The 117,143-nt window shown below is 36.0% G+C and overlaps 9 protein-coding genes, 1 long non-coding RNA gene and 1 pseudogene across 17 annotated transcripts; all 11 read left to right on the forward strand.

The window, feature by feature from the left end:
- Nucleotides 1–9,695: 9,695 nt before the first annotated feature.
- LOC132623671 (uncharacterized) lies at nucleotides 9,696–13,910 on the forward strand. The gene is made up of 2 exons (XM_060338463.1): nucleotides 9,696–10,468; nucleotides 12,823–13,910. Exons 1-2 carry the CDS (start codon nucleotides 10,050–10,052, stop codon nucleotides 13,673–13,675), a joined length of 1,272 nt encoding a protein of 423 aa, XP_060194446.1. The 5' UTR covers nucleotides 9,696–10,049; the 3' UTR covers nucleotides 13,676–13,910.
- A 3,891-nt stretch (nucleotides 13,911–17,801) lies between these two features.
- LOC132624415 (uncharacterized) lies at nucleotides 17,802–22,473 on the forward strand. Of its 2 annotated transcripts, none has more exons than XM_060339199.1 (5): nucleotides 17,802–18,024; nucleotides 19,239–19,370; nucleotides 20,217–20,859; nucleotides 21,518–21,657; nucleotides 21,919–22,473. In XM_060339199.1, the coding sequence occupies exons 2-5, from the start codon at nucleotides 19,281–19,283 to the stop codon at nucleotides 22,099–22,101; spliced, it is 1,056 nt and encodes a 351-aa protein (XP_060195182.1). In that variant the 5' UTR covers nucleotides 17,802–18,024; nucleotides 19,239–19,280; the 3' UTR covers nucleotides 22,102–22,473. The 2 variants fall into 2 exon arrangements, with proteins under 2 accessions (XP_060195182.1, XP_060195181.1); XM_060339198.1 differs by having other exon boundaries at nucleotides 17,803–18,024; nucleotides 19,266–19,370.
- A 1,657-nt stretch (nucleotides 22,474–24,130) lies between these two features.
- Nucleotides 24,131–34,753, forward strand: LOC132621612 (uncharacterized protein YNL011C). 4 transcript variants are annotated; one of them, XM_060335949.1, is made up of 14 exons: nucleotides 24,131–24,545; nucleotides 25,839–25,955; nucleotides 26,274–26,406; nucleotides 27,183–27,279; nucleotides 28,271–28,314; nucleotides 28,437–28,593; nucleotides 30,844–30,915; nucleotides 31,882–31,965; nucleotides 32,531–32,632; nucleotides 33,160–33,207; nucleotides 33,361–33,486; nucleotides 33,718–33,810; nucleotides 34,120–34,278; nucleotides 34,429–34,753. In XM_060335949.1, exons 1-13 carry the CDS (start codon nucleotides 24,347–24,349, stop codon nucleotides 34,213–34,215), a joined length of 1,368 nt encoding a protein of 455 aa, XP_060191932.1. In that variant the 5' UTR covers nucleotides 24,131–24,346; the 3' UTR covers nucleotides 34,216–34,278; nucleotides 34,429–34,753. The 4 variants fall into 4 exon arrangements, with proteins under 4 accessions (XP_060191932.1, XP_060191933.1, XP_060191931.1 ...); XM_060335950.1 differs by having other exon boundaries at nucleotides 34,450–34,753; XM_060335948.1 differs by having other exon boundaries at nucleotides 24,132–24,545; nucleotides 34,412–34,753.
- Nucleotides 34,754–35,641: 888 nt separating this feature from the next.
- On the forward strand, nucleotides 35,642–36,770 carry LOC132621616 (senescence-specific cysteine protease SAG39-like). The gene is made up of 2 exons (XM_060335955.1): nucleotides 35,642–36,089; nucleotides 36,181–36,770. The coding sequence occupies exons 1-2, from the start codon at nucleotides 35,657–35,659 to the stop codon at nucleotides 36,768–36,770; spliced, it is 1,023 nt and encodes a 340-aa protein (XP_060191938.1). The 5' UTR covers nucleotides 35,642–35,656.
- An 8,534-nt stretch (nucleotides 36,771–45,304) lies between these two features.
- Nucleotides 45,305–47,291, forward strand: LOC132621614 (zingipain-2-like). Its single transcript, XM_060335952.1, has 2 exons — nucleotides 45,305–45,882; nucleotides 46,552–47,291. Exons 1-2 carry the CDS (start codon nucleotides 45,435–45,437, stop codon nucleotides 47,127–47,129), a joined length of 1,026 nt encoding a protein of 341 aa, XP_060191935.1. The 5' UTR covers nucleotides 45,305–45,434; the 3' UTR covers nucleotides 47,130–47,291.
- Nucleotides 47,292–49,124: 1,833 nt separating this feature from the next.
- On the forward strand, nucleotides 49,125–52,793 carry LOC132621617 (uncharacterized). Its single transcript, XR_009575591.1, has 3 exons — nucleotides 49,125–49,264; nucleotides 50,541–50,750; nucleotides 52,317–52,793. It is a non-coding gene; the product is annotated as an uncharacterized LOC132621617 (long non-coding RNA).
- Nucleotides 52,794–69,529: 16,736 nt separating this feature from the next.
- On the forward strand, nucleotides 69,530–77,153 carry LOC132621615 (uncharacterized). 2 transcript variants are annotated; one of them, XM_060335954.1, is made up of 8 exons: nucleotides 69,530–69,645; nucleotides 70,603–70,686; nucleotides 75,200–75,301; nucleotides 75,664–75,711; nucleotides 75,868–75,993; nucleotides 76,123–76,215; nucleotides 76,525–76,725; nucleotides 76,807–77,153. In XM_060335954.1, the coding sequence occupies exons 1-7, from the start codon at nucleotides 69,628–69,630 to the stop codon at nucleotides 76,618–76,620; spliced, it is 567 nt and encodes a 188-aa protein (XP_060191937.1). In that variant the 5' UTR covers nucleotides 69,530–69,627; the 3' UTR covers nucleotides 76,621–76,725; nucleotides 76,807–77,153. The 2 variants fall into 2 exon arrangements, with proteins under 2 accessions (XP_060191937.1, XP_060191936.1); XM_060335953.1 differs by having other exon boundaries at nucleotides 76,816–77,153.
- A 907-nt stretch (nucleotides 77,154–78,060) lies between these two features.
- LOC132622548 (senescence-specific cysteine protease SAG39-like) lies at nucleotides 78,061–89,210 on the forward strand. Of its 2 annotated transcripts, XM_060337154.1 has the most exons (4): nucleotides 78,061–78,493; nucleotides 78,585–79,118; nucleotides 88,117–88,124; nucleotides 89,163–89,210. In XM_060337154.1, the coding sequence occupies exons 1-4, from the start codon at nucleotides 78,061–78,063 to the stop codon at nucleotides 89,208–89,210; spliced, it is 1,023 nt and encodes a 340-aa protein (XP_060193137.1). The 2 variants fall into 2 exon arrangements, with proteins under 2 accessions (XP_060193137.1, XP_060193138.1); XM_060337155.1 differs by lacking the exon at nucleotides 88,117–88,124 and having other exon boundaries at nucleotides 78,585–79,112; nucleotides 89,149–89,210.
- Nucleotides 89,211–92,411: 3,201 nt separating this feature from the next.
- On the forward strand, nucleotides 92,412–93,528 carry LOC132622567 (senescence-specific cysteine protease SAG39-like; annotated as a pseudogene).
- A 1,290-nt stretch (nucleotides 93,529–94,818) lies between these two features.
- LOC132623935 (zingipain-2-like) lies at nucleotides 94,819–96,678 on the forward strand. Its single transcript, XM_060338752.1, has 2 exons — nucleotides 94,819–95,407; nucleotides 95,941–96,678. Exons 1-2 carry the CDS (start codon nucleotides 94,957–94,959, stop codon nucleotides 96,516–96,518), a joined length of 1,029 nt encoding a protein of 342 aa, XP_060194735.1. The 5' UTR covers nucleotides 94,819–94,956; the 3' UTR covers nucleotides 96,519–96,678.
- Nucleotides 96,679–103,760: 7,082 nt separating this feature from the next.
- Nucleotides 103,761–106,082, forward strand: LOC132622670 (uncharacterized). 2 transcript variants are annotated; one of them, XM_060337322.1, is made up of 2 exons: nucleotides 103,761–104,259; nucleotides 104,357–106,082. In XM_060337322.1, the coding sequence occupies exon 2, from the start codon at nucleotides 105,227–105,229 to the stop codon at nucleotides 105,944–105,946; it is 720 nt and encodes a 239-aa protein (XP_060193305.1). In that variant the 5' UTR covers nucleotides 103,761–104,259; nucleotides 104,357–105,226; the 3' UTR covers nucleotides 105,947–106,082. The 2 variants fall into 2 exon arrangements, with proteins under 2 accessions (XP_060193305.1, XP_060193304.1); XM_060337321.1 differs by having other exon boundaries at nucleotides 104,571–106,082.
- The last annotated feature ends 11,061 nt before the right edge of the window (nucleotides 106,083–117,143 follow it).

The following is a 117,143-nucleotide window of genomic DNA, read 5'->3' on the forward strand; positions in this document are numbered from 1 at the left end:
ATCTCGCTCAAAGCTTCAAAATTTCGCCTCAAAATTTTGTGTATGAAAACTATATCAAATATGTATATCTTGTTCAAGGCTCAAAATTCTCACATTTTTCGTATATGAAAACTGTATAAAAAGGGTATGAAATTTGTATATAACTATGTAAATTTGTACAAAGTTCATAGCTTTTTTAAAATTGAAAACAACTGCAGTAACATTGTAATGTAGTTTTCATACAAATTTGATACAACAACAATAACAACACCAACATAGAAAACTCAATATATAATTTTCATACAAACTCGGTATACAATTATCATACAACTTAAATACAAATTTGAATCTCACTTCAAAATTTGAAAAAAAAAACCACATTTCAAATCTCACGTAGGGCTTAAAATTTCGCACAAATTTCCCTTGTTTTGCCGCTTCGCACCAATTGGAGAACTAGAGATTAATACATTAGCCAGTTCAAGTCACGCTCCGGCAGCATCTTTGAAGAACACAAAATTTTGAAAAAAACGCAGATTTAAAAAAAACACCAATCCCTCCATTTTTATTAGACTTTTGATTTGGTTGATGATCTTTAATTGTATAATAGAAACAGAGAACGGAAAAAAGGGAAGGGAAGGGTGTTGGCTGTGGAGTTTGGGAGGAAATATAGAACAGGGAGAAGGGGAAGGGAAAGGGAAGCGCGGGGCTGTGGAGTTTCAGAGGAAATATAGAAGAAGGAGAAGGGGAAGGGGAAGGGGAAGGGAAGGGTGGGGCGGATCTGTATAATATAAAACAGAAAATAGGAAAAAGAGGGGAGGTTGGACTTTTATTTTTTCCAGATCTGGTATGTTTTGTAAATAAATAAAAATATTCTTATATTTTGTAATATGTAGTCTTAAATAGTATTATTAGGTCATTTCCCATAAAATAATCATTTGTGTTAGGGAAAAAAATATTAGAAGCGTGAGAAAAAGATAAAATTGTGCATGAAATCAGGGAACAAAGTTGTTGGGATATTTAAGATGCCTAATTTTTAGCTTGGCTTCGATGACGAGATATCGAGTTTAAGAAACTGTTAAGAAATGCATTGACAGACATGTAAAATAAGTAACTGTGCTACGAAATAATAAATATTTTTAAAATTCTGCCCAATTATGTTTTTTACCCTTCTTTTTTTCCCTATTCGATGTCCGATACATGGGGCCCCATAAATTCAGATTTGAGTCTCGTTAGCCATTAAGGAAAAAAGTACTCCCTAACATTAATTTTTTTCATACCCAAGATTCAAACTTGATACCTCTAATTAAGATTGAAGGAATCATATCCGTCCACCACAACACTTGTTGGTCCCTACTCTCTTTATCTAAAGAGATTTATAGTTGGATCATTCATAGCTGTCCACAGTTCAGTCCAGAAAAAGAAAGAATTCTTATCCTTTTGTCCCATCTTTTCTTTCTATTTTAGTGGACTCTCCATTTTGGGTTTGAAGTCGCCATCTTGATTAGCTCAGCTGAAATTTGGGACAATGTGTCCAAGTTTATGTCAAGGTTTTGGTTTAACCAAAGTTGTGAATAATAATGCAATAGACAATGTATTCGAAGATCCAGTCATCCTGAGACAAACAATGGAAAATTAAAAGGAGTGTGATTTTCTATTGCCAAGGAACCAAAAGTTGGATAAGGAAAAGAATAACGAAACTTTCACATAAGATACACAACATAATACAACAAAAAGCTTTAACGTCAAATACAAATGTTTTCATGACTCCTTTTCTCTTATTCTATAAGAGGGAGTCAAGCTCCTCTTCGTCAACATATGTGGTTCATGGAATTCTAATTTGAGTGGAGGTCAATTTGATCATTTTCTATAGTACTTAGCGCTAGGGGAGATTTTAGGTGAAAAAAATGGGACACGTGAACACATGATCTCTGCATAAAACTAGGCATTTTATGTATATATTTTCTAAAATTAATATAATAGTATAGGCTGAAACACATTTTACAAAAAAAGCTAAATGGTGCCCTTGGTTGAAGATTAAGTTATTTACCTAGAGGTTTAGGGATCAAGCCCACTTAATATATTTTTTTTCCTTTTTTTTTAATAGTGAGCTCGTGTTCTAGAAATTCTAAATTCGTCTCTGCTTAGCGCTGCTTGCTTTCACTCAAATGCCATGTGGGTCCCACTTTTGGAGAGAGTATATTCAAAGGCGGTGACATGTAATAAAGGAAGTTCCATTGAATTTTCTTCGGAGAAAGTATATTGCGCAACCGATAAATACTTATTTGTATTATATGTTTATGTTGATTAAATTATTTGGATCTGGCTCCTCTATATTACCTTTCCTCTCCATTTTGTTATCATAAACTATAGTTAAATGAATAATTTTTGGAAAAGTACACCAACTTTGGAAAGAAAAAGATATTCCCCACAATTTTTGGTACCCATTAATATCATTAATTCAACTTATATAATAATATTGAAATGTTAAAATGTACGACTTTTTGTGCCATTATTTTTGAAATATTATATTGAGAAAACAAAAAAGGAAAAAATATCAATGTTGACAAAAACCATAAAATAAAAGAACTGAAAAAAAAAAGAGGCGAGAGGTCTTCAGCCTACTGTGTTTAAAGGAAAAAAATCTGCTTTAATTTTTTAAGAATATTCTTTAATCTTCTTCTTCTTCTTTTTTTTTTTTTTTTTTTGTTTGTGAAAAGAAACATTGTTAAAAACCCAAAATGCTTTTGAAGACTATTGTTTATCAGGCTAAACAAACACGTTATTAGGTTCAGGTTCTTTAAATTTTAACATTTAAGTATTGTTATATAAGATGAAATAATGATATAAATGGGTACCAAAAATTGTGGGAAATATCTTTTTCTTGCTAAAGTTAGCGCGTACTTATCCAAAAATTATTCAGTAAACTATAGTTATGATACTTGTTAGTGTAATAAAATCTTGACCTTTGAAATTTAAATGGGACACATGTCTCTCATCTAAATGTGTACTTGACGAAATGGAGAGGAAGGGTAATAGAGAGGAGCCAGATCCAAATAATTTAATCATAGTAGCTAAAACTTAAAGTGCGGGATTCGAGAACACAACCAATTAGTCATTGTCAAGTGTCAAATGTGTGTATAAACAATATATGTCTTTTTATTTATTGATTTGACAAAAACACCATATATGATTAAATTTTTTTCCTCTCATGCAGATAGCTAGGATAACCCCCTTTTTTATATGTTTATTTGTTAGCCGGCTTAGATGAGGGGAAACTTTTAGTGTAGTGATAAAATAGATCAAAATTTACTTACATATTTGAATCTCAAGTATGATATAAATGCATTTAGTGGTCCCACCTTATGTTAAGGAGTGTCAATTGGCACCCTTTCGTCGGAAAATTACTCTGTTTAGTTAAGTCAAATTTTAGTTTTATATAACTACTATTTAATTTTTTTTCGTGTGTCTACTTTTTATATTTTGACACTCCTTAATAAAATTTCTGGTTTCACCACTACTTAAATTATTGATATTTTGTTAGAATTTATGGCTCCAAAAATACAAGTTTTGATTCGTTTCAACCATGAAAGGAATTGAATTTTCAGAGGATGGGGATTATATAATACTCCCTCCAGATCTAAAAGAGTGTCCACTTATCATTTTTTTTTTAAATTCAAAAGGAGTGTAACCAATCAAGAAACAATTAACCTTATTCTTAAAAAATTGCTCTCATTAAGTGTTAAGTGATCAAATCTCAATACTAATTTTAGTCAAATTACATATTTTTGCCTAGAAGTTAAATTTTTTTTAAGAGATGTGCAAATAACTAAGTGGACACATTTTTCGATCCGGAGGAAGTACCAATTGGATTTCATTTTTTTGTGAGGATTGCCCTTCAAAGATACTGGTCTTTAATTTTTGCCCCTCAAATTGGTGGTCTTTAATTTTTGCCATTCGCCTAATACCCGAGGTTCTGGGTTCGAACCCCAGCTCATGAGTAAAAAAAAAAAAAATCGCAAGGAGAGGTTTGAAGCAAAGTTAGGCCTTAAGACAAACTTTTACCCAAAATTAGGTCTTAAGGCAAATCTCTGCCTTAAGGCCTAACTTTTGCCCAAAATTATGTCTATTCAGGCAGAGGCGGATCCAGGATTTAAATTTTATGGATTCAATCTTAAGATTTTTAGCATTGGACCCATTATATTTTTAAAGTTAGAGGTTCATATGTACTATTTATTGCAATTTCAATAACTTTTTACACATAAATTTAGGATCCGCGTCAAAGTTTGGGGTTCAGTTGAACCCCTATTTTGTAGGCTAGATATGCGTCTGTATTCAAGCAAAATTTAGGCCTTAAGGTAGAGGTTTGTAAAATTCCAACTAAGTTAAAGCAAAAAAAAAAAAAATTGCCTGAATGCAAACCTCTGCCCTAAGGTAGAGTTTGAAACTCTGCTTGAAGTAGAGTTTTGCATGCAAAATTCTGCCCTGCGAATCCAAACTCTACCTTGCGATTTTTTTTAAAAAAAGTTTGACTGAGCGGGAGTTCGAACCCAAAACTATAAAATTTTTAGCGAAGGACAAAAATTAAAGACCACCAATTTGAGGGGCAAAATTAAAGACCAGTGCCTTTGAAGGACAATCGTGCAAATGACCGTTAAATTTTAGATAACAAGTATATTGAGTTGATCTACGAGATGAAAACTCGCCTTTTCCGAAAAACTAAACTTTTTCTATTAGGTGCATATGATTTTAACTGCCAAATTACATTAACACCACAAAAAAAGACAGCTTCAACAGTAACCACGCCAAAGGATGTGGTGCGACGGATGAAACTGCTCTTTCCTTAATCAAAAGTCTCGGGTTTGAGTCCTGGGTATGAAAAATCCTTGGTAGGGAGCGCTTCCCTTCGAATGAGATCCTATGCAGCGCGTATCCGGATATAATCATGCTACAACCGGATATCGGGCGAGAGAAAAAAAACGTCAAATGTATTATGAACCTCGCAAACTGTCCCAAATGAGCCGACATCCATTTTATTGTTTACTTCATTAAAAATTCTAGCTGAAATGTTAAAGTACATAACATAAGTATGCATGTTATCTTTGAGTTATAATTGTTAATTAGTTATGCCAAGATATTTGTTCAAACATTTCAGAACTAGTCGTCAGCTCATACATCATTAAGTAAGAAAAAAAAAATCTCTGGCCATTACTACTAGAACTTTATATTGCGATGACTCTATTTTTATTTATCTTTAATTTTAAATGTTTATATGAATTCCTTTTGGTTTTTGAAGCTCAGGAAGCGAAGTAAGATGATAATTAAATCTGAGAACAAGTGAATTTCTTTTGGTAGAGGATTTTAGCCCCAACTGGTCCTCAACTAAAAAATGACTATAATTTATTCATCTTCAAGAAATTCAAGAGCAAAAATAAAGAGAAATTAATATAAGTGCATCGACAAGAGGGATTGCTCAGATGACAAACACTGAAATCCAGAAGTCTCAGTTTCAAGTCCTGATGGAGACAAAATATGTTTAAGCAACACACATACACACGCGGTATAAAAATACGGATCACTTATACCTTCTCAAACATTATATAGTAGGAGTAATTAATAGGGTATTCATTCAAACTAGGCCTTAGGGAAACAAGAAGTAAAAGGGCAGTCATTCTTTGACACTTGAGCTTCACCATTAGAAATAACTAAGGATAAGGAGTTTTTCTCCTTTTTTCTTAACAATTAGGATATATAGTTTGTGGTGGAACACCTCATAGAATCACCCAACTTCTATTCTATCTAGCATATATTTGCAAAAATCATGAACCACCAAGAAGGAGGAAACGAAAAAGAGGAACACCAGATGATGCATTATAGTATTATTTGATCTCAAAGCCTCCTTCACACCAAACTAAATTTGCACATGTGGTGCAATTAATTTTGATTCCTACTATTCATATCGATATCAAAATCTTTAAGTGGAATCTAACGTGGGAATGCCACCCCAAACCACAACACTGCTCTTTATAATGCAAATTCCACTCCCAATTTTATAAAATTGAGAAGAGAGCTCTCTTCTTCCTTTTTTCTTATTGGTAAGCCAGAAATTTTAGAGGACCAGCTAGCGCAAGGTTCTAAACTCGGTAAATAATGCATTATTAATTTAAACTCATAATTTTTTGTAGAATTCAAATTATTCTAAACTCGGTAAATAATGCATTAGTAATTTAAATTCATAGTTTTTTGCAGAACTCAAATTACATGTTATGTTTGTACCACTTATAAACCAAAACTATGTGAGCGATTCTCTTTTCTTCTCTTCTCGCTTCTTTTATTTTTAACTTTTACCAAAATTAGTTTACTTTCTTTCTCTCGATTCCCTTTATACCATTAGAAGGAAAAGTTTTAAAAAACACTACTACTATAGTATTGCTCCTTCTTGTTTCTTTCCTACAAAAAAGGAATAAAATAAAATGATTTATGTTTCATGCTTCCCCCTATCTATGGTCCCTTTGTTTCCCTATTCTCCAAGCAAAGCCAAGAATATTTCTTTTCCCCTAAGAACGTTTATTCAAATGCAAAACCTAGGTAGTGCTTAATGTATCAGAACATTAATATATAGATTTCTATCATAATTTGTCAATGATTTCTCTCCTACCTTGAAATTAGTGGCATCATTACCAAAATACCAAACCAATACTTAATAATAAAGCGAGCATATTAGGTGGTAGAAGTAAGGATGGATAATCCAGAGAAGCTGGTATATAGCTTACCACATATACTCTATAAGCAAGCTTGATCCAGCTCATCTACCTTAATTGTTCAAGCTCCTATTGATTCTATATAATTCCTTAAGAGTATCTATTTTATAAGTATATGAGTAATTAATTTATCCCTAAGTAGATGACGTATTTAATACCTTTATACTTTGAGTAAGATTTACTATAGAATTAGTTAGCTTAGTCTCCACAACACCGCCCCCCCAGCCCCTATTTCCGTACCAATCAATTTTCAATAAATACAGAAGAAAAATAATGTTTTTATAGGATTTGTTTAAAAGTTTATCTTCAAAGGTTCCCCCACCCCACAAAAATTTTGGGGAAAAAAGCCAAGGACAACCAAACAACTAGAGACAATCAGACTACATCGAGAAAAAAATATTCAAACACTTTCATTTCCCTTTAACCAGCCGTGCTTCCGAGTGAGAAAACCTTTATTTATAATTTTAAGTTATGTTGGAGAACGGCCAGTCGATATAAAAGTCGAACTTTCTTTAGTAACACAGTAAATAACAATTTATAACTCCGATTCTAAAACTATCTATTCTCCTTTTTGTTAAGATTTCTCAATATTTTTTTAAGAAAAAAGGTTTTGGAAACAAAAAATCATATGTATGTTCCATATATAATTATTTTCTTTCAATTAATTATCAATAAATGATTTATGAAATTTATGAAAGCTGACACTAAGTTGGTTAGGGCAGCACGAAACTCGGGCTTATGTTTGATTGTCTGACACTAATGAGCCTACATTGGACTCACACGTGTGTTCCGGTTTACACTCTTTTTTGTCTTACTTTAAATCTATGTAATTAATTGTCAATTTAATGACAATAACAATGATGCAATGCAATAGCTGGATTGTAGTAAGCCCCTGTGAGGTTGTGACATCCAAGAATGATAGCTAGTGAACCCTTGCACATGAGATGATCAATATTGTTATAAATGCGTATTTCTTTTATTGTATTTAAACAATTTTGGTTAAATTTTTGGACAAATAAGGAATTTTATAATGATTTCAAATTGGTTGATAAATCATTGATCACAGACGAAATAGCACGGTTTGCTCTCCAAATGGGCTGGTCCTTAATTTTTGTTGTTCAAAATTGAACCTATACTTAACGGGGTATAAGTTCTTTAAAGGCAAAGGTCATACGGGGCATAACTTGTAAGATATTATAATGTCAAAATTATAAATTTATGTCCCGTGAATTATTTATCTTGAGAGACAAAAGTTAAAAACGAGCACAAAATAGGGGGAAAAGTGCAAATGAGCCTTGATCACATCCTGCAGGGCCTGCCCTTTCCTTCTGTCTTTGAGCTCTAAAAAATATTTTTTCCCACTTGAAATTGCATATTCCTCTTTTATAAGTTTTAACATGTATTATAACAATCCCACCAAGCAAAATAAGTATGTAAAAGAACATGTACGAAGCTATAATCATGTTGCACTTTAAGGATAGTTTTGTTCCCATGAAATTAATGATCTCGTCGTGGGTTGTTAAATTAAGTAGAAAATAAAAAGAAAAGAAAGTGTTTTTTTTTTTTTTTTTTTGAGTTGGTACGATTGGTCGGTTAAATAACGTTAAAGTTGAACCGTATAATTAGACGTGTAACACTATCGAAAATTATTAACCCAATATAGGGAAACATGGGGCATGGTACACCCTGACTCCCACGTCAAACAATTAATGACTTGCATCAAAATCAATGGGTCTGAATGCAAATTGAATGAAGATTTAAAAGGTAAACATCCATGATCTGTGAAACAATCCTTCTGGGGTGTTCTTGAAATGAAATAAAAGTATTGCATTTATAAAATCAAACTGAATAACTAGCATGCAATTAACATGTGACACTGGTCACTGGTGGTAAGTTGCAAATAGACTTCCAAAATTTTAAAATTGTTAGGTGTTTATACATATTTTTTCTTTTCCCTTTGGGCTGCTTGCCAATTTTCTCAAAGTCCATAAAAATTAGGTCCTTTCACTAACATTCTCGCAAGTAGCCATGATTTGACCCCTTTTGACATTTGACTTATTAACTGCTATAAGGTAAAGTATTGATCACACGTGCTAATCTAAATAATTGGATCAAACCAACATGAGTTGTGGTGGACGGTTGGGATCCCTCTCCACCTTTAATCAGAGGTATCGGGTTTGAATTTTTGATAATGGAAAAAGTTTTTATCGATAGCGCTGCCCTCGGAAATGTGCCTTGCGGTTCGAATTTAATCGAAATTTAATGTGAATACCGGTCATCGGGTGAAAAAACAAAGAAAACTGAATCAACCAAAATAGACAACTTTTGCCGTCGTATCATACTTCATTGTACAGGAAAAAGGTGCCTAAACTTGTGTATATTGAGGTCATCCGTCACTAGTTTGTTGCTCAATGTCCCTTTTAGAGTAAAACCAAATCTTAGAAACCAAAGGTACGCATTTCTTGCTCCTTCTTGGAGGCAAGGCTTTCAAGAACTTCATATAAACCCTTCAAGTTTTGATAAATCAATAAAGCTACCTAAACTACGAGATCGGCTTATATATTAGTAAAAGATAAATTTCATAAAAGGTCACAGAAGTACATCTGTTTTGTCTATAAAGTCGCGCAATTTTGTTTTGTTACTTAAAATCTCTCACCGTAGTAACACAAAAGTCACAAATGCCAGAAACCTACCCTTTCAATGAATTGAAATAACTTTTGATGGTTTAATTAGTCACAGCAACACATCCCATATTTTAATTTAATAAATACCCAACCTGATGAAAACAACACGTGACCCGACAAATTAAAACCCAAAGCCTATAGGGTTTATATACGAAAATTATATATATGAAATATAATTTGGAGATCAGAAGTGAAACTTAATTTAAGTGTAATACATATCAAAAGTTTGCAAGAGTAATCAATTTTGAAGACTAGAGGGGGGTTCCCACAATTACAATTTACAAGAAACCACTAAGGGTCGATGTGGAATTCTCTCTAACATGTTCCGCTAGCCAAGCTCTATATAGTGCAAATGTAACAGTTGTTTATAACAAATCAGAAAACTTCACGTATTCCTCCCATCCTATGTAACTGACAGATTGTGAGCCTGCATGTGCTCTCTGCTCTTCTTGTTTTTTCCCCTCACAAAGTCTTCTTCTCTCTTTGTCTTCTTCTTACCCCAATACTAATCCTTTTCTTTCACCCAAAAGTCAAGAGTTAATTAAACACACTTAATTTAATACCTTTGGGAATTTCAATCCCACCCCTAGGCCCCTCCTTTCTTCTTATATGTCCTCTTCACAATAATATGCCTAATACTCCCACAACTAGTACTAGTACTAGTAATTTTTATTTGACTTACATAAAGCTAAGATTTTTCACAAAAGTCAGGCGGTTTCTTCAGCTTAAGGCAACTTCTAAAAAGCCATTGAAACCTTTGATTGTGATTGAAGAAGAGGAAAAGGGTGTAATGGGAAAAGAGGGTAGTAAAGATTATGGGTGGATGGTTATGCAAAAATCAGTGAAGAAACTTCATTTTGGGAGCTGTGATGAAAAAGAGGTGGCTGTAAAAGAGATAAAGAAGTTGGCTAAAGATGATGTAAAGAGGAGGAAATTGATGGCGGAGCTGGGCGTAATTCCACCGCTTGTGGCCATGGTTGGTGGTTCTCAGGTGGTGCAGAGATTGGCGGTGCAAGCATTAGTTGAGCTTGCCAATGGCTCTTTCACGTAAGTAGTAATTCTTTCACATAATATTAATCACTCTTTTATGTTAAATCTTTTTTTTTATTATTTTATCAATTTTTGGTTTTCATTTCTTCTTTCATGCTTGCTTCTCATTGGCTAACAGTTATGATAAAAAAAAAAAAACAGTTATGATCAAGTTTTAAGTGCTAGTTCTGACGCTGTACTGATATATGTGTATAGAAATTCTTAAAAATTGATAAGAACAACAATCATGAATTTATATATATATATATATATTTATTATTATTTTTTATGTGAGGTATTTTTTATCATCACATAGAGTGAGCAATTTATAAAGGTGAAATTCAATGTTTATCTACATTTTATCCCATATTCATGATGAATAGATGAACTGATTTTAAAATTTAAATTGCGTCATTCACACAGTAGATGGCGTATTTACTATTTCATGATATCATTCCATAAAGAACATCGTTTTTTCTTTTATACCAAAAAGAACAAAGCATTTTTAGTCAATTTTTCATACAATTTTTGTATTAATGGTTTAAAAACTAAAGTGACAATCTTTGGAGATCAAGGTTAAATTCAATAAAAGAGGCACTAGATGAATTTTACCCGGTAATCAAATTGATATGCGTGCTAAAGGCTCTAATATTACCGTCATAAAAAATGACTGTAACTAACATTTACGATATAATATTAATTAATTTGGTGAGCTGAGATTTTTGGTTGAGATTTTGATAGTGATTTTATTAGTTTATACAAGGGGTTCCCCGTAGTACAAGTTCATCCCATTAAGCTAGTGGGGGCTCATAGTGCGGTGGAATGACGTGACAATTTATTATTGGACCTGTAACTAGCTGCATAAATGGAATGTATCAAAACGTGGATCCCACTGGCCACTTTCAGTGGCTAATTTTTTACTTTAAATCCACTGTATGGCACGTGAAGTTTGGTCTTGGGAATATATATCCTGTTAAGTGCCCAAGAAGTTCATGACTTGTACGGTGTACCTCAGATAATAGACAGTCATGATATTTTGATACCCCTAGTGACTTTAATCCAAAAAGAAAATTCATAAGTCCAATTAAATGTTGTAATTCATTGAATTTTTACTTTTATTTATTTCTTGGGATTTGTCTGAGCAAAGATTAGGACTAGAATTTAGACTAAAGTAATGTAAAATTGAATGTATGAGGAGTTTTAAACAATTTAATCATGCAATAGTTATTCTTGTAAAAAGAAAAGATCTTACTTTATTGCATCAAGAGTTTATTCTTTAACTTTCTCGTATTTTTCTCTTCCTTTTTTTTTTTTTTTTTTTAGATTTCCCCCTAAAACATGACTTGTCTAGTTGCTTGTTTTTAACCATATGATATTTCGAAAATTGTCTTACCTTAAGTAGGTAAGTGGTAACCCTGTATGACTAGGAAATCAACTAGCAAATGGATTTTATCAACTTGACTCTATTATTTCTTTTTCTTTTTTTTTCGAATCAACTTGACTTTATAGTCTATAGCCGTAGTATTTTGGAAGCCTTAAAATTGCAAAGATAAGTTAGTTGAGTGAGTCCAACTTGACTTTCTAGCCATAACATTTTATCCGAAAAGGACTTCTGAGTATGTGGTATGACCACATTCCTTTGGTAATTATGAAAAGGGTTGAATCGACTCTATGATGATGGTGTACAGTAGCATTCACCTGACCTTTAACATATCTACTAGTACTTACTTGGATTAATTTCATGAAAAAAGTTTGTCATGATTGTTCTAGACACGGTAAAGATAACATTTTTCTTAGCTCAAGATATCAGTTTTCTCTTATCAGAGAAAAATGATTTAGAAATTACTGTTATTGATGCTGATGTTGTTGCCATAGAACGCATTCATTAACTAGTTAGTACAACCATGTTTGAAGCGAGAGCGATTTGTGGTATAATTTTTAATTTTACAGACATGTTATTCTTCCTTGTGTACATTATTTGTCAGCCGATGTGATCAAAGTGTGGTGGCTCACGTATTAATTAAAAAATAGTAGGAAAAGATCGACTTTTGTTGACCTTGAGTTCGTAGCACTGATCTGGTTTGCCGAATCTTATTGACTTCTCACTCTCAATAAGTTTTTAAATTTCTATGGTTATTTATTTGGGGACCCCTACATGATTGGGAGACCCCTAACTCCAACTTCAATTCCTACCCATTTTTCTATCATTTTCCAAGTTGTTGACCAATAAATATAACTAATGAAAGTCATAAAATTGGGTCCCTAAAGTTTGATTATTATATAGTTTTTTTTTTTGGCCATATTAGTGGATTCGGATTGTTTCATAATTCATTTATTTAACATTATTCTGTTTTCTTGGTTTCCCTTTTTAGGAACAAGGCTCTGATGGTAGAAGCAGGAATCCTATCAAAATTACCCCAAAAAACAGACAACTTAGATGGAAACACAAGGCAAGAATTTGCAGAATTGATCTTGTCTATATCATCATTAGCCAACACCCAATTCAATATGGATTCCTCAAGAATTATTCCATTTGTAGTCAGCATTCTTGATTCATCAAATTCAAGTGTTGAGACTAAATGTACATGTCTAGGGACATTGTACAATATATCCTCTGTGCTGGAAAATTCTGCCAGTTTGGCAACTAATGGAATAGTAACCACTCTATTGAGATTGTCTTCATTGAAGGAAGTATCAGAGAAAGCACTAGCCACATTGGTGAATCTTGTGGTTACCCTAATGGGGAAGAAGGTGATGGAGGATAACCCGAGGGTCCCCGAGAGCTTAATCGAGATAATGACATGGGAAGAGAAGCCAAAATGCCAAGAATTATCGGTATACATTTTGATGATTTTGGCTCACCAAAGTTCAATTCAAAGGGAGAAAATGGCCAGGGCTGGTATTGTTCAAGTACTTCTTGAAGTGGCATTGTTGGGTAGCTCTTTGGCCCAAAAAAGAGCATTGAAATTGTTACAATGGTTTAAGGATGAAAGGCAGAGCAAAATGGGACCTCATTCAGGGCCACAAGTAGGAAGGATGCCAATTGATTCACCACCAATGAGTCCAAGATCTGTTGAGGAAAGCAAGAAACTGATGAAGAAAATTGTGAAACAAAGCCTTTATAAGAATATGGAAACAATTACTAGTAGAGCCAATGGTGGTAGTGAAACTTCAAGGCTGAAGTCCCTAGTTGTTAGCTCAAGTTCTAAGAGTTTGCCTTACTAAGATATTGATCTTTTTAAGCATTTGATCAAACCTCATCTTGCACTACTAGTGCATTGTTCTGCATGAATTGTTCATTTCTTTGTATCATATGAAAATATTTGTCCTTCAGAAAAAGAATAAAAAAGAGTGATAGAATAGCCAAACAACAATAGTCTAATGATTCGTTCCAATACGAAGAAGCAGATGTGGTTCCAAGATTTGAATTTTATAGATTTAAGTCGAGATTCTAACACAACTTATTTAATTTACTTGGTTCAAAGTCAATTATTTATATATGTTTAGTAATTTTTTCACACATATACAAGGTAGAAGCTAAAACTATTCGACTCATCTGAACCATACCTGGCCCTCTACATCCGTCCCCGGGAAGAAGTACACTTTTATTCCTTTAGCTCAACACAAACATGCTTATGTGAATAATATCACAACAATGAATTATTTCCATCATTCATGTTTTATTACATACTTTTTCTTCCCTCTCCTGTGTGATGTTATATTTGGGTTTCTCAAAGATAGAAATAGATTAATCGTGTTTGACTAAACTTTTAAAATATGCTCATTTTAAAAATATTTTTTTGTGAGAAGTGTTTTTTCGAAAAATTTACTTCGTAGAAAAGCTAAATTACAATTCTATACGTGGGGAAGGAGAAACTACGCATTTGTGAGTTTGAAGTGGTATACCAATGTTTATTGTAACTGTTGTATTGTCCTAATTTATAGGTGTAGGATTTAGTGGTTTGGGCAAGTTGTAAAAGCAAAAGTCTTGGGTTCAATAAGCATGAATTCTTATACAAATTAAATTTGTTAACTACTATTAAATAATGAGTCCGGAGCCTAAATGGCATAAATTTGTCACAAAAAAAACAAAAGGGGTTGCCCTTTCCACAATAAACCAAAAGGAGTTTATCGTGGAGGGGGCAACGTTTTACACAAAAAAAAAATTGTCAGATCGGAATTAAAAAAAAAAAATTGTCAAGTAAAACGTTGCCAACGTTTTACAAAATCAGATTTTGCAAAAACGTTGGTCACCCAACATTTTACAAACTAAAGTTTTTTTTTTTTTTTTTTTTAAGATGAGGTATCTTTTGATTTTTCCCTTTTAAAATTTCAATGAAGCTTTTTTTTAATTCAAACATACACCACAAGTCATATAACTCAAACAAATATTCTAACTCTAACCTTTCATATAATAATTTAAAATGTGTTTTCTACTATGTGAACATAAAAAAAATACTAAAAATATAAGTTAAATAAACGTCACACATTATCTGAATAGTAAATGTTAAATTAAATACGTAATTAAACACCACAAGACATATTATATATTTATTATAATAAAGACAACAACATATTCTTGGAAGATTACATAAGGAAACAACGATCGTACAACTTAGAAAAAAACATAAAAACCAACAAGCAACAACAACTACTGATTTCTATCGGGGCAGCGATTCTTGTTATGACCTGTTTGCTTGCACGCTGCCCCGACAGAAATCAGTAGTTGTTGTTGCTTGTTGGTTTTTATGTTTTTTTCCTAAGTTGTACGATCGTTGTTTCCTTATGCAATCTTCCAAGAATATGTTGTTGTCTTTATTATAATAAATATATAATATGTCTTGTGGTGTTTAATTACGTATTTAATTTAACATTTACTATTCCGATAATGTGTGACGTTTATTTAACTTCTATTTTTAGTATTATTATTTTTATATTCACATATTAGAAAACACATTTTTAATTATTGTATGAAAGGTTAGAGTTAGAATATTTGTTTGAGTTAATTATTATATGACTTGTGGTGTATGTTTGAATTAAACAAAAACTTCATTGAAATTTTAAAAGGGAAAAATTAAAAGGTACCTCATCTTCATAAACAAAAACAAACAAAAAAACAAAAAAAATCTTTATTTAACATTTACTATTCAGATAATGTGTGACGTTTATTTAACTTATATTGTTAGTATTTTTTTTATGTTTACATATTAGAAAACGCATTTTAAATTAGTGTATGAAAGGTTAGAGTTAGAATATTTGTTTGAGTTAATTATTATATGACTTGTGGTGTATGTTTGAATTAAAAAAAAGCTTCACTGAAATTTTAAAAGGGAAAAATCAAAAGGTAACTCATCTTAAAAAAAAAAAAAACTTTAGTTTGTAAAATGTTGGGTGACCAACGTTTTTGCAAAATCTTATTTTGTAAAACGTCAAATGTTTTTTTTTTAATTCCAATCTAACAATTTTTTTTTTGTAAAACGTTGCCCCCTCCATGATAAACTCCTTTTGATTTATTGTGGAAAGGGCAACCCCTTTTGATTTTTTTTTTTTTTGTGACAAATTTATGCCATTTAGGCTCCGGACTCATTAAATAATAAGTTATTTATTAATTCTCTCTATAGTGACAATTTACACTTGCTCTCACATTTCATTGACCGAATATTCAGGGCCTCTCATTCTTTTACTCCAAAAAGTTGAGAAACTTAAAGAGCTTGGACGTTCACCTATTACTTGAATGCCAATTAGCCAACTCTTAAACATTAACATTTACGTTTGACCCCAACATCAATTGGAGAAACGAAAACCTTTTAACACGTAAAATGTACATATATACTACCTTGTTTTCTTGGTTCTTTGGATGGGCCTGTTACTTTGTTCCAAATATAATAGGATATTTGTTTTATTATTAATACTTGAACTAGAGCTTCTTATTCGTAGTTTAGAAGTCCTGTACTCCAAATTTGTCCATACATTCAATATCGGGTCATTTGCACTTTTCCCCGCTAATTTGTGCTGGTCTTTTGGAAAATGATTTTTTTTTAAATATCTAATTTTCGAGAATATATTTTCCAGACTTTTTAACTAAAAAAAATCATTTTCCAGAATTTTTAACTAAAATATCCAATTTTCGAGAATATATTTTAAAAAAAATGGTTTTTATTAAAACAAAAATGTTTCATGTTATTAATAAAAGCCATTTTTTCAGATTTGTTTTAAAAAAATCAATTTTCTAGATTGTTTTTAAAAAAAGTGCCACGTAGGCACCACATAGAACAAATTAAATGCCATGTGGCGTTCATGTCACCCAATTCCAATGACTAGACTTGCTTATGTGAGAATATGTTAGAAATGAGAGGTATTTTTGAAACTTTGCTAATGATAGGGGTATATTTGACCCCAACTTATAACAGGAGGGGTATATTTGACTACTTTGGCTAACGGAGGACAAAGTTAGCCAATAAACTAAAGTAGAGGGATATATTTGACCCTTTTCCCTATATATAATTGTTAATTTGTTAATGTTTAATTTGAATGCCTTTTAATGTATTACACCTTTAAGATCCCACCGTCTCAATTTATGTGACATTATTTCATTTTTAGTTAATCTAAAAAAGAGTGACACATTTCTATACTTCCTCCATTTCATATTAGTTGTCCACATTACTAAAAATAACCGTCCCAAAATAGTTGTCCATTTACAAAATCAAGATAAAATTAATTAAAGTTTTCCTTTTTTGACCTTAACATTAATTGTTTTTGAAAGTAACCACTATTAATTAGAGTATAATTCATTGGAGAGAGATAAGAGTAATGTTGTAAAAGGACACTTTTATTTATGATTTCTTAAAGGGCGTGCAAAGAGAAAAGTTGACGAGTAATATAGGACGGAGGGAGTAAGAATTTAACTTTAAGGGCTCGTTTGGTTGGGAAACAACTTATCCCGAGATAACTAATTTCGGGATTAGTTATCCCGGATTTTTATTCCAACCAAACATGGGATAAAGAGACACTAAAATTTTATTCCGGGACTATTTTTACTTATCTTTCAAACCAAACGACACCTAAAATATTCATTTTACGATTAATAAATAATTTATAACCACACAAATATACATGATTCATTTTAGATCACAAATTTTAAGAATCTTCATTTTTTTGTTTTTTTAAATTTGGTGCCAAATTAAACACCTCAACATAAATTGCGACCGAAGGAGTAATAGTCTGATTTTACTTTTTTTTAAAATTGAATTATTGACATTATTTACGGAAAAAAATGAAACCGTATGACTCGTAGATGGTGGGCCCTGTCGCATTGTACTTTGATACAAAACAAGGTTGTGCCACGCAAACGAGGAAGCATAGGAGACACAGTCCTGTGCCTACTAGATTTCTACTGTATGACTTCCCACTCCTATTAGACTACTACACCATCTCTCTCTTCTCTCCCACTTTGCTTCAATTTCTTACTTCTCATTATGTTTCCACCCTTTTCTATAATTCTTTTTATCCTAAGGTGATTTGGGTTTCTCTTAAAATCTTAGTTTTTTCCCTACAGAGCTTCTTGTCTCCAACTTGTAAGTGACCAACTTTAATTCAAGAATGATGAACTTGTTTGTTTCATCAATCTTTTTTTTTTTTTTGTTAATCATATGTCCTTTAACTGAATATTGATACTTTTATCATTGTTTATGAGAATGCTAAATTGACTGTTCTGTTTGATCTTTCAAAAACTAATTTGGGAAAGTCAAACAGTTCTTTTAGTTCTTGATGCTTTGGGTAAAGATAGAACTTTTTTTGGATTTTATTAGTTGCATGGAGTGGAAAAAGAAAACAAGGTAAGAATCTAGAGGTAGTATATTGTTTCTTTTCACAAATTCGTGATTAACAATGAGACTCCTGTCGGTCCAATTTTAGTAAAATTCTATTTATTTAGGTTTCCAAGGACTTTTTAAATAGTTTTAATAATGTTTTCCAAGGGATGAATGTGTTATTTTATCTAAACGCTGAAATTTTCGCTTGATGCCACACATTGCCTTGTGGTAAAGAAAACGGGTGATCATTCTAATTAGAAACTAAATCTGTACTTACGAGAAGGTGCATTCAACAAAGAGTAGCCAAGGGTGTCACCTAATGATCAATGAAAGGATCAAATCCGTGTAGTGACAAAAAACATTAGGTGATTTCTTCTCATATGCATAAGCCGTGGTGGGCAGAATTATCCGATACTTGTGCGCCAATACTTGTGCTGGTGGGTTGTAGCAGGTACCCGGTGGAATAGTAAGAGGTGCGTGCAATATGGCCCAGACCGTCATAAAACAAAAAGAGTAAATACCAACAAAAAGAAAAAGGCTGAAAAAAAGGAGGGAGTCTGGATATAAATGGGTTTACTCCTCAAATATGTATCATGATGCGAGGCTAATTCATTAGGACTATGCTTATTTTATCTCTTCCTCATTTAAAGAGGAAAAAGCAAGATCTTTTTTGGGATCACTTGTGATTTTCTGATGGACCTTTTTCAAACTCAGTACACAGAAATTCACCAAAAAAGTGGCGTTAGGTGTTTGAACTATACTCTGTATCATGTGCCTGCATTCGTTTATCTTGAGTTCTAGTTGAATATCAGATAAATCTCATGTTTCAATTTCTCTTTCATTTCATAAGAGAGTCCGCTCAGCCTGTTACTCAATGTGGTTCAATTATACAAAGAGTTATCTTATTTTGCATGTGTACCACTATTTTTCGTACTTGTTGGTTTGAATTGAAGGTTGCATTTCTTTTGGCCTTTGAGCGTGTACTGACCATTCTAAGCATTCAGATATTTCTGTTCGTAATGGACTTTACAAGTAGAGGCATAGCCTGGATTGGAAAAATTGGCGAAAAGCTGGAAAATCTTTGTTCTGAAGTTGATGCTACATCTCAGGTATCTTTAGTTGGTTAACATCCATCTCAAGTGCCATTTTCTTTCTTGGCTGTTAGCCTGTTACTTCTTTTAGCTTTCTCTTTCTTCGTTTTGTTTCACTTTGTTTTCCTTTGCTTGTCGTCAAATTGGAACATCCAGAGCGTTTCATGTTGTACGACATTGCAATCTCAAGTGCCATTTTCTTTCTTGGCTGTTAGCCTGTTACTTCTTTTAGCTTTCTCTTTCTTCGTTTTGTTTCACTTTGTTTTCCTTTGCTTGTCGTCAAATTGGAACATCCAGAGCGTTTCATGTTGTACGACATTGCAATCTCAAGTGCCATTTTCTTTCTTGGCTGTTAGCCTGTTACTTCTTTTAGCTTTCTCTTTCTTCGTTTTGTTTCACTTTGTTTTCCTTTGCTTGTCGTCAAATTGGAACATCCAGAGCGTTTCATGTTGTACGACATTGCAATCTCAAGTGCCATTTTCTTTCTTGGCTGTTAGCCTGTTACTTCTTTTAGCTTTCTCTTTCTTCTTTTTGTTTCACTTTGTTTTCCTTTGCTTGTCGTCAAATTGGAACATCCAGAGCGTTTCATGTTGTAGGACATTGCAATTGGTGCTCTCATGCACATATACGCACAAAATACACAGGCATACATTTCATCCAAATTACTACCTCTTTGGTGTTCTTATTAGTCTTCATGCTCCTGTAATAATAATGGATATGTTACAGGGTAGACTGCAGCTACTTTTAATTGTGGCTAACCTTTTTTTTTTTTTTTGTGAGTTCTGGTTATTAGAATTAGGTTTCTGCCAGCTTTTAATGTTCCTTGACATGCTTTTGATTAGTTCATTAATGGTGTGTTGGCAGGAACCACTTGATTTTGTTGAAAGCCAATTGCAGATAGCGGGTGCAAATCTGAAACAATTTTGTTCAGAGTTTATTCAAGAAATACTCCCTGCGTCTTTGTCAGATGCCGAGGAGGAGTCCAGTAATTTATCTTCAGAACAAAATAGGAAAGACCAGCATCCAGCTTCTGAGTTGTCAAACATCAGTGTGGAAGAAGATAATAAGGATGAACTTTCCTATTCAAACTCGTCCTCCGCCGTGCTCGCTGTGGAAACTACGGAAGGAGTGCATGTTGAGTCATCACTTCAGCCACGAGCAGATAAGGTGATGAAGATGTCTGTTGAGGATAATTTTGAAAAGGCACTCTCTTTTGTTGAAAGTTCAGGAGTCGTTGCTTCTACTGAGGGAACTTTAAAAATGACATCACTATCTGGTGAGGGTGTTAAAGGAGTTGAAGGTTCTGCCAAATCTTCGACAATTGCATCAGCTGAATGTGTAGAATTTGACCCTTCTATGCAAGAGGGGAAAACTATAGACTTTGGTGCTAACACTTCGAATGTCCCATCATTAATTGGTTCAACTTATTCTAATGAGTCACAAGAAAGTGCTTTTCCCGATTTTGGCGAAACAAATTCTTGTGCAGCACTTCCAGCAGTATCAAGTGGTAGGCTTTCACTAGTCTTAAGACTGCTATATCTTCTTGTTGGTCTTTCATGATGTTTTTTTTCTTCCATTTTCTGTGTAAGTTTTTCTCTGTCAATTAGCATAGTATTCCCTCCATTTGATTAACCTTTTTAGTTTCTTGTCTACGTGGTAGCTCCGACTAATTTCTTTTTGGTTAGCTTTTTTGCTGTTAATAAAATCATTCCATAAGTAGGTTGCTTAGTTTGAAAACATTGCTTTGATGGACTAGGTAATTGTTGTATGTGAAACTACATAAAATTGATTGTCATACAGGAAGTTACATAGAATTGATAATTGTTTTTGTGCTGACCACTTACTGCGATATCTTTTTCGTCTGGAATTTACTAATACCTTGAATGATTGTTTGGCTCATTAGGAAACAGTGAAACAGTCAGCATTCAAGCTGTCACCAATACGGTTGAAATTCTTCTTACCTTTGACTTATTTTTGTTGTTTCTGTTGCTTTTGCTAATTGTTTGAATCTCCTCTTTATTGTTGCGTCCACTTAACTTTTCTTGGATAAGCTGAATAGATTTATTATATTTCATTCCTGGTTTCACATGCCTAAAGCAGAAGTGTAAGATTGAGAAGATCATTGGCCTTTAATACTCCGTTTCTAATGGATCTAAACAATGCAGAAGCCTCTCTGGATCGTCATGTAACACAACCAACCACCGACTCGGTTCCTGAAGTGGAGTTTGATGGAAACTGTGTTGTGGTAGATAAGGATGATTTGTCTTCAGCCTCTGAATTCCATGGAGCTCATATTTCTTCCAAGGTCTTGCCTCCTTGATTTTATCTTTCTGCATGAGATGCCGCTTTTGTTTCTCTTTCTTTTCCACTAATCTATTTGAGCTCCTTACTGTCAGCTTCCTTTTGTTTTATTTGTTTGTATGTGTAGTCACTTATTTACTTTTCTGTTTGGAGGTTGTGGTTGAGCATGCGAGTGAGACTTATTGAATATGAAACGTTATAACATTGGACACAGTGTTTTTCTTTTGCTTTTTGGGTGTTCAACTTATGATTGTTTTGCTTTCAGAAAGTTATGCCAAAGCTGAAGGTAAAACCTGGAAAAAAGAGAAACAAGGACGCGACTGTTTGTGAGGATCTCAGTGTGGAATCAGAGCAATCAAATGCAAAGTGCATGACAATATCTTCTCCACATCAAAACTTGGAATTGTCACAAGAAGGCTTTTGTGAATCAGATTGGGAGATCATCTAAACAGATAATCTTCAAGTGAAACTCCAGCAATGGTATGGAGACTGGAGAAATCATCTAGGCAATTAAGCTTCAAATGAAGCTCTAGGAACACAGTTAAAAGAGATTAGTAAAAATAAGCTCCAAGTGAAACTCTGTTATTGGTGTCTTGACATTCCTTAGGCAAACAAGGTTAATCTGCTTTTCAGATTTCTCATTGACTATAGTTCTAGAGATGGGCGCGGCTTTATTTTTCTTTTGTGACGAGTATAGTAAGTTTTGCCTCAGTTATTTTCTTTTAGTTATTGGTAAGTTTGGTTTCATCATATACACTCATGTTACTGTAGCTCAATGAAGCTTTGAACTTTTGGCCAAAACTAGTTCGTTTGGCCACCATCACCACTTTTCTGAAGGCGTAATACCATTTAATCCAATGTCACAGATTAACATATCCATTAAAATAAGGCCAAATCCATCGACGACCTCGTGTGGTCGTCATGATTTTCTCCTTAGACATCTCAACTAAATCAAGTTCCATTAAGATATCTGAGGTAGGGTTTGATTGTGCCATTTAAAGAGTTATCGCTGACTTGGCAAGTTGCGTGATTTTCACACAAAACAGGCGCGCGGGGAGGCTTAAAAATAGATTTTTTATTTTTTAAAATTCTTTTTATTTCCTCCTACTTCTATTTCATCTTTATTCTTTTTGTCTTTCTTCTCCACTTAATATTCTATCATTAACAAACCTTCCACACTGCTATCTTGCTTCACCAGAAAAAATAAAAGACCGTCATCATTCTCTGAGAGCATTGTATAAAATCAAAATCAAAAATGAATTTTAGGTTTAAAAAAAATCAGCCAAAAATGAAAAAAAAAAATCACCCACCCCTGTTTGTCTTCCTCTTCTTCGGCGATTTCCCCCTCCCCCTAACCCACCTCATCTTCTTCCCCACCAATCCCTCCCCCTTTTTGAAAATTTCAGCCTAAAAAAAAAAAGAAAAAGAAAAACAAATAAGAAAATTTAAAGAAAAACAAATCTCAGCCTGAAAAAGAAAACGGATATGAAAATAAAAAAGAAAGTTCACTCGTAAATTTTTTCTGGTAAAAGCTATTCATTTTCCGAAACGACATTGCTTGCATTGATTTGAAGCGACGATCACACTACACATATATAGTTTTCAAGCTGTCTATGAGCATCATGGCATAACTAGGAAAAAGGGAACCAGGAGGCAACACCTCCCCACCTCCCTCCCCCCCCACCCCACCAGCACCACCAAATCTTTATTTTGCCCTCTGAATTATCAATAACATCTTAGTATTATTTTTAAAATTATAATATTTTCATTCTTTATTCCACTCAATCTAAGTGTTTTGTCTATAATTCAACTAATAACATCTTATTTCAAATTATGATTTGAAAATTATATACTATTAAAAACAAAATACACCAACTCCCATGCTTAAAGCCTATTTTGTTCCTTTTCTATCTAATATTCAAATTTAAGGAAATGTCATAACAAAAAGGATGTAAAATGTAATTCTGTAGGTGTTTGGACATGAATTGAGTGAAATTTGAGAGAAGTTGTACTTTCTTTAAAGTTGTGTTTGACAGTACATTTCACTTGAAAGGATATTGAAGTTTTGTAAGGTAAAAATTAACAATAATATATAACCAAACAATTATTTGATTATTTATTCATTGTAAACGTAAAAAAATAATAATTATATGTCTAAATGTCTCCTTCATTTAACTAAGATTTAATGGTAAAATCACATCTGAATTATCATTTTTTCATGAGTTTCACACCTTAGCTATCATTTTCTCTTTTCTTATCTGAACTATCACTATTATATTAAAACACACCTCGAAACTAATTAGGTCAACTATCTGTTGTTCCTTTTTCCTATCAGAATTATCATCATCTACTCAACTAGGTGTATTTTAATACATATATAGTGATGGTTCAGGGGGGTCGGAAAAAAAAAAAACTAGTATAGTTAGGGGGTGACACTTGGGAAAAAAAAAAACTTTATAATTGTACTGCTTAGGAAAATATGTGGCAAAAGAGGAACAAAAAAAGAAGACAAAAAGAGAAAGATAACTAGGAGAAGGTCGTGAAGGTAGTTGTCTCTTCCGTGGACAGTCCACTTTGAATCCAGTGATATGCATGTGTACAAATTGTATGTTGCATTCACAAAAGCTAAACGAAACTCCACTTGTTAGTTAGTATTGTTATGGTATAAAGAAAGAGCGACAATTCCCGCGAGTATGGCGGACAGTTATTTAAGACCCTCTCCACTACTTCTTCTCAAATCCCCTTCTTTATATACCTTTCCTTTCACATTTTCCCCATTTTCAGGTACCCCAAGATCTCTTTCTTTCTCACACATGGCCTCTAATTGCTCTTCTTCTAGTCCCACTAGTGGTTCCTCCACTACCCATCAACCGTCTCTTCTTGTTTTCTCAGGTACGTAAGGTTGTTGATTTACTTGTTTAATTGAATTGTGGGTATGTAAATGTTGAATCTTGAAAACTACCCAGAAACCAAAAGGTTCATTTTGAATGCTAGTGTTATTTGGGTACTTGAGAATGTGGCATAGAGCAGAATTATTATCTTTTATTATGGTGTTACTTGCAATTTTCAAGTTATTTCTCAAATACATGTTGTTGCCAGTGCCAAATGTGGGTGAGAAGGTAGGCATTTTCAAGTTTAAAAGGAATTGGATTTTGTCCGGATAATCTGCTATTCCAACTAATATAATTGGATCATTCCTAGTTCAGCTTTATTTCGTTTACAGTTTATTTCTTTTATTTTGAAAATAATTATATACCAAGAAAGGCCATTTGGTGGGTGATGGGGAAGAAATTCATATTCAATATATAAATGCAATAAAGGTACGTACGAAGGAACCATTCCTAATGTAAGAATAATAGTAGGAGATACAAAGGAGTCTCCCATAATCGTGGGTTTAAACCAGGGATTGGTATTGACATCATACTTATTACCATAGTTATGGATGACTAAACTAACACAATACAAGATGAGGTTCCATGGTGTATGCTATTTGCCGACAATATTGAGTTAATTGACGCATCAACCAAACATGTGAACTATGGAGAAGCACCCTAGAAAGTAAGGAATTTAGGATAAGTAGAAGTAATACTCAATCTATGCATTAGAAGTTTAGTCGGCATAAAAAGAGTGAAGTAGAGCTGAGATTATACTGGATTGTGGTGCCTAATGCAAACAACTAGGATACATTGAGAATAAAAAGAGAGAAGGTCGCTTGAGAATAGTTAAGATGTTTGGTTATGTCCTGCAGGTGTAAAACCATAGTGAGTGAAGGTGTGATAAGAGGACGAAGTAGACCTAAAGTCACAAGTGAAGAAATTGTCTTGGAAGACCTATAATCTCTTGGAATCCTGCTAACCTAACAAAACAAATAGGGCAGAACAGTAGAAAAAGATCTATATAGGTGATATATGTTGTTGGCATGTTAGTACGTTTACTTTAGGTCCTATGTATTTTGGGAGTCTTTTAGTCCCGTCAGAGATTTTATGCCACAATAAAAGATAATGAACTTTTACTACTTATTTTATTTTGTGTAATATTGGTCTAGATGAGCTTAAATGGAGCAACATGATCAGTAAGGTTCATATACCCGATCCCGATTTGCTTGAGGTTGAGGTTTAGTTGTTGTTGTATTATGCATCAAGACTCTTGATGACTTTGCTTTCTAAGAACTTAGTACTGCTACAGGTGGAACTGCATTTAATGGTGTGGTTGAAGAGCTTAAGAAGCTAACTACTCGTGTAGCTCATGTGCTCCCAGTTTCTGATGATGGAGGAAGTACTGCTGAAATTGTTCGTGTTCTTGGTATGGTTAAGAGTTCCAATCCTTTATATTCATTCATTTTAGTTTGCTGTGGACTGATATCTGAAGAGTTATGGTGACAATCTTCACTGGGGAAGTGCTCAACACTCTCCTGACTATATCTAATGTTTTAGGCCTTCCCAAGAAGAAAAGAGAAAAGTAAAGTTTCTTCAGAAAATAAAGTGATGATGACTGTTGGTTGTGTTGCTGACTACAGTTATGCTCATGAGTTTGTTCCCCTGTTGTGTTTTTGCATCATTCTTTACGCATGTTTTCTGGCAAAAAGAATGAAAGATAAAAAGGTTGACAGTCAATATTTAGGTGGTCCTGCTGTTGGAGATATACGATCAAGATGTTTGAGATTGTCTGACCAAAGCACCTCAGAGGCTCGTGCAGTCCGAATATTGCTTGGTCATCGTTTACCTCTTGATCCACGGATAGCCAAATCAGAATGGTAGTTAAAACCAGATAGTTTGTGTAACATCTTCCATCAATTCTTTTCATTTGCTCTATGACGCTCTTTGATTCTTCTCCAAGAAAAACTTTGAAGCAAAAATGCTGCTGACATTTTTATTGTGAATTTCTGGCTAGAAAGTCTTCTTCTTATGCATGCTCAGTGGGTAAAATGTTATCAACATAGATTAGATGTTATATAGAATAACTGCTGTGCGATGGTAATGGGTTCCTTGGGCTTATCATGATTTTTCTTATATGATGGCTAAACTCTGGTGGAGTATTAACTACAAGATTCTTCAAAGAGGTGAGACAACAGATAGAGCTTGAGGAAAGAATAAAAATGTTGGGTTTATTCTGGTGCAGATCTGGTTATCTGGGTTTGTAAACGCCTGAGCAATAACAACGGCTGTAAAATTGGAGGATGTAGAAGAAACCCATACCCGTCAGACAAGGCTGCATATAAATAATCTAGACAAAATAAAAGATTCAGTATATCGAGAATTAATTCTCAGAAATTTGATAGGAAAAAGATACAAGCTTAGAAAACTAGCTAGGTCTTGGCTGCTTGGAGTAGTAGCACCCACATAAATGTGAAATTTTTTTACTAAAATAATGGCCATCTTAAAGGAAAAAAAGAAAGAAATAAAGAAAGAGAGAAGAAAGAAAGAAAAAGAAGGAAATAAACAGGAGAAAAAAAAAAGAACAGTGGTTTCTTTGAGAACCTTTTCATCTTTTATCGGTTCTACTGAATTCTGTATATATATATCACGACAGGTATCAAATTGTGGAGGGCAGCCATGAACTTTGGCAAGGTGTCTCAAAACCATATAGGGAAACTATAAGAGCTTTCTTGGCTTACTTCCAGGATCAGGTTGGTCAATTAGGTTCTACTACTATATTACCAACTGCTTCAATGCTTGGGGTTATCTTGTTGCTTTTTAAGATGCTTCATTGCCTTGACAATTATTTTGCAGAGGGATAATCCTCTTCCTTAGATGTTGCAGACTTTGCTCTTCATCATTATTATGCTCTTTAATTCATCTTTGTCTTTTGTTGATGCACAATCTTTGTCTCCAATGCTTATTGCCGCTATAGATAACTTTCTATATATACATGTAAATATATTTTTCATCAGTTCAGAGGGGGAGTGACATCTAAGGGCACAAGTTGCTAAATGTGGGAAGAATAAGGAGTTCCAGTCCGTAATGGAATGGATGACTATATCTGAAATTAGTGGTTTTAAGCAGTGAATTTTAACCCATCACCCAAACTACCATGCTATAATTCTGTCATATAAAAGAAGTTCTGATTCTTGTTTATGATTTTATTATCAAGAATGGGTTCCCAAAAGCTTCATTGTGCCTAAATAACACCTAGTATTGTTCTAGCCTGGACGTTTTTGCTGTTAGTAGGGTTATATGGACCTTCAGTTTATCTTGCCCCCTTCCAATCAATGATTTTAGACAGGGGACTGGGTTGATCCTAATTGAATCAAACTTCTGCTTATGGCGTTTAACAGCCAATGAACCAACTGAACACTTATTAGTTGGGGTTAATTTGCAGCTTGAGTGTATAAATATTCACCTCTTGAGCACTTATACTGAATCGTTCGAATCATTAATGTCCCTTCAAATTCTATAATTGTACCAGCATTGCATGGTGTTGAATCAGATAATATGGTCGAAACTTCTGAAGCTATTTGCTAATTGTTGTTGTCATACATAATGATGGAACTCCCACTGGAAGTAATAAAATACTTTATACTTGCTCAGTAATAGGCTCTTTTTTGTCCTCTTGAATGATCGATTTGAAAAGTTGTTGGATTTGCTATTGAACCAGCTGTTGTCTCTTTCTGTTTTCAGATTCTTCGGCGTTCAGATGAGTCATTCTGTTTCAGCAATGGAAGGTATGTTACTAATTGTCTGTATAGCTTAATATTCTCCTCTAATCATTGTTCTGGGTGGTTTATTTTCATCAATACTTGTAATAGCGACTGAAGTTGGTAACAAGACATTATTACACTTGCAGCATAGGGAACTTTTTCTTTGCTGGAGCACGAATATTCTTCCAGTCTCTAGATGCAGCAATCTTTTTGTTTTCACGGGTTTCAGAAATTCCAGCAGAAAGTTTGGTCCTTCCTGTAATATCTACAAATGAAAGGCTTACCCTGGGGTGTGAGTTACAGGTATGATCTCTATGTTGTCCAAAACTATTATCTACCCTCTCCTTCCTATACCTTGACTCCTCAATTATTCTGTCTGGAACCTTTTGTTTTTATTTTTTAATTTGAGGTTGTATTTTGGTCGTCCTTATTTGTTATAGACTTGACATTTATAAAGAGGCACAAGGAATCCAGTTCCTTTTTTGAACTTCAGTAAGTCCATTATATGCATTGATGTCTCTCCTGTGCCAGGAATATCTTGATCACTTTGTGAGGAGAGCATCAGGCACTTCTTCAAGATTTTATTTGTTTTTTTTTTTTTTTCAGATGGATGTTGTTGGAGTCCCACATCAGTGGGTTAAAGTTACATGGTCTCCTTATATGGTCTCGGGCAGTCCTCCCCTCATGAGCTAGCTTTTGGGGTTGAGTTTGGCCCAAGGTCCATTTATTTATCATACTTAATCTGGTGAAGGGAAAAATAATATTTGAAAGGTGTGGCTAAATAAATGGAAAATGGGCATTTTTGCCAAGATGAAAATCATAAATCCATAAAACTAGGAAAGATATAACCAGAATGAGGAATTCCCTGTTTGTATTTTCTTGTTCAGGTCTATTCTTTTAACCGTGTTGTGCCTGCCTGAAAAGGAATTCCTTTTTTCAGGCAATTCGTAATATCATTCTTCTACTTCCAATTGGTCATATGTGCCTGAAAGTTCAATTGGATGCTTATTTTCTTTCTTTACTCTAGTCTAGGGTGTGAAGCTAAATAGCAACTGCTGTCCATAATGGATATGAATAATTCAGGGGTGGGCGGCGGGGATTAGTAGGGGGCTATTACAAATACAAAGTTCCACATTGATCCCATAAATCCAAGGTTCAATGAAGGCATCAATATGAAAAGAACAGGTCCATGTTTGTGCTTGCTAAATTAGGGAATTAAGGACGGATGTCATCTTCTTTGAGATCTGCTTGATCAATTACGTGACTGCTTATAATCCATTCATAAGGTAGTAATCTTAAGGAAGTTCCCATACTTTATCTTTAAACTCATTTTAAACAACAACCGTCAAAGACCAGTGCTAAATACCAGTGTTTTAAAAGGCGGGGCGCGAGGCGAAGTGTTTTACGCACCAGGGGGCGAGGCATAAGCCCCTAGACACGGGGCGTAATTCCCATGGATCTTCGGGGCGTATGTCTAATGTATCTTCAATTTTATAATTTTATTACTACAAAATTAGCAAATGTAAGGTTTTCATTAAAATTCTGCAAATAAATTCAAACAAATCATCAATAATATAAAACGAATTATTATAATTATTATTTGACAAAGGTCACAACGCTAAAAATGATAATAGCCTAGATAATCCTTAAAATGAAATCTTCTTTCACTTCATCATCAATCTCCAAATCTATTAAGTCCTTCCCACCCTCAACTAATATTTGCAATGACTTTTATTTATATATTCAAAGAAGGAGAAGGGCAAAAAGCGTAAGAGCAATGCCAAAAAAATGGATGAAGTTGCTTCAGGAACATTGTGCTATGAAATCTCTATCATATCAATTTCAGACATAATCATCTAAAATAACTATTTATGGCAGTGTTATTTTCTATGTGAGTTGCTTTCTTTATTATATATTTTAAGTAAAATCACTACAACATGATAACATAAGTATAAATATCATTACAACAATAATAAAAATCATAATCTATAGCAAAAATACTTTAAAAGCAATAACAATTAAATTAACGCCCGGGGAGAATGCCTTTACGCCCGGGGCTTACGCTTTTGTGTCCAGGGCTTGCGCCCCAAATTCTAGGGCGTAAGCCCTATGGATCTTCGCCTTTCATTTGCGCCCCGAAGCGTTTTTGGTACGGCCCTTCCCGGGACTCGCCCCGAAAACGCCTCTGAAAACACTGCTAAATACCAAGAACCATGACCTGAAGGTTATTATCAATGAGTAACTTGCAATATAAATTGAATCAATATTTGAATCGCCAAGAATAGCACCTTCTAGTTATCTCAGAAGTGATGAAGTTGAATTTCTCTAGGAATTCATGATGATGGTCCTTCTAACAAATAAGGCTTAGAACAGAAAGTGCCAAATATAAAATCTGTTTCCTGTGCTCAAAGTGGTAGACACTGTTCATTAAGCCATTAGTATGAATCTCCTTTTTATGTTGATTAGATGCGAAAGTTAAAATAATGTAGTTAATGGATGTCGGCTTGCAACTACAGTTAACACTTTTCCTTGTTGCACGTAATTGATGTGTAGGATGGAACTGTTATACGCGGACAAAATGAAATATCTCATCCAACCCATGGGTCCATGCAACCAATAGACAAGGTATAGACAGTTCCTAATTTTGATGTGTACTGTTTTTTGTTTCTTTTATTATTTTTTCCCTTAAAATTTTCTTGAAACAGAGACTTCTTGCAACGTTTATAAACTATAATCATGATAAAAATCTTCCTAAAAAGAGCTGCTATGGTCCCTGCTGAAATGGGTTTTTGCCAAATCTTGTTCTCATATTTTGTTCTCAGATCAGAAGCCCCTGATATATTTGGATAATCTGTCAGGGACATACTTTTGATTCATTGGATAGGTTCAATAACTAACATGGATAAGAACTATTTAATATCTGTTTGTATGTTGTAGATTATTTTAGAGCTTAAGTATGACATAGCCTTTTTAAGGAGACTTGTTTACTTGGGTAGTTGGGTTAACATACTCTTGAATGATGAAGCGTCATGTCTGTGAGGCTGCAAAATAACCTTCTTACTCTATAAAATAAAGAAACTGATGCTGATGTTATAGAGTAAATTGGGACGGAGGGAGCATGAGATGCTTATGTTATAGAGTAAATTGGGACGGAGGGAGCATGAGATGCTTATGTTATAGAGTATTGCTTTGTACGTATGGGCACTTGGGGGGTCTGTATAAAAGGGCCCCGGCATAATGGCTCCGCATGTTAAATTGATCTAACTGAGTGATTTCAAAGGATTAAGTTGGTGGATTGGCACTTCGGACTGGAGCGATTAGTGAGTACTGGGGACTGGTGGAGTGGTGGTTAATGTAAGGCAGCAGTCCAAGAACTAACATGGTCATGGTCCTGGTCCTGGTCCTTAACTGTGCTAGATATTTTAGTTTTATAACTCTGTTTAATAGTATGATCTGCGCAACAGCAAGACAATATGGATAGTCATGAGTATACAATAAATCTAGGGTACTTGCTATGTCATTTTTTGCTAGTGTGCAGTAGGTCGGTCTTGCCCAAGTTAACCTGTTCACCTTTTGAACCTTGTTGAACAGGATGCCTCTTCAGCCCCAGCACTTCCTTCTAGAATAAAACGGGTATTCTACATGTCCAGTGAAGGGAGCAACTTACTGCATGAGGTAAATTTGCTTCTTGTTCTTATTAATTGAAAAATTGTTGGGTTTTTTTTTTTTTTTTGAGTTGAAAAGTTGTTGCTTTTCTAATATGCTAAAAACTTGGAAAACTTGGAAACTTAGAAATGAGATTTACTGCATTTCTTTTGTCACGGTACAAGGAAATTATGAAATCATTTTAAAATTAACTGTAAAACTTTTTGATAAAGATGGTAATTTTATGATGGTAAAAGAGAGGCCTCCGCAGGAGAACTAAAAATTAAATGTAACTGGAGAAACTTAAACAAAAACTTGGAAAATGGGAAAGGAGATTTACTGGCATTCCTAATATCACCATACAAGGAAATATTTTGTATTAATTAAAAAGGTCAAATAATGAATACAAAGAAATAATGAAGTTTCTAAAGATTAATTATAGTTACAGTTTTATCCACCATGGAATACAATAACGAAGGTGAATTGGTCAACATTTTTGTGCTTTAGTCATATATAGATTAATGGAAAGTTTATTTTAGCTCTGTCTATGATCTTCCGACTGCTGATATTTACTGGTTCTTTGCCCTATGTACAGGTCTTCCCCAGTGTGAATCCCACTGTGTTGGAACAGCTGAAAAGCGTTGACTGTATCGTATTTGGCATGGGCTCCCTCTTTACTTCCATCTGTCCCTCTCTGGTAGAGTAGCGTGCAACATTAGTTCTTCCACAGTAGTTCACAGACATGAAATGCATTGGATGGTGCATTATTACGACTCAGGATTTGTTGTTTCTCTTATGATTTTTGATATTATACTGTTCATCCCCCATTATTAAAGCATTTGCAAGCATCTGGTTTTGTCGAGTCGATCCTGCTTGTAGAGTAGCGTGCAACATTAGTTCTTCCACAGTAGTTAACAGACATGAAATGCATTGGATGGTGCATTATTACGACTCAGGATTTGTTGTTTCTCTTATGATTTTTGATATTATACTGTTTATCCCCCATTATTAAAGCATGTGCAAGCATCTGGTTTTGTCGAGTCGATCAAGCTAAAAAGTGTAGGTCGAACATACAAACTAATAGTGGCAAACTAATTTGTTTTCTTCAAGTGGAGTTCATCTTCTCAAGCATGACATTGTCATCACTATTATGTTAGCATTCTTCTTATATTTGAAAAAGAAAGGAACAAAAATAATTTACTTAGTGATTTTCTCCGTTTGAAGGTTTTACTTGGAGTGGGGGAAACCATCTCTTTGCGGTCTTGTCCCAAGGTAACTTAGGCCATGCAAATAATAACTGATTGCTGCTTGCTCGGACAAACTTTGTTGACTGTGTCAATGATTGCCTCATATCATTGATGTTTTTCTCATGTCAATGATATTAATCTCTCCTTTTCCTTCCCCAACAATTCTTCTTCTTCCCAGGTACTTCTGTTGAATGGTACTCATGATCGAGAAACTAGTGGCTTTAGTGCTTCTTGCTTTGTGACTGCCATTACTGATGCCTTAAATCGAACTTATGGAGGTCCTCATAATTGTCTTAAAAATCCTGTAAGTAGCTAAGCACTCAAGTGTTTCTTCTAAACTGACTAATTCATATGGTTTTTTATTTGATCAGAAAATCATTTGGCTCTCATCGCTGTAATTAATTTGTTTTGAGTTCATTTGGCAACTAGCTGAATGTACAACAGTAGATATCATGTACTTGCACAAACAATGCCTTGAATCTCTGTCATGAAAATCAATTTTTTTATTTTATTATGGTTTACTTTTTCTTTTCAGCCAAACAAATATATCAACACCCTTCTGGTGCCGAAAGATGGCCAAATACATGTGGATGTAGAAAGCCTGGCTTCTCAAGGAATTTTCAATGTGGTATGTTCCTGTTTCATGGTTAATAGAAATGCCTCTTGGTAAATCAATAATGTACTTGATCAGTTTCTATTGTTCATGGGATTTCTCGTTTTAATTTCAAAAACCAAGTGTTCCTTTGAGCCTCTCTACCTTGTCAAAGTAGGGCAAAGGTCTGCGTACGCACTACCTTCCTAGAGCCCAATGGTGGGATTGTTGTTGTTGTTGAAGTGCTCCTTTGAAATTTGTCTCATAAATGTCGTTAGATCCACAACATTTGATTGCTTTGCTGGTGATCCTCTTCAGTTTAAGTGACAAATTGAGTTCTTGTAGGTCACTGTGGATTCCATCCATGATCCAAAAGTGGGTGTGCTTTTTGATCCCAAATCATTGATTCAAGCACTTTACAATCTGTTGACTAACGCATGAGCCTGAATGCTACTGTGACTCGTCAAGCCTTAATTTATCAGAAATTTCGGAGCTTGTGGCACAGTAAGTCTTCTGAAGTTTCTCCCTTTTTGCACAACTTGCAATGGTATGAAGTTTCTTTAATAGGCAATCGGGTAACCCTGTTTTGTTCATACATCTATTCATTTTCGTAATAATTTTAATGCTGCTATGGCAGAATCTGAAGAGAAACAGGCTCTTCTTGAACACTTGCAGATAACAATTCAAGCAGCTCTGCATTGATTTCTCCATGAAGTCTGAAGGATGATGGTATGACTTCCATAGTTCCACGTAGGCATTGGCTTTGATCTTATTCAGCAGCTCTCACTGGGAAAGAATACCGTGAATTGATCTGAAACCCATCTGTTGTTTCAAATTATAAACGAATTTGGACATGTACAGAATGAATTTTTTTTGCCAACCACAACTTGTTTGGGGTTGAAGCATAATAGTGGTTGTACATAATTAAATTTTCTGTATATCAAGAACCTTATTTTTTAAGGAAAATATTCACTAGTTAGAGCTGCGTATGATGTATGTCTTTATGTTCTAGTGCTCCTGGTTTCTTCTTCTTTCCTTTGGTATGATTTTTCGCCTTTCCATATGTAAACAAGCAAAAACCACTTGAAAACTAAAATGCATGAGTAGTTAATTACTTAATTCTCTTCTGAAGAGCTTATATAGGTGCGTAACAATCTGTGCTTTCCTAATTATTCCCCTTCTAATAAATTGTCTTTTCTTCTTCTTTTTACATCCTCAAAAATAAGAAAGAATTAATTGTCAGTCTTTCAAATATTGCTGATTCGCCACGCCTTTTGTAGCGTTTTGCAGCGAATGGGGTGAACCTGCAAACTGAACTCTTTAATAATTCATCTTTGCACTGCAAGGAATAGAACAAGCTTCTCTTATAGGAGAAAAGAAAAAGGACGGAAACTAGAACCAGCCTGATGCCATACACGAAAATGTCTCCTTTAATCTCCTCCTTTTTGTTTGTTTGTTCCTTTCCCTATCACATTTAAGCCAAAAGAGAAGCGTTGGTGATTTGCAAATAGGACAACACAGTGATCAAGTTCTCCATTGCTATATGAGAAAACAGTCATATCAGTGCCAATAGTTCCAAAATTATGGTAATGAGAACTTTATTAGAAAGTTACAAATGAAAGGTTCATTGCAACACAATCAGTTGAGGGCATCAAACTGCGTGCACAATCCATATTTATTATCATAAAAATCAGTCTATAATATATAACTTGCCGTGCTTTCCAGGGAATTCAACCATCAATTGAAAATGATAACATTTGAGTTACCTTAATATATCACCACAACGTTAGTACTATAAATACCATAGTTACTCTAAGCATTTCATCCACAACATTCAAACAGAGACATATTGGAATTAACAGAAAAATTCAAGTGGTGAAAAATGGGTTTAGCAATCAATTGCAAGCTTGCCTTTTTCGCTCTACTAGTGTTAGGAATGTGGGCTTCCCAAGCCACATCTCGTGACCTGCACGAAGCCTCGATGATCCAGAAACACAAGCACTGGATGGCTCGCTTTGGACGTGTGTACAAAGATGATTTAGAGAAGGCAAAAAGGTTCAAAATATTCAAGGACAATGTTGATTACATTGAGTCGGCCAACAAGGCTGGAATTAGGCCTTATAAATTGGGCATCAATGAATTTGCAGATCTGACAAATGAGGAATTCAAAGCCACTCACAACGGATACAAAATGTCTTCTTATCAAGAGTCATCAAAAACCATATCATTCAGGTATCAAAATGTGACTGCTCCAGCTACCATGGATTGGAGGACAAAGGGTGCCGTTACTGGAATCAAGGATCAAGGGCAATGTGGTAAGTTACAATAAAGTTAATAATAACATCCTTTCAATGAATACGCTGCCAAAAAAAAAAAAAAGAATCTTATTAAGCTGATAATGTGCAGGATGTTGCTGGGCATTTTCCGCTGTTGCTGCTACTGAAGGGATCAACAAGATCAAAACTGGTAAATTAATCTCTTTATCTGAGCAAGAACTCGTGGACTGCGACACAAGTTCAGATATGGGATGTGAGGGAGGTCTCATGGATGATGCTTTTACGTTCATCATTAAGAACCACGGGCTTACTACTGAATCGAATTATCCATACAAGGGAACTGATGGCACTTGCAAAACTGGAAAGGAATCCAATGATGCTGCTAAGATTACTGGTTATGAAGATGTCCCAGCCAATAGTGAATCTGCTCTGTTGAGTGCTGTTGCTAACCAACCTGTATCCGTCGCCATTGATGCTAGTGGATCAGATTTTCAGTTCTATTCTACTGGTGTTTTTACTGGAGAATGTGGAACTGAGTTAGATCATGGTGTTACCGCAGTTGGATATGGAAAAGCTAGTGACGAGACAAAGTATTGGTTAGTCAAGAACTCGTGGGGGACTAGCTGGGGCGAGAATGGTTATATTAGAATGCAAAGAGACGTTGATGCTGAGGAAGGGCTTTGTGGAATTGCTATGCAAGCTTCTTATCCAACTGCTTGAATAGCTTAGAAGCTTTGTGGGAACTTGCTGTTGATTCTTCTATGAACAGTATTGTTGTTCACCTTGTTCATAAATATTTTATGTGATGTGTTCACTGTGTATGTTACAAAATCGTTGCATGTAAATTCTAAGTGTTAAACAAAAGTTTGTATTTGAAAAGTTTCAGCATTCAAGAATGAAGCGCAGATTTATCTACTTTCAAATCGTTTGTCACCACTTGGACCAAAATAAGCAAATCTTGTGTAGACAGAAAAATCAACTAGCAGTAAGTAATGTTGGAATAGATACATCTCCCTTTCAACCTCATGTATCGTCCCCTTCCCAAGCATAGTCCATTCTTCATCAGCAAGTGCTTGAACTTACTATTCCTCATGCAGAGGCCAAACACACTTACAGGATGATCAAGTGTAGTGTGGCATTTCCCCGTAAAAACTCTACTCAAATAAAATTGGAACTTTAGTAAATGTGCATTAGCACCTACAGCTGCTGACTGGTTAGCTACTGTCTTCAAGAATCCATTCTCTTTGTTTTCAAGAGCCCATTCTCAATGGTAAGAGCCTGCTATTTGATAAATTCAAAGGCATTCGAAGTGAATCCAGTATAAACATTGCTGCTTCCCTCCTGCAGTCGCTATTCCTTGAGATGATATTATGTATGACTTTCCAGTTTGAATGTTTATGATTCCTTCTCAGCATCAAAACCGTGGAATACATCCAAGAGTCTGTGCGATATCATTATGCTCATTAATTTGTATTATGTGATATATTAGTTAATACTTAAGAATTGTTTTTAGAGTGAGAGGTGACCGCATACTCCTTCCTGCAATCAAGAAACTACTCCTTTTTTCCCTCCAATCTATGCATGATGAAGTGGTGCTTACATTTTCATATATGAAATATGTGTTGGTAGATGATGATGACTTGGTCTATTGGGGGGGTTCTGGAATTTATATGAGTTGCTTCGAACTCCTCATTGGTCAAAGCTGCAAATATGTTGATGTTCATTTTATTTGCAGCATTTACAGAATCTATGTACTATTTGACTTGAAAATTCTGTGAGGCTCATCTTTCAATTAAAAGCTTCTGCAATAGGAAGACTTGTGGCTAGTGAATTATTGGACTAATATAATCAGCGGAAACATGTTCCATGACAGTGTCATTGCTTTTCCTTAGGTGATTTCAGAAGTGTAGATCAGTTTTCTTGTTTTGACATTAAGTACATTGCTATTTGAGATGTTTACTTCATTGGAGGGTGTCATATGTTCATAAAATACTTTTGCAATCTAGCAACTATGTAAATGACAATCTCTAGGAAGATTATGGAGCAAAGTTGAATCAGTTTACTGGTGAGAGTAATCTTTCTGGCTGACAGCTCTGAGTATTTCTTTATTTGGTACAACAAAGATAAAGAAAAACATCGTGATCAGATGTTTACGAAGTAAATTTTTGGTTGGTTGGTTGAGTAAAGGTACTGCCAGATGCACAAAAAATTCTGCTCTATTTTACAGTGCTAATCACGGATTCTAGGATATAGTACCAAAGTTGATGATGCTGTTTCTTTGATTCCAGAAACAACAGCGTCACCGTCTTTGCTCCAGTGATCAACCCATATTCATGTAATAACGGCATGCCTCAGGCTAGGGGTGTACATGCATCGAATTGGTTCGGGTTTTTCAAAAATCAAACCAAACCATTTGTGTCGAATTTTTAAATCTATAAACCAAACTAAAACAACAAAAGTCGGGGTTTTCAACATTTTTTTCGGATTTTTGGGCTTTTTATTGTAGTTTAATGGAAAGTACTTTACTACAAATTTGCTTGATAAATAAATACGAGGTAAATATCACTTGTTGTCATATCTCCGGTTGGAGAGTTGGAGCGTGGGAGGGATTCGTTGTTTATCCAAGTAGAAGAAGAAGATTTTTTTTTGGTTAGATATGTTTTAATTTAGTTTCTGTTGGGCCTTTAATGAATTACATATGGGCTTCAAAACTTATGGACCATTACAAACATTAAGTCAGACCTGAATGTAAAAATACAGAAATTGTGAAAAATCTTAAGAAAATGTTTATAAATTACATTCTAATACATATTTTTATGTAAAAAATAATTTAAAAATTATATACATATAATCGGATTTGTTTGGTCTCAATTTGACTTTGTTTTAGTTAAAACCAAACTAAACCTATAATGGTCGGGTGTTTTTTTCCACCACCAAACCAAATCACTACTCGGATTTTTATTCCGGTTTGGTTCGATTTGTCGGTTTGCTGCGATTTATTGGTTCTTTTGTACCGCCTTACCTCAGGCTATAGTACGAGCAACAGAGTCTTCAGTTTTGATGGCTAAACCAAGTTTATATAGCTAACCTTCCTAAGACATTGTGGAGAAGACTATGGAGTAACTAAGTGTTACTATGTCTTTGATTTAAAAAAAAAAAAAAAAAACACTAGTGCCACTATTCGGTTGAGTTGGAGAATAATACATGCACTGTCTATGATCAGCTCACCAATTTGACATTTTGGCACTTACCATATCTCGTTGCACTTCCCAGAAAGTTGTGATAAAAAAAGTTCCATAATAAAACTAGCTCCATACTTCTTCATTGTTTATTCAATAAAATAACATAATCTTATAATACAACAAAGATGTCATATGCCATACAGGAAAATGTTTTCTTTATCGCTGCTTAAGCGGCAACATGCTGTGATAGTTTCTCTATTTCTCCGTCTTTTTTGGTGGGTTACTTTTTCTCTCACATTTGAGGACAACAGAGAAGTAATTGTGATTTGTAACACAGGACAGCAGAGTGATCAACTGATCAAGTACTTTTATTTCGCTATAATTGAAAACTTTGCCAGGGGCTAATGAAGAAGCTTGTTTAGTGCCAATAATTCCAAAATTATGGACAGATAACTTATCAGAAAGTACAAAAGAAAGGTTTATCGCAATATATTACTATTTGAGGTCTGAGGACATCAAAGCAGCGTGCATGATGGCAATTATACATAACTTGCCGGGCTTTCCAGGGAGCTAAATCATTAAGTGAAAATGTTAAATTTAATTTAATTTAACAGAAACCACAATGTTAGTACGATAAATTCCATACTTATCCTAAACATTTCATCCACAACACAGGGACATATTTTAGAATCAACAGAAAAATTCAAGTAGTGAAAAATGACTTCGACAATCAATTGGAAGCTTGCTTTTTTAGCTCTACTAGTGTTAGGAATGTGGGCTTCTCAAGCCACATCCCGTGACCTGAACGAAGCCTCGATGGTCCAGAAACACGAGCACTGGATGGCTCACTTTGGACGTGTGTACAAAGATGGTTTAGAGAAGGCAAAGAGGTTCAAAATATTCAAGGACAATGTTGATGTATCCCTGTTTGGATAGAAATTCCCAAATCCTCTCAAATTATCCAATTTAAAAAAAATTACCCATTTTTTTGTTGACCCGTCCCGCCCGACCCGCCTATCATCATCATCAAGCTCTAGTTTCATCTTCTTCCACGGAGAAAAAAAAAGCAAGAACACCCAAATGATAAAATCTCAAAACTCACCTCAAATTTAATCTTTAAATCCAACTCCAAATCTTGATGCAACCAGTACTTGGAGTCAGAGTAATTAACAAAGTATAAATCTTTAGCATGTAATATGTGCTACTGGTTTCCAGCCTTCGTTGAATTTGTTGGCACCTTGGACACTGACACTTTGTTTGGATCGTTGTTACCCATTGTATCGTTATTACAAATATAACGTTTGTTTTGATTGTTACTTAAAATGAATTGTATCGTATTGTTAAATTCGTCGTTACATAACAACGAAAAGCCCCATTTTATGTAACAACCGATTTGGTGTTATCCCATCGTTACCTATTTTCCCATTCCAATTATGTCCTTACTTAATATTTCATAATCCTATTTCATCCGTTACCGATAAGTATTATTTGATTCCATTCTGGATTTTTCTTTTAGTTTGTTCGTTACTCTTTTTTTTGGGCTAAATTTCTTGTTTGTTACTACTACACAGTTATTTGCTAAACTACCAAGTTATTTGCTAAAATTCTTGTTAATTCTTACTACAACTCTGTTATTGCATGTTCGTTAGACATTATAAATTTTTACTATGCATCAATGTATTTTTGTCTTTATTAGAATCATGTATATTTTTTAATGAACTTTACATGAAATAACTATTATAAAGAATTTCACTTTGTGTGTGCTGATGATTGAGGCAGTAATTTTTGCAAGATTTTTAATTTTTTAGTGAAGAATAAAAAATATATTTACATGAATTTAACATCTTAATATATATTATATGCATAATTTGTGACAAAATAGCAGAAAGAAGTCGTCTTAAATTATTTACACTAGTTTAGGGCATTTTAGTAAACTTATCAGTTACAATAATGTACGATACAGTCAATCCAAATAAAAAATGTTATTAAACAACAGCAAATGATACAGTCTTTCCAAACATTGTATCTACAAAACAGTTCAGTACAAAACAATACAGTACAATACGATACATTATGAAACGACGGGTAACAACAATCCAAACAGAGTGTGAAGTGTAGAAACCACTATTGAATAGTGGTGTTTAATTATAGTCAGGTCACCTTCTCTTTTCTTTCCTTTTATTATTTTTTCCCTAAAGTACATCCTTATATTAGGTGTCAATCTACGTACTTCACAAAATTTAGAAAGAAATACTCGTTCTAAAGTTCTATCTAATTTGATACTGAAAAAAAAAGAAACGGTAAAATTAAAAGATAATCTCATTTTCCACAGGCTTAACAGGCGGATGGCGTATAGTTTACGAACGAACATTACAAATAACACTTGAAGGAGTTGATAGAATCTTAAAACATTATGAGTGTAATTATACTTGCGTAATATGAGGAAGACTAATAGGGCAAGCCGCGAAGACTTCTCGATTGACTTGACTTGGACGAAACGACTGGCGCTGGAAGAATGCAATGCAATGACATATATAATATTTTGCCTATGTCACGACCCGACTAGGGGGCCGCGACGAGCACCCGGTGCTAGCCCACTCGGGAACCCTCTTAGCTTACTCTTATGCTTACATCTAGGTGAGCCACATAATTAAACATACATTTCCATTCATTCGTCAAACTAGTCCCATTGGACAACATTACCATTATATCATAATTGACATTTATGCCACATCAAGGTACATGGGCCAACATGGCCGACAAAATGATATACAAACATAGGTCGACAAGGCCAGACATATCTAAACATATATACACGTGACTACGAGCCTCTAAGAGAGTATGACATAACACATGAGCGGGACAGGACCCCGCTATGCCCATAATTATATACACAAAAGAATGAGTACCCCAAAAGCTATGGCTCCGGAAGAAATGGAGCTTTGCTCTATAATCTCTGGATAAGCAGCTATGGATCAAGTTTGTCTCCCTGTGCACCTGCGGGCATGACGCAGCGTCCACAAACAAAAGAACGTCAGTATGAAGAATGTACTGAGTAAGTAAAGCATGATTAACATCGATATATAAGCATAATGAACAACATATGAAATAGCATAGGAGGGGGGAGACAAGAATACCATTGTCATAGCACTTACTTGCCTTTCATAGGGACTTTCCATTTCTCATACGTACTTGTTTACATACATCGTCATCCGTATTCCATAATAGTACTCGTACCATACTTGTGCTCGTATTCGTATACATGTCCTTATTCGTGTCCATATACGTAGTCTTATCACATTCATATTCATATTATATACATAGTTATTTCATATACATAGTGTTTACATAGCATACCCGTCCATATATAGGACCGGTGTTTCATACATATCCTTATATAACATACCCGACCATGTAGGTTCGGGGTTTCATATACATACTTGGCCAACCAAGGCTCAAGGTTGCTCATACCTGGCCCTACCAAGGCTTCAGGGTTATTCGTACCATCTGCAGAGGTGTGCGCGCGTTTCGTAATCGTATACATACTTTATACATATTCATATACATATATTCTACCCGGCGTTATAAGCTCGGGGTTTCATTATAGCCCTTCATAGGCACATATAAGCATACTAGCCCGTAGGCACCTTTACCATCATTATTATTATCATCATCGTTACTATCATCATCATTACTATCATCATCATTACCACAACGTCTATATCATAGGCTGACTCATCATATGAGGTGCGTAGTACAATCGTAGCACATATCAAGGATCGTGAGCTTATGAGCTCGGAATGTCGATCATTTGAATACAACATACTCATATAGAGGATTTAAGAGTTTGGCCAAGGAACCATGCCTCATGAAAGAAGGGTTAGCCTTACATACCTTTTTGTCGAACTATTCTACACTTGCACGTTTCCTCCCAATGCTAGCGTTCATACCTTCATTAATATCATAACAATGGCCATTAGTCATTCACATTATCCACATTGTCTAGATTCCTCAATTTGCCCCTAATTCACCCACATTCATGGTCATAACACCCAACTTCGTCCATTCGTCTAAAGTGTCTAGTTCATGATCTTAATACCATTTATAACATATTCATATCACAACACAACAACATTCATGATTCAATTCAAACTATCCCTCAAAATATCACTATTCATCATTCATAACCCATTTTACCATATTTTCTACAATCCATGTATTTTAACTCTCCAATACCTTAAACATCATGTGAATATCATGAATCTTACCTTAGATGTTGTAGGAACAAGCTTTAGTTGATAATACTCCACCTTGAGCAAAACCCTAGTTTTCCTCCATTTGGATTTCTTGACTTTAGATGATCTTTGATGGGTTCTTACTCTTGATTCACTTATTTGATGTTGTTGATGACTTATAATCCTTGAAAACTTGTATAATAAATGTAGAGAGATGTTTTAGAGAGAGGAAGGAAATGTGGAAATGATTTTGTGGACTTGGTCCCTTATTTAATGACATTCAACTGAACTGTCGGGTTCCATTATACGGTCCATTATACGGTCCGTATAATAGACCGTGAAATGGTTCTGCCTGCACCCCCTTCACTGTGACCATTTGACGGTTCGTTATACGGTCCGTAAAACGGTTTCACGGTCCGTATAACTGACCGTAAAACTTCACCAGCGAGCAACCTTCTCTGTGATGGTTTTACGGTCCATTATACGGTCCGTAAAACATTATACGGTCCGTATAATGAGCCGTATAACTCATCAGTTCACTGAACTCATTCTCAACACTTCGTTTGATCTCCGATCCTTATGGAACCTTCTTAACACTCGCTCAACACTTCATTATCGATCTAAGGGACATTACAACTCTTCTCCAAGACATCATTAAGGCCTTGCTAACTCGTTGCTCGTAATTCCTTTCCGATACTTATCAAATACTTTTGCCTTCTCTTGGCAATCCTCTTTCCTCATCTCTAACATCCTTAAAATCTCAACTAGGGTCATCAAATGCCATTCCTCAAATACCAACGGGAAATTTCCGAGGTGTAACAGCTTATAATGACAAATATGGGGTGTCAAGGATGACCCAAAAGTTGATGGCCCGCCTAACCAGTCCAAAATTTTATGAGTTGGGATCAAGATAAATTCATATTGGGCTGATTTTAGCCCAGCCTAACATAACCAATTTTAAAGTTGGGCGAGTCATGACCTAGCCCATATCAGTCCAAGTAACTTTTGGGTCATTGTTAGCCCAATCCATTTATCACCTCAACCCATTTTGATGGGCCCAATTTCAACCCAACCCGCCCATTTGACACTCCTAATGACAAAGATACAACTACTGTGAGAAATTTCATTTGGTGTGAGACACAACAAATAATGCTCGAGTGAGGCTTACCTTAGAGAATATGAATAATTCGAAACTATAGATAGATTTTTTTTCACCAAACAAAACTGTAGATAGATAACACTCCCTCCGAATAAAAAAAAGTGTCCACGTAGTCTTTTTTTTTTTGGGTCAAACAAAAGTGTAATCAAGAAACAATTAACCTTGTCTTTCCAGATTTGCCCCTATTAAGTGTTATGTGATCAAATCCCAATGCCTATTTAATCAGGGGTAGTTTAGGCAATTTACATATTTTTTTCTTGGAATGAGTAGTTTCTTAAGGGGTGTGCAAATGGCTAAGTGACTTTTTTTTTATCCGGAGGGAGTACTAGTTAAGTTTAGAAATGTATGTAAAGAAGTTCATTAAGTTTTCCAATTTTAGGAGCTGTTGTACCATTATATTATGCCGAGATTATCGGAACCCAATTTTTGCTTAGTACACATTGGGTAATTAGCTTAGTTTCTTGATACTTCAATTGAAATTTCCTAGAAAAGCATAAGATCAGTGTGAATTCCAGAAGTCAATACATACTTGAACTTCAAATTTCCATCAATAAATTTAAATAATCATAAATCAAGATTACTTTTCCACAACCGAATTTGGAGTCCAGTTGTTGACAAAAAGGAGATCAATTTCAATCCGAGTCTCCGGACAAGTCATTAATGAGAAAATAATTTCTCCTTTACGCCTCTATATAAAGTCTTGCCAATGAAGGCATAAAATGCAAGCCTATTACATAAAAATCTTACAACAATATTCTTTTGATCAAACCTTGTATTTTCCTCCCTACATTACATTAATTACTTAACCATGGGTATGAAAGTTGATTTGATCAGTATTCTAATATTGTTCTTTGTAGTTGGCATGTTTAACTCTAAAGCAATTGCTCGCAGCCAGCCAACATTATCCGTGTCTGAGAGACACGAGCTATGGATGGCGCGTCATGGTCGAGTTTACAAGGACGAAGTAGAAAAAGGAAAACGACTCATGATATTCAAAGAAAACATGAAATTCATCGAGTCGATGAATAAGGCAGGGAATCTGTCTTATAAATTAGGCATTAATGAATTTGCAGATATTACTTCAGACGAGTTTTTTGCCAAGTATACTGGATTAAACATGCCTTCACGTCCTTCACCTTCTCCAATGTCGTCGACGGAATTCAAGATTAATGGTCTAACTGATGATGAAATGCCGTCTAACTTGGATTGGAGAAAGCATGGGGCCGTTACTGAAGTGAAGAATCAAGGTCAATGTGGTAAGACACAACATAACACTTTCATTAACTCACTATGTCCTCTGTGGCGAATTTAGACTATAATATTGTTAGAGATGACAAAATTAGCTCATGAAAATATGATCTGTTCAAGGTTAGGTCGGCTTAGTGATCCCCATTATTTCATTTTGACCTGCCCATTTCAAACCATCCAAGAGTTGGCATTTCTTTTAAGTTGACTGATTCAGGTGACCTTGTCAAAATATTTTCTTTTATTTTTTTTAATTCAATATGTTATGTATAGTCATAACAAGGAATTTATTTGTATTAGTTTTATTTGCTAACTAAGCAGATTATCACTAAACAATTTAAGAATTTAAAATTTGGTAAGAGTTGCGGTTTGGATTATGACTCATTGTTTAACCATCTTGACCGAGTGCATTTCAGCCCAAGTATCGTTTGAGCGGTTACCGGCTCAAATTTCGTTCATCCAGCCAATTTGACACTCCTAAACTAGATAGGATTTGTAGACATCACTTCGTCTAGCTCGATCTCTATATATATGTGTGTGTGTGTCTGCAAAAGAGATAAAAGTAACACATAAACATAACTCACTGACTCTACATATTAGATTCGCAACTGCATACCTAGCTCGCATTTATTCAATTCTTCTATAAATTTTGATATTAGCATGCTACTTTTCTATGTTAGGATGTTGTTGGGCGTTTTCAGCCGTTGGAGCACTAGAAGGAGCCTACAAAATTGCAACAGGCCAAAAGAGTGAATTATCTGAGCAAGAACTTGTCGACTGCACCACCCGAAACAATGGTTGTAACGGCGGCTATATGACCAATGCATTTGATTTCATTATAGAAAATGGTGGAATTTCAACTAAATCAGATTATCCATACGAAGGGCAACAATACACATGCAGGAGCCAAGAGCTAACACCAGCAGTAAAAATAAGCAGCTATCAAGTTGTGCCTGAAAGTGAAACAGCATTGTTACAAGCCGTCACGCAACAACCAGTGTCAATTGGGATTGCTACTAGCCAAGAGTTCCAATTTTACGCAGGAGGAACTTATCATGGAAGCTGTGCGAACGAAATTAACCATGCAGTTACGGCAATAGGGTATGGAACTGATGAGGAGGGTCAAAAATATTGGTTGTTGAAGAATTCATGGGGAACTACTTGGGGGGAAAATGGATATATGAAAATTATAAGAGATACTGGGAATCCTGGAGGTCATTGTGACATCTATAAGTTGTCTTCTTATCCAATCATATGATAGTCCCTAAGGAAGTATTCTATGTTTTACTTTATGTTGTATTAAGAATTGAAAGAATATAGTGGTCGTCGTGCATGCAAAAGCTTTATGCATGCAGTATATGAATCTTTTGTATTGGAATTTTATGGAATTATAAAAAAGCGTATTGATTAGTATTATAAAGTCTAATCTTGTGTTTATGATCGACTAATTACCTAGTATATATTTTTATTTTCTTTGCTGAAGCTAGAAGCTTAGAATTTTATGGACGGGTCTACTGTTAACCACTGTTTTAAAAGGCGTGGGCGTGAGGTGGGGCGTTTTACTTAATACGGGGCGAGGCGTAAGCCCCGAGGCACGGGGCGTAAGCCCCATGAATCTTACAATTTTTAATTTATAATGTAGTAAAATAGTATAATAACACACAAATTATAAAAAAAATATATTAATAGTTTTTAAAAAATTTAAAACATGATTAAAGAAGCTCATAGAAAATAAAACTTCTAACATGATTTTACAAGTATAATTAATGCAATGATTTAAAACTTATTATGAGATGCAACCAACTCTAACATCTTAACTTTCAAATAATAAAAGAAATCACAATTTCTAAAAACATGCTACAATCATACTATGATTTACATCCCTAAAAGAAAATAATTAATGAACTTTATCATATTATAATTAAGACATCACTCCTTCATAAATAAAAATAAAATTAATTTCAATTAGAAAAATAATTAATTATGATAATTTTGAGACATAGGACAAATATGTGAAGACCAATGATAAGTAAAGACGTGAAATTCGGCTATGTATTTTTAAAAGAAATGTTAAGTGATATTCACCCTCACAATGTTCACAAATAGTAAATGTGCAATACTATAGTTTGTTATTTGAGTTACTCTCAATCATCTTATTTCTATAGATGAAGAAAACTATTAAGCATCATTCATTTGATAAAGAATTATGAGGGTCAATAATATTAAATGAGCAATTTGACACATAATTTTTGTAAAAACTCTTAGGCGAGCCCCATGCGTTGGGCGTTAGGCGTGTTTAGGGACGCCACTGTTACTACTAATATCAAAATTGTATTGTTACTACTAAATTTTCGTTGAACAACGCCGCTGTTATCCTAAAGTACGACTATTATTGGCGAATTATTAGCTCAATTATAATATTTTGAACATTGAGTCGTCCCAACCCGAAACATTTGAACCAATTAATAATAGGTAAAACTTAAGTACATATGAACCATTTCGGATTTCTTAACGCCAAAGAAGGAAACATCTATATTGTTCGAGTGACCAGAAAAAGGAAGAAGATAAAACACCAAAAGAAAAAAAGCTCTTATTAGGAAAAAACAATCTCCACGATTCCACCCCAACAGTCATCATATGAATACATATTTTACAAGTTCTGCACTAATCTAACAAGTTCACAATAATCTCTCTTCAAGGCTATATCGCATGTCAGATCCAACTCTTAACTTTTTTTTCCCTATCGCCCTCAAAAGGACGTGGTTAAAATCAAAGTGTAGGACCCAAGAAACTTTTTCCTCAAACAAAAAAGTTCATTCTTCTTATTTCAGGAGCTTGAAGGAGTATAGTCGTCTTTAGCACTACTAAAAAAAATGGGCATTTTCGACCTAAAAATTTTGATCACACTTTTGATCGAAAAAAATCGATCACGGGCGGTCGAAATTTGAAGAATTTAATTTTTATTTAATTTTTTATAGAATTTCGACCACACCGGGTCGATTTTTTAATAGGAAAAATGCATTTGGTCGAAATTAATTTTTATACAAATAATAAATGGGAAAAAAACATTTTATACATAATTAAATTATATATATATATAAAACAATTAATTAAAAAATAAAAATAAAAATCTAATTTCGACTACATGTGGTCGAAATAATTAAGTCAAAGTCGGTCATATCTGACTTAATTATTTTCGACCACATGTGGTCGAAAATTTCAAAAGATTTAGACCAGATCTAGGTCTCTTTAATTTCCTTTTCATTTTCCCCCCTTCTCTTTCACTCTCTTCTCTCTCCCTCTCCTCTCTCTACCATCCCACCACCCAACTGCCACCAGACGCCGCCGTTATTTTCGACCAGCAATCGTCGCCACCAGACGCCGCCAGCTCAGGTATCACTACAAGAAAATTGTCTTTCAACGACCACTAGTTAACAAAAGGATATAAATCTGGTGGTTATTAGGGTACTTGTAGCGACCCAATTTTTTTGCAGTCGTTAAAGTCGATTTTTAGTTCATCGGTAACAAAGGGAAAGTATTTGGATCTTAAATGTTACAATATCCGGTTGTTAAAAGCTGAAATTTTAGGCGCCAGTTTTTCCCCCTATTTTTTCACGACCCTCTACCAATCATCCCCACCCCAGCACTCCCTTTTAGTGTCTCTACCATCTGAGGTAACCTTCCCACGCGATTTGGATTCCTTCTCAGTTATTTTCCCTTTTCGATCTTGATTTAAGGTTTGGGGTTCACTCCTTTGTTGATTTAACCACCTGTTGTTGCTGTTTCTCAAAATCGACTTCTAATTAATTCATCAGGTAGAGTATTTGAGGTTGATTTGTTAAAATTTTGGGTTTTTCTTTTGTTAATTGTATCCCTGGGAATTTATGTATTGTGGACTTTTATGTGATTCTCGAATTTGATTTTCATTTTATCGCTTCCCGAAGTTGGAGGTTGCGATTGTGGTTGATGACTTAAGGGTTTCAATTAACTGATTTTTTTTAACATCGTAATTAGATACTTATTCATGTTTGCTTTTCATGTCTTATTGGTTGTATGTATTTCGTGTCCTGATGTGTTATAGAATCTGGATTAAATTATGTGTTCTCTGAAAATCATGACTATAGAAGTTAGTAGTTGCTCTATTTCACTTGCTAGATGGATGTGAATATCCTATGTAGAATATGAACCATGATTTGGTTATCTTTTGAATTTTAGGATTCATGATTTAGAAAGTATGCTTGATAGGGATTTATATACTTTCTGGATGACATGCATTAGTTCAATTACTTTGCTCAATAAATGCAAATCTGTTTAGTCCTCTTGTAACCAAAACATGGACCATAATCTAGGCCTTTCGCTTCTGTATCTAACAATGTCAATTTAGATCTCATAAAGAAGGAGAAATTGTGTCCTTAAAATAATCATTTTGTACTTTATGAATATGGGTATTAAAGAAGGAACTTATATATATATATATATATATATATATCATGAAAATTATGGTTTATGGGGCTTCCATTTGGCTAAGACGTGAGGTTGCCTCCTTTCTGTATAAATGTTTTCACTTTGGTTTGTTGATTAGTTAATGCTGAAATAATTTGAACGTCAATTGCAAGTTCTATTGTTAGTGACTAATATCCTTCTCCTCTCTTTTATTTGCATACACAAGCTGACACACACAATGGAGTAAAAAATGGAGTTTCAAAGCAAGGCTCATTGCTTCACGGAGACCACCACTTCACTGTCAGCCTGTTACCTTTACTTCCCCGTTATCTATCCATTGCTGCTTGTTGTGTTGGAATTTTAAGGTTGCAGTACCCCCTCTTCTCGAAGGTTTGGCCTCGTTCCAATGGTGGCATATGAGGACATTTTTCTTAAGGTACAGTACACTTCTCTCTTCTTCTTTTCCTCTTGGCTACTTATTATGGTTTGAGTTATTTTTCTGTTTGTCGGTATTTTTCTTAAGTTCGCAATGCTAAGGTGGATTTCATAACTAAAAAGTGATAAGATATCACCGCTTTCTTTGAGTCTAAAAGGTCAGATTTTTAACTTCTCCTTTGGTCTTTATAGAGAACACATAATATTGGTTTGTGTTGTGGCGCAATGCTTGAGTAACTATGTTTTAGGACTTAATTACTGACTTATTGAATATGGCATGACAAAAATATAGATTCTTCGGAGTTTAGAATCTCTGTTAAAGTTATTAATAAAGGTATGCATTATGCCTTAGAATACATGTCTATAGGTGTTGATCGTGTTCGTTTCCTTTGAACTTGAATGCCGATAAAGATGGTTGAATACAGTCTATGAATTACTTCGATTGAATCTTTGTATATGTAAAACCATTATTCTAAGAAGTTACGTGATAGAACTTTTCTGTATCTCTATAGGATAAATTTGCATTGGATGTTGCCTGATTGGAATTAAAGGTAATTGTTTAGTCTTCATACTTATAAAACTCATTAGCTTAAGACACTGATTATTTTTTCTTATAATCCCAGCTAGACTTTTATTAGCAAATAGAAATCTTGGCTGTTATGTTACAGAATTATGTTTAATAGAAAGCATGTTACTTAGGAGTCATTCAGAGTTCTTTTATTTATAACATGCAAAATAACATGCTCATGGTACCTTTCTTTTATATGAATAGCAAACTATGAATCATTAAATAGTGCATTCATTTTATGCTTAGCTTCCTGATCAGTAATTAATTGATATGTAATCCAAACTTTATCATTTTTTTTATCTTACAATAGAATCAGAGTCTTGGGTTTTCTTAAAGTTGTTAGTATGTAATTTCCTGATTGTAATCAGCTTCGTTATGAATGTATTGCCAAGTCCTGTCTTAAATAGACAAACATGAATTTGTTGCCAAGTGAGAGCTTTTTTAAATAAAGTGAGATAAAGTGGTATCTTCTAAATTGATAAATATGGAGTTCCATGAGTAGTTGTGAATGACCTTTTCTCCTTTATAGTATTTTTAAAAAGAAACGTCAAGCATAATTTATATATCTTGTCTAATTATTTTTATCTCCAAATATGTAGCTTGCAAGTTTTATTGATAAAAAACATCAGTTGAATCAAGAGTATCCCAGGTACTGTATATTTATATACACGATTCATTAAGTTTCTTGACATTCAAGTGGAAGATACTTGCTATTCTATGGAGGGATAAAGCACTTCAATCTAGATTTTTCATTAAGACTCCTAGGATAGAATCCAAGTAGATATTTGAAACAACTGCGGGTTTTTGGAAGTTCAACTGCTATTTTGAAGTCAATATGATTCATCTTTTATTTATTTTATGATACCTTCTGTCTCTACAAATTTGCAAAGTTAAGTATGAATATTTGTTGCTTCTAGTCATTCTTTATACTTACCAAAACAATAATAATGTATTTTTTGTACTATATTAGACTATTAACATTGTATCCTTCAATTTCAGAACGAATTTCAACAACACTCTGAGGAGTTTCGAGCCACTCAGCCAAGTAGCACGCCGATGACCGACGAGGTAATACAACAATAGTGGATTGAGAAGGTTGCTCCCCCAACAAGGCATGGGACAGTTTATGGGATGCCTAATGGAGCCTTTCGTCGATACCCGTCGGCCCTTGAAGTCGTAGGTGCTGATGATGATGGGGCAGTTGATCCTAAGGAGTATGAAGCTATGAAGCATCAAGTTGACCTACTAACAAGAACACTTAATTCCTCGGAGGCCAGGATGTTGGGTATGCAAGCCCAAATTAACACCAAACATTGACTTTTTGGATTAGTGTGCTTTTGGATTCTAATTCGGCTATGTTTAAATGGATATGTATATTATGTTTAAGAGTTTGAATGTAGTTTTAATGCGAATTAAAAGTACTTTTAATTTTAAGATGTTTAAGTGTTTGAATGGACAATATTTAAGTGTTCAAGTGTTTGAACATTGTTTATGGTTGTTGTGTTGCATTGTTGATGAATTGGATGACTGTTTTGGTTGATGAATTTGGTTATTTGACAATTGGCAGGTGGGATGTCAAAAACAAGCAATTAGCCCAGATATTTCACAATTTCAACCAGAAAAATACAATTTTGACCACGTGTGGTCGAAATTTAGCAATATGGTTGCCAGATTTCGACCACATGTGGTCGAAAATTTGGGCCCAATTTACAATTTCGACCACATGTGGTCGAAATTGTGAAAATAATTTTTTTTATATTTAAATATAAATAGTGTTTTCGACCACACGTAGTCGAAAAAGTTAAATATATAATTTAATATAAAAATAATTTTTCGACCACATGTGGTCGAAAATAATTTTCCCTTAATTTCGGTAGAATGTGATTGCGACCACGTGTGGTCGAAAAAAAATTTCGACCTACCTGTTAGCGACCTACGCGTGTGGTCGAAAAATTGGTCGAAATAAAGGCCTTTTCGACCTCGTGTGGTCGAAATTTTTGGTCGAAAATCTCGATTTTTTTAGTAGTGTCGGTTTTTTTAATCATCAAGTATTCAGAATTTATGAATTCGATTGATTTAGATTCGTGTCACATGTGGTTTGTTTAAGAATAAAGTGTTTGTTAGAAAAATAGGTAAACATAATGGAAGAAGAAATGACTTTGAGGCGTGGAAGAATCGACTTTCCTTAAAAAGATATTGCCCGTTTACAAATTTGAGAAAATACAAACAATTTCCTTCAGGATACAACAAAGCCTATGTTTATACCTGCATATTTTTCTATATGCAATTTCAAGAGTGTCCTTATATTTATAGAATTTAAGAGATGACTTTTCAGAATAGTCATGTCCTTTCACGAACGAATGTGTCTATTCACTTTAAGACCTCTTATATTACAAACTATCTAACAGTGTTCCCTATCAGAATTTTTCAGATCTCAAAGCTCGAACTAAGACATTTGGTTAAATGTGGAGGGATCTCATCTGTAACTAATATCATAATAAAGTATTTCACATATGCGTCTATTTAATTCTTTTCTGAAGTTGTGAAACTTATATTGATTTATGTTTTATTTGTGGTTGTTAATATCATAGTAAGGTATTTCGCATTTGAGTGCAAATACCATCAGTGGTTTCACATTAATCAACTGCTGAAAAAGAGGAACATAAAATTTTCTCATTGGAATGAGAAGACGATGGAATAGACCAAGTGAAAAGCCAAAATTGCAGTCAAAATTGAAAGACCAAAGACTTTGTGGACCTGGGTAGATTTGGAACTTTCACACGCTATTAATTTGGACAATCATGGAATGCTTTTCCCAATTCGTAATCAATAATTTCTTAAAATAAAAAAAGTAAGGGTTATAAATTAATTGGATCCTGCCAAGGCTTTTCTTTAAGACCAAAGCCCGTGCTAGCACGGGTCCAACATAAAAAATGGTACCACATTTTTTTTAGTCTATTTAAAAAGGAATGATATATTTTTATGTTTAGAAATCATTTAACATGAAAGTTCCCCTTTTACCTTTAATGAAATAATTTAAATCCACACAAATTTCAAAGATTTTTTTTTTTTAAACTTCGTGCCTAGTCAAACTATGTCACATTAATTAGAAAAGAGAGAGTACCTTTTAGTAATACTAATATTAATACCCGCGCGATGCGCAATCGATATAAAGAAAATTAATCACAAAATGTATGACTACTTATTTGTTTGGCATATTAAATTATTATTGTTAGTACACAAACTATTAGCTATATATGATCATCTACAATATTAGCTTTACTTAGAATATTGTCTATCAATATTTTAAATTCAATTTTTTTAACTTTCTATTTTTTTTCCTTTTCCTTTTCTCTAAATAAAGTGAATACTAAACAGATTATTTAGTCTTATTACGTTGCGTACTAATATTGACCAAAAATTATAGGTTGGGAAAACATTACGTAATTACTATCTTCCATAATATTTTGTATATCTTAAATTACTAATTCTTCTCCCTTTGGGTGTATACAAATAATTAAAGCAATAATTTAATCTTCATACTAATTTTAACCTTGCATGTTTATATATGAGAGAATTCATATTTTATATTCTACCAATCAAATTAACAACTTAAATCACTTAATACTGCTTATTTCTAATTGGAGTTTGCTGTATTGGGTCCACTACCACAATTATGATCATTTTTTTTTTCAAGTTTAGTGAACTTCTGCTCGTACTACTCCAAACTGCTCCTTTTTTCTCCAATAACACAGAGTAAAAGGTGATTGTTATACATAATTGAACACATAATAAAATGAAATGGTAAAGCAGAACGAAGATCGCATTCATAATTATCGTACCATAAAAAATTCGTGTAATATTGAAATTAAAAAAGATTATAAAAGATCTTGAAGAAATCTATTTGAGGGCAAGGCATACCACAAGTTCTAACTACAACAACAAAAGCCATCCAAATACAAATTACTCCTGCCATAAATGATCTACAAAAATATCAGAAATTAAGATTAATTTCATAGAAGATTTATGTAATCAAACAAAAAAAGAAGCAAATAATTATATCTTTCGATTCAAACTCAATTTAGTCTATATGTGTACATGATTTGGAAGAAAAATCTTGAAGAAGTAGAAAGTGGTGGAGAAATAAACCAGGAATAATAATTTTTTTTGTGCTAAGAGATGCATTCAAATTTGTTATTTTATATAAAGAGAATATTTTCAATGCTGCAAGAATGAAGATAGGAGTAGTTTAAAAAACTGATTATGAGGGGGAATGAGGGGGAATGAGGGAAGTGGGAGTAGTTTAAAAAATTAATTGTGGATTGCCAGTTTTAATTTTTAACTACTGTAGGAGATAAAAACTGATCATGTAGTTATAAAGGAGGAGTAGTTGCTACAAAAAAGGAGTAAAAAAACGTGATTCTTTTTTCATTATCCGGAGTTTGCATTCTTTTACCCTTCAAAGTTCTCAGATTATTTTTTAGTATTATTTATTTTATTTTCTAAATTAATTTAGATAGATACAAGAACTCTGATAAGATTTACAGTTTATACAAATTTAATGCAAAGTGAAATTCTAACCACTTTGCAACTCCAATGCCTTCGTTTTGAATAGCATACAATTGTTTCATTTTCTGTAAGTTCTCTAATTGATATTCAATATCTATATTAAAATTATAAATACTATTTCATCTCTTTAATTAATTTGGTGAGAATTTAAGATTAAATAATTCTAAACATTTGAACAATTAATATATTGATTTTCTTTAAAAAAATTATGTAAAATTTTCTATAATTGATAATAACAATTTATTTTTTTGATTATGTAACTTATAACCGATAATGAACACATCCCTTAAATCAAGTCTTATGTTCCTAAAAAATAGAAAAGAAATCGTATCCTTCTTTTCTGAATTGGTAGTTAATTTTTTTTTCATATTTGTATTTTAAAATATTTTTTGACACTTGACATCATAAGGTGATTACACTTGGCATTCTCACAACGTTTTGCCTCTCTTATTATATATAGATAGATAATTATGAAATTTTTATTATAGAAAGTATTATAATTCAATTAATTGAAAATATCAATAAATTATTTTATTTAGTCCGCTTCTCCCATATATGACTTTACTAGTTTGGTTCTCCAATTGAAAGATTTGAAATATACTTTCTCCTACCGAGTTTCATGCCATCATCTCTTTCTACTCAACAACACTGAAAAGCGCTTTCATGTGTCAGCATCTGCTCTAGTCTTAAATTTTTTAAGTATAGACCAACTTCATCATTTTAAGAAAATATGTGTATACGTTTCTTCACAGTTTATATTTCATCTTCTTGATGTTATTCCTCATTATTTGTGTGAGACGTATGTGTCTAAACTTATACCCAAAGGTATAAGTTTTAAATCTTTTGATTTTATGAGTTCTTTAGCGGTTTTTTTGTTCAATTTAAATCATTATTTCTTTTTTTCTGAATTTCTCTTCTTTAAATTTTCTCTAAGCGTACCTTACCATTTTCTGAACTTATTATCATTATTTAAATGTCCTATTTTATTTTATTTTGTTGTTGCAATTGTCTTTTACTTCTTCACGTGGATCCCACCTTAATTTTTTTTAATCTCCACTATTATAGAAGAGTGGGCCCCAGCTTTTTAAAAAAAAAAAATTCTAATATTATAGAAGAGTCACTACTAAAAAACTGTCAAAAATCGACGGACAAAAAATCGCCGCACTGTGTCGGTTTAAAAAACCGACGGACAACCGACTCCCTGCGTTGGTTTTTTACATTTCTAATTTTTTTAATTAGAAAACCGACGGATGACGTCAGTTTTTTTGGCAGAATTTTGAAAATATATATCCGCAAAAAAAAAAAAACCGACGTCGCACGTCGGTTTTATTAAAAATAATAATAATAATTAATATAAAACCGACGGACGACGTCGGTTTTATTTTTAAAAATATTTTAAATTTGTTATGCTTTTTGTTGGATTGTGCTTTTTGTTAAGTTAGAATTTTTAAGTTATAGTATTTCTATAACCTCAATACTAAAATGTAGATTTTATTTCTCTAGATTTACTTTTCAATTTTTAGAATTGGTTGAAATTGTGCTTTTCAAAGTTAGAATTATTAGGTTATGTTAGAATTATTAAGTTATAATATTTCTATAACCTCAGAACTAAAATGTAGACTTTATTTGATTAGATTTACTTTTCAATTTTTAGAATTAAAGTTAGAATCCATAAGTTATTAAAGTTAGAATTGTTATTGAGAATTCAAAGTTAGAATTGGTTGGGATTGTGCTTTTCAAAATTATATTAAAGTTAGAATTTGTAAATTATTAAAGTTAGAATTGTTATTGAGAATTCAAAGTTAGAAGTAGTTGGGATTGTGTTGTCTTAAGTTATATTTTAAGTTAGAATTCTTAAGTCATAATATATTTCTATAGCCTCAATAATTTATGGGTATATTTTTGTAGATGGATCGTATGTGGATGTATAATATGAATAATAGTAATCGTTTACTTGATAATAATACAATTCTATACTTGTTAAATTTTTAGCTACGATCAATATATCATGATTTAGTTATTAATTTTATGTATGCAGATGTCATCAGGTGGTAGTGATGAAAGTAGAGGTAGAGGTAGAGGTAGAAGTAGAGCTGGAGGTACTAGTAAGAGAAAAGATAAGAGACCTATAGATCCTACAGCTACTAGTAGTCAGTCCATTCCGTCCGCTCCACATATGCAGTCTACTCCGTTTCCTTTTTTTATGCCTGGCTCTTCTATATAGGCCCAGTCTGGTCAGTGGGTCTTTCAGTCGGCATCACCTCAACCGGCATCATTTACCTATCCTACTTCTATACCTATACCTATGTATTGCCCACCATATGGCAGATCTCCTATTATATCGGCCACTTTGTCTCATTCTCCTTCTCTAAATGGTACATCTCCAAGTTTATCTAATTTGCACCTTAGACATAGCAACTCTGAGCCTGAGTCACTGCCATCCAACCAGTCTCAGACCCATCTTCGTCCTCCTGCACCTGCACCTGCTCCTGCACCGGCTCCTATACAGACACCGATATATCATGGTTTACATCCGGGAGATAGAGATGCGATGGGTCGAATTTTCAGCGTGCCTGAGGGAGCCGGGTAATATTGTCTTTTATTAAGTTTTCCTAAAGTTTTTTTTCATCTTAATCTAATATGCATTAAATTCTTTAACTGCAGGTTCTATCCAGATCACGACACTACAAAAGTCTTGCTGGATGTTATTCGGAGGCTTTATGGTGATCATTTTTATACTTCATGGGGTGAAATCCCATATGATACTCGACAGGCTATGTTTAGAGAGTTTAATGTATGCATCTTACTAAACATTTCATAACTTGAATTTACTTTTATATAAATCATCTAACATTAGCTATTTGATTTGCAGATGTATTGTACATGGGATCCAATGGACAATGATAGGGTTGTTGCAAACTTTGAGAGGAAGAGGAGTGCAAGGTTGTCTGATTGGTTTTCGAGGGCTAGAAGGTATATGAAGATGCCCCAATGGCTAAATGCTGAACAATGGGAGAAACTTAAGGCATATTGGCGAACTCCTGAGTTTATCGCCAAGTCTGAGCAGGCAAAGGCTGCCCGTGCATCCCAGAAAGGTGGCTCTTTGCACACTGCGGGTGCAAGAAGTCAGGGGCACGTGGCTAGAACAATGGTAAGTAATTTTATACTTTTAAAGTTACCTACGATCAATATAACATTATTGAGTTATTAATTTTATGTTTAATTTTTGTTTTTTGCAGAAAAAAGCTACGGGACAGATGCCAACTCAGGATCATCTATTCCTAAAGACCCACACAAAAAAAAAAAAAAAAAAAAAAAGCAGGAGTCGGATCCGACCGTATGGGTTTAGGACAGGGCTCGTAATTCCTATGTAAGTGATAATTTTATTATTTAAGTAATTATATATAAGTTTAATTATGATATATTCGTTATATACTAAGTTTCATTTTTTAATATATAGACGCAATATGGATAATGTGAACCAGTACAGCCAAACTCAGCTTGAGCATCCGAGCCGTCCTCCACCGGAATTAGAGATAGATTTTTGGTGTAGAGTAGTTAGGGGAGTACAAAAGGGTAGAGCGTACGGTCTAGGCCCAAGGAACAACTTAAGTCGCCTTCGGTCAGGATTGCGAGGTGAAGGGTCTTCTCGACAAGCCGAGAGAGTTGATAGTGTTCAGGTCGCAGCTATGGCGCAGCAAATTGTTGAACTTTATAGGAAATTAGCTGAGACTGAGGCAAAAAGAGTTGAGGAAAGTAACACCATGAAAGCGAGCTTTGAATCGCTCATGGCACAAGTTAAAAGCCATATTGCATGTGGACAATTTGGTGTGCCCCCTCCGACCCAGAAGATGATGATGACTGTGATTACGTAGCCCGGACACCGGATGATCAGTTGTAGTAGTTTGGATTTAATAATGGACTTATGTTAAAACTAGTTAATGGTACTTTTGGTTGGACATTTAAATATTTCTGAACTTTGAAGGTCTATTTAGATCGTATTTGATGTGTTTAAATAGTGTTTGATGTGTTTTATTATTACTTAGGGTGATTTTATGTGTTGTAGCTCTTTTAGAATTGATTTGGAGCGTTTTAATGCTAGTTTGAGCAGCTTTTGGTACTGGTTTCTGTGCAGGTGTGGCTGCAGAAAATGCATGAATTGCATGCAGGAAATTTTCCAGAAAACCGACTCAATCCGTTGGTTTTCTGGAAATCAATTTTGGAAAAAATCGACGGAAAACCGATTCAGTCCGTTGGTTTTTTGGAAATAAATTCTTAAATTTTATGAAAAAACCGACGCACTGTGTTGGGTTTTTATTTAAAATAATTAAAATATATATATATATATTGTTTTTATATAAGATCAAAAATCGACTCAGTCCATCGGTTTTTTTATTTTTTTTTATTTTTTAAAATTATTGGATAAAACCCGACGGACTACGTAACCGACGCTGTCCGTCGGTTTTCAAAAAGCGAGGCTATGTAAACCGACAGACCGTAAAGAGTCGGTTTCCCGTCGGTTTCATTAAAAAAACCGATGCGGGCCGTCGGTTTTCGTCGTCGGTTTTTTCCCTTTTTTTAGTAGTGAGTAAGCCCCACCTTATTTTTTTTTTAATTTACTATTATAGAAGATCGTTTATATTTCGTCTTCTTGATGTTATTCGTCATTATTTGTGTGAGACGTATGTGTCTAAACTTATACCAAAGGTATAAGTTTTAAATCTTTTGGTTTTATGACTTCTTTAGCGATTTTTGTGTTCCATTTAAATCGTGATTTCTTTTTTCCTGAATTTCTCTTCTTTAAATTTTTTCTAAGCGTACCTTTACCATTTTTAGAACTTATTGTCATTATTTAAATATCCTTTTTTTTTTTGCAATTGTCTACTACTTATTCACGTGGACCCCATCTTAATTTTTTTAATTTTTTTCTCCTATATTAGAAGTGTGGGTTGACTTTTTTTTTTTAGTTTTTTTACTATTATAGAAGAGTGGATCCCACCTTAAACTTTTTTAATTTTTTTTACTATATTAAAAGAGTGGGCCCCACCTAAATTTTTTTTCTACCGTATAGAAATGTGGGTTAAAAGAGCCAGGATCGTCGACATGGGTGCTTTAGCATCATTTCAACTTTGTCTTGGGGCAATTTTGACTTTAGACAATACTTATATGTACGTGTCTATGAACAAAACTGAGATTTGATTTAGCTGCTTACGTGTCCTCTTCTTAAAAATAGCCTGTTCACTTTTATCTAAACCCTCCACTTTGTTTCTCTTTCCTCTTTTCTGTCATGTTCATCATCTCTCATCTCTGCTTTAGGTTATTCATCTTTGCGGACTTGATCAATTTACATTCAGTTTCTTTTATCTGCTATTGATTGATTTGGTTAAATTTTATCGGGTTTTTGGTTATTTGTTAATGGGTTATATATATTTTTCGATGTCAATGAATATGCATCCAGACTGGTTACCGTACACATTGATTCCTCATTCCTATTTCTGTCTTTTCTTATTCTATTTTTTCATTAAGTTTGTTCTCTTCATTCTTGGTTTTTGGCGTTTTAACGCATTTGAAATTTCATGTATTTCTCAAAGTTTCCCGTAAAATTCTAACGTTTTCTCTGTTTTATCTTATTTTTTGGCATATCTTCCTGTACCGCGTTCATTCCTCTATTGTCACAGCTAACTTACAGCGTGCCAAGAAAAAGAGTGTGTGTAATCGAAGAAATATCTGCAGTATTAGGTATATTTAGTTTCATTCATACTCAATACTGATTTTTGCTTTACTTCCCCCTTCAGTATTTGATCTCTCTCTTGGAAATATCGAGGAAGCTTTGTAGGATAGTGCCTCTAACCTTATCCATTTTCCGTACACGGACAAAGGAAAATGTTATCTGTATACGGTAAAAACTGGATATAAGGCAAACCGGTGAAACGAGGAACCGGAGGAAGAAATGAGAATGTGCCAGATACTATTCGCCTTGACCGGGGTAATGCTTGGGCCGGAGCTGAGCGAGGGCACCGACTGATCTGCCTTCTGCGTCGTTGAAACGGCCAAGCCCGGTGACCCCGAGCATTCATGGCCGTTGGTCCGTATAGCTATCGGTCCGAGTAGCCGTTGGTCCGTGTGGCCGTTGCACGCGGGCCACGCGCCAGTAGCGTCCTGTCATGGTCAACTACCCACCATACGTGTGTCAGACGGCGCCGTCAGTCTAATCCCACCAAATCCGTGCAGAGCTGTCCTTGTTACTATTATTTTATTAGTTCACATTATATGAGACCTATGAAGGTCACACTATAAATAGAGCACATCCCCCTCCTTTGTACGGGTTGGCTCCTTTACTTACCAAGAACATTCATAATAAAAGAGTTCATATATACAATCTCTCTCAATATCTGATTGGGCCAAGGCCATTTGTTTCCATTTATATTGTGTTTATTCCATCAAATATTTAAGAGATTATCATTGTTAGCCGTTTTCTTACTACATATTCACGCGCTTATTTTACACTATCAAATATACATCAAGATCCAAGCACATATCCCATACCCGCGTACAAATTCAATTGGTTTCCCAAATTCGGGGTAAACAATTTGGCGCCCACCGTGGGGCTAGGATAATAGTGGTCTTTGGTCTTGATTTCTATCGTATTCATCAAAATAAAAAACATCCCTGCCCGTCTTTGCGAAAACGGACTAAATGGCCGACATCGAACAATCCGGTCATGTCAATAACACCGAGATTGTGGCGAAAAACGAAGGAAGCGGACTACGGGCATTGCCAAACCCCGCTGACCCGAATCCCGTCGATTCAAGGGAGGGACTCAACCGGAAAAATACCGTGGATCAAGCGAATGCCGCCCCACCGGCCACTGATCCTCTAAATACCCACAATTCTGTTACATTGTCTCGGACCCAGGGCCGGAGAGAACCGGACGCACCAAACGACGGTGTTAACTTACGTTTAATTTTTGAAATGTTGCAGGAACAAAGAGCGGCAATCGCCGAGCAAGGAATAACAATTGCCCAGTTGCAGAGCGGGAAAGGTGAAGCAGGGCCGGAAAAGGCAAAGGGTACTGCCAAAACCGGAAGAAACGAGGCGCGAATGGTTGAGAGCGATGACTCCGGAGCCGGCTCCTCTACCGAGGTTCTAAAGATACTCGAAACTTTGGCGAAATGGGTAGACTCAACCGAAAAGAGGGTCGAGACATACAATTCTCGGGTGGACCAGATACCGGGGGCTCCACCTTTGCTGAAGGGGCCGAATTCAAAAAGGTACATCCAAAGGCCTTTTCCTCCGAGTGCAGCCCCGAAACTGATCCCGAAGAGGTTCAAAATGCCCGATATACAGAAGTATGACGGCACAACGGATCCGCACGAGCACGTGACCTCATACACCTGTGCCATAAAGGGCAATGATATGGAGGAAGATGAGATCGAGTCAGTGTTGAAAAAATTTGGGGAAACTCTGTCGAAGGGAGCGTTGACGTGGTATTACCATCTACCCGAGCATTCGATCACTTCTTTCGAAATGCTCGCCGATGCCTTCGTAAAGGCCCATGCCGGTGCCAAAAAAATGCAGGCCCGCAAGGCCGACATCTTCCGAATAACCCAAAGGGACGATGAGTTACTGCGGGAGTTCGTCAACCTGTTCCAGAGGGAACGGATGGAGCTCCCCCCGGTTCCGGAAGAATGGTCCGCGCAAGCTTTCAAAAAGGGGCTCAACATGCTAAGTTCAGCTGCTTCGGCCAAATTGAAAGAAAATTTGCTGGAATACGAGGTCGTGACATGGGCTGATGTCCATAATCGGTAAGAGTCGAAGATTCGGGTGGAGGATGATCAGTTCGAGCTCTCTCCGGTCCAGTTAAAAATGGATAGAAGTTTTGAGAAACCGAGGAAGGGTTATGAAACGAAGGCCGAATCACCAAGGGAAAGGTTTCGGCCATACTCCCGCTCGGAGAGACAAAATTTCAGGTCGGAAAAGTAAAGGGAGAGCCCAAGCCACTTCTCAGGTCGAGGTAGCAAGCGGGTCGAGCGCCCGTCAAACAGCCGGGGGCTCTCGTTCAGGAGCGATGCCGGAAGTTCTACCGGCAATATGGGTCCACTGAAGATTTCGGAGTACAACTTCAACGTTAGTACTTCGGGCCTCGTCTCGGCCATCGGCCGCGTCCCGGATGTGAGATGGCCGAAACCACTAAGGTCAGATCCGGGCCAACGGGATCCGAACATGGTTTGTGAATATCACGAAACTTATGGTCACAAAACCGAGGATTTCTGCCAGTTGAGAGAAGAGGTAGCCCGGTTATTGAAAAACGGCCATATCCGAGATCTACTGAGCGAGCGAGCCAAAAATCATTACAAGGAAAGGGAAGCTCATCGAAGGGTCGAACCAGTCGAACACCAGCATACAATCAACATGATAGTTGGGGGCATTGACGCCCCTCGAGGGCCGGTAATGAAACAGACAAAGGTCTCTATTGTTCGTGAAAAGCGCATCCGAGACCACTCAACCAGGGGCTCTATTTTCTTCAATGACGCAGACGCGGAAGGCATCACTCAACCGCACAATGATGCATCGGTAATTTCTATACTTGTCTTTAAAACTAAGGTTAAATGTATTTTGGTTGACCCAGGTAGCTCGGCCAACATCATCCGATGGAGAGTGGTCGAACAGCTAGGGCTGCTCGATAGAATCGTATCGGTGGCTCGGGTGCTCAGCGGGTTCAATATGGCTAGCGAAACCACGAAGGGAGAGATCTCGTTGCCCATGAACGTGGATGGCACCATTCAGCAAACGATGTTCTATGTGATCGAAGGGGACATGAAGTATAATGCATTATTGGGCAGACCCTGGATACATAGCATGATGGCAGTACCCTCAACATTGCATCAGTTGTTGAAATTCCCCACCCCGGAGGGGGTGAAAACCATCCGAGGTGAGCAGCCCGCAGCAAAGGAAATGTTCGCAGTAGAGGAGGCGGCGCCCCGACCCAAGGAGCCGGCTCAAGAAAAAAGAGGTGTAACCGGAGGGGAGGTCCCCCAATAGTAACCAAAGTATACCGGGCCAGATCCGGAGCATGAAGAGGATGATTTCGGGATACCCAGATCTTTTGTCATGCCGGATGACTCGGACGCGACCAAGTCAACCGTAGAGGAGTTGGAGCAGATCATCCTGTTCGAGTACTTACCGGACAGAAAGGTATACCTGGGCACGGGCCTTACCCCGGAGCTCAGACGCAAATTAATTGAGTTTCTTCGAGCTAACGCTGATTGCTTTGCATGGTCGCATATAGATATGACAGGTATATCACCAGAAATAGCATCTCACAAGCTCAGCTTGGACGGGAAGTTTCCCCCGGTGAAGCAAAAAAGGAGGCCCATGGCGGAGCCAAAACACGCCTTCGTAAAAGACGAGGTAACAAAGCTTTTAAAAATAGGTTCCATCCGGGAAGTCAAATACCCGGATTGGCTTGCTAACGTGGTGATGGTGCCCAAAAAAGGTAATAAATTGTGAATGTGTGTCGATTATAAGGATTTAAACAAGGCATGCCCGAAGGATTCATTTCCATTGCCTCACATCGATAGAATGATCGATGCGACGACCGGACATGAAATATTAAGTTTTCTCGATGCTTACTCCGGGTATAACCAAATCCGGATGCACCCGGAAGATCAAGAGAAAACGTCCTTCATCACCCGTTATGGGACTTATTGTTATAACGTCATGCCTTTCGGATTAAAAAATGCCGGTACAACTTACCAACGCCTAGTTAATGGAATGGTCGAAGAACAAATAGGGAAAACGATGGAAGTTTATGTTGACGATATGGTTGTTAAGTCCCTGGAAACGGAGGACCATTTAAAGCATTTGCAGGAAACCTTTGATGTGCTCCGCAGATACAACATGAAGCTCAACCCGGAGAAATGTGCCTTCGGGGTAAGGTCTGGTAAATTTCTGGGTTTCATGGTGTCAAACCGGGGAATTGAAATCAATCCGGACAAGATCAAGGCCATCGAGGACATCGAGGTTGTGAACAACATAAAGGGGGTACAGAAGCTCACCGGGAGGATAGCGGCGCTGAGTCACTTCATATTGAGGTCCTCGGACAAGAGTCACCGTTTCTTCTCTTTGCTCAGGAAGAAGAACAACTTCGTTTGGACACCGGAGTGCCAAGAAGCTCTACGAGAGTTGAAGAGGTACTTGTCTAGCCCCCCGTTGCTGCACACACCGAAGGCCGACGAGCCACTTTTCCTCTACCTAGCTGTCTCCAAAGTGGCGGTAAGTTGCGTTTTGGTCCGAGAAGAATCAGGTACGCAATTCCCTATCTATTATGTAAGTAGAACTTTGGGGGATGCAGAGACCCGTTACCCCCATTTGGAAAAGTTGGCATTAGCACTGGTAAGCGCTTCCAGAAAGCTCAAACCTTATTTTCAATGCCACCCCATATGTGTAGTAACCACTTACCCTTTGAAAAACATCATGCATAAACCGGAGTTGTCAGGTAGGTTAACGAAATGGGCTGTAGAAATTAGCGGTTACGATATCGAGTATAAACCTCGAACGACCATCAAATCCTAAATCTTGGCCGATTTTGTGGCAGACTTTACCCCAGCTATGGTCCCCGAGGTTGAAAAGGAACTTTTGCTGACCTCAGGAAAGACCACGGGCACTTGGTCTCTACACACAGATGGGCCTCGAACCTTAGAGGTTCCGGACTAGAGATTGTCCTTAGGACCCCGGCCGGGGATGTCATTCGACAATCCATTAGAACTGCTAAATTGACTAACAATGAATCCGATTATGAGGCTATGATTGCAGGTTTGGAATTGGCTCGAAGTATGGGAGCCAAAATAATCGAGGTAAAGTGCGACTCGCTCTTGGTCGCAAACCAGGTGAACGGCGTATTCGAAGTCAATGACGAACGGATGCAGAGGTACCTCAAAAAAACCCAAGTGGTGCTTCATCAATTTAAAGAATGGACCATACAACACATACCGAGGGAGCAGAACAGCGAAGCCGATGCGTTAGCAAATTTGGGATCCTCGGTCGAGGGAGAGGAAATCAACCTCGGGACAACGGTGCACTTGTCGAACACGGCCATAGAAAGCGGACATGCCGAAATATACACAATGGGATTAACTTGGGATTGGCGCAACAAGTACATTGACTACTTGCGTGATGGTAAGCACCCGAGTGACCCGAAGGAATCGCGGTCACTACGGACCAAGGTCGCCCGTTTTTGCTTAGTGGACGGCCAATTGTATCGACGCTCTTTCCTCGGTCCCCTGGCTAAGTGTTTGGGCCCCGGTGAAACGGAGTACGTGATGAGAGAGGTACACGAGGGAACCTGCGGCAACCACTCCGGTGCAGAAGCTCTGGTTCGAAAAATTAGCAGAGCCGGTTATTACTGGAATCGGATGGACGAAGACGCGAAAAGTTTTGTCCGAAAATGTGGCGGGTGTCAGAAGCATGCTCCGATGATTCACTAGCCCGGGGAGTTGCTGCATTCGGTGATCTCACCTTGGCCTTTCATGAAGTGGGGAATGGACATTGTGGGTCCGCTACCTCAGGCACCAGGTAAGGCTCGTTTCATTTTGTTTATGACTGACTATTTTTCTAAGTGGGTTGAAGCGCAGGCCTTCGAAAAGATAAGAGAGAAGGAAGTCATCGACTTCATATGGGATCACATCATCTGCCGTTTTGGCATCCCCTCCGAGATAACTTGTGATAATGGTCCTCAGTTCGTGGGTGGCAAGGTCAACAATTTCCTCGAGGGATTGAAGATCAAGAAAATCGTGTCAACCCCGTATCACCCATGTGCAAACGGACAGGCAGAATCCACGAACAAAACGATAATCCAAAATCTGAGGAAAAGACTTGAAGCATCGAAGCACCATTGGAGGGAGATATTGCCGGAGGTGTTGTGGGCTTACAGAACCACATTCAAATCGAGCACGGGGGAAACCCCGTTCTCATTGGTTTACGGAGCCGAAGCCCTTATCCCCGTGGAGGTTGGCGAACCTACCCTCCGTTTCGGTATACCACCGAGGAGTCAAACGAGGAGGCCATGGCCGTAAAGCTCGACCTCACAGATGAACTACGCGAAAGCGCGTCGGTCCGCATAGCGGCCCAAAAACAGAGGATGGAGAGATACTACAACCGAAGAACCAACTTTCGGCATTTCCAAGTTGGAGATTTAGTACTTCGAAAATTTACCTTGCACACCAAGAACCCCAATGAGGGAAAGCTGGGTCCGAACTGGGAAGGCCCGTATAAGGTAACCGGTATAACGGGCAAAGGATCGTACCAATTGGAGTCCATGGACGGGCATCGTCTGCGTAATAACTGGAACGTGGCCCATCTGAAGAGATACTACTGCTAAGGTATGGTCTCCCCGTATTCTCTTATTAACTTTTCTCTTTTGCAGGAAGTCAAGAGCGGGATAAAATTAGAACCTAGGCCTGAAAACACGTGTTGCACTCTTTTCCTTAGTACGGTTTTGTCCCAAAATGGGTTTTCCGACAAGGTTTATAATTATTATTTGACAAAGGTCACAACACAAAAAGTGATAATAGCCTAGATAATCCTTAAAATGAAATCTTCTTTCACTTCATCATCAATCTCCAAATCTATTAAGTCCTTCCCATCCTCAACTAATATTTGCAATGACTTTTATTTATATATTCAAAGAAGGAGAAGGGCAAAAAGCGTAAGAGCAATGCCAAAAAAAATGGATGAAGTTGCTTTAGGAACATAGTGCTATGAAATCTCTATCATATCAATTTCAGACATAATCATCTAAAATAACTATTTATGGCAGTGTTATTTTCTATGAGAGTTGCTTTCTTTATTATATATTTTAAGTAAAATCACTACAACATGATAACATAAAGTATAAATATCATTACAACAATAATAAAAATCATAATCTATTATAGCAAAAATACTTTAAAAGCAATAACAATTAAATTAACGCCCGGGGCGAACGCCTTTTACGCCTGGGGCTTACGCTTTTGTGTCCAGGGCTTGCGCCCCAAATTCTAGGGCGTAAGCCCTACGGATCTTCACCTTTCATTTGCGCCCCGAAGCGTTTTTGGTACGGCCCTTCCCGGGACTCGCCCCGAAAACGCCTCTGAAAACACTGCTAAATACCAAGAACCATGACCTGAAGGTTATTATCAATGAGTAACTTGCAATATAAATTGAATCAATATTTGAATTTCCAAGAATAGAACCTTGTAGTTATCTCAGAAGTGATGAAGTTGAATTTCTATAGGAATTCATGATGATGGTCCTTCTAACAAATAAGGCTTAGAACAGAAAGTGCCAAATATAAAATCTGTTTCCTATGCTCAAAGTGGTAGACACTGTTCATTAAACCATTAGTATGAATCTCCTTTTTATGTTGTTTAGGGACCTGTTTGGCTTAGCTTAAAATAAGCAGCTTATAAGCTGAAAACAACTTATAAGTCCCAACTTATTTTTTTAGACTTATTTTAAGCACAAAATGACTTATAAGCTGGCCAGCTAAACACTCAAAAAAGCTGAAAACAGCTTATAAGCTGTTTTCAGCAACTTATAAGCTAAGCCAAACGGGCTCTAGATGCGAAAGTTAAAATAATGTAGTTCATGGATGTCGGCTTGCAACTACAGTTAACACTTTTCCTTGTTGCACGTAACTGATGTGTAGGATGGAACTGTTATACGCGGACAAAATGAAATATCTCATCCAACCCATGGGTCCATGCAACCAATAGACAAGGTATAGACAGTTCCTAATTTTGATGTGTACTGTTTTTTGTTTCTTTTATTATTTTTTCCCTTAAAATTTTCTTGAAACAGAGACTTCTTGCAACGTTTATAAACTATAATCATGATAAAATCTTCCTAAAAAGAGCTGCTATGGTCCCTGCTGAAATGGGTTTTTACGAAATCTTGTTCTCATATTTTGTTCTCAGATCAGAAGCCCTTGATATATTTGGATAATCTATTTGGGACATACTTTTGATTCATTGGATAGGTTCAATAGCTAACATGGATAAGAACTATTTAATATATGTTTGTATGTTGTAGATTATTTTAGAGCTTAAGTATGACATAGCCTTTTTAAGGAGACTTGTTTACTTGGGTAGTTGGGTTAACATACTCTTGAATGATGAAGTGTCATGTCTGTGAGACTGCAAAATAACCTTCTTACTCTATAAAATAAAGAAATTGATGCTTATGTTATAGAGTAATTGGGACGGAGGGAGCATGAGATGCTTATGTTATAGAGTAAATTGGGACGGAGGGAGCATGAGATGCTTATGTTATAGAGTATTGCTTTGTACGTATGGGCACTTGGGGGTCTGTATAAAAGGCCCCCGGCATAATGGCTCCGCATGTTAAATTGATCTGACTGAGTGATTTCAAAGGATTAAGTTGGTGGATTGGCACTTCGGACTGGAGCGATTAGTGAGTACTGGGGACTGGTGGAGTGGTGGTTAATGTAAGGCAGCAGTCCAAGAACTAACATGGTCATGGTCATGGTCCTTAACTGTGCTAGATATTTTAGTTTTATACCTCTGTTTAATAGTATGATCTGTACAACAGCAAGACAATATGGATAGTCATGAGTATACAATAAATCTAGGGTACTTGCTATGTCATTTTTTGCTAGTGTGCAGTAGGTCGGTCTTGCCCAAGTTAACCTGTTCACCTTTTGAACCTTGTTGAACAGGATGCCTCTTCAGCCCCAGCACTTCCTTCTAGAATAAAACGGGTATTCTACATGTCCAGTGAAGGGAGCAACTTACTGCATGAGGTAAATTTGCTTCTTGTTCTTATTAATTGAAAAGTTGTTGGTTTTTTTTTTTTTTTTGAGTTGAAAAGTTGTTGCTTTTCTAACGTGCTAAAAACTTGAAAAACTTGGAAACTTAAAAATGAGATTTACTGCATTTCTTTTGTCACGGTACAAGGAAGTTATGAGATCATTTTAAAATTAACTGTTGAACTTTTTGATAAAGATGGTAATTTTATGATGGTAAAAGAGAGGCCTCCGCAGGAGAACTAAATGTCATACCCCTTTTTAACCGGGTTAAAGTAGAAGTACGACATATTGGTGATTCCTATTTGGTTTGTTTATTTTAAGGAGTCGCCACCTAATTATTTATGGTGAATTAGGACACCTAAAGTTTATTAAAGTTATGTTTAAAGTTAACTCTGTTTAAGGTCTGCGAAACTTAAGATTCTAGGTAAGGGTTCAATTAGTGTAAAGGGAAGGTATTAGGCACCCTTTAAGACCCATTAACAATGGTTAACCGACCGGACTTATGTTATTTAATTAAGGCTAAAATGTGGATGTAAATATTTGAATAAAAATACTTTGTAAGTATTGCTGAAGTTATTTAAAGTAAAACTTGTAGAAAATAATAGTTGCATAAAGAGTTTAGTTGAAATAAACTAAAAGAAGCACGACATGTAATGTTTATATATATTTGAAGAAAAGCTAATGTTAGTGTAAAATTTGTGATGTTTAAATCTTTAAGATAGTAGGCATAAATTATGATTCCTTTAGCCTAAATATGTAGTCATGCTATTTCGAAAATCAATTATTCTAAATAAATGTTATAGATACTATAAATAGTTTAGAACATAAATAGAAGAGAATGTAATTTGTGGAATTAACTACCCATTACTAAAAAAACTAAAACCCACTAACTTTACTATGGTTCATTTAATCTAGTAAGACAAAATAAAATGTTAGTCATACAAGGCAAATAAAATACACAACCATAAAAAATGAGGAAGAGAGTAAAGAGTGAATGGGTTAGGCCCATTTTCTCGGACTGCTGCTGCGGTCGGTTTTGCTATTGGGCTTTGGCCCACTTATTGTTTTCTATTTGTGCTGCAGGTTGGGCTGACACGGGAAGAGAGTTTCGTTGGGCCTTTAGCCCAACGCCGAATACAGGAGAAGACGAGTCCCCCCGGACTCGTATGCGATGTTCATGCATAAAAATGGAAAGAAAAGGATTAGTACATAACCAATAAATAAGACTAAACATGTATAATGTAAATGATTCATGTATATACCAGGTATACTCTCATGTATATATCCTAATATATACATGATGTCTCCTAAATTAATGCTTTAGTTCATTTGTTTACAGAGGCCAACAGGCAGAACATAAGACTAGAACTTCTTGCGTATGCATTAGTTTTAGCATGACAATACAAATGAATCCAGTTGCTGAACAACAATATATCAATCAAATATTTGAGCTAAACTGAAGTCAAACAGTTTGGACATGGTATTAGACACACAGAACTCAACTACTTGAATAACTAGAACCCAAATTTAATCCCAAGAAATCTGAACAAGCAGCTGGAAGCCAGCATCGTGCTGAGCAATGACAAGAACCAAATTAAATACAGAGGTGGGCAGTTGCTACCAGACTACATGACAACTAAGCTAAACGAACTAAATGTGAAATCAAAACTAGCAGGGGGCCTAAATTTTGGTTGTGATGCAGCCAAGGGAATGAGCAGGGGAGCAGAAGCAAACCAAAAGACATGTCAAAAAAGGAGTGTTTCAGATGGACAGGGTTGCTGATGAGGTTACCAGAGAGGTAGCATGCACTCAAATAGCCCAAATAATCACACTATGAGCATAAGATATAGATATATTGTTAACAGGGAATAGAAGTTTAGTGGATGAACACATGATATGGATAATGACATACAATGTGATACACATAGAATGTATGTAGAGTAAGATGTTTTAAACAATGCAAGGGTTGAATCACAGCTAACTTCTGACAAACCAACATCCAAGTATGAGACAATTCAAAGGATTTTAGGACTAATTTGTTGAGCATAGATAAACAGAGATGAAGAGGGGAATTATAGGATATCACACTATGCATACATCATTCTCAATCTCATTTTTTATATGATGACTCACAATTCTCCTTCAATCTTAATTCTCAAACATATAAGATTAGTTTGGTTACACAAATCACATTTTTAGGCCATAATGATCATATATTGACTCTGCAGAATCTTTTGCAAACAAATTTGGACCTTTCAACCAATAAACCAAAACCTGGACAGGATTAAATTCAAAATATGCATACTTAATTAGGGAAATAACATTATCAACATACCAAACAGCTCCTTTAACCAGATTGGCATAAGGAGATATTTAAAATCACCATTTGGATGTCACACCCTTTCGTGGACGTAGCAATAGCACAGGACACACTAACATAATCAGCTACCTATGCCAATCATAAATAAGGCAGAAAATACCCTTTTACAGCTAAAAATCATCCACTTAAACATAGTAACATTCGTTTACAACATATTATGTTCTTAAGGGACATCTTCAACTAATAGAGGACCCAACTTGAGGAAAATGATTAGTTACATACAAAGTCCACCCCTATAAGGTTATATCAACATAAGATTACTAATTAACTGATTTACAGGTCCATACATACAACTCAAAACTAATTCAAGAAACACAAATATTCATGCTCATTGGTATCCTAGCAATTAGACTGAGACAGATCCAACTAACCAATCTTAAGCATAAGCAATGAGCTCGATACCTACTGGCCAACTGAAGCCAAACAAATTCATAGACATATGCTGAACTGATTAGACGAAACAAGAATGACAAACATAAGATTCCATACTTGGAATTTAATCTAAAACATCAAAAATATGCAAACAACATGCTGAACACGATCACACAGCAATAGCAAACATAAAACATGCTGATACCCAAACCAATATAACTGCAACAATAAACACCTATTTGACTGAAATGATAACAACAAGGCATCATAGCATGATTTTTTTATACTAACGGGATTTTAACGGAACACTGAGTCAAAATGTATCAGATTTTACCTTTTTTGTGTGCAGTGAACTGAGATCGTCGGGGTCTCGAATCTATACTCGAACTTGAAGAATCCGAACCTGAACTCGATTAAAGTAACTAAGGTTTTAAACAGAAAAACAAAGGAAAATAGAGTAATTGTTGGCTGTTTTTGTTGATTAAAACTTGTGTTTTGTAGGGGATTTTCGTGGTTCCAGATCCTTGTGATTTTTCACGGGATTTTCGGTCTCCTTTGCCTAAAGTTGATTAGGTTTCACTCCGAAAAAGAAAAAATCCCCCGATCTCCTCTCAATTCCCCTCCTTTATAGGGTTGTGATTAGGGTTTAAGAAAGGAGAGAGGGAGCGTGGGGGGACAGAGATGAGTGGGTGACAGAGGCGTGGGGGACAGGGGTGAGTGGAAATGGAGCGGGGTGCGAGAACAAAGGGAAGTGGAGATGACAGAGAACGTGGGGGACAGGGGAGAGTAGGAGAGAGCGTGAGAGCGTGGGAGTGGAGATGACGATGAAAGAGAAAGGGGAGCGGCTAGGGTTTTGAGGGAGAGGGAGGCGGAGAAAAGGGAAAAGGAAAGAGAAAGAGAAAGGGATTAGGTTTAGGAAATAAAGGGATGGGCTTGGACCGGGTCGGGTCGGGTCATAGTAATTTTTTGGGCTGGACCGGGTAAAAGGGTAGTGGGCTGAATTATTTTGGGTAGGGGAAAGATGTGGGCTGGTCTGTTGAAGACATGGACTGGTTGGATTAAAACGTGTGGGCTGATTATTTGGGCCATTTATTTGGCTGAAATTGTTGGTCTTTCCCCTCTATTTAATTATTCTTGGACTTCTAATTTAATAACTAGTACAACATATATTATGCGAAGACAATTAATATATAGAAAAATAATGATTTAACAAAGCGTTGTCTTGTAATTAATTTAACGAGTCCAAACCCGAAAACGAAACGATGACTAACCGTTTAAAATTTGTGATAAAATAATGCTCATAATGTTGAAAATAAAAGTAGTGATATTAATAGTAGTAGCAATAAAATATTGTGAAAAATAAAGTATTTAGCTCGTCAGTAAATTTAGAAACCCGAGTAAATTAAATAAAAGAGGGACAAAATTGGATGTCAACACTAAAAATTAAATGTACCTGGAGAAACTTAAACAAAAACTTGGAAAATGGGAAAGGAGATTTACTGGCATTCCTAATATCACCATACAAGGAAATATTTTGTATTAATTAAAAAGGTCAAATAATGAATACAAAGAAATAATGAAGTTTCTAAAGATTAATTATAGTTACAGTTTTATCCACCATGGAATACAATAACGAAGGTGAATTGGTCAACATTTTTGTGCTTTAGTCATATATAGATTAATGGAAAGTTTATTTTAGCTCTGTCTATGATCTTCCGACTGCTGATATTTACTGGTTCTTTGCCCTATGTACAGGTCTTCCCCAGTTTAAATCCCACTGTGTTGGAACAGTTGAGAAGCGTTGACTGTATCGTATTTGGCATGGGCTCCCTCTTTACTTCCATCTGTCCCTCTCTGGTAGAGTAGCGTGCAACATTAGTTCTTCCACAGTAGTTCACAGACATGAAATGCATTGGATGGTGCATTATTACGACTCAGGATTTGTTGTTTCTCTTATGATTTTTGATATTATACTGTTTATCCCCCATTATTAAAGCATGTGCAAGCATCAGGTTTTGTCGAGTCGATCCTGCTTGTACGACAAGCTAAAAAGTGTAGGTCGAACATACAAGCTAATAGTGGCAAACTAATTTGTTTTCTTCAAGTGGAGTTCATCTTCTCAAGCATGACATTGTCATCACTATTATGTTAGCATTCTTCTTATATTTGAAAAAGAAAGGAACAAAAATAATTTACTTAGTGATTTTCTCCATTTGAAGGTTTTACTTGGAGTGGGGGAAACCATCTCTTTGCGGTCTTGTCCCAAGGTAATTTAGGCCATGCAAATAATAACTGATTGCTGCTTGCTCGGACAAACTTTGTTGACTGTGTCAATGATTTCCTCATATCATTGATGTTTTTCTCATATCAATGATATTAATCTCTCCTTTTCCTTCCCCAACAATTCTTCTTCTTCTTCCCAGGTACTTCTGTTGAATGGTACTCATGATCGAGAAACTAGTGGCTTTAGTGCTTCTTGCTTTGTGACTGCCATTACTGATGCCTTAAATCGAACTTATGGAGGTCCTCATAATTGTCTTAAAAATTCTGTAAGTAGCTAAGCACTCAAGTGTTTCTTCTAAACTGAATGTACAACAGTAGATATCATGTACTTGCACAAACAATGCCTTGAATCTCTGTCATGAAAATCAATATTATGGTTTACTTTTTCTTTTCAGCCAAACAAATATATCAACACCCTTCTGGTGCCGAAAGATGGCCAAATACCTGTGGATGTAGAAAGCCTGGCTTCTCAAGGAATTTTCAATGTGGTATGTTCCTGTTTCATGGTTATTAGAAATGCCTCTTGGTAAATCAATAATGTACTTGATCAGTTTCTATTGTTCATGGGATTTCTCGTTTTAATTTCAAAAACCAAGTGTCCCTTTGAGCCTCTCTACCTTCTCAAAGTAGGGCAAAGGTCTGCGTACGCACTACCTTCCTAGAGCCCAATGGTGGGATTGTTGTTGTTGTTGAAGTGCTCCTTTGAAATTTGTCTCATAAATGTCGTTAGATCCACAACATTTGATTGATTTGCTGGTGATCCTCTTCAGTTTAAGTGACAAATTGAGTTCTTGTAGGTCACTGTGGATTCCATCCATGATCCAAAAGTGGGTGTGCTTTTTGATCCCAAATCACTGATTCAAGCACTTTACAATCTGTTGACTAACGCATGAGCCTGAATGCTACTGTGACTCGTCAAGCCTTAATTTATCGGAAATTTCGGAGCTTGTGGCACAGTAGTCTTCTGAAGTTTCTCCCTTTTTGCACAACTTGCAATGGTATGAAGTTTCTCTAATAGGCAATCGGGTAACCCTGTTTTGTTCATACATCTATTCATTTTCGTAATAATTTTAATGCAGCTATGGCAGAATCTGAAGAGAAACAGGCTCTTCCTGAACACTTGTAGATAACAATTCAAGCAGCTCTGCATTGATTTCTCCATGAAGTCTGAAGGATGATGGTATGACTTCCATAGTTCCACGTAGGCATTGGCTTTGATCTTATTCAGCAGCTCTCACTGGGAAAGAATACCGTGAATTTATCTGAAACCCATCTGTTGTTTCAAATTATAAACGAATTTGGACATGTACAGAATGAATTTTTTTTTGCCAACCACAACTTGTTTGGGGTTGAAGCATAATAGTGGTTGTACATAATTAAATTTTCTGTATATCAAGAACCTTATTTTTTAAGGAAAATATTCACTCGTTAGAGCTGCGTATGATGTATGTCTTTATGTTCTAGTGCTCCTCGTTTCTTCTTCTTTCCTTTGGTATGATTTTTCGCCTTTCCATATGTAAACAAGCAAAAACCACTTGAAAACTAAAATGCATGAGTAGTTAATTACTTGATTCTCTTCTGAAGAGCTTATATAGGTGCGTAACAATCTGTGCTTTCCTAATTATTCCCCTTCTAATAAACTGTCTTTTTTTCTTCTTTTTGCGTCCTCAAAAATAAGAAAGAATTAATTGTCAGTCTTTCAAATATTGCTGATTCGCCATGCCTTTTGTAGCGTTTTGCAGCGAATGGGGTGAACCTGCAAACTGAACTCTTTAGTAATTCATTTTTGCACTGCAAGGAATAGAACAAGCTTCTCTTATAGGAGAAAAGAAAAGGACGGAAACTAGAACCAGCCTGATGCCATACACGAAAATGTCTCCTTTAATCTCCTCCTTTTTGTTTGTTTGTTCCTTTCCCTATCACATTTAAGCCAAAAGAGAAGCGTTGGTGATTTGCAAATAGGACAACATAGTGATCAAGTTCTCCATTGCTATATGAGAAAACTGTCATATCAGTGCCAATAGTTCCAAAATTATGGTAATGAGAACTTTATTAGAAAGTTACAAATGAAAGGTTCATTGCAACACAACCAGTTGAGGGCATCAAACTGCGTGCACAATCCATATTTATTATCATAAAAATCAGTCTATAATATATAACTTGCCGTGCTTTCCAGGGAATTCAACCATCAATTGAAAATGATAACATTTGAGTAACCTTAATATATCACCACAACGTAAGTACTATAAATACCATAGTTACTCTAGGCATTTCATCCACAACATTCAAACAGAGACATATTGGAATTAACAGAAAAATTCAAGTGGTGAAAAATGGGTTTAGCAATCAATTGCAAGCTTGCCTTTTTCGCTCTACTAGTGTTAGGAATGTGGGCTTCCCAAGCCACATCTCGTGACCTGAATGAAGCCTCGATGATCCAGAAACACAAGCACTGGATGGCTCTCTTTGGACGTGTGTACAAAGATGATTTAGAGAAGGCAAAAAGGTTCAAAATATTCAAGGACAATGTTGATTACATTGAGTCGGCCAACAAGGCTGGAATTAGGCCATATAAATTGGGCATCAATGAATTTTCAGATCTGACAAATGAGGAATTCAAAGCCACTCACAACGGATACAAAATGTCTTCTTATCAAGAGTCATCAAAAACCATATCATTCAGGTATCAAAATGTGATTGCTCCAGCTACCATGGATTGGAGGACAAAGGGCGCCGTTACTGGAATTAAGGATCAAGGGCAATGTGGTAAGTTACAATTAAGTTAATAATAACATCCTTTCAATGAATATACGCTGCCAAAAAAAAAAAAGAATCTTATTAAGCTGATAATGTACAGGATGTTGCTGGGCATTTTCCGCTGTTGCTGCTACTGAAGGGATCAACAAGATCAAAACTGGTAAATTAATCTCTTTATCTGAGCAAGAACTCGTGGACTGCGACACAAATTCAGATATGGGATGTGAGGGAGGTCTCATGGATGATGCTTTTACGTTCATCATTAAGAACCACAGGCTTACTACTGAATCGAATTATCCATACAAGGGAACTGATGGCACTTGCAAAACTGGAAAGGAATCCAATGATGCTGCTAAGATTACTGGTTATGAAGATGTCCCAGCCAATAGTGAATCTGCTCTGTTGAGCGCTGTTGCTAACCAACCTGTATCCGTCGCCATTGATGCTAGTGGATCAGATTTTCAGTTCTATTCTACTGGTGTTTTTACTGGAGAATGTGGAACTGAGTTAGATCATGGTGTTACCGCAGTTGGATATGGAAAAGCTAGTGACGAGACAAAGTATTGGTTAGTCAAGAACTCGTGGGGGACTAGCTGGGGCGAGAATGGTTATATCAGAATGCAAAGAGACGTTTGTTAGGTGTGGAATTGGCCAAACAAGTCAATTCTTTTGTTCACATAGTCGTGATGTAAGCGCTTACCTCATAATAGTCGTGATGTAAGCGCTTACCTCATCATAGGAAATTCATTCCTATAAATAGGTAGCTTATGGTTCATTTGTAAGATATCATTAAGATCATTTGCTATACACATCCCAAGAGAGAAAAAATCTAAGAGAAATACTCTTAGTGAAAGGCCTAAGTAAGAGAAGGTCTTTGAGAGAATTTTCTGTGGTAAAATTCTTGAGTGTAATTGGAATTGGGGTTGTGAGGTTGAGTGTTGTAAACACTTGTAATATTTCTTCTTTAATAAGATCTGCAGCAGCAACGTGGACGTAGCTCTCACATTGAGGGTGAACCACTATAAATCTGTGTGTGTTATTTATTCTTCGCTTACATCACGACGTAAGTAGGTTCTGTCTAAGGAGGTTGCTATTTAAGTGGTCCAGCTGTGACCCTCCAATCTTTCCTGGGAACCTGCTTACAAAGGTCGGATTTGGGATTTAAATCCTAACAACTGGTATCAGAGCAACAGGTTGTGTTGTGATTTAGAAACGATGGGAGGCGAAGATGGTACGACGCACGGCAACGGTAAATTCGATGGTACAGATTTTGCGTTCTGGAGAATGCAAATTGAAGATTATTTATATGGCAGAAAGCTTCATGAACCTCTGAGTCCGAAACCAGAGGAGATGAAGCAAGCAGATTGGAATCTCCTCGACAGACAAGTTCTGGGAGTCATTCGGCTGACGCTGTCGAAGAACGTTGCTCACAACGTGGCAAAGGAGAAGACCACCGCAGATATGATGAAGGTATTGTCTGACATGTATGAGAAACCTTCGGCAAATAATAAGGTATTTCTCATGAAGAAACTATTTCATCTAACGATGATGGAAAATGATCATGTTGCTGCACACGTAAATGAATTCAATACCATTGTAAATCAATTGTCATCGGTAAAAATTGACTTCGATGATGAAGTGCAAGCTCTAATTTTGTTGGCATCCCTACCAAATAGCTGGGAGCCAATGAGAGCAGCGGTTAGTAATTCTGTTGGCAGTGACAAACTAAAGTTCAACGATGTTAGGGATCGTATCCTTGCTGAGGAGGTGCGCAGGACAGATTCTGGAGAGGCATCGACGAGTTCTGCTTTTAATGTTGAAAACAGAAGCAGAAATTATGACAGAAACTACAACCGAAATAGGGGCAGATCGAAGTCAAGGAATGGCAGGGGTCAATCCAGACCAGGACGAACATTTGAGTGTTGGAACTGTGGAAAACCAGGTCACTTCAAGAAGAACTGCAGGGCGCCGAAGAAGGAGGACAACAAGGGGGCTGGAATCAATGTTGCTACGGAAGACATTGGCGATGCGTTGTTGTTATCGGTTGACAGCCCGATAGACTCTTGGGTGCTTGATTCAGGAGCGTCCTTTCATACCACCCCACATCATGATATAATGACAAACTACGTGGCTGGGAATCTCGGCAAACTTTATTTAGCCGATGGAGAGCCGCTGGATGTTGTTGGCACGGGAGACATTAATTTGAAGATGTCAAATGGATCCTCGTGGAAGATTACTAAAGTTAGACATGTTCCCAAGCTGATGCGAAACCTGATCTCAGTAGGTCAGCTTGATGATGAGGGATATGATCTCAACTTTGGTAATGGGTCTTGGAAGGTGGCGAAAAGAGCTATGGTAGTTGGCCGAGGAAAGAAGATTGGCACTCTCTACATGACGGCTAGCTGTCGTTGTTGACATCCAATTTTGTCCCTCCTTTATTTAATTTTATTCACTCGGACGTCTAAATTTATTGACGAGCTAGATACTTTATTTTCACTGCTATTTATATTCGCTACTTTTATTTTAACATTACAAGTATTAATTTATCACAAATTTTAAATGTTCATCGTCATTTCACTTTCGGGTTTGGAATCGTTAAATTAATTACAAGACAACACTTTGTAAATCCTTACTTTCTATATACTAATTACTATTTATCTTCACATAATAAATATTGTACTAGTTACTAAATTAGAAGCCCGGAAATAATTAAAATAGCGGAGGAAGGACCAATATTTTCAGCAAATTAATGGCCCATTAATACAAATACAATATTATCCCCTACCCAAATAAACAACCCACATTTTAATACACAACCCACATTTATATCAGCCCATATTTAAATTAATAGACCGGCCCAAACGAATTATTGGCCAGCCCATTATCCGACCCGGTCCAGCCCATCCATTTTCCCCTCCCCTTTTAACCCTAATCCCTATTTTCCGCCTCCTTCTTTTCTCTTCTTTTTCTTTCCCTTTCCCCGCCTCCTCTCTCTTTCTCTTCAGCTCCCCCCTTTTCCTTTCCTCTTTCCGCCGCTCCTCTCCCACTACCCCACACGCCGCCGCACCCCACTCCACGCTCCTCCATACCCCACACCGCTCCTCTCTCTCCCCACTCTATAAAGACAGAGGAGAGGAGATCGAAAAAGAAAGGGACCCGAAATCAACGGAAAAAAATCAACAAGAAAAACAAATCAAGAAGAAAACAGATAAAAAAAAAGGGGTTTCGTTGTTTTTGGGGAAAGATTGTTTTTTTTAAAAGGGGGATTGGGAGTATTTTGAAGGATTTTTCAGATTTTTCGAAAAAAAAGGGATTCAATGTTTTTGGAGCTACACAGATCATCTTCAAAAACATGAATTTATTTTTCGGTGAACTTTAGCCGCGACCAAGATATTCGACTAACCCAACATCTAGTTTCGAAGTCGCTCATACGAGAGAGTAGATTCGACGACGTCGACGCCCCATTTCACTGTACGCAAAACAGGTCAGAAATCCTCCCTCTCACTTTTTTTTTAAGTTTTGTTCTATGTAAGTTGATGTATTTAGATTCACTTAATTTAGTATGATTTTGATTCGACGTGGTGATTAGCTATTTTGCGAAGTTGTTTCAGCAGTCCTCTAGCTCTTGTTTATCGAGTATGCTAGCTGTGTTTTGTGATTCGTGTTTAGTTCAGATGTTTAGTTTACTGTTAAATTTAGCTCAATCAGTATAGTTGCTATTTCAGATTAATGTTTAATCAGTTATCTATTCAGTCACTAATATGAGTGTGGTCTGGTCATTACTCCATTACTGCTTAGTTATTCGGCTTGTAAAACAATCAGGCTCATGAGTCTATTTACGATGTAGTCTTGGTCTAATATTATTTAGCGACACATATGATTGGGTCTGATTCGGGTCTGTTTTCCTGTATTCATTTGTCTTGAAGTATGATTCATGTGGCATATGTTGAACCATAGATAACTTGTCTAGGCACCTATTAACCTTACTATAAGACTGCCCTGTTGAATCTTGACTGTCCAAACCCTACGCTATATAGCGTAAATATATGTATTTTGGGAAATCAGGAGGCTTACTAAATTTTGTTTCTGAGTTGAATCTCTGCCAGCATGTTTAGGTTGTGTCTGATTAGTGGGGTTAATTGACATACATAATTCGTATAGCTCCAGTGTTTGCTTGAACCTCAGTTGGGCTAATTTGAACTGTAAACAAGTAATCTTTGTATGGGGAGCTTTTCTATAGCTCATAATTTAAGCTTAACGCAGAATTGAGGCTGTTTGCAATATCAGTGCGTAGAAAATAACAGCAGCCTTCCAATCTTTTTCTCTTTTATTTTTTCTTGCTTCAGTCTTTGTTTGGTTCTGTGACTATATGTTGGTTCTGAATAGACCAGCTCGGAATGTGGAGTTAAACATGATGCTGCCTTTCTTGTTAAATCCTAAAATAGGCTTAAAATGTAGTGATGGATTAAATTAGTTTGTGAAAGATACTGTCTGTCCTATTTTTGTCACTTGTTTATGAAACTAGAAAATATGACAAGTGTTAATTTCGCTAGTTTCCTGCTTATTTAAATAGTTATCAGGAGTTGTTTGGTTAAATATGATGAAGTGTTAATCGTGTTAGTTTGTTGTTTACGTAGTTGGTGGAGTTGTCTAGTAAATATGATTATTGTTAGTGCTCAATTTCGTTAGCTTGCTGTTTATATGATGCCGTTGTCTAGTTACTATATACGTTCATGATGATTTGGGAATCCCACAATATTAACCTAGCTATACCTTAAAAGTTGAACTTGTGATGTATGGTGCCCCAACTGTTTTTCTCCTCTTCTTGTTTCTCTGAAAAGAAACTGCTCGACTTTCTGCTGGCTTATATATTATCCGAATCTGCTTCATGCTTGCTGCTTCATTAGAAATTTTCCTTTAGTTATTGTCCATAGAAATCCTGCTATTAGAAATTTTGCCTGTGTATGTTCTGCTTAAGTTGCAATGGAATTATAAAGCATGTGTGTACCTTACTTTTGGTTTTCTACCCCGAAACGCTAATTGAGAAGCACGATTTAGTTCGCTGGTTTCTTCTCTTTTCTTTTGTTCTCCTGAGTATATTTTTTTCTCCAAGCAATTGTAACCGTGGGAGATGTAAGTTAGAAATGTAAGTTAAAAAATTTAGCGTGTGATATTAACTTGGGAGATGTAAGTTAGAAATGTTCAGAATGTTAATACACTCATGAGTTGAGCTTATTTGTCTTCCAGTTCATCTAGATTAGTGTGAGTCATCCTATCCCTTTGAGCCATTCGTGACTTTTACATTGTCTCTATCACCCTGCAAACTACCATAATGTTATTGTGCGTCGACTGCCACTGTTGTGCTGCCTATCTGCTTGGCCATCATATTTGTTTAGAACCATGATTATGCTTGTAAAAATCTCCTGTGCTGTTGTTCCTTTCCCATCATTGTGCTTGTCTTTGTTAATTGTCAGTTGTTACTGTTTTCGATGTATTCATATTTGAGTTTCTGTGCTTAGCATGGACAATCGGTTGGAATATTTTCAATGTACTTATAAGTTGTCTTAATTTTACTAAGATAGTGGGGTTGTATATCTATTGAAGTATATTCATAAAATACACTGATAGGGAGGTTGAGTCGGTCATTACGGATTAAGCTTGAACCCTCCCCGGTGTTAGCCATGCCTGGAATTCATGAAATCCCTTAGAACTTGTGCAACATCGGGAGGACGAAGGCAAAAGCTTTCCAATATTAACCTTCTATATATCCTTATGAATGTGTATATATGAAATATATCTAAATATACACAGTATATATACATAATCTACTGATTTGTTTGAGTGTATATTTTACGCGTTTAATCTTATTCATCGATTATATACTAATCTTTTTCTTTTCATTTTTATGCATGACATCTCGCATACGAGTCCAAGCGACTTGTCGTCTCCTTCCGCATTTGGCGTTGGGCTAAAAGCCCAATATAACTCCTCCTATGTCAGTCCAATCCGCAGCCAAACAAGAAAAATAAAATCTGGGCCAAAGCCTAATAGACTGGAACAGCCCATCAGCAACAGTCCGCATTGCTGGACCGAAACCCAACAGCAGTGAACAGTAGCAATCCTAGAATGGGCGGAGCCCATTCAAATCATTTTGTTTCTTTATTATATTTTCTTTGTGCATTTAATTTGTAATTACATGACTAACATTTTACTTGTTTTATTTGCTCGGATTAGATGAACCTTAGCGGAATTAATGGGGTTGATTTTAGTAAAATGGGTAGGAAGAACCAATAATTAATTTCATAGTTTCATTTTCTTCTTTCATATTAAATTAGTCATAGTACCTAATAATATTTATCTATATTGAAGTAATTGACTTTCAAGGATGTGAAGTCATAAACACATATTTTGAATTAAGATCACGTTTTCATTCTTACTATATTTGAAATTTGAAAACATCACTAATACGCAAATATAAATTTAAGTATATTCTATAAATATTCTCTCAAGGTTCATTCAATTGTACGTATTTTTATTAGCTAAATAATGCTAAATAAAAGTGATAAAAAAGAGAGAAAATTCATGTCCTTTTCATCATATTTAAGAACATAAGTCTAGGCATTTCTATACCACCATATTCATATAACATTATTTTTTATCTAAAGATAACATTTGACAAATCATCTTTTAAAAGGCTATTAATCATAAGCAAATTACCCTATTTTTTATGAATCTTATTTTTTGAATAATATTACCATATTTTCATTTTAGGCTTTAGCAATATTTTATGTCTCACTTAACATTTAGAATCTTCTATTATACAAATTATTATGTTTTCTACAAATATTATTTTAAACAACATTATTATACTTTCGTTTAAAGCCTTAACAACATTTATAAGTCGTATTTTCAAAAATAGCATTAGAAGTACAGTTTTTTTTATATAAATTATCATTTTTCTACAAGTTCTATTTTAAATAGCATTCTTACATGTCTATTTATAACTTTAGCAATATTTACAAAGCTACTTTCTTTTCTATAACACTATATTTACACTTAGCCTATCTAATCTTAAGTCCGGTCGGTTAACCATTGTTAATGGGTCTTAAAGGGTGCCTAATACCTTCCCTTTAGACTAATTGAACTCTTACCTAGAATCTTAAGTTTCGCAGACCTTAAACATAGTTAACTTTAAAACATAACTTTAATAAACTTTAGGTGTCCTAATTCACCATAAATAATTAGGTGGCGACTCCTTAAAATAAACAAAAAACAGGAACCACCAATACGTCATACTTCTAATTTAACTCTACCGGGTTAAAAAAAGGGGTGTGACAGTCGTGATACTGTTGTTGTGGTTGACAACACAAAGAAGACAGATTTGTGGCATTGTCGGCTGGGGCATATCAGCCAGAAGGGGATGAAGCTGTTGGTGACAAATGGTTTAATTCCGGAGCTGAAGACGGTGGACCTTCATACGTGTGAGAGCTGCATTCTCGGAAAACAAAAGCGAGTAAGCTTCTCAAATGCAGGCAGGGAGTTGAAGGTCGAGAAGCTGGAATTGGTGCACACAGACGTGTGGGGACCTACCACTGTCCCCTCTCTTGGAGGATCACACTACTATGTGACCTTCATTGATGATTCAACCAGGAAGGTATGGGTTTACTTTATGAAAAATAAATCTGATGTGTTTAGTGTATTCAAAAGATGGAAAGCCATGGTCGAGAATGAAACAAACCTCAAGTTGAAGTGTTTGAGGTCCGACAACGGCGGAGAATACACTGATGGTGATTTCAAACGGTACTGTGCCGATAATGGGATCAAGATGATGAAGACTATTCCTGGAACGACGCAACAGAATGGAGTAGCCGAAAGAATGAACCGAACGTTGAACGAGCGTGCTCGGAGTATGAGAATACACTCTGGACTGCCCAAGACATTCTGGGCAGATGCAGTCAATACCGCGGCCTTCTTAATTAACCGAGGACCGTCAGTTCCCTTGGATTTCAGAATTCCAGAAGAAGTCTGGAGTGGCAAGAAGGTAAATCTTTCATTTCTGAAAGTGTTCGGTTGCTTATCATATGTTCATAATGATGATACGGCTAGAAGCAAGCTTGATCCAAAATCAAAGAAGTGTTACTTCATTGCTATGGTGACACCGAGCTTGGGTACCGATTTTGGGATGAACAAAATCGGAAGATCATCCGAAGCAGGAATGTTGTCTTTAACGAAGAGGTACTGTACAAAGACAAGCTGCAAAAGAATTCAGAATGTCAGGACAAGGAATCGGAAATAGTCGATTTGAGGGACTTTCTGGCACCTGAGCCGCAGCCAGGTACAACCGAGGCAGAAGAACAAACAATCCGAGAAGGTGCTGATGAAAGTGCTGATTCTGAAACAAATGAACAGACGCCAATCACAGAGCTGCGTAGATCATCCAGGATCAGGAAGCCGCTTCACAGGTACTCTCCATCCCTCAACTACATTCTACTCACTGATAGAGGGGAGCCGGAATGTTATGAAGAAGCAATGCAAGTCGATGAATCGACTAAGTGGGAGCTGGCAATGAAGGATGAAATGGATTCACTATCGGCAAATCATACATGGGAATTATCCGAGTTGCCAAAGGATAAAAAGGCATTGCAAAACAAATGGGTTTATCGGATAAAGGAAGAACCCAATGGAAGCAAGCGTTATAAAGCAAGGCTGGTTGCAAAGGGATTTCAACAGAAAGAAGGCATTGACTATACGGAGATCTTCTCTCCCGTAGTCAAGATGGTGACTATCAGAACTGTTCTTGGGCTGGTAGCAAAGGAAAATCTACATCTGCAACAGATGGACGTGAAAACTGCATTTCTTCACGGTGATCTAGACGAGGAAATCTACATGCGACAGCCGGATGGATTCAAAATCAAAGGAAAGGAGAATCTGGTGTGCAAACTTCAAAAGAGTCTGTACGGACTAAAACAGGCTCCAAGACAGTGGTATTTAAAGTTTGACAGCTTTATGAAGAAAGCTGATTTTTCAAGGTGCGAGGCAGATCACTGCTGTTACTTCAAAAAATTTGAAGACTCGTACATGATACTGCTACTCTATGTCGACGACATGCTAATCGTAGGAGCAAACCTACAGGAGATTGATCGGTTGAAAAAAGGGTTATCGGAAGAGTTTGCAATGAAGGATTTGGGAGCTGCAAAGCAAATCCTTGGGATGAGAATCGACCGAAGCAAGGAGGGCATCAAACTCTCACAAGAAGAATATGTGAGGAAAGTTATCAAAAGGTTTAACATGCATGATGCCAAGCCAGTCAGCACTCCCTTGGCTGGACACTTTCGGTTGTCAAAGGATCAGTCGCCGACAACTGAGGATGAGAAGAAGCAGATGGACAAGATACCTTATGCATCTGCAATCGGTAGTCTTATGTATGCAATGATATGTACAAGGCCAGACATTGCACATGCAGTGGGAGTTGTCAGCCGATTTATGAGCAATCCGGGAAAGCAACACTGGGAGGCTGTGAAGTGGATATTCAGATATCTGAAAGGCAGCTCGAGTTCAGCTCTGTATTTCCGAAAATCAAAAACAGGATTGCAAGGGTATGTTGATGCTGACAACGGTGGTGATATTGATAGCAGAAAGAGCACATCCGGGAATGTTTACACCTTCGGAGGTACTGCAATCTCTTGGGTTTCCAAGTTGCAAAAGATAGTAGCTCTCTCTAGTTGTGAGGCTGAGTACGTTGCTGTGACGGAGGCCACAAAGGAAATGATGTGGCTACAATCTTTTCTGCGGGAATTGGATCAGGACCACGAGGGAAGTGTGCTATATTGTGATAGCCAAAGCGCCATTCATTTGGCAAAGAACCCGGTTTACCATGCTCGAACGAAGCACATACAACTCCGGTACCATTTCATTAGATCAGCTTTGGAAGATGGAGCGCTGGTGCTTGAGAAGATCGCAGGGAGTCAGAATCCAGCAGACATGCTGACAAAGGCAGTGACGATAGACAAACTGAAGCTATGCTCAACTTCAGTTGGCCTGCACGAAGTATGAAAGTAGGAAAGATCTGCTGCATCGATCAAAGTGTGAAGACAAATTAAAATTAGTCTTCAAGTGGGAGATTTGTTAGGTGTGGAATTGGCCAAACAAGTCAATTCTTTTGTTCACATAGTTGTGATGTAAGCGCTTACCTCATAATAGTCGTGATGTAAGCGCTTACCTCATCATAGGAAATTCATTCCTATAAATAGGTAGCTTATGGTTCATTTGTAAGATATCATTAAGATCATTTGCTATACACATCCCAAGAGAGAAAAAATCTAAGAGAAATACTCTTAGTGAAAGGCCTAAGTAAGAGAAGGTCTTTGAGAGAATTTTCTGTGGTAAAATTCTTGAGTGTAATTGGGATTGGGGTTGTGAGGTTGAGTGTTGTAAACACTTGTAATATTTCTTCTTTAATAAGATCTGCAGCAGCAACGTGGACGTAGCTCTCACATTGAGGGTGAACCACTATAAGTCTGTGTGTGCTATTTATTCTTCGCTTACATCACGGCGTAAGTAGGTTCTGTCTAAGGAGGTTGGTATTTAAGTGGTCCAGCTGTGACCCTCCAATCTTTCCTGGGAACCTGCTTACAAAGGTCGGGTTTGGGATTTAAATCCTAACAACGTTGATGCTGAGGAAGGGCTTTGTGGAATTGCTATGCAAGCTTCTTATCCAACTGCTTGAATAGCTTAGAAGCTTTGTGGGAACTTGCTGTTGATTCTTCTATGAACACTATTGTTGTTCACCTTGTTCATATATATTTTATGTGATGTGTTCACTGTGTATGTTACAAAATCGTTGCATGTAAATTCTAAGTGTTAAACAAAAGTTTGTATTTGAAAAGTTTCAGCATTCAAGAATGAAGCGCAGATTTATCTACTTTCAAATTGTTTGTCACCACTTGGACCAAAATAAGCAATTCTTGTGTAGACAGAAAAATCAACTAGCAGTAAGTAATGTTGGAATAGATACATCTCCCTTTCAACCTCATGTATCGTCCCCTTCCCAAGCATAGTCCATTCTTTATCAGCAAGTGCTTGAACTTACTATTCCTCATGCAGAGGCCAAACACACTTACAGGATGATCAAGTGTAGTGTGGCATTTCCCCGTAAAAACTCTACTCAAATAAAATTGGAACTTTAGTAAATGTGCATTAGCACCTACAGCTGCTGACTGGTTAGCTACTGTCTTCAAGAATCCATTCTCTTTGTTTTCAAGAGCCCATTCTCAATGGTAAGAGCCTGCTATTTGATAAATTCAAAGGCATTCGAAGTGAATCCAGTATAAACATTGCTGCTTCCCTCCTGCAGTCTCTATTCCTTGAGATGATATTATGTATGACTTTCCAGTTTGAATGTTTATGATTCCTTCTCAGCATCAAAACCGTGGAATACATCCAAGAGTCTGTGCGATATCATTATGCTCATTAATTTGTATTATGTGATATATTAGTTAATACTTAAGAATTGTTTTTAGAGTGAGAGGTGACCGCATACTCCTTCCTGCAATAAAGAAACTACTCCTTTTTTCCCTCCAATCTATGCATGATGAAGTGGTGCGTACATTTTCATATATGAAATATGTGTTGGTAGATGATGATGACTTGGTCTATGGGGGGGTTCTGGAATTTATATGAGTTGCTTCGAACTCCTTATTGGTCAAAGCTGCAAATATGTTGATGTTCATTTTATTTGCAGCATTTACAGAATCTATGTACTATTTGACTTGAAAATTCTGTGAGGCTCATCTTTCAATTAAAAGCTTCTGCAGTAGGAAGACTTGTGGCTAGTGAATTATTGGACTAATATAATCAGCGGAAACATGTTCTATAACAGTGTCATTGCTTTTCCTTAGGTGATTTCAGAAGTGTAGATCAGTTTTCTTGTTTTGACATTAAGTACATTGCTATTTGAGATGTTTACTTCATTGGGGGGTGTCATATGTTCATAAAATACTTTTGCAATCTAGCAACTGTGTAAATGACAATCTCTAGGTAGATTATGGAGCAAAGTTGAATCAGTTTACTGGAGAGTAATCTTTCTGGCTGACAGCTCTGAGAATCTATAAAAAATATTTCTTTATTTGGTACAACAAAGATAAAGAAAAACATCGTGATCAGATGTTTATGAAGTAAATTTTTGGTTGGTTGAGTAAAGGTATGCCAGACGCACAAAAAATTCTGCTCTATTTTACAGTGCTAATTACGGATTCTAGGATATAGTACCAAAGTTGATGATGCTGTTTCTTTGATTCCAGAAACAACAGCGTCACCGTCTTTGCTCCAGTGATCAACCCATATTCATGTAATAACTGCATGCCTCAGGCTAGGGGTGTACATGCATCGAATTGGTTCGGATTTTTCAAAAATCAAATCAAACCATTTGTGTCAGTTTTTAAATCTATAAACCAAACTAAAACAACAAAAATCGGGGTTTTCAACATTTTTCTCGGTTTTTTTGGGCTTTTTATTGTAGTTTAATGGAAAGTACTTTACTACAAATTTGCTTGATAAATAAATACGAGGTAAATATCACTTGTTGTCATATCTCCGGTTGGAGAGTTGGAGCGTGGGAGGGATTCGTTGTTTATCCAAGTAGAAGAAGAAGATTTTTTTTTTTGGTTAGATATGTTTTTAATTTAGTTTCTGTTGGGCCTTTAATGAATTACATATGGGCTTCAAAACTTATGGACCATTACAAACATTAAGTCAGACCTGAATGTAAAAATAGAAATTGTGAAAAATCTTAAGAAAATGTTTATAAATTACATTCTAATACATATTTTTATGTAAAAAAATAATTTAAAAATTATATACATATAATCGGATTTGTTTGGTCTCAGTTTGACTTTTTTTTTTAGTTAAAACCAAACTAAACCTATAATGGTCGGGTGTTTTTTTCCGCCACCAAACCAAACCACTATTCGAATTTTTATTTCGATTTGATTCGATTTGTCGGTTTGCTGCGGTTTATTGGTTCTTTTGTACCGCCTTACCTCAGGCTATAGTACGAGCAACAGAGTCTTCAGTTTTGATGGCTAAACCAAGTTTATATAGCTAACCTTCCTAAGACATTATGGAGAAGACTATGGAGTAACTAAGTGTTACTATTTCTTTGATTTAAAAAAAAAAACACTAAGTGTCACTATTAGGTTGAGTTAGAGAATAATACATGCACTGTCTATGATCAGCTCACCAATTTGACATTTTGGCACTTACCATATCTCGTTGCACTTCCCAGAAAGTTGTGATAAAAAAAGTTCCATAATAAAACTAGCTCCATACTTCTTCATTGTTTATTCAATAAAATAACATAATCTTATAATACAACAAAGATGCCATATGCCATACAGGAAAATGTTTTCTTTATCACTGCTTAAGCGGCAACATGCTGTGATAGTTTCTCTATTTCTCCGTCTTTTTTGGTGGGCTGCTTTTTCTCTCACATTTGAGGACAACAGAGAAGTAATTGTGATTTGTAAACAGGACAGCAGAGTGATCAACTGATCAAGTACGCTTATTTCGCTATAATTGAAAACTTTGCCAGGGGCTGATGAAGAAGCTTGTTTAGTGTCAATAATTCCAAAATTATGGGCAGATAACTTATCAGAAAGTACAAAAGAAAGGTTTATCGCAATATATCACTATTTGAGGTCTGAGGACATCAAAGCAGCGTGCATGATCCATTTTTATTGTCAAAGTAGGCAATTATACATAACTTGCCGGGCTTTCCAGGGAACTAAATCATTAAGTGAAAATGTTAAATTTAATTTAATTTAACAGAAACCACAATGTTAGTACTATAAATTCCATACTTATCCTAAACATTTCATCCACAACACAGGGACATATTTTAGAATCAACAGAAAAATTCAAGTAGTGAAAAATGACTTCGACAATCAATTGGAAGCTTGCTTTTTTAGCTCTACTAGTGTTAGGAATGTAGGCTTCTCAAGCCACATCCCGTGACCTGAACGAAGCCTCGATGGTCCAGAAACACGAGCACTGGATGGCTCACTTTGGACGTGTGTACAAAGATGGTTTAGAGAAGGCAAAGAGGTTCAAAATATTCAAGGACAATGTTGATTACATCGAGTCAGGCAACAACACTGGAATGAGGCCTTATAAATTGGGCATCAATGAATTTGCAGATCTGACAAATGAGGAATTCAAAGCCACTCACAACGGATACAAAATGTCTTCTTATCAAGAGTCATCAAAAACCATATCATTCAGGTATCAAAATGTGACTGCTCCAGCTACCATGGATTGGAGGACAAAGGGCGCCGTTACTGGGATTAAGGATCAAGGGCAATGTGGTAAGTTACAATTAAGTTAATAATAACATCCTTTCAATGAATACGCTGCCAAAAAAAAAAAAAAAAAGAATCTTATTAAGCTGATAATGTACAGGATGTTGCTGGGCATTTTCCGCTGTTGCTGCTACTGAAGGGATCAACAAGATCAAAACTGGTAAATTAATCTCTTTATCTGAGCAAGAATTCATGGATTGCGACACAAGTTCAGATATGGGATGTGAGGGAGGTCTCATGGATGATGCTTTTACGTTCATCATTAAGAACCACGGACTTACTACTGAATCGAATTATCCATACAAGGGAACTGATGGCACTTGCAAAACTGGAAAGGAATCCAATGATGCTGCTAAGATTACTGGTTATGAAGATGTCCCAGCCAATAGTGAATCTGCTCTGTTGAGTGCTGTTGCTAACCAACCTGTATCCGTGGCTATTGATGCTAGTGGATCGGATTTTCAATTCTACTCGAGTGGTGTTTTTACTGGAGAATGTGGAACTGAGTTAGATCATGGTGTTACGGCAGTTGGATATGGGAAAACTAGTGATGGGACTAAGTATTGGTTAGTCAAGAACTCGTGGGGAACCAGCTGGGGCGAGAACGGTTACATTAGAATGCAAAGAGGCATTGATGCTGAGGAAGGACTTTGTGGAATTGCTATGCAAGCTTCTTATCCAACTGCTTAATTGCTGAGAAGCTCTGTGGGAATTTGTTGTTGATTATATTCTTCTGTAAACACTATTGTTGTTAATACTGTAGTTTATATGGTGTGTCTAGTCTACTGTGTATGTTGCAAACTCGTTTTATGTAAATTCTAAGTGTTAAAGAAAAGTTTGTATAATGTGAAAAGAAGTTCAGAATTCAGCAATGAAGTGCAGATTTATCTTCTTGCAGGTGGTTCACATTTAATTATTTATACACTTTCTCTTTTCTTTCCTAAGGAGTAGAAACCAATATTGCATAGTGGTGTTTAATTATAGTCTTATCACTTTCTCTTCTCTTTCCTTTTATTATTTTTTCCTGAGTACATCCTTATATTTTGCGTAAATCTACGTACTTCACAAAATTTAGAAGGGAATACTCGTTCTATGAAATTATTCTTTATCTAATTTGATAAATAAAAAAAAATGAAGAAAACATAATCTCATTTTCCACCGGCTTAAAAGACGGAGGGAACTTGCGTAGACTCCATTTGAGTATAATTTACGAACATTACAACGTAGGAAGTAATTTTTTTCCTTTCTCTAAAATAAAGAACCACCAAAACTAATAGGTGGTTGACTTTTATTAACAAACGCATAAAGAACTACAAAGTAGAAACTTCTTTTCTTATAATCTTGTATTCAACATTTGATTGGACCAATTCAAACTTGAGGCTCATATATTTTTTAATAAAGGAGTTTCTGATCCACGGTGCTCAAACTTAAAATCTCTAATTAGTTTTCATGTACCCGCAACATCCTTTGTAATTGGTAAAATGTAGAACTGCTACAGAATATTCATCAATCGTCCTATTGAGAATACTAACAAACTTGGCATTGGCCCGTAGCGTATAATTTGAAAAGTTGAAAGAACCATAGAACAATAATTGCCTAATTGCGTGCATAAGACCAATAGGGGCAAGAAGACTTTTACATTGACTTAGACTTGGATGAAAGACTGGCGCTGGTAGAACTGTCCAGATTATTGGATCCAAATTTTTCTTATAGTACACATTGGGTAGTTAGTTTAGTTTCTATACAGATACTTGATTGACATTTCCTAGAAAAAGCATAAGATCACTATGCAACCAGAAGTCATAATCTGAAAAAAGAATAAATACTTGAACCTCAAATTTCCATCAATTAGTCTAAAAAATCATCAATCAAGACTACTTTTCCAAAACGGAATTGGATTCCAGTTGTTGACTAAAAAGAAGGTTAAGTCCAGACTCCAGAGTCTCCAGACTAGTAGTTACTATTAATTAGGAAATAATTTCTCATCTACGCCTCTATATAAACGCCTTGCTACTGAACACATAATGAAATGCAAGCCTATTACATAAACATCTTACAATAATTTTCTTTTGATCAAACCCTGTATTTTCCTCCCTACATTACATTAATTACTTAACCATGGGTATGAAAATTGATTTAATCAGTATTCTAATACTGTTCTTAGTAGTAGTTGCTACGTATAACTCTCAAGCAACTGCTCGTAGCCAACCAAAACTATCCGTTTCTGAGAGACACGAGCTGTGGATGGCGCGTCATGGACGAGTTTACAAGGACGAAGTTGAAAAAGGAAAACGACTCATGATATTCAAAGAAAACATGAAATTTATCGAGTCGATGAATAAGGCAGGGAATCTGTCTTACAAATTAGGCATCAATGAATTTGCAGATATTACTTCGGACGAGTTTTTTGCCAAGTATACTGCATTAAACATGCCTTCACATCCGTCACCTTCTCCAATGTCGTCGACGGAGTTCAAGATTAATGATCTAAGTGATGATGACATTCCGTCTTACTTGGATTGGAGAGAGCATGGAGCTGTTACTGAAGTGAAGCAGCAAGGTGAATGTGGTAAGACACAACATAACACTTTAATTAACTCACTATGTCCTTCTTGGCGAGTTTAGACCATATTAGGTGTGACACAATTAGCTCATGAAAATATGGTCATTCAAGTTTCATTTTGACCTGCCCAATTCAACTCATCTAGAAGTTGGCTGATTTAGGCAACCTTATCAAAATATCTTTTTTAATTCTTCTTTATTTAATATATTGTATAGTCATAACAAAGAATTTCTTTTTATTAGTTTTATTTGCTAACTAACCAAATTAAGAAATTAAATTTGGTAAGGGTTGGGCGGTTTGGATTATTACTCATTGTTGAACTATCTTGAGCCAATCTTTTCACCCTAGTAACCTTTGGGCGGGTACCGGCCCAAATTTCGCTCATCCCAGTCATATGATACTCCTAAACTAGGCAGGGTTTGTAGAAAGTACCGTGTCTAGATCGAATATATGTGTGTATGCGCGTGCGTGCGTACATAAAGAACATTTTTTCATTTTTCTTTAAATTTTGATAATAGTATGCTACTTTTCTATGTTAGGATGTTGCTGGGCGTTTTCTGCCGTTGGAGCACTAGAAGGAGCCTACCAAATTGCAAAAGGCCAAAAGATTGAACTTTCTGAGCAAGAACTTCTCGATTGCACCGCAAGTAACTACGGTTGTAGAGGCGGCTTAATGACCGGGGCATTTGACTTCATCATAAAAAATGGTGGAATTTCAACTGAATCAGATTATCCATACAAAAGGCAACAATACACATGCAGGAGCCAAGAGCTAACACCAGCAGTAAAGATAAGTAGCTATCAAGTTGTGCCTGAAAGTGAAACAGCATTGTTACAAGCCGTCACGCAACAACCAGTGTCAATTGGAATTGCTATTAGCCAAGAGTTCCAATTTTACGCAGGAGGAACTTATCATGGAAGCTGTGCGAACGAAATTAACCATGCAGTTACGGCAATAGGGTATGGAACTGATGAGGGGGGTCAAAAATATTGGTTGTTGAAGAATTCATGGGGAACTACTTGGGGTGAAAATGGATATATGAAAATTATAAGAGGTACTGGGAATCCTGGAGGTCATTGTGACATCTATAAGTTGTCTTCTTATCCAATCATATGATAGTCCCTAAGGATGTATTCTATATTGTAATTTCTCATATGTTGTACTATTAAGAATTGAAAGAAACTATTGGTCGTGCATGCAAAATCTTTTTGCACGCAGTGTATGGGTCTTTTGTATTGGAACTTTATGGAATTATAAAAAGGTGTATTGATTGATATTTTTATATGAAGCAAAAAATGTAAAGTGTGTTTATTATCGACTGATTATCTACCCCTCCACTTAAACTCCATATCCAATTGTTTTTAGCCAAATAATTAAATGATAAGATCAATGTTTAATTGGAAAGAAGAGCTTAATAATTGCAAAATATTTTCCCATCTAATTTATGTGATATTCTTTATTTTTTAATCAATTCAAAAAAAAAATAACATCTTTTTTTTATATTTAGTACTCAATTTAACTTTAAACATCGCATCTTCCTTTTTAGTCAATCTCAAAGTACGACTATCATTGATGAATTATAAGCTCAAAGTTGTAATCTTTTGAACATTGAGTCCAGCGAGGAAACATTTAAACCAATGAATTAAAATTAGGTAACGCCAAATAAGGAAACGCGTACATTGTTCGAGGAACCAGAAAATAAACACCAAAAGAAGGAAAAAAGGATCTCCATGATTCTACCCCTAAAGACTAAAAAGTCATCATGTCAAATCGAACTCTTAACTTTTTCCCCTATCGCCCTAATGAAAAGGTGTTAAAATCAAAGTGTAGGACTCAAGAATTTTTTTCCACAAACAAAAATCCCTTCTTCTTATTTCAGGAGCTTGGAGGAGTATCGACCTTCATTTTATTAACCATCTACCCGCTCTCACTATTAAAAAATTATTATTTTTTATTGGATTATTCTCACATATACTTTGATTAAATTCATGGGAAAAGAAAAAAATAATATTCCCTTTGTCTCAATTTATGTGATACACTTTTCTTTTAGGTCCGTCCAAAAAAGAATGATACATTTTTTTATTTGACAACAATTTAACTTTAAATTTTATCTTTTACGCTTAACGAGATGATTTATAACCACACAAATATCTTTGCATTGTTTTAGACCACAAGATTGAAAAGTCTTACTTCATTTCTTAAACTCTGTGCCTAGTCATACTATATCATATAAATTGGGACGGAGGGAGTAGTGTTTTCACACGAAAAAATTAGAAAGTTTCACAGTGTTTTAATGAGAACTTGTTTCCCAGCATGTGTTTTCCAAGTGAGTTGATTCAGTAGGAATGAGGTGGAAAAATCATGTTTTACAACACAAATTTTTCACTGCTTCACGGTGGGAAAAACCTCTATTTCTAGTAGTGTCTGTCCCAATTTATGTGGCGCAGTTCGAATTTCAAGAGTCAAACAGTTTAATTTTGATCATAAATTCGGACATGGAATTTTTAAGTTTTTTGAAATAAAATTTACATATTTGAATACTAAGTAAAAAGTATTATAAATTCACAATAATTTACAATTCAAAATATTTAAAAGATATATGAAAAAATTACCGGTCAAAGAAAGACTTATTTGAGTCTCGAAATGCAAAAGGTGCCACATAAATTGAAAAGGAAGAATTGTCACACCCCTTTTTTGGTTTATCCATTTGAAGTGACAGTTTTAAATAGGGATTAGTTATTTTACAGGGTCGCCACTTGGAATTGAGTTTTGGTGTTCCTAGTCACCTTATGAATTTGGCGTTCCAAGTCACCTTATGAATCCCTAATCAAAAGGAAATGACTCTTTTATTATGGTCCGCGAAAACAGAAGACCGGGTAAGAAATTTTGTTGACCGGGGAGAAGGTGTTAAGCATTCCCCGAGTCCCGTGGTTCTAGCACGGTCGCTTTATCGACTTATACTTAAATTAAATTAATTTTGGATATATTATGCATCTGAGACTTGAATTGCTCGAACTTTTATTGCTGAGCTTTTTTTTTTCTTTGGTCTTAACTCGGATGCGTAACTGCATTCCGAATTTTTTAAGCGTCTCAAAATAAGATGCATAACTGCATTCTTACTCGAAACAAAATTAATTATTAAAACGAGTTCGGCCAAGGTGCGTAACCGCATCCTTGAGTTATTTAAAAAACGTCTCGAAATAAGATGCATAACTGCATTCTTAATCGAAACAAACATCTTGAAACGTGCCTAAAGCTCATCTAGCGTTAAAGACAATTATTTGTCTCAAAAATCCGAGACTTATTATTATTTGGTTATTATTAATTATTATTATTTTCACTCTTTTGACAACGGATTTTGAATAAATTCGCAACCCATCTCGCTCTCTCACGGTTGTTTTTTTCACTCTTTTTTCCAACTTGACAACGAAATTTAAAATAAATTCGCATCTCGTTTCGCTCGAGCTCACAATCAATAATTAATTGGGCCTTAAAAATATGTCTTGGCCCAAAACTTTTCGCACGTTATCAAGGCTTGTCAAAGCTTCAATTCTAATTCCATGCAACACATCTGAACTAGGGGTGGGCACAGTTTGGGCCAACCCGAAATTCAAATCAAAATTCAAACTTTTTAAATATTTGGTCTGGATATTTGGATTATGAATTGGACTTCGGACTTCGGATTTTTTTTTAAAATTTATGGATTTCGGATTGGATATGGATTTAGTACTACAAATTTTTGGATATCCGAAATCCAAAATTTTTATACCTTATATCTCGCCCTACCTGTATCATATGTGCCCAGTACTAATAAGTCTAGTTTCTAAAGGTCCAATAGATTAGTACCTAAGGCCCTACCCGTTAAAATATTAAGACCAATATACAATTCTCTACTAAATCAAATATAATATAGGGTTTTCTTACTTCTCAAGTCTCAAACGTTATAACACCCACGACAGAGTTCTTTGTTATTTTTCCAGATGACTACTTAGATTTTATTTTGTTCATTTCCACTTTTCCAAAATGCTTTTATTTGGTATGGATTTACTATGTTGGACATGACTTGAATTTGTTAATTCTAATTTGAATTGGAAGACTTTTTTTACTGAGCAATTAAGATTTAGATTTACCCCTATGAAACTAACTCATGAATTTCGTTCCTAATAAGTTTGCCTTAAGTCTCAAGAGTCAAATTCGAAAATCGAAAATATCCAAACCAAATAATCTGAAACCGAACTTAAAATATCTAATCCAATCCGAACTTATTTGGATTGGATTTGGATTGTAATTTCTTCAATCCGAAAACCAAATATCCAAACCGAAAATTTCATACTCAATCCGATTATCCGAAATTCAAACCAAAATCCGAACTTTTTAAATATCTGGTCTGGATATTTGGATTATCAATACATCTGAACAGCATCCCATATATCAATCTAAAAGGTGAATTTAAAAAGCAAACAATTAAAACTTGGATCTAATTGCAACAAAGATAACAGAATCTACTAACCACACTTCCACCTTAATAGCTCATTTTAAACCATCAATTAGATTCCACACACACTCAAATGACTTTATCAAAATTAATACCTCTGGACATTAAACCCAACGTGAAATCAAACAGCAAATGAGAAGGATTAAAATACTATATTTTTCCTAACTTAAATGAAACAATGACTGTTAACTCATTAGCTTAAACTACAATATCTTAACCAATCATGAATTTCAACTAATATCTCGACAAGTAACAATGATAAAATCAAACAAAATAAACATATTCAAAAGAAAGAAACAGGTTTTATGAAATAACAACTGAAAATGGAAGAAAGATTGGACCTTTACGATAAAAACCTCCTTGAATTTACATTAAAGAACCTTCAGTTGTCCAGCAAGATTAAAATACAAACTTATCCAATGCCTTTAACATCTACCAAAAAATAGCACCACGACCGGAAAACCTCAAGCGAAAACTCCATTTCTCATTGCTGAAACATTGAAAGGGACAACACTTTTGTTAGCGGTGTTTGGAGGTAGGTATTAGGAAGTGCAGTGGTGGAGCTCGATGTCTCTCACATGGTGTAATGGTGCAGTTCCGGTAAAGAAGCGGTGGTTTACGGACTGATTTTATGGAGCTCTTTTTTTGGTGTGTTAATGGAGGTTTGGAGGTGAGTTTACATGGCTATTTTAATGAGGTTGGTGGCTGGTGTTTGCTGCTAGGGTGTTTCTACGGCTGATTATTGGTAGGGGTGATAGGTGCAGTGTGTATGATTCTAAGTGTAGTGTGTGTGTCGCGGCTGATAGGTATATAGTGTAGGTTTCTTTACCCCTTGTTTGGATGGTGATTTCCCGTGGTTCATTAATGTATGGTTTTATAAGAAACCATGTTGTAAACCCGTGGTTCATCCTATGGTCATATAACCATGAAAAATCTCAATTTTTGTAACCACGGATTTAGCGGTTTTTCCGTGGTTACGTATTTTATTTTCCTATTATACCCCACCCTCCACCATCCATCCCACCCCACCCCCACTCTACCACTCACACTCACCCCCACCCCACCCTGCACCATCCACCCCACCCCACCCTTCCCCACCCTGCACCATCCACCCCACCCATCCCTACCCTACCACTCACCCCAACCCACCCCACCCTCCACCCCCACCCCCAATTACCCCACTCCTCTATCACCTATCCCCACCACCCCAACCATTACCCATTACCCCTCACCACCGCCCAACCCCACCCCACAACAATTCACCCCCACCTTACCACCCACCTCACACCATCCACCCCTCCACCACCCTCACTCACTACCCCTCACCACCACCCAAACCCCACAACCACTCACCCCCACCCTACCACCCACTACCCCCACCCTCATCCCACACCTCCACCTCACACCACCCACCCCTCCACCACCCCCACCCACTACCTACTTATTTTTTAAAATTCCTATTTTGTTTTATTAATATATATAAATTAATTTCTAATTAAGAGTTAAAGGTATTTTAGTAAACTTACAAGTTATTATACAGTACCATACAGTCAAACCAAACAATACAAATGTCATTAAACCACAACAAACGATACAGTCTATCCAAACATTGTGTTCATTAATACAGTACAATACAATACAACACCATACCGTACCATACCATACTGTACATTAATGAACCACGGGAAACAACCATCCAAACAGAGGGTTAGGTTTAGGGTATAGTTTTTATATATGTTGTGCATAGGTACATGAAAAAGGCTTTGGATAATGGGTCTTGAAAGGGGTTTTCTCTTATTTTCTTTTTCTTAAATGGAAAAAGGCATTTTTTATTTTTTTTATTGTTTTGTTGTTATTTTAAGGAAAAAAATACATAAAAGGGTGCATGTGATGTGTGTGTGGATGCGGTATTAAAATTGAGTGGTGAAATGACATATAATTAACAAGTGAGAATATAAAATATACTACTACTAATTTAAAATAGCAAGATAAAACATGTACTTACTCTATATTTATTTATTAAAACTTTTAACTTGGAAATTAAACTAAAAATAGATAACATATTTTCGGACATTTTCTTTCTTTTTGTAATAAAAAAATGAAACTAAACATATATCTTAAAAATGTGACTCTATTTTGTGATTTTTGAATATTCAAGTAAGACGTACTAAACCATGTAAAATGTCCAGACTATATTTAAAGGAAAATTTAGATACTAGAAGGTGAAACAACCCGGGAAGAGTTAAAAATCACGTGTTTACAAGAAGTAGTATTCGGAACTGATTAATCCAATTAATTTAGATTTTTGTCACATAGAGTTCGTTTAAGGATAAAGTGCTCCCTACTAGAATTTTTTCTTTCTCATAAATTAAATCAAAGGCATTTGATTAAAGATGGTGAGTCCATCTCATCACGTCCTCTAATAGGATTTTTGTTACTAATGTCTAGTAAAGTCTTTCGCATTTGCGTGCATTTTATTCTTTTCTGAGGTTGCGAAACTTATAGTATTTAATTATGTTTTAATATTTGTCGTTGTTAATAGTAAGATATTTGGCATTCGCTTACAGTCACCCCCGGTCCCCCCGTGGTTTCACATTAATCATCAACAATAGAAAAAAGAGGATCAGAAGAATATATCTCATTTTTAAGGAGAAGACTAGGGAATTGACCAAGTGAAAAGCCAATTTTGTATTCAAATGTGAAAAGACCATAGGCAAGACTTGGGTAGATTTGGAACATTTTTTCGCGCTCAAAGGAAGTTAACAACTTTATTTTGATACGCTATTAATTTGGACCCTCGTGGATTGCTTTTTCCCAATTCCTAATTGATACTCCATTTGTTCATGTTTTTGTCCATAATGGACTTTGCACGCCATCTAAAAATTAATAAATAAAATGCATATTTTATCATATAATACTCATATTAATTGGTGTATTGTTTCAATAGAGTTAAGAAATGAGTAACTTATATCAAGTGTAAAACATGGGAAAAAAATTGTCTTTCTCTTGATATGCTAAAGTAGACAAGCAAAAGCGAAAATTTATTTTTAATATAGTGAACAAGTAAAAGTGAAAGGAGGGAGTATTGAATAATTTCGATAAAAAAGTAAGGGCTAGAAATTACTCCATCTCCATCCCAAAATAAGTTTCACTTGACCAAAAATCACGTTAATTAAGAAATCAATAAATACAATATGAAGTTTACTAAACTACACCTATCTATTAGTATATGTTTTTTGAGAATTGAGCAATAGTAAAGAGGATTACTTCTTTAATGCTAAGGGCATTGTTGGAAGAACTTGCCAATTTTTGTTTTGAATTCCTAAGGTGACATTTATTTTAAAACTTTTTTTTTAGGCTAAGATGACACTTATTTTGGGATGGAAGGAGTAACTAGATACGAGGCTTTCTATATATAAGATATCTTGGGCCTGTTTCAAAGTTGAAGGGCCAAACCTAGGTCATGTAAAAATCAATTAATTGGACCCTAAGCTAAAAAAGTAAAGGAACATTAAAGAGCTTCTTTACTTGAACATTTAAAAATTGATTATTTGCTCTTTGAAAAATATTCTGACTTTCTATTTATGATTTTCAATGTTAAATACTCCCTACGGTTCAATATTAGTGTTCACTTAGTTTTTTACACCCCTTAAGAAAGGTGGAATAATTTGAGAGGTCCTTTTACTTGTCCCGATTTATCATCCCGGTATTTATACTTCACAAAGTTTCATTCAGACCCCTGAACATGCTCAAAACAGGTATTTTAAACCCCTCTGACCGTTGACTGAGCTGATGTGACATTTACAAGGGTGAGCTGTACAAAACGCGTGGGATATACGAGTATAAAGAGCGTGGATAACAATTTTTTTCTTAAAAGGAGAAACTAAAAGTAGAAAATTAAATAAAAAAAAAAAAAAGGGACCCTCGTCATCATCCCTCTCCATCTTCAACCCGCCGCTGCTGCCTTCAGAATTTTCAGCGAAATGACCCTCGTCGTCTCCATCAATTTCCTAAGACTTCATCCTTTCCTAATTTTCCACCACTTCTTCTCTTGTTTCCAAGCCCCTTCAATTCTTCTTGAATTTAGTCTGAGAAATCCTCTATTCCAACAATTAAAAAAAATAAAAAAAATGCGCCATTCTCAAATTCTAACAATCTAGTACATATTGTACAAACTCAAACAACATATACTGTTATGATCTGCAGTAGTATTATAGAAATAAAAGGAAGTTATCCAGTACAATTAAACACGTGGAGGGCACAAATTATTTTTCCAATTAATGAAGATCAACGGTGTAGATGAGGAGGGAGGAATCCTATAAATAACCGACTAGAAGCTACAGTGCAACTAACGAATTTCTGGTATCTTCTTCTATCATTCTTTTCTCACCTCTATTCTCTTCTTCCTCTCTCTATCTCAATCCCTTCTTCTTCTTCTTCTTCTTCTTCTTCTTTGCAGGTTCTGTTCACCATTGGAGACCTAATCTATCTTCAATTAATCCTTCATTTTGCTTCATTTCTTTATTATAATTTTCCATATAGTTGAGTAATAGAAAACCCAGAAAATCGTCTCAAAAATCTGTATTAGTTACTTTTAATTACTGCCCAGCCTATTACAAATTGGCATCAGAGCTTCGATCCTGCGAATATTGACGCCATTACTGTTAATGAAGGTACATGACTCAAGGTCCTTGATGAGAGAACTAGTAAGAATGAGGAAACTATGGTGAAGCACGGTGAGCTGTTGGAACAACTAACAGCTAAAATCGGGGAAATCGCAGCATCACATATATCCTTAGCTAGAGAACATACCGGAGTGGCTCAGACTTTGGGACAGATCTCGGCGAGATTGGATGCGATTGAAAAAAATCAGAGAGCAGCCCGAGAGGTGGACCAGGGTAATGGGTTATTGCCAGCACCAGCGATTGAAAGGAGACCCAATAGGCAAGGTGATGCTGGGCAACCTCCACTACCACCAGATGGTCGTGCTAATCGACAACAAGGTTGGCAATTCCCTATTCCTAAACTAGAATTTCCATTATTTTAGGGAACTGAACCAAAGAAGTGGGTGAGGCGATGTGAGAATTTTTTTGATGTTTTCCATATTAATGAAGATCAGAAGATTGAGATAGCATCAATTTACCTTGTTGGAACTGCTGAATCGTGGTACCAATCTGCTTATTTAGAAGGAGGTTTCGACTATTGGGAATTGTTCAGGGATAAAATATGTGATAGGTTTGGGGATGAACCTTCAGAGGATGTTGTTGAAAGCTTCAATACACTGAGACAAACTGGAATAGTTGAAGAATTCCTTGTTAATTTTGAAGTTATGAAGGCACAAATGTTGATAAGGAACCCCGCTCTTATTGATTCCCATTTCCTATCCAGTTTCATTAGATTCCTTAAGGATGAAATCAAAATGACATTAAAACTCTTAAAACCAAAAAATCTGAAGGCTGCTATTGAGATGACAAGAGTGCCAGAGAAAAACCTAAAAGCCTTAGAAAGGAAGAGCCAGGCTAATGCTAAGACTACTCATGGATGGAATGCCACAGGAGGGACTAAGGTCAATCTACCAGTGAATCCAGTTAGATCTATGAGTCTTGCTAAAGGTGGTAATTCCAAGCCCAACACTTATAGAGTTAGTCAAGAAGTTTATGACTATAGGAGAGCTAATCGCCTTTGTTATAGATGCGGAGAGAAATATATCCCTGGTCATCAGTGTAAATTCAAGCAGTTAAACTGCATTATTGGTGAGACTGGTGAGGCCATCGGAGAGCAAGAGGAAAATCTGGTAGAAATGCAGTGTGTGGGAGAAATTGAAGAAGCGGATAAGGAACAGGTGATGCAAGAGGCTGTATGCATGACTGCATTATCCGGAAGCAATCACGGGGTTAACACAATTCTGGTGAAGGCTGCAGTAAAAAAGAGGGGCTTAACAGTGTTGATTGACTCGGACAACACTCATAGTTTCATTGATGCTCAAACAGTGAAGGACGTGGGGTTTGTAGTTGCTTATACACCTCCTATTTGTTATACCCCATTTTAACCGGGCTAAATTAGAAGTACAACATATTGGAGATTCCTGTTTTTTGTTGGTTTGTTTTAAGGAGTCGCCACCTAATTATTTATGGTGAATTAGGACACCTAAAGTTAAATAAAGTGATTATCCTAAGTTGATTTTATTTTAAAGTCTACGAAACCAAAAGATTCTAGGTAAGGGTTCAATTAGTCTAAAGGGAAGGTATTAGGCATCCTTTAAGACCCATTAACAATGGTTAACCGACCGGACTTATATTATTAAATTAAGGCTAAAATATAGATGTAAATATTAATATAGATGTAAATATTTAAATATTTAAGAAAATACCTCGTGAGTATTGCTAAAATTATTTAAAGTAAAACTTGTAGAAAATAATAGTGGCATAAAAGAGTTTAGTTACAAATGAACTAAAAGAAACAGGATGTGTAATGTTTATATGTTTTGGAGAAAATGACTAACAAATTTAAAAGAGTTATTTAATAAAGTTTTATAGAAAGACTATTAGTTCAACGTATATTGTGCGAAGGTTGTTTTAAACAAATATGTATTTCAAGTGTTGGATAGGAACTGAAGTGAAAAAGTTATCCGTTGAAACTAATTTGCTTTTTATTTCTTAGTATAAGCTAACGTTAGTGTAAGATTTGTAACGTTTTAAACTTCTAAAATAGTAAGCATAAATTATGATTCCCTTAGCCAAAAGATGTAGTCATGCTATTTTGAAAATCAATTATTCAAATAAATGTTATAGATACTATAAATAGTTTTAAAAATAGAAGTGAATGTAATTTGTGGAATTAACTACCCATTACTAAACTAAAACCCTTAATGTTACTAAAGTTTATCTTAATTAACAAGCACAAATGTTAGTCATACAATACATGTTAAATGCACACAGAAATAAAAAATAGAGGGATAGATATATCGTAAATGGGCTTGGCCCATTTGGATTGCTGTGATCCGTTTGCAGCTGGGCTTCGGCCCAGTAACAATTTTTTATATGTGTTGCTGCTGCTGTCACGCCTATTGGGCTTCGGCCCAGATTTTTATTTCCTTGTTTGGCTGCGGATTGGCTGCTACTATATGAGGCCGACTCGAGAGGAATTGTGTTGGGCTTTTGGCCCAACGTCAAAATGCGGGGAAGATGACGAGTCGCTTGGACTCGTATACGAGATGTCATGTATAAAAAAAAGGAAAAAAGGATTAGGAAATGAGCAGTGAATAATGTTAAACATACTAATTATGAATTCAAAAAAACAATTTCACAGATGGTATATTCTGTGTATATTTTAAATATACCTCACGTATACAAAATTCGTCCACCACACACTTACTACGTATAAACAAAGCAACAACCAAACACAACTGCATCAAACCGTATAACATCTATTATGCATTAGACGTGTGCAAAGTTCAGACAAATGTAATGACTAATATATGCACAGTATTCAGAGTATACCTGGCATACCTGAAAGGTATACACTGATGCGCGGCTCCTGTATACACTTGGTGTATACTAAGGCTCATATACTATGTATACTTCGAGGTATATCATACCACAAACAGAAAATCAGAGAGGGAATATGCGAAGGTAAGTCGACATGAGCATTTGGAGGATAAATGTAACCAAACAGATAGCAAGCATCAAGGATTAGGTTCTGCTGATGAAATGAGTGGCAATTTATCAGGAATACAAGTGAGATTTCAAACCATTTTTTCAATCAGTGTTTCGAAACAAAATATGCATGTAATGACAATTAAGTTCAAGAAGGGATTATTGCAGACTTTGAGCATTCAAAGATTTAGACATGAGTAGGTGAACAGAATTAACTGGACAGAACTGAAACCAAAACAAGGAGGTTTAACATAAAGCATTTTTTTTTATATCTTATTCAACTGAAGCTAATCGAAGCAAGAAAGAAGATTATCATAGATATAATACAATTAGACGCAGGCAGTCTCAAGTCATTGATGAAAACAGGATTATTATGATATAGGTGTAACTATGATAAAATCGAATACAGAGGGGGGGAAGCCAAGCATAGCCAAGCATGAAGTGTGCACAACTATTCCAGGATTTGCCATTCAAAACCACAGTATCCATACTGCCTGTATCTAATTGTAACCCATTTTAGTTGTGACACAACCAAAGGAATGAGCAGGGGAGTAGAAGCAAACCAAAAGACAGGTCAAAAAGAGTGTTTCAGATGGACAGGGTTGCTGATGAGGTTACCAGAGAGATAGCATACACTCAAATAGCCCAAATAATCATACCATGAGCATAAGACATAGATATCTTGTTAACAGGAAATAGGAGTTTAGTGGATGAAGACATGATATGGATAATGACATACAATGTGATACACATAAAACGTAGGTAGAGTAAGATGTTTTAAAACAGTGCAAGGGTTGAATCAAAGCTAACTTCTAACAAACCAACATCCAAGTATGAAACAATTCAAAGGATTTCAGGACTAATTTGTTAAGCATAGATAAACAGAGATGAAGAGGGGAATTATAGAATATCACACTATGCATGAATCATTTGCAAATCTCATATTAACATGATGACTCACAACTCTCTTTCAATCTTAGTTCTCAAACATATAGGATTAGTTTGGTTACACAAATCATATTTTAGGCCATCATGATCATATATTGACTCTACAGAATCTTTTGCAAACAAATTTGGACCTTTCAACCAATAAACCAAAAACCTGGACAGGACTAAATTCAAAATATGCATACTTAATTAGGGTAATAACATTATCAACATACCAAACAGCTCCTTTAACCCGATTGGCATTCGTGAAAGCATTGTTAACCGAATATGATTTTATCGTACACTTCAAAGTAGAACACACACATAAACTAGTAATATGATCTTAAGACTATCATTATTAATTAATACCTGATACACTTAATCATACATATAAGCAGGTTGGGTACCTAATTTAAACCAACTTATCAACAAACAACATGATTAATACACTAAACAAGCATAGAGCTACACTGAACAGAATTTAAACTAAGCTTAACTAACCATAGAGAATAATTCATATGAACATCAGATAGAGATCTTAAGCTATATTTTCCGAATGAAACACCGAATATACTAAATGAGCATCAACCATTATAAAAAAAAAATATAAATATAACTTCCTATTTTACGACATCGGATATACAAATTTTATTGCAGCACCAACTTGAAATTAAAATCACTTTAAATATGTAAACAGAGAATCTAAACATACATCAGAAATCAAAGCGAACTAGAAGCGGAAGGAAGGGATTGCACTGACCTTTTTCAAGTACAGTGAACGGGGCGTCGAGGTCTCGAATCTATGCTCGAACACGAACAAACCCGAAATCACTTAGATTAGACAAAGTTCGAACAGAAAGATAAAATATGGTAGTTTGGGATCATATGTGGCTGTAAAACTTGTGTTTTATAGGGGAATTTATAGATTCAGACCTTCCGCCTTTTCTTTTCTCTCTTTTCCCTAACAGAACAATTCGCCCCAGATTTATAGGGCTTCGTTTGGTTTAAGATAAGAGAGGAGCGTATGAGAGAGACGAAGGAGTGGGGGACAAGCGTGTGTAGAGGCGGCAGAGAACGTGGGGAACAGGGGAGTGTGGAGGTGCAGAGAGAAGTGGGGGGAACGTGAGGAGGGAGACGAAAGAGGGGGAAAGGAAAGGGGAAGAGGAGGGTGGCGGATGAAGAATGGAAAAGAGAAAGGGAAATTAGGTTTTTTAGGTTATAAGTTTGGGCCGGGTAGGTAATTTAGGATGGGCTGGACCGGGTCAGTTAGTTGGTGTAAGCATTGGGCTGGTCTGTTGAAAACACGGGTAATGGGCTGGTCCGTTTGGGCCATTAATTGGCTGAAAAATGTTGATCTCTTCCCCTCCATTTCAATTATTTTTTGGGTTTCTAATTTAATAACTAGTACCATGTATACCAATTTGGTGATAATATGTAAAAAAATAAAGTATAATTATTTAACCAATACCGAATCCTACGAAATAAAAATGATGACAAACCCTTTAAAAAATTATGATAAAGTAATGCTAGTAATGTTGATAGTAAAAAATAGTGAAAATAAAGTGTTTAGCTTGTCAATAAAATTAGAAGTCCGAGTAAATAAATGGAAATAAAGGAGGGACAAAATTGGATGTCAACACTATTAGAGTCACAGTTGCAGATGGTAACTATATGTATTGCACTTCACATTGCATGGGCATAACATGGACTATGCAAAGGAAAACTTTCAAAGAGGACTTGGGCATAATTAGTTTAGGTGGCTGTGATATGGTCCTTGGAAATGATTGGATGAAAAAGTATAATCCGGTCAAATTTGACCATGAAAAAGTATAATCCGGTCGAATTTGACCATGAAAGGAATTGTGTTACAATTGGCAGGAAAGGCAATAAGGTGGTTCTTAAAGGAGTTCCCAGAGAGGGAAAATTGAGTTTGACAAAGCAGCAGTTCCATGGGTAAATTATTAAAGAAAGGTCAAACTATCATGGAAAACCTCTTTATGGTCAGTGCCACTGGTCACTCAGAACATGAGTGTCACACCCCGACTTTACTAGGGTGTGATGGGCACCCGACCCCATATTCGGAGCCGAGCGAACCCGCTGACTCTTATTACATACTTAATTCCCTTAGACTCTTACATTAATAAGAAATGAAAACGTAGTAAAGCCTTCAGATTTTTTTTTTTGTACTCATTTTAAACAAAATCTGCAATTATATGAAACTTATATCATGACACGTATGACACATCGGCCGGTGGAGCCGCTTACTGAACTGACAACCAATAACCACGACTCTGTCTGCAAAGTCTCTAACTTCGAACAAGACATCATAACATAGTACGCTGACTCGGCTACACTCCAGGGCCAAATGGAGCTCGCCAACTTCGCTGGAACATCTTCTATACTAGCTTCAGCTCGTCTGGGTGTACCTGCGCGGCATGAAACGCAGCCCCCGAAGGAGACGGGTCAGTACGAGCAATGTACTGAGTATGTAAGGCATAAAAGATAACATAATAAAATAGACAGAACATGAACAACAACATAGTAAGGAACATATGGAAGATATAAGGAAAGATACGACTGTAACTGCCTGCCTCTCAAGGCGGAATCATGCATGCTCACTTTTACTTTCCTGTATACATGTCCATATAGCTACCCGCCTTAGCGGTGACTGCCCGGCCGTATAGGCACGGTGTAATCATCCATAGCCGCCCACTAGTGGTGTCTGCCCATGCCAAAAGGTCATGGTGTATCCGTATAGCTGCCCGCCTTAGCGGTGACTGCCCGTTCAACTAGGCCCGGTGTATTCGTATAGCTGCTCGCCTTAGCGGTGACTGCCCGTGCCATATAGACACGGTGTATCCATATAGCTGCCCACCTTAGCCGTGACTGCCCGTGCCATATAGACACGCTGTTTTTATCCATCATAAGCATGCATAAGAGCCCAACCAAACGCTATAACTTCATCGGAGTGACGTAAGGTCGGTAACCTCCGATTACATTATGGAATAATCAAGATCGTCATGCCTCACCTTGAAGGGACTAGTATTATAAGGCGAGCCTATCAATGAGGAATATCATTAAGAGAATACATAGAATAAGATCATAAGCCTCATAAAACATCAATTTATACACTTTGGAGTCTTTAGAAAATAGGGTCATAACAAAGGAATAGAATTGAAATCAAGAACTAGCTCATTGTTCTTATATTCATATTGAATCCTTAACTTAAGACTTGTAGACATGAAACCATTCTTGTCATAATTATCCTAGACATATTCTCTTCTTTGTCATCATCGTTATCATTACAAAAGTATATTCATCGTTGTAGTCATAAAAGTTTACAAACTCATACACCTTTGTCTTGGAAAAGTATAGACATTTTGGAAAACATTACGGGTTATTAGAAAGAGAATCATGCCATAGAATCATAAACTTCTAACTTTTGAAAACAAGGAAAATATGGAAATACTTATGAGATCATAACCTAGGGATCATGCCTTTGAAAGAAAGGGACGAGCCTTAACATACCTGTTCCGCGTCCTATTGGCTACGCTTAATTGTCCAATCTTGTTATCGCTAGTCTACATTCCAAAAAGATTGACGCAATCATTAGATTCATCACCATATACTTGTCTTAATCCTTCAAATGAATTCATTTATAATTCTGCCGAAATTTCGGCAGCATCTCCCCTGTAAATACACCATCCCGGAGAATCTCACTCGGCTAAATCATCAACAACAAACCCGAGAATGGAACTCGGCCACATTATCAACAACAATACCAACAATTATGTTTCCAACTTCAACAATCAATTCAAGACGCATTCTAATATTAACAACCTTTGTCATACAATTCAACGGCATACATTTATATTCAATTCAATTCATATAACATTCAAAGCACCCCATCAACGTACTACTTCATCCGACACCTTCCAAATTTAACAATAACAACTTAATCTCTTCTTTCAAATTTAATCACCACAACCCAACTTAAAACCTTTCAAACAAATGTCTCACTTCCAAGTTCATGCATTATATTTACAACCTACACATTATCAATATCATTCTTACAGATATAAGAAGCCACACCAAAGTCACACTAACTCCTTCCATAATCCACAAACAAGCACAACTTCATTTCTAACCCCTTAAATTCTCATTTTACATCATGAAATCCACAACACAACAATTAAATTACTAAATAAAAATTAACTCATCATCTCTACACAACACTATGCCATTCGGCCACCACAACTACATGCATGCTTTCATGAATTTTTACCCATTTCTACACATTACAACAACAACCAACACATTACATAAAATTAGTCTATTTTCTCTACACCACATCACACATGCACGGCCCAACATCAACATCATTCTTTCATGAACTTCATTCATTTCTTTGCACTCCAACATGCATAAATCATCCGTAACACATGAAGGAAGAATGAATACATACCTTTTCCACTCAACTTCTTGGCTTGACTAAAGTTGGTGAACTTGCACAAATAAATGCTTTTATTGTTCCAACAACCACTCCATGTTAAAGAGGACTTCCCAATTGCTTAGAATACTAGGAGAAAAATAATTTTTCTTGATCAATTCCATGGACTCCATTTTTTTTTCACCATGCCCTCCTTGTTCTCTCCCCCCCCCCCCCCCCCTTTTTTTTTTCTTGTTCTTTCTTTCTTTCTAATTATTTATGATGACCTCTCATATATGTATATATGTGTTCCACCACTTCTATATATTTATACTTAGGTCCCTCAAATAAAAATATGGTCACATGTCCCCTTCTTCATTTTTCTAGAATTTTCTTGAAAATAACAAAGAAGATTAAGTGTCTTCTTATACAAACTTTAGTCCATACATCTTTTACAATTTATAATTAGCCCCCATTAAATAATAAAAATGTGGACATACACCACACATGCCACACGGCCAACTTGGAATTTTTCATGAATTTTCTTGAACACTTTGGTCCTCCAAGAACATTCTTGAACACTTTGTGAAATTCCCGTTTTGCCCCTAGACTTCCGCAATATTACCATATGCCATCTTATGAATTTCCCTTTTCACCCTTACCCTTTATCAACATTTCCATACTACCAATGTTCATAAATAATATTCATAACCAACTTGTACATTAGAATAATTTTGGAAGATGGTCATTCCCTTAGCTTCGCCACGACTACCTTGAAATTTCCGAACGTGTAAAATACGGGATATAACAAGGAGCAGGTAAATGAGCCACTTTAGGAGCTGTTGCGCAAGTATTCTGACTTGTTTGAGGAACCTAAGACACTTCCTCCCACTAGAGCTTTGGATCATTCCATTCCTTTTAAACCTGGTGCATTACCAGTCATTTTTAGGCCTTATAGATACAACCACTATCAAAAGGAGGAGATGGAAAAACAGGTTCAAGAGATGTTGGGGACTGGTGTGATTCAGCATAGCCAATCTCCTTTCTCTTCTTCAACTCTCTTGGTTAAGAAGAAAGATGGATCCTGGAGATTTTGTGTCGACTACAAGAGGCTAAATGAAATCACCATTAAAGACAAATATCCTATTCCCCTAGTTGATGACCTATTGGATGAGTTATATGGGGTTGTAGTTTTCTCCAAAATAGATCTCAGGGCTGGCTATCATCATATAAGAATGAAGCCAGGAAATGTCCATAAAACAGCTTTTAGAACTCATGAAGGCCACTATGAATTCAACGTTATGCCATTTGGCCTTACTAATGTTCCAGCCAACTTCCAAGTTCTGATGAACCTGATTTTTCAACCATATCTTAGGAGGTTTGTGCTGGTATTTTTTGATGACATCTTAATCTACAATCACTCCCTTGACGATCATGTACAACATTTGGAGATAGTATTTGAAACACTTAGAAGCAATGCACTTTTAGCTAAGAAGTCGAAATGCTCCTTTGGCCAGCTGAAAGTTGAGTACCTAGGCCATGTGATTACTGCAGAAGGTGTTGCAACAGATCCTAATAAGTAGAGGCTATGATAAAATGGCCAAGACCTGAAACTATTAGAGCTCTGAGGGGATATTTGGGCCTTACATGTTACTATAGAAAGTATGTGGCCAATTATGTTCACATTTGCAGTCCACTTACTGACTCACTCAGGAAAGATGCATTTTAATGGAGTCCAGAAGTGGATGTAACATTTGCTCAGCTGAAACAAGCCATGACTACCACACATGTTCTTGCCTTACCTGGCTATGATCAAACCTTTATTGTGGAGACCGATGCTAGCAACAAAGGTATAGGGGCAGTTCTAATGCAAAAAGGCAGGCCAATTGCATTTTTCAGCAAGGTATTAGCCCCTAGACATTGGGGTAAATCCACATATGAGAAGGAGTATCTAGCCTTACTTAATGCTAGTGATAGGTGAAGGCATTACCTGCAGTACAAACACTTCATTATTAAGACTAATCATCACAATCTGAAGTATTTATTGGAACAGAAAGTGACCACAGTCATCTAACAAAAGGGTTTTACCAAGCTCCTTGGGTTAGATTATGAGGTTCAGTTTAAGAAGGGCACTGGGAATAGAGTAGCAGATGCACTCTCTAGAGAGTTTGAGGATCCAACTGTTGGGGAAAAATTCACTTCAGCTACAACTTTGTGCACTGTCAGCGTGCTCGTTTCTAGCTGGCTGCAAGAGATCCATGATAGTTATATTGGTGACACAACAGCTACTGACCTGGTTTCTCAACTCTCAGTTGATAGACAAGGGCCAGTCTCTACAGTTATGTAGCAAGTGTGATTAAGAGAAAAGGGAAGATTCTGATAGGATCCAATGGGGAACTCAGGCAGTAATTACTCACATTATTCCATGACCCTTCAGTTGGAGGTCATTCAGGACAGCTTGGTATACTAAAAAGACTATCTCAGTTCATTTATTGGCCTAATATAAAGGAAATTGTCAACAGTTATGTGTCAAGTTGTGAGGTTTTTCAGAGAAACAAAGGGGAGAATTTTCATTATCCAGGCTTGCTACAGCCTTTGCTTGTGCCTGACCAAGCTTGGAGGCACATTAACATGGATTTTATAAAGGGACCTCCCAAATCCAAAGGCAAGGAGGTGATTTTTGTAGTTGTGGATAGGATGACAAAGTTTTCTCATTTTATGAGTCTGTCACATCCTTATATAGCATTGACAGTAGCTCAAAAGTTCATGAAAAGAGTTCATTCGCTTTATGGTTTTCCTGAATCCATAGTATCTGATAGGGATAAGGTGTTCCTTAGTCATTTTTGGCAGGAATTCTTCAAATTTGTTGGCACACAATTGAAGTATAACACTTCTTATCACCCTCAGACTGATGATCAGAACGAGAGGGTGAATAGATGCATTGAGACCTATCATAGGTGTATGACCTCAAACAGACCAGTGAATTAGAAACAATGGCTTCCTCTGGCTGAGTGGTGGTATAATACCAACTATCACTCTATCCTTAAGTGTACACCATTTGAGGCCTTGTTTGGTTATACCCCTCCCCACATCTCTATGGGGCCTATGTTGGAGTCTATTGCACCTGCAGCTGAAGATCTATTTATGCAGAGACAAAAATTTCAACAGTTGTTGAAGGACAACTTCTTACAAGCTCAGCATCGTATGAAACTGTATGCTGACCAGTTGGGGATCAGGTATTCTTGAAGCTTCAGCCATATCGACAGACTTCTTTGGCATTGAGAATATGTCTTAAGCTCAGCTCTACATTCTATGGTCCTTTCAATGTCCTTGAAAGGATTGGCAAGGTGGCTTATCGACTTGATCTTCCCCAATATTCATGAATCCATCCTGTGTTTCATATGTCTTTACTTAAACGAAAGATTGGTTCTCGAGCTATGGTTCAAACTGCCCTGCCAGCAACTAACACTGAAGGACAATTTCTAGTGCAGCCTATGGCCATTCTGCAGCGCCAACTGGTGAAGAGGGGTAATGCAGCAGCAGTGAAGGTGCTCATCTAGTGGTCTAATTTTTCCCTGGAGGATGCGACCTGAGAAGACTATGCAGATTTGAAATCTAGGTTCCCGTCTTTTGACACCAATCCTTGAGGTCAAGGATCCTTTGATGGATGAGGTAATGTTATGAGCTGAAGTAGTATTAGAGAAATAAAAGGAAGTTATCCAGTGCAATTAAACACGTGGAGGGCACAAATTATTTTTCCAATTAATGAAGATCAACAGTGTAGATGAGGAGGGAGGAATCCTATAACTAACCGACTAGAAGCTACAGTGCAACTAACGAAGTTCTGGTATCTTCTTCTCTCATTCTTTTCTCACCTCTATTCTCTTCTTACTCTCTCTATCTCAATCCTTTCTTCTTCTTCTTCTTCTTCTTCTTCTTCTTCTTATTCTTCTTCTTCTTCTTCTTCTTCTTCTTCTTCTTATTCTTCTTCTTCTTCTTCTTCTTCTTCTTCTTCTTCTTTGCAAGTTCTGTTCACCATTGGAGACCCAATCTATCTTCAATTAATCCTTCATTTTGCTTCATTTCTTTATTGTAATTTTCCATATAGTTGAGTAATAGAAAAACCCAGAAAACCGTCTCAAAAATCTTTATTAGCTACTTTTAATTACCGTCTAGCCTATTACATATACTTTGTAATTTTCAAAAGATTTATCATATAAGCAACAGTGCCATGA

This window comes from Lycium barbarum, chromosome 12 (assembly GCF_019175385.1).
Source record: "Lycium barbarum isolate Lr01 chromosome 12, ASM1917538v2, whole genome shotgun sequence".
Lineage (NCBI taxonomy): Eukaryota > Viridiplantae > Streptophyta > Magnoliopsida > Solanales > Solanaceae > Lycium > Lycium barbarum.

Bases quoted from the DNA above. Each gene is read 5' to 3' on its own strand.
- LOC132622670 (XM_060337322.1), top strand. From the start codon at position 105,227: ATGAAGGCACAAATGTTGATAAGGAACCCCGCTCTTATTGATTCCCAT.
- LOC132621614 (XM_060335952.1), top strand. From the start codon at position 45,435: ATGGGTATGAAAGTTGATTTGATCAGTATTCTAATATTGTTCTTTGTA. The intron at 45,883-46,551 runs GTAAGACACAAC...TTTCTATGTTAG, and splicing joins GAAGAATCAAGGTCAATGTG to GATGTTGTTGGGCGTTTTCA.
- LOC132623935 (XM_060338752.1), top strand. From the start codon at position 94,957: ATGGGTATGAAAATTGATTTAATCAGTATTCTAATACTGTTCTTAGTA. The intron at 95,408-95,940 runs GTAAGACACAAC...TTTCTATGTTAG, and splicing joins GAAGCAGCAAGGTGAATGTG to GATGTTGCTGGGCGTTTTCT.
- LOC132622548 (XM_060337154.1), top strand. From the start codon at position 78,061: ATGGGTTTAGCAATCAATTGCAAGCTTGCCTTTTTCGCTCTACTAGTG. The intron at 78,494-78,584 runs GTAAGTTACAAT...GATAATGTACAG, and splicing joins TAAGGATCAAGGGCAATGTG to GATGTTGCTGGGCATTTTCC.
- LOC132621612 (XM_060335949.1), top strand. From the start codon at position 24,347: ATGGCGGACAGTTATTTAAGACCCTCTCCACTACTTCTTCTCAAATCC. The intron at 26,407-27,182 runs GTAGTTAAAACC...ATATCACGACAG, and splicing joins CGGATAGCCAAATCAGAATG to GTATCAAATTGTGGAGGGCA. The intron at 33,487-33,717 runs GTAAGTAGCTAA...TTTTCTTTTCAG, and splicing joins ATAATTGTCTTAAAAATCCT to CCAAACAAATATATCAACAC.
- LOC132621616 (XM_060335955.1), top strand. From the start codon at position 35,657: ATGGGTTTAGCAATCAATTGCAAGCTTGCCTTTTTCGCTCTACTAGTG. The intron at 36,090-36,180 runs GTAAGTTACAAT...GATAATGTGCAG, and splicing joins CAAGGATCAAGGGCAATGTG to GATGTTGCTGGGCATTTTCC.
- LOC132621615 (XM_060335954.1), top strand. The intron at 75,712-75,867 runs GTAATTTAGGCC...TCTTCTTCCCAG, and splicing joins CTTTGCGGTCTTGTCCCAAG to GTACTTCTGTTGAATGGTAC. The intron at 75,994-76,122 runs GTAAGTAGCTAA...TTTTCTTTTCAG, and splicing joins ATAATTGTCTTAAAAATTCT to CCAAACAAATATATCAACAC.
- LOC132623671 (XM_060338463.1), top strand. From the start codon at position 10,050: ATGCCTAATACTCCCACAACTAGTACTAGTACTAGTAATTTTTATTTG. The intron at 10,469-12,822 runs GTAAGTAGTAAT...TTCCCTTTTTAG, and splicing joins CTTGCCAATGGCTCTTTCAC to GAACAAGGCTCTGATGGTAG.
- LOC132624415 (XM_060339199.1), top strand. From the start codon at position 19,281: ATGGACTTTACAAGTAGAGGCATAGCCTGGATTGGAAAAATTGGCGAA. The intron at 20,860-21,517 runs GTAGGCTTTCAC...TAAACAATGCAG, and splicing joins ACTTCCAGCAGTATCAAGTG to AAGCCTCTCTGGATCGTCAT. The intron at 21,658-21,918 runs GTCTTGCCTCCT...TTTTGCTTTCAG, and splicing joins GAGCTCATATTTCTTCCAAG to AAAGTTATGCCAAAGCTGAA.